The 142792-nt window shown below is 33.1% G+C and overlaps 16 protein-coding genes and 1 pseudogene across 25 annotated transcripts in view; 11 read left to right on the top strand and 6 right to left on the bottom strand.

Annotated features, from left to right (window-relative positions):
- Positions 1-1168: 1168 nt before the first annotated feature.
- Positions 1169-3581, bottom strand: LOC145590673 (uncharacterized). Its single transcript, XM_081647089.1, has 3 exons — positions 3494-3581; positions 1768-2802; positions 1169-1409 (listed from the first exon to the last, which is right to left on the bottom strand). Exon 2 carries the CDS (start codon positions 2797-2799, stop codon positions 2251-2253), a length of 549 nt encoding a protein of 182 aa, XP_081503215.1. The 5' UTR covers positions 2800-2802; positions 3494-3581; the 3' UTR covers positions 1169-1409; positions 1768-2250.
- Positions 3582-4569: 988 nt separating this feature from the next.
- LOC145590655 (4-hydroxy-tetrahydrodipicolinate reductase 2, chloroplastic-like) lies at positions 4570-11037 on the top strand. 3 transcript variants are annotated; one of them, XM_081647081.1, is made up of 9 exons: positions 4570-4613; positions 4749-4961; positions 6729-6966; positions 7727-7860; positions 7950-8024; positions 8662-8763; positions 9711-9820; positions 9909-9996; positions 10674-11037. In XM_081647081.1, the coding sequence occupies exons 2-9, from the start codon at positions 4761-4763 to the stop codon at positions 10740-10742; spliced, it is 1017 nt and encodes a 338-aa protein (XP_081503207.1). In that variant the 5' UTR covers positions 4570-4613; positions 4749-4760; the 3' UTR covers positions 10743-11037. The 3 variants fall into 3 exon arrangements, with proteins under 3 accessions (XP_081503207.1, XP_081503203.1, XP_081503200.1); XM_081647077.1 differs by having other exon boundaries at positions 4570-4641; XM_081647074.1 differs by having other exon boundaries at positions 4572-4662.
- Positions 11038-55640: 44603 nt separating this feature from the next.
- On the top strand, positions 55641-62452 carry LOC145603880 (uncharacterized). The gene is made up of 21 exons (XM_081659855.1): positions 55641-56045; positions 56400-56479; positions 57316-57402; positions 57536-57586; positions 57672-57789; positions 57879-57935; positions 58056-58120; positions 58241-58324; positions 58410-58460; positions 58562-58624; positions 58728-58774; positions 58861-58930; positions 59032-59094; positions 59587-59676; positions 59788-59826; positions 60107-60343; positions 60443-60528; positions 60618-60666; positions 60793-60873; positions 60963-61056; positions 61423-62452. The coding sequence occupies exons 1-21, from the start codon at positions 55928-55930 to the stop codon at positions 61938-61940; spliced, it is 2148 nt and encodes a 715-aa protein (XP_081515981.1). The 5' UTR covers positions 55641-55927; the 3' UTR covers positions 61941-62452.
- Positions 62453-64174: 1722 nt separating this feature from the next.
- LOC145603870 (glyoxylate/succinic semialdehyde reductase 1-like) lies at positions 64175-69914 on the bottom strand. The gene is made up of 8 exons (XM_081659847.1): positions 69667-69914; positions 68439-68549; positions 68264-68365; positions 67597-67698; positions 67158-67273; positions 65645-65723; positions 65407-65577; positions 64175-64555 (listed from the first exon to the last, which is right to left on the bottom strand). Exons 1-8 carry the CDS (start codon positions 69769-69771, stop codon positions 64469-64471), a joined length of 873 nt encoding a protein of 290 aa, XP_081515973.1. The 5' UTR covers positions 69772-69914; the 3' UTR covers positions 64175-64468.
- A 6899-nt stretch (positions 69915-76813) lies between these two features.
- Positions 76814-83510, top strand: LOC145603858 (MLO-like protein 1). The gene is made up of 14 exons (XM_081659836.1): positions 76814-77260; positions 77378-77435; positions 77924-78132; positions 78991-79107; positions 79216-79276; positions 79619-79713; positions 80253-80327; positions 80464-80552; positions 80637-80686; positions 81602-81642; positions 82121-82330; positions 82446-82513; positions 82608-82668; positions 82811-83510. Exons 1-14 carry the CDS (start codon positions 77132-77134, stop codon positions 83030-83032), a joined length of 1485 nt encoding a protein of 494 aa, XP_081515962.1. The 5' UTR covers positions 76814-77131; the 3' UTR covers positions 83033-83510.
- Positions 83511-84121: 611 nt separating this feature from the next.
- LOC145590649 (adenine DNA glycosylase-like) lies at positions 84122-88414 on the top strand. Its single transcript, XM_081647070.1, has 7 exons — positions 84122-84651; positions 85556-85615; positions 85833-85952; positions 86031-86128; positions 86987-87522; positions 87616-87722; positions 88108-88414. The coding sequence occupies exons 1-7, from the start codon at positions 84247-84249 to the stop codon at positions 88195-88197; spliced, it is 1416 nt and encodes a 471-aa protein (XP_081503196.1). The 5' UTR covers positions 84122-84246; the 3' UTR covers positions 88198-88414.
- A 211-nt stretch (positions 88415-88625) lies between these two features.
- On the top strand, positions 88626-90562 carry LOC145590639 (uncharacterized). Its single transcript, XM_081647061.1, has 6 exons — positions 88626-88874; positions 88991-89087; positions 89640-89715; positions 89806-89993; positions 90102-90174; positions 90302-90562. Exons 1-6 carry the CDS (start codon positions 88846-88848, stop codon positions 90454-90456), a joined length of 618 nt encoding a protein of 205 aa, XP_081503187.1. The 5' UTR covers positions 88626-88845; the 3' UTR covers positions 90457-90562.
- Positions 90563-91419: 857 nt separating this feature from the next.
- Positions 91420-97940, top strand: LOC145590631 (uncharacterized). Its single transcript, XM_081647053.1, has 6 exons — positions 91420-91644; positions 91812-91904; positions 95054-95279; positions 95497-95585; positions 96719-96820; positions 97576-97940. The coding sequence occupies exons 1-6, from the start codon at positions 91567-91569 to the stop codon at positions 97735-97737; spliced, it is 750 nt and encodes a 249-aa protein (XP_081503179.1). The 5' UTR covers positions 91420-91566; the 3' UTR covers positions 97738-97940.
- A 744-nt stretch (positions 97941-98684) lies between these two features.
- LOC145590626 (cytochrome b561 and DOMON domain-containing protein At3g07570-like) lies at positions 98685-102668 on the top strand. Its single transcript, XM_081647046.1, has 4 exons — positions 98685-99000; positions 100468-100864; positions 101927-102213; positions 102313-102668. The coding sequence occupies exons 1-4, from the start codon at positions 98830-98832 to the stop codon at positions 102541-102543; spliced, it is 1086 nt and encodes a 361-aa protein (XP_081503172.1). The 5' UTR covers positions 98685-98829; the 3' UTR covers positions 102544-102668.
- Positions 102669-103178: 510 nt separating this feature from the next.
- Positions 103179-104878, bottom strand: LOC145590615 (tubulin-folding cofactor C pseudogene; annotated as a pseudogene). The gene is made up of 2 exons (XR_014102116.1): positions 104750-104878; positions 103179-104393 (listed from the first exon to the last, which is right to left on the bottom strand). The product of XR_014102116.1 is annotated as a tubulin-folding cofactor C pseudogene (transcript).
- Positions 104879-105688: 810 nt separating this feature from the next.
- Positions 105689-109869, top strand: LOC145603843 (putative plastid-lipid-associated protein 10, chloroplastic). 2 transcript variants are annotated; one of them, XM_081659827.1, is made up of 9 exons: positions 105689-105851; positions 106660-106819; positions 106922-107029; positions 107156-107290; positions 107482-107577; positions 108337-108417; positions 108556-108642; positions 109429-109490; positions 109590-109869. In XM_081659827.1, exons 2-9 carry the CDS (start codon positions 106661-106663, stop codon positions 109705-109707), a joined length of 846 nt encoding a protein of 281 aa, XP_081515953.1. In that variant the 5' UTR covers positions 105689-105851; position 106660; the 3' UTR covers positions 109708-109869. The 2 variants fall into 2 exon arrangements, with proteins under 2 accessions (XP_081515953.1, XP_081515949.1); XM_081659823.1 differs by having other exon boundaries at positions 105692-105851; positions 106655-106819.
- A 157-nt stretch (positions 109870-110026) lies between these two features.
- On the bottom strand, positions 110027-112180 carry LOC145603833 (F-box/LRR-repeat protein 12-like). Its single transcript, XM_081659817.1, has 2 exons — positions 112043-112180; positions 110027-111634 (listed from the first exon to the last, which is right to left on the bottom strand). The coding sequence occupies exon 2, from the start codon at positions 111537-111539 to the stop codon at positions 110289-110291; it is 1251 nt and encodes a 416-aa protein (XP_081515943.1). The 5' UTR covers positions 111540-111634; positions 112043-112180; the 3' UTR covers positions 110027-110288.
- Positions 112181-115076: 2896 nt separating this feature from the next.
- Positions 115077-118563, top strand: LOC145603823 (large ribosomal subunit protein uL18-like). Its single transcript, XM_081659811.1, has 9 exons — positions 115077-115154; positions 115765-115834; positions 115930-116021; positions 116557-116683; positions 116771-116850; positions 117082-117198; positions 117447-117581; positions 117979-118148; positions 118250-118563. Exons 1-9 carry the CDS (start codon positions 115152-115154, stop codon positions 118362-118364), a joined length of 909 nt encoding a protein of 302 aa, XP_081515937.1. The 5' UTR covers positions 115077-115151; the 3' UTR covers positions 118365-118563.
- A 1573-nt stretch (positions 118564-120136) lies between these two features.
- On the top strand, positions 120137-123834 carry LOC145590595 (uncharacterized). Of its 4 annotated transcripts, none has more exons than XR_014102110.1 (5): positions 120137-120315; positions 121191-121587; positions 121888-123014; positions 123106-123311; positions 123508-123834. XR_014102110.1 is itself a non-coding variant. In XM_081647025.1 (4 exons), the coding sequence occupies exons 2-4, from the start codon at positions 121242-121244 to the stop codon at positions 123187-123189; spliced, it is 1557 nt and encodes a 518-aa protein (XP_081503151.1). In that variant the 5' UTR covers positions 120137-120315; positions 121191-121241; the 3' UTR covers positions 123190-123834. The 4 variants fall into 4 exon arrangements, 1 of the variants encoding a protein (XP_081503151.1); XR_014102108.1 differs by having other exon boundaries at positions 123106-123326; XR_014102106.1 differs by having other exon boundaries at positions 123106-123375.
- A 599-nt stretch (positions 123835-124433) lies between these two features.
- LOC145590586 (uncharacterized) lies at positions 124434-128142 on the bottom strand. The gene is made up of 5 exons (XM_081647018.1): positions 128014-128142; positions 127757-127809; positions 127491-127608; positions 127214-127366; positions 124434-124945 (listed from the first exon to the last, which is right to left on the bottom strand). Exons 2-5 carry the CDS (start codon positions 127762-127764, stop codon positions 124682-124684), a joined length of 543 nt encoding a protein of 180 aa, XP_081503144.1. The 5' UTR covers positions 127765-127809; positions 128014-128142; the 3' UTR covers positions 124434-124681.
- A 1563-nt stretch (positions 128143-129705) lies between these two features.
- Positions 129706-136208, bottom strand: LOC145590577 (ribonuclease 2-like). Its single transcript, XM_081647011.1, has 8 exons — positions 135843-136208; positions 134944-134972; positions 134771-134844; positions 134059-134163; positions 133027-133113; positions 132689-132850; positions 131158-131257; positions 129706-130015 (listed from the first exon to the last, which is right to left on the bottom strand). The coding sequence occupies exons 1-8, from the start codon at positions 136058-136060 to the stop codon at positions 129948-129950; spliced, it is 843 nt and encodes a 280-aa protein (XP_081503137.1). The 5' UTR covers positions 136061-136208; the 3' UTR covers positions 129706-129947.
- Positions 136209-139539: 3331 nt separating this feature from the next.
- The window catches only part of LOC145603803 (mediator of RNA polymerase II transcription subunit 19a-like), a 7823-nt gene continuing 4570 nt past the window's right edge, over positions 139540-142792 (top strand). Inside the window, exons 1-2 of one of the 3 annotated variants that reach the window (XM_081659804.1) lie at positions 139540-139778; positions 142610-142695. The gene's annotated coding sequence lies outside the window, so the exon portion shown is untranslated. The remainder of the gene's footprint in view (positions 139779-142609; positions 142696-142792) is intronic. The other 2 variants (XM_081659799.1, XM_081659791.1) reach the window with 2 other exon arrangements.

The following is a 142792-nucleotide window of genomic DNA, read 5'->3' as shown; positions in this document are numbered from 1 at the left end:
TCTTCTTTTTTTAGTTTCCATTATTACATTGATGAGTTGGCGTTTTTTTATTGGTGGTGTACAAAAGGAATCTTGTACACTAAGTGTACCCCTAGCCTTTTACTAAAAATTAATAATCTATTCATTAAGACAATTCCAACAAGTACCCACAAGACTATATTTTTTCTTATGTATAAATCACAAACATTAGTGAAAGTAGGACAAATAAATAGTGTAAAAAATAGAAATGGAGCAAATATTTAAAAACGGAGGGAGTATATGATAACTATCCATGTAATATAAAGGAGAATACTTCCAAAAAAAAATGTAGTTTATCACTTCATATTAGTAGGACATATTTGGTAGATAAACTCTAACCTACAAAAAGTCACCAATGTAAGCCAAAAAAAAAAAAAAAAAAAGGGTAAGAAGCAGCAAACTCCGTAGGACATAAATGGAATTGTGCAATATCTTTGTACTTTACAACTACCCTTTAATAGCAAACCATCAATTCTCTTTTTATATAGTATAGATTAAGTTGAAAAAAAAATCACATGAATAATTTTAATTATGGTCATTCTTCTAAATTCCAATATTAAGCTCTTACTCAAGGATACTCTATAATAATCCAAACTATACAAGACATCTTCTTCTATTGAACTATGACCGGATAAAACTGGTTAAACAAGTCATTTAGCCACATGTCTCATAATTATTGGCTTTCCATAAATAAAAATTTTAAGGATTAATTTGAAAATCAGAATACCCCCCTCTTGCTATCCTACATACTCACTGCAATTTCTCCACCATCGCCGGGAACCCTAAACTCCTCCCAAACTTCTCTCTGTCACAAATCACCACCACAAAGCTACCACTTTTTGTAACGGCTAGTAAAAGTACCATGGGTGGTGCAGTGTTGTTGTTCACTTGTTCATGACAGTGCATCGATTCTTTGGTAGTTTGTGGTTGATATTGGAATAAAGTAGCACGTATGATATTGTTGTTCTTAATATTGGCCCAAATATTGACAATGAGGCAAAAAAAGGGATAAGGGGAGTACCTAATAAGTTACAACCTATGGTGTTACAAGACTTACAACCTATGGTATGATAAACCCGTTCAACATTAATAGAGGATAAAAAGAAACAAGAATAGAGGCAAAAAGAATTAACTAAGCTTTGGTGTACTCTGAAGTCTTTAAATAAAAACACATTAATTAATTAATAGTATATCAAACAGAGATCTGAAGTCCTTAAATAAATACACTATTATAAATTAATAGTATATCAAACAGGGATAACTAAGCCGCTTACAGAAACAACCAGGGGCTGCATTACTATGGCAATGCATATTATAGCTCAGAGGCAAAGGTAAATAACAGCCAAGACGACAGCCCTCAGATATATATAGATATTTCAGCAACCCAAGCCCTGCATACAATAACATTTACTTTATTATAAAAAGGATGGGTTGTATTTTTACATATCCAACCAAAAGAAGTTGATCACAGGTAACACTATTACTACCACAATCATCATTGAATTAGAGATGTGCATTCATGTTTTTAAGGGTTTGGATTATGTCGGGTTTGGTTTTGAGTCCACAGCCTGTGAAGCTAAATTTTAAGTGAAGTGGATTGGAACTATTTTGCATGCGTCTAATGGAGCTACACCTAACAGTAGTTTATACTTGTTGAAACCATATTAAAACAAGACTCTACAAAGAATGGTAACACTTAATTGATCAACCTTTAGAGCTAAAACAAAATGTGGTATAAGTAAGAATTACCTAAAGCACTAAGAAACGGATAGGCTCCATGTGCGTTTTCAAGGAAAAGCAGTTGACAGCAACAGGAGTGACAAGCACCTCAGTAGGAGTAGTGTGCTTAACTCTGAAAGCCTTACCTTTGGAAGCCTTACCTTCCACAGAAAAGGGGTAGGCACTAGGCAGTGGCCAAGCAAAACATATCCTTGCCCAAATGAAGCATGTCTGTGAACTCAAAGACACAAATATTGACAGGAAAATAAGCAGAATACACAACTTTCAACCATGACTTGGTCAATATATTATAGGCAGTAATGCAGTCACGCGACAGCATAGTCCCATTCCCGGTATGGGAATACAGGACACCATCAGCTAAAGCTGTAGCAGGCCACCAGGTAAAGAAATTATGAGCAAAGCAATCCCATGTTTCAGTGGCAGGGTAATAAGCATAAAGAGCACGAGCATTATCGAAATGCACGAGAAGACGTTGATTGTTTTCATCAGGAATCACAGGAGAAGAGACGCAGTTATGCTCCAAAGGAAGATCAGTAGGTGGTTGGGGCAAGGGCTTCCACTCCCCAGCATCAGGAGTAAACTCCTCGCCGATACACAACTCTGTCTCTGAACCTCCCAAAGAGAAGCGCAAGACAGAGCCATCCGGCGGTGCTTCATGACAGGGGCACTCATCCATCTAATGGACTCGGACTTTGATCCAGAAGGATCACACTCATCCTCATCGTCGCATTGATTAAGCAGTGAAAGTGCATGTGATTTGGTCAAGAATAAAGCAGATGCACCCAGGTGGATGTGGTGGTCCGAGCCACGGAAAAAATCATAATCTGCTTTGGTATCACCACCAAAATTATAGATCAAAGGTCCCAAACGGACTGCACTACCTAATCCAATTTCGTTCAACAGTGTGGCAATAGGAGTTTTTCGAATTTTCTCTGCTTTCAAGTCCATCACATAGAATTCAGACTGCCATCCTCCATGCATAAATTCTGCTAAGATAACTTCTTTCCCCTCAGAACATGAATGCATCCTCTTTTCTTCCATTTCCTTTCAAAATAAATCAAGCGCACCTGCTTTCAGTTTACCATCAGTTCAAACAACTATGCAACAATGGCGGATATTAAGAATCGAAATTAAAAACCAACAATTCATCCATCTACCTCTACCGGAGAGGGGAATGCAATGTATTGAATCCAAATTTTGATCTTTACCTTAAAGGGTTATGCAATGTATTGAATCCAAATTTTGATTCAATTATCATATAAAGCAGTTGATACTTTCAATCCTAACATTAGAGGCAATTTGATCAAAATACCGATAAAGGTCATAATTTTAGGGAGAAGCTAGATTTGATAGTTCCATATCCTAACATTAGAGCCAAATTTGATGGAATTATCAAATAAAGCTCTGAACTTTAAGGGGAAGCTGGATTTGATAGTACCATATCCTAACATTAAAGCCAAATTTGATCAAACTATCAAATAAAGCTCATAATTTTAAGGAGACCCTTGATTTATAAGTTTCATATCCTAACGTTAGAGCCAAATTTGATCCAAATTTCAAATAAAACTCATAATTTTCTTCTCAATTAGTAATTATAAAGCCCTAGAATTAATAATTATAATGATAAACCATAATTCAATTACCAAATTAAGAAGAACCCTAAATTGTGTACTAAGAATTAAATTGACGATTGTGTAATTGAAATTCGATGATTACAAAAAGAAAAACATCTTACCTCAGAAGCTGCTTCAATGGAAGATATAAATATCAGAAGTGAAGAACGTGGAGTGCGCTTCAATAGCAGACTGAAAGGGGAGAAAGAAATAAGCAGGAATGTGGAGTTTGAGGTATTCACTATTCAATATTAAAAATAACCCAACCCATTTGACCCGACCCGTTTGTCCTGACCCATATTGTATTTGAAGGTCTGATTTGATTTAATCTTAATATATTTTCTCAATTTTTTCATTATTTTCATTGAAATACACAATTAGTCAATTACATACACTTATCAATAGGTACATGACTTGATGACTATATATGTCCTGTACTCACTAATTTCTAAATTTTTTAACCAAACAAATTTAAAATATTATCACAAATCTCCCAATTTAGCTCCGATCAGTTCAGTTCAGTTCAGTTCATGAACATACCCTAATTGAACTTACATGTCATTGTCATACATTCTTATAATATTGTCATACATTCATATAATATTGTCATAATTCTCTTAATTAGGTGGGTAGGAAATAAGAGGCGAGCTCTAGTAGGACATGGAGAGGGTCAAGTCTAAAATATACTACCCAACTTATCACTCATAAATGGGTACAAATTTTACCTCATCCTTGTTCCATCAACCGCCAAACCTCTATTCATCCCTAAGAAGGACAGGTGACCCTCTTATTTGACCTGCCCACTAATAACCCTACTATGCCTTCAACTAATACAAGATTATTAAGCAAACGTAAACTCTTCTAATCGCCCCTTTCTAGTTCATTCCATATCAAATCTAACAAGTTTCAATTACTCAATCAATTTTAATACTTTTCCAATTAGTTACAATCAATTTTAATATGTCACAAGTCCTAATAAAATTAAAGAAAATTACTTGTATTCTTCTACTCATATTATGTTGGACCAGATTAGTGAACCTAGCCATTAGCCGCCTAGCCGGATGCTTAATTGGCTAATTGCTAATGATGCTTATTTGGCTAATTGCTAATTATCTTATATGGCACATTAAGCTAATAAGTACGGAGTATTAGCCAACCTTAAAATTTGCTACTAGTAATTTTTTTTTTCTTTGTTTAATTTCTCTGGCTTTCTCCCTGCACGGCTGCACTGTCCCAAATTAGGTTTTTTTCTATTTCCGTTTTTACTGTTGTAAGCACAAATTATTCTTGGGTTTGTTTCTTCAACTCATTTCATTGGTAGATAATCTGTAAATTTACTTAGTAAAGATTGCATTTTTAATTTTTTTTTGGTTGCAGGTTAGAAGATAAATGGCATTTGCAGTTAAAGTTCCTGTGAATTTGAGCATTTCTTCACAATGCAAATTTGTGGGATTTCCTGGGAATAAATTTAGAAATCATGGGTATAAAAATGGGCGTAGTTTGTTTGTTTCAGCAGCAATGTCAAGTAGCCCTGCTCCAAATGTTGAAAATCTTTCTATCAAGTCCAAAGATATTGGATTGCCCCTTATGGTATAAACCCTCTACTTTTTTCTTAATTAATTGATGTTTAATTTGTAATTCTTGTACTTGCTATCATGTTCAATTGGTATATTTAATTTGTAATTCTTGTAATTGCTTTCATGTTAAATTGCTAAAGTGGGTTCGTGTGTAAATTGATATATATAATTTTCTGAGAAACTGTTGAAATTACTGATTTTCGAGCCCCGGAAATGTATACTTGACCTATGTTTTGAGGATGGAAGGAGTGTATGAGTTTTACTAGGCTGTATAAACCATCAATTGTTATGTATAGGTGCTTATTTCAATTTATCAAGACTTGAATTATAACACATTTATCTCATTTGTAGAATGGTAGTACTATATAACATTTTATTTCTTCCACCTGTATATGAGGAATTTACAACGGATATAAGACCTGATGTTTTCTGTTTAGATTCCTAGTGATACCCTGCCGTCAAAACAATTAGATGAATGAAAAGTTGTCGCAACTCAATGTTGAAATGTTATCGTGATTGTCACTTGTATGTGTCTGTTACTTCCTCGTGATTGTAACTTACATTTGTGCTCTGATAAAATATGAGAGGATGGTGAATGAGTGTGGATGCTGAGATTGGAACTGGCTATATTCAGGGAGTTCTCAGTGCTTTTCAAATGACATAAGGAACGGGAGAGAGGGATACCTTTTTGTATCAGTGTGTTTAGGTGTTAATATTTAGATACGAGTCCATAAGACTGCAATGGGGGGATATATAGAGTTCAAGAGACATGGGGGCAGAATCTTCAACTTTACGGCTTTACCACACAATTAATTTTTTTCTTTTTCTATTAACATGGGTAGTGGGACTGGCTATAGAGAATGGCTTTTTGAAATTTGAGTCTTACCTTTGATGCTGGAGGACAATTATAAGTTTATTCAATGTATGTTCTATGAAGCTTTCTGATTGATATCTTAGGTGTAAGCAAAGCTCTCTGATTACACAACTAGATTGTTTGTTATGTTTTGTTTGGTATTCTTTCACTAATTGAAGCATTGATCTGATTCTTTGCTGTATCGGTTTTGTTGGAATTTTTTGATGACCTAAGTGTTTTGACATTAGAATCTTCTGGAAGATGTTGATTGCTTGACTGATCCAAGGAGTCTGCATCATGCATATCTAATGGTCCCTAGCTCCCTATAATGTAAAGGAAGTTGTTGAAATACCAATCTGATCCCTGTCCATTTCTGGGTTTTCTTCTTGCACCTGTGACAAATTAACCATGGGAAATAGGTACACCTTGGTGTTGGAATATCTGTTAGCCCCCTTCGATTGACTATAACGGGGGTCTCATTAGTGAACCACATAAAATCTGTGTTCTTGTTTTTGTTGATTTCGTTAATCTTTCTTGCATCCGTTATAACATGTGGATTATGGCATGCTCTAATTCCTAGATTTCCAAAGCTTAGCATCAATTTAATGTCTTGATGAATTATAAAACATCAATGTTAACGTCTAGAAAAATATAATAATAATGCTTAGATGCAGAAGTACCTATAACAATGTGGTCAGCTATTGATTATATTCTTGGAGCTACTTAAAGAAATCTAAGATAGCTATCTTTAATTGTTTTTCATTCGACGGAAGTTGATAGAATTATATAGTCATTGCTCTGCTATTATTTTGTTGTTTTTAGAGATGGCATTTCATTTTTATGTGAATATCATGGCTGTAACAAAATCATGTGTTAGGCAGATATATTTTCTTAGAATCTTTGTTCTATGTGATTTTTTGATTGTAGGTCAATAGTTGCATGGGGAAAATGGGAAAGGCAGTTATTGAAGCAGCAGCTAATGCTGGACTTCATATTGTTCCTGTATCATTTGGTGCTCAGGAAGAAAGTGGGCAGCTTGTCCAAGTGGGGGGTAAAGAAATTCAGGTCTACAGTCCTTCAGAAAGAGAAGATATCCTTGCTTCTGTCTATGATGAATATCCTGAGCTGATTGTGGTAGACTATACTGTGCCAAGTGCAGTAAATGGTATGCAGAACATGTGAAAATTGGTAACTTATAATTCGGTTTCTTTTCTCTTAAAAGCGCTGAATGGGGTGAACTCTTTGATAATTGACACCATCTGAACTTTATCATGTTACTAGAAGATTAAAAAAGCCCCCATTGTAAATAATTGGCCGTAAAATAACAGGTTTACACCTTCAATGTGGATGCTTCCTTGTTGACGAGCAATCATCAATCATTATCTTATGTGCAATACCTCATCTCTTTAGTTATGTGCAATCAAAATAAAGAATTTTCTTTTTCTTTTTCTTTTTCTTTGCTATCTTGCATTTGACTATTTTGTTTAATAATCAATGTGTGATCATTAGGTTTTCAATATTTATCATGTCTTGGCTTAATCATATCATTCTATCTATATTGAGTTCTTGCTTTCTGCTGAATACTCTGTGTCTGTGTGTGTGTGCGCGCGTGCGTGGATTTAACCAGTGAAACTTCAAACCAAGCTCTCTACCCTTTTGTTTCTATAGATATGCAACAATTTTGTTGGCCAGCAGTCAAGCTAGATGCAGAAAGACAGAACCCTATTGCAAACATTTTAAAATGTGCCATAAATGTTATGTCCTGATTGTTGAATAATTTCGAGCTAGACTCAAAGTTGCTAATGTTTATTTTAATATGTAGAAGGCTCTATGATAATAATATTGTTGGAGAAGTATCCAATCAGCTTTGATTCTTGGAAATACCTTCTAGTTTGAATGATATTTTTGTATAACTTGGTATGCAGACAATGCAGAGTTGTATTGCAAAATTGGGGTGCCATTTGTGATTGGAACCACTGGTGGAGATAGGGAGAGACTCCATAAGACTGTGTTGGACTCAAAAAATTATGCTGTCATATCACCGCAGATGGGAAAGCAGGTGTTCATTTATAGTCCTGTAGCCTAAGCCAGTTTCAGAATATCTATTGTTGTTCTCTTCACTGGATATCTAAACCCTTGGCTTTTAAGGTTGTGGCATTTCTTGCAGCCATGGAAATTATGGCGGAACAATTCCCTGGAGCCTTTTCTGGATATTCTCTTCAGGTATTTCCTCTCATGCTCTCTCTGACGCATACAAAAACTTTTTTTTATTAGCTGGTTTCAGCATTCATGACAAGTTCCATTTACTGTTTGTCTGGAGCAAGTTTCCATTTCAATATCATGTGCATGCATTTGTGATATTTTTTAGTACTTAAAGTCTTAAAGATGGATGTAGTTTTTTGTTGATACTGACCAATCTTAAAGCAGTCTGATTCAAGCAGTGTCATAGACTCATATCCGTTATCTGATACTTCCTCCGTTCTTTTATTATTGCACCACTTGCCTTTTTAGGAAGTTTTACAAATATTGCACCATTTCCTCTTTAGGAAAAAAATAATTTGTGTTCACACTACAAATACCTAACATACCCTTGTTTTTTCACACTTACTTTTTAATTTATCAATATATCACATGGGTAATTTTGTATTTTTACCTTTCTCTCTCTTACTTTTTTCCCCTACTAAAATATTTGTACCCAACCCCTATGGTGCAATAATAAAAAAAACGGAGGAAGTATATGGTTGAGTATTGTCTGCCAGTTGTGAGTTTGATTTTGCTGTTGCCTAGTCATATATATAGGTTAGATGGCATGGTTTGACTGCTGAATTATTGGATATGACTGATAACTTGTGTTTTGAAGGTCATGGAGTCTCATCAAGCCAACAAAAAGGATGCATCTGGGACTGCTAAGGCTGTTATCTCATGCTTTCAGAAGCTTGGAGTGGACTTTGATATGGATCAGGTAGGTGTCTCTTGTACACGGGTTAATTACTTTGGTGAACCCTTTTTAATTTTGACCAATTTACTTTACAATAGTCCTTCGGATGACTATTTGATCCCCGCAGCAAGTTAGGGAAATCCAAATCATCTTTCTGATAACATCATATTACTTTCACATGGATAATTAACATTACTATCCTTGAATTTGACTTTTTACACCTCTTCTTGTAGGTTTATTGGATTTGTTATGACATGCGTATATATTCACTTATTTAATCTCATTCAACCTTGACCTTCTTTCTGATCTCTGTTTTAGTTTGTTATGAATGTATGGAGTGTTACGCTTTATCTTATATTAATTTTTTTTATTGTGTGTGTGTGTGTGTGGTGGGGGGGGGGGGGGGGGGGGTTTGGGCATGGAGACATGGAGCTGTTAATTTTACGTTTGGACCTGGGAATACATAAATGGAGAATGATAAGCAAGTTTGTACTGTAGTTTACTACCTTAAGCTTTAAAACTGCATGCTTCTTTGTTAGATAGGAACACAAGAAGAGAGATTGGTTCTGAATGCTTTCTGAGCCTGCATCTTCCTGATGCTAGTCCTGTGCACCTTGCAACAGTGTAGCTCATAAAATTGTTAATATGAAGTATATGATAATTTTAAACTGACAATTTGTGGAAAACCTTTTATTTTCTTTTCTCTTTGTTTCTCTAAAACTCTTCAGCTTATGATCATCAACTTCAAATCATAGTAAGGCTATTGCTTTACTAAACATAATATTTTGTATATTGCAAATTTGCAATGTATGTGTTTAGAACTTTAGAATACCTTTGGAGCTTTCTTAGAGAACATCATCGAAAGAACCTTAATTGTCCTTGTGTGATTTGAGTTGCTGTCATCATCATTTGTATTTGATCATAATGTGAATTTTTTCCTTCTTCTGATCATTCACTCGTATTCTTATCAGATACAACTAATACGGGATCCTGAGCTGCAAGTTGAGATGGTTGGTGTCCCGAAAGAACATGTTTCTGGTCATGCATTCCACATGTACCACCTAACGTCTCCTGACCAAACGTAAGCTGCACTTCACACTCACCTATTTTAGATCTATGTTTAATCTATTCCTACTAAAGAGTTTAGCGCTTTTTGGTTTCTTCTTTAGGGTATCATTTGAGTTTCAGCATAATGTGTGTGGAAGGTCTATATATGCTGAGGGTACTGTCGATGCTGCACTTTTCCTGGCAAAGAAGGTAAATGGCTTCTTTTGTTCAAATGTTTCATTTTTCTTCACTCTTTATGATGTTAAATTAATGGACATTGTGGTGATTTGATTTCAAATTATTCTCAAAATATGATGGTGCATGTTGTGGAAAGGAAATTTCTCTCGTAATGAAATGCTCATTCTTGGCCTATCTCATACTGTCATGCCTACCTTGTAATTTATAATATCTGGATTTGAGGATTTTTTCCTCCTCCCTAAGGACTGGGAAGATTGGTTAAGGAGTTAATATGTAACAATTATTGTTAAATTATGCAATGTGGAGGTGGGGATCAGTTACTAGTTTGGAACTTGGCTCCAAGAGCTGCAGAATGAGTTTTTTTAGTATGCTATATGAGGTAAGCGACATAGTGTACCTGTTTTTCAGTGCAAGTATGGTACCCGGGATGTTATGGAGTATTATATGGTTGCTGGATTGATTGCTAGTTTGTATCAATTCCGAGTAACATAGTTGTTAGTATGAAATTCTGAAATCGAGAACTTATTGTATTGGCATATCAATTTAAAGAAATTTAGAGTGAAATCCTACTTTCAAAACACAGTTTTCTGGCGCATCAAAATAGGTTGCTGAACTTGATTTTCTTTATATTTTTGCTGTAATGTTGATGTTGCATAAACCCATGAGGACTAACACCGCGGTTTGTACAGGTTCAATCCAAGGCTACAAAACGGATTTACAATATGATTGATGTCTTGCGTGAAGGCAACATGCGATGATATGTCTGAGCTGTTGCGATAATTAGAGATCGTTAGCAACTCAGTTCAATGGTTCACATTTTCCAACTTTGTACCATTTAGAACGAGAGATCTTTGTTGGGTAGCATGTATGATGTATCTGTAGGGAACCAGAGTAACAGGCTTGAGCATATTTTTGTAGTTTAGGGTGTTAAGTTGCCTTTATGATCCAGAATACATGGGAAGGCCCAAGATATTTGGGCTTAAGTGTTAAACTACTACTTTACTCACCTATCTCTTCAACTATGAAATAAATTCAAGACAGAGTTTGTAATAATTTGATGGGTAATTAGGAATCCTTACGTAATATGGTTATTGGTTATCTAAATGAAGATAATATGTGTGTCCGAGCATAGTAGGAGTTTATTTAAGAACGGAGGAAGTATACGTTTTTAGAATGGCGTCAATGTCCCAACCTAGTTTAGGGAGAGATGGACCGGTATCCATGACAAAAATACTTCGGATTGGGCTTATTAAGCAGTACGACTTATCTTGTCTAAAAGAATGGCATCAAACTTAAGAGCTAAATTTACTTAAATTGGTAATAGCATAATGACATTGTCTATGCACTTTAAATATGTATGATCCTGCTTAATGACTCAACCTTCCATTTAATTTCTTGGAAATTATTGTATGTTTGCTCTAATGTATAGCGAAGATATGACAAGTAAAGCATCTTCTAAACCAATATTTTCCCTAATTTTATGTATGAAATTTGGATACCCTTCCATGCTTCCTAAAAGACTGTTAATTTCTCTTAATGACTCCCTTTTTTCTCCAAGGCATAAAAAAAGTTTACTTTATGCTTATTCAAATTAGTGTGAATCACTCTATTCACATTGCTTTTTATCTAGAACTCTTCTTTTCCCTTCTAAAAATTTGTAAGGTTAGATGTCAATTTCTACACCGGATAATTTTAGGTTTTATTAAAGTCGATTTCTTTTAGGGTTTAAAGCTAGACGAGATTCTGTTTCACATTATATATCATTGTATACAAATTTTTCAAAGGAATCATGAACCGTGGGGATTATATGAGTCAGAGTTTTAAAATTATATTCAACTGAAACGCATATATTGTATATTAAAGTTGTATGATATAGAACTTAGTAAATTCTATTATTATCATATAATATTATGATTTTTTTTATTTGCTTTTTAAAAATTTAGGCCATGGCTCAAATAAAAAAAATAAAAAATAAATAATTAAATTACTCCATCTAATTTTAATACTTTTTTAATAAGATATTTATGTGATGTTAATTGAAATAAATAATTATCTATTGCTCTTCTTTAGCAAACATATAGAATAAGATATGGCATATTACAAACCGAGGGGAAAAAAATTAATAAGTTATTCATGTACGGAGTATAAACTTGATTCCAAAACTCAAGTTGTGCTTTTTACAAGGAATTTTATTCTTGCACCAGCTAGTCAAATAGAAAAAAGATGAAAAGCTAAAGCATAAATGTGTGATTATTTATTTTTATTATTTATTTATTTATTTATTTATTTTATAGTAAATGTGTGATAATCTTTTGTAAAGGATACAAATATATTCATGTAAAATCTCAAATTCTTACTTTTAGTAAAAGGAATTAAGGACATAAAATAATGGAAAAGAGACAAAAAGCAACCTAATCCAAACCACCAACTTTTATGAAAAATTGCCATGCGTTAGTTTGAGGAGATTAATGCAATATGTAGTACGTGGTCCTCCCACTAATAAGCTCATACCAATTAAATTATAAATTTAAATGAGTGTGGGGTTTTAAATTTTTTATTTTTATTATTTCTTTTTAGGTCGACCCATATATTATGAGATAAAGTGCTTTGTTAACAAGCAATTTGGAAGACATTTTAGCACGGTCAAAGTAAATTATACGTCATTATATTTCCACAAACTTGAAAATTTTATAATCAAGTGATGAATACTATAGTACCATCTATTTTATTTGGTAGTTGTAAAATAGTACTAGCTCTACTTCACAGGATAGTAAATCCGATAATGGTATTAAATTAAAGACCTAATATCAAATCCCGTTAACATATACTACGTATATTTTTTTATAAGTCCTATAATACCAGTGAAAAAATTAATAATTATAATAATAATAATAATAATAATAATAATAATAACTACCTTAACTTATTACAACCAAAAATTGGTGAGAAGCCTTGTTTAATTTATACATGACTTTCTCACAAGTCACACCCCTTAACCAAAAGTCAATTCTTGTTTGGTTCGCGGAGCCGTATGAGGTGGGAAACTCTCACGTACGGTTCTAAGGGAAGAAATATATAATCCACTTTCTTAAAATTTTGTAGCGTTTGTTATCTAAGTTATTAGGCTAATAATCTTTCATATTCAACGTCATTCTTTTTAAACCTTATTTAATTTTAAGGAACAATTTTTTTCAAACTTTATATTAAGTCTATGAAAACTATTCCTTTTTAGTTATAGGGCCGGAGCGGGTGAAAAATTAAAAAGTACAAGTAATATTTATCAAATATCTTATTTTAATTGCTGAAAAGTTTAAATTTGCTTCTCTAAACATAATATGTAATATAGGGTACATCAAACATGTCATACACATTATAAATATAATGAAATTAATCAATTATATTTAAAAACAACAATATAATTATTGTACTTTGTCTAAAAAAAAAAATTATTGTACTCCATAATATATCTAATTGACATTTGTCACTTATCATGTTTAGTGTGAGGAGGAACCTTTTTCAATGATGAAAATTAAAAAAACTTTTAGCTCCAAAATGATGAAAAAATTAGGGATCTAGAGGGACCATACAAATAATTAAATTAGTAACTTAAGGCAAAGGGCAAATTAATTTTGGGTTAATTAGTAGGACCCAATCAAAAGTTAGAGGGTCATGACTCTTGTTTAAGACAGTTGGTCAGTTAGAGATACACTATAAACATGTTATATGATCTCATAATCGTATAAAATCTTAGTGGGACATACTTAGCTTAACATTATTATTAAATTAATTAAGGAGACAACCATCATTAAAAAAAAGCTAAACCCCCCTCCTCTCCTTAATCTTAAAACTTAATTAATAATTGATTAATACATATATAATATTAATTAATTAAACCAACCCACCTTAACTTTACTCTAGTACCAAGAATAGTAATTTTATTTTTGAAGCATATTTGCACATTTATAGAATTATAGGTAGTGTAGCATATGGTTTTATTGGGACCTCCAACTGCCATAACTACCATGACTTGGAGTCACATGGGTGCATTGCCTTTAATGACCCGACTAAAGTAATTAAGATATTTCTCTCTATTTTAATAATAAAAATTTTATAATATGGTTTTGATTAATAGTATGATACTCCATTTGTTGAGCAATATGAAAGAAAAAACAGTTATTCTTGCATAAAATGGTCTTAATATGGTTAGTAGTATTGAAAACTTGTCGGTTTTATTACTAAATTGGCTAGGCATAGTGTTATTGATCTTCACATGGCACCCCTATGATCTTCACATGCATGATGTTTATAATGAGTAAGATAAATTTTCAGTCTTTAGTGTTGTTGATTTGTACTAAATTCCATATTTATACTTTAAAGTGTTTTGTGACTTGGGATTTTGGGAATGATATGATCAGAGTATTGGTTCGGGACCATCTTTTTTTAAAAAAATAGAACATATGTTGCGGGCCAAAATTGAATCCTATTACGACACGAATGGTCGTTGCTGTTGAGATGGTTTTCTTCGTTCTATATGAATAATTAGACATACTTACAAAAATACACTGATGTATCTTTACGTTAATTTCCTTCTTAATTGTGATGCATTTAGGCCCTGTTCTTTTGAGTTGTTATGCTTTGCTGAAATCTACTTTACAGTGTTGGAAGTTGCTACTCTGCTCTGCTGAAATTTGATTTGTTTAGCCGAAATATGCTCTATTATGCTAACCCTTGCTCTGCCAGGCCAGAAGCTCAAAGAACAGGGCCTTAAATCAATTCTTTCTTTTTCGTTGTTAACACAATAATAGAATTTTTTAAAATTGTGCACTTGATTTTTATGAGTTTGAACTCGTATGACTTGACTAAAATATGTACTGCAAAAAGACCCAGGAAGTAGTAAAGAACGAAATATTATTATGAATCTTCAAAATATTATTCCGGGAAGTAGTCATTTGAACCACAATTCTAAACAATTTTGATTTAGTATTTTTGAATTTTTTTTAAATGCTAAAATTAATCAAAAAAAAATTAATTTAGGAATTCATTTTTAATTTTTGAAAACTAAATATTTTAATTTTCGAAAAAATATTCAAATTTATTTATTAAATCAGTTTTAATTATTAATAAAATTAAAAACTAGAAAATTAAATTAAATTTTTGTTATGAAATAATTGAATTAATTTTTAATTAATATTAAAATTTTAAAATGATTTTAAAATCCCCGTTAAAAAAAAAATTAAAAATCATTAAATCAAAATCATTCATTTTAAAAAATTATAATTGTCATTTTTCAAACGACAACTATATAATCATCCGATATATATATATATACCCTTGAAATAAAAGAAAGACAAAAAAAGAACACTTTTCATTTTCGAATGTGGACACTCATGATATTGTATTTGCAATCAACATAACTTTTGGAATATTGATGATCAAAAGTTGACTTAAATTTATTTAACAAAATCCTTAATTAAATGTAGAGTTGATATATCTTATAAGAAACGAAGCCATAATTGCATTTTATGTACATCATGTTTTTGTCTTAGTAATATTATTCAAGGTAGAATAAGATACATTTTGGATCTTACAAATTTTAAATCTACTTACGTATGGTTTAATGATGATTGTTATTGTAAGTATTATTTGGAGATCAATCATTAACAATCTCCATCACCTTCACTAAGCAATGATCAAATGATCTATTTTCAAACTCTTGTTGACTTCACAGTCTTTATCATAATGCACCAAAACCTCTTAATCTAGCTTGCAACACAAACAACATTAAGAAAACAATATATACTTAGCCATCAACAAGTATAACTAATCAATGTGTCATATCAATCAATCAATCAATAACTATATACTAAAAGACACACCAGCAATGACACGTGTCAATTTCTGGTGTGTCCTTAGTATTTTTTTTTTTTTTTTAAAAAAACAATCCTTTTATAAAACTTTTATATTTAAGGAAATTATTATATACAATAATAATTGTCATAATTAACCATATAAAATAATTAAAGATCTTTTACATTCTATAGATGGGTTCACAACTATTATAGGTATGAGTTTTGGCAACATTACCATATAATTATTTTGAAAATGCAATCTTTGTGAATTTTTTTTAAGAATATATAATCTTAAGAATATACTGGACAAGAATAATTACTAAATCAGGAAGAAAAAAAAAACCTATATAATTTATAAATACTTCTTTGATTAATGGTAAAAAATAAAAACGACACATCAATTTTGTCTTTGAAAAATTAAAATGACGAGCATCAAATTAGTCGATAAAATGAATGTTAGCAAATGATTATAAAAACGGTTGCTAATTACCGTCCGTTTTTAAAATCAGTCATTCAACACAATTTTAATATACTCATTCGACTAAAGTACTAAACAACTCTTTAACGTGATATTAATACAAGTATTTAAATATTTTTGTAAAGACATGATATAAGAAGAAAATAACTATTTTTTGGTAAAAAATTGCTCACAATAGTTTTAGAAATTTTTTAATTAAAAATAATGTTATTTAATGATGAAAATTACAATATACCGTGCATGGCACGGGACCTAACCTAGTATAGGTATATACTCCTTCCGGCTTCAATATGTAACTTTGAATGCATGTCAATATCTTTAATCGATCATATAGTAAAATTTTAAAAAGTTGATATATATATATTCCGTATAAGTTTTGAGACTCCATTAGTTTCATAATAATCGCAACATTTTGAGTGATGACACACGTATTGATGCACAACTTTGACCATTAGACGTTAGAATTTGTTATTACAAGCACATATTACGGTAGAAACAAATATAAAAGGTTGATATATTGAAAATAATTGTTAAGACTAATCTAAAAATGTAAGAAATGTTTTATTATTGGTAAAAAAAAAATACTCCATAAATGAAGTATTCACACTTTGTATATAAATAGTGTAAAAGTCAAAATATTGCGATTATTTTGGTATTAAACGGAAGTAGAGTGATCATTAAAGCTTCAGGAATCCAACATGCAGATTGACTGACCCATGTGTAGTGATTGCAACGAACCGCAAGCTATTAATTTGATTGTCAGAGGTTTGCTACAAGTATTGGTCGATAGGTTTTGTAATTAATAATAAATTAATAAATATAGTTTGGGCCTACTTTTAATCTTTTAGGAAATTCGATGTTGATTTTACAATGCTTTCATTAAGATTCTCTGTGATTTTCATATCACATGCATAACAAATTCGTAACAAATTTATGAATGGTGGTATTTGTATTTCTATTGTTTGTTGCAGTTTTTTTTTAATATGGAATTTATGGGGTTTCTTTCTTATGCAATTTGCGACTTGTCATTTTCTTTATTTTCATGGCATTATGGCAATTGTATTTAGCTTTCAAAATATATTAGTTCGGTTCAAAAGATTAGGGCTTTAGGGTCAGTTCTCATTGACTAAATTGAGCTAAATTGAACTTATTAGAGCTAAACTGAATTGAACTGAATTGAACTTATTAGAGTTGAACTGAAGTGAAATGAATATTTTATAAGAAAAGGAAATTAGGAGCTGAACTGAATTGAATTGAACTGAACTTATTAGAGCTAAACTGAACTGAACTTATTAAAGCTATACTAAACTGAATTGAACTTATTAGAGCTGAAGTGAACCGAATTGAACTGAAAATAATCGTATCAGAACAGACCCTTAGTGTTAAAATTATAATAAGGGATTTATGAAGGAACAATGAAAAATAAAACCATTTAATAGAATGTGGATTACTAAATATTATACTCTAAGACTCTGTTTTTTTGAGTTGTTGAGCAGAATATAACAGATTTCAGCAGAGCAGAGCAGAGAAGGTGTCAACAAACTCAACATAGCAGAGCAGCTTTATACTCAACAGAGCTTAGCAGAGCAAAAAAGTCCACGACTGTTTAAAAGAACATAACCTAAGGGAATTATAAAGGCAAAAAAAAAGGTAAAACAATTTAATAGAATGTGGATTACCAAATATTAATACTCTGCATTTCCTAAGTGCTAAATATAGGGAATGGCGGTATGACAACATTGGGATCCGCCTTGTGGGACTTGTTACTTTCATAATGTCTGCTAAATTAAATTTGGTTAACATAATGTTGCATATGATCCAAATTAATTAACAGTAGATTAAGGAGAAAATCGTGCTAGATGGCTTTAGTTGGTTGGGGTTTAAACTTAACTATCACAATTAAAAAATCTTCAACTTTCTCTCATTGGTACATAAATCTAAGTAGAACATTTTATTTTAACTTTTTACTGTACTTTAAGGCACGGATATCGAAATATTGACTATTATCTCCTTTTCATATTATTTGCAACGATTTGACATAAAGTAGAGTACTCTAATATGAAACGGAGGTAGTATTTTTATTGGTAAAATCGAGTACTCTAATGGAGTATTAGTGTATATCGAGCAGTATAAGGATAACTTTTAGCTAATTTTAGGGTAACTTTTTGTCTTTTTTGGGTAACTTTAAACATAATATAATTTTAATACAATTAGACAAAAAGAAAAGTACTATAAAAGTAATTTAATTACATTCAATCACTAATAATTGGTTTTTAGTCCTTTAAAATGTGATTCTGTTAAACGCGGGTCTGGGCCGCACCCGCAAACTAAGAGAGAGAATCCACTTCACAAGTCCAAGGAGGTTCCATCCCAAAACCATATGGCAATAGGAGGAGTAACCCCTTAGCCTTATAAAGTGGTTAATTCTCTCTTCTTCAATCAATGTGGGACACTTACATGTGGTGACACTTTGAGAGGTTTATTCTTCAACAAATTCTTTACTAATAAAGCATAGATGATTTTTATTTGTATATATTAGGTTACTTTTATGCATATTGGGTTAACTTTTATTCATTTCAGGGGTAACTTTTAATCACTTTAGGCTTTCTTTATAATGAATATTGTACACTCGATTTTTTAGTAAGTTTGTGATTCATAAATTCTAAAATGAGATTTAATTACCATGGACATTAAGATTTTATTACAATGGACATTAAGATTTTATTCTTATTACCGCTATTTATAATTGGTTGTCAAATGGATTTTAAAAGTAGTAACCTGACTTAGGATCAGATTGCATTTATAAAACCTGGGTTGTTCTTTAATAAGGAGTATATCTTAATGTTAAATTAAAAACTTAAGTTAGTTGGTCCTCCAACAAAACCTGTAATTCATAAATTGATGTTGGGTTAGGGCGTGTCAAAACCACTGCCCACATATTCATCAACCAACAATAAAATTTATATGCAATGTGTTACCTTAATTCTAGTTTAATTAAATATGTAGAATTATAATGTATAGTTTTGTTTAATTTTAGTATTATAATATGTCTTGTTATTATATAGTTTTGTTTAATTAATTGGTAATTATAAAGGGACCCTGGAAATAAGGATGTTTCATTGACAGTGGAAGAGGCTCTAGCTATAGACAAGGAATACAAGAACGCACTAGTCCACTACACTTGCCTGTGATTACGCTTCATGATTAACTTAATGCATTGCATCATATGTTTATAGTTTTTTTTTTTTAGGAAATTTTGTTCTCTTCAAGGTTTGTAGTAAGGAGTATTAATTGCTTTACAAAGATGGAGTACGTATTCTTGTATTGATCTTATTAATCCGTAATATGCGAGAGATCTTTGTATATATACATTCATATGTAAGGCGCAATATAATATATTTTTCACTTAGTTGATGATTTAATCCTTAAGTGCACCTTGGTGCAAGGTGTATGGGTATACCGTATATAAGAATTTTTATTAGTACTCTAATGTTTTGGTCATGCATTTGTGCGTTACGTACATTAAAATATTATAATGAGCTAATTTTTAAAAAGTGAAAAAAAAAAAACCCATAAAGCATTGCTTTAGTTTAATTTATGGTGCAATTTGATAACAACGTCAAAGTTGCACAAAAATGTACTCGTATAAAAAATACTAAAGACAATTTATTTTTATTTTTTTTTTTTGAATAGAGACAATTTAAATTATAAAAAATAAAAATGACAAACTAAAACCAAAATAAAAAGATAAAACCAAATCAAATGGCTTTTCAAAAAATGAAAGTAAACCACTCTAAACAGCATTGCAAGGTACAATTATTTGATGTTGTGCAATTAGCAATTAATTTAAGGACGTTTAAAGAGATTATTTACGCAAAACAATGCAAATTGACATAAACAATGTATACATGACTGCGGGTCATGTTAAGTTCTATAATTACATTAATTTGATAGACTATCAAATATTCTGATATCAACAACTTTTTACAAATGATGTTCATATACTAACTATTTTATATAAACCTCTATCGGCTCTTCTGTAATAAAATTGGAACGATACAGGTCTCTCTATTTATTTACCCTTATTTTGATTGGACCAACCGATTAGGCCAGATAAGATTGTCCATGTCAACATCAAAGAAAATTCCTCATCTCAATTGTCGTAGATCATGCTATGTTTTGTTTTGCTTAAGGATCATCACAAACTTTCAATTAGGTCGTATGTCATCTTAGTATATTAATTTTAACCTACCTTTAATACATAAATCAACACGTGCTAGGTTCCTATTGCACAAATGACTAATACATGTTCAATTAATTCTTGAACAAATTCCACTCACTTGAGAAAGATAATATAATGTCTCACTTAATTTTATTAAAAGTTTAAAACCGTCAATTTGGAATATGGAATATGATGAAGCTTCCTTAAGTTTATCCCTTGATTCTGTTTAATTTGGCCCTACTTTTTGTTCATTCCAAATTCTATGTCATCTTATCCAAAAGAATTCTTGAGAAAATTTGGAGAAAATCTATTGTCTCAACTTTGTAATATGCATGTCCACACATGAATGACATAAGTCACGTAATGTAACGAAAATGACCCTTTACATTATAAAGTTGTTATTAGACCTATCAAAAATTTAATTTACTGTGTCTAAAAGACTATATATATTTCTGATCCCAAATTGTTCAACATTGAATATTTTTGGCTAGATTTTTTGACTAAATAGTTTTAAAATCTTGCTAAAAATTCTCTACAAAGAATTTTGTTTGGAATTTCTTCTTTGAAAAATCAATCTCAGTTTAAGAGATAATAAATTGAAAGTTACATTTTTGTGATATCTTAATACAATTGGACGTGCATGATAGGTATAGGAATAATAGCCATTGAAAAGAATGAAAAGTACTATAATTAAGAAATAAATTTTATAAAGTAGTATTGAACTATCCAATCAATAGAAAACATTTTCATACACTTTTTATCTTACTTTTAAGATTTTTTTTCCTTTATATTCGGTATTAAAATTCCATTATAATCGACTTTTGAGTATCTCACATATACGAAGTATATAAACTAGATGAACCCCGTGCGATGCACGGTTTGATTGAATTTTTAAAAATAAACTTTTTATATGTATATTTATGTGCTAAAGTTTGTTATATATTTATGGCTCGAGCTGAAAAAATTAAATCTTACGTAACTCTCTAAAAACTCTTCTTTATATATATATATATATATATATATATATATATATATATATATATATATATATATATATATATATATATATATATATATATATATATATATATATATATATATATATATATATATATATATATATATATATAATCTGTTTTTAAGACTATTATATAAGTTGACTGACTCTCCCTTCTTATTTGATTTGCTAGCGACCTAGCGTAAATGGGTCAAAGATTTATAGAGAAATCCTCCAATAATACAATCTACGTGTGTACACCGTACTAATTTCGCGGTGCAAATTGCAAATTAATGAATTATAGTAAAACTACTACGTTACACATGACATGAATGATCAAAGTATCGCATGAAAGGACGATCAAAGTGGGGTATATCAAGATTGAAAATCACATGGCATAACTTGCCAAATTTCAAACTGTTACATTTTTACATAATACTTGTCCAAAAATAAAATAGTACATTAGCTAGTTGTCATTTTCAAAATCTTCAAAGGTAACATTACATTATTTAGGCAACAGAAAATAATCAAGTATACATACTGTTACATGAATACGTTGCATAAGATTATCCATGCATGGTGTACTGAATTTGTGATCTTTGTTGATTTCTGTTTTGAATGAACTTTGCTTTCCAACAGTTGATTAATTATATGCAACTATGTTAGTACTCTTAGATAGTATTTATGTGGCTAAAGTAGTGGATGTGTGAGTACAAAAACCGACCACAAAGCCTGTGAAAAAATATATGAATGTATACATCACCACTTTTTATCCATTGCTTACCTACCTCAAACATAATGATCCCCACTTCTTCGTTCTTGTTTGGGACATGATATTTAAACTTTGCCTATTATATTATTCTTTCTTAAGTTTTATGAGTACGAATAGTGTTCAAATATATACGACTAGTACAAGTATCACTTCAAACCGAACATATGTGAGTGAACATCCCATGTTGATATAAGAAGAGAAAGCTAATTTTATAATGTGGATTGTTAAACACCGCCAACAAAAATGATCACCACCGCCAACATTTGGTGTGAATGGACAATCGTATCCTTACTACTTCACCATCCCTTCATCTTCCCGGCAACCCACAACCTCTCAAACCGGCGACCCACAACCCCTTTTGACCGACAACCCACCACACCCCCCTCTATGACGACCCACCACCTTCCCGCCAAAGGTGGTGGGTCATCAGGTCAGGGTGGTGGTGGTGGACATCGCTGGTCAGGATTATGGTGGTGGCGGTATCGCCAGTTAATGTGGTGGTGGTCAGTGTTAGTTGTCAATTAGGGTGGTGGTGTCAAGGTGTTAGTGATGGGTGGCAAGAGCGAAGATATTAGTGAAGTACTAAGGGCATGGTTGTCCATTCACACTAAATGTTGGCGGTTTTGATCATTTTGAATGGCGGTATTTAAGGTTGTTTCTATACATGATTATCAATCTGACATTGAGATGAAACCTCCTTTAAATTTAGAAAATAATTCAAATAAACTATCTATTAATGATATATCCAATCCTACGCAAAACCTTATTAGCTTTTACTCCCTCCAGAGTACATTGATTATTCAAAGCGCAATTTGGGAGTTGGTTTATATCTATGAAAATATATTTATATAATTATATTATCTTGTTAATTCTTAGACATGAATGAACGTAGAGTGGCAAGAATAATATCATTATTGAAGCGGGTAAACGAGGTATATTCGATAATGAGGCACTCATAATAAAAATAATAATTAACAACTCCAAAAATCATACGTATACAAGTCTAGCAAGAGGACGGTCTGGCAGTTTGCAATAAAAAAGAGTGTTTGTAAAAATTGAAAGAAATGAAGACGACACTAATTTGTTGGAAATTGGAATGATATGATATGATATCCCATCATCAATCTAGGCTTACGAGGCCATCTATCATACGCACACACTTGGATTTAATAGCTACACTTTGAGCAACTGCAAGAGTACATTATAAAAGTTTTGATTTTAACGTATGAGGTGGTAATGAGTTTATCAATTATCATGTTTTAATCATATTCAAATTCGTTATATTTCTTTGAAAAAATTTAAACTACTACGTATTTAGGTACTTATTAAGCCTAGGGTACAACCCATATTAACGTGTTTGTTTAAATTTATAGAAACTTGTTATTTCTAAAGATGAATTAAAAAAATAAATAAGGTCGCTTAGTAAATAACACATGTATTAGTGGACTAGTGGTATTGTTCCTTTAAGTTGAACTGGATTGAATTGAACTATAAAGTGAATAGCTAGAAATGACTTGAACCAAAGTGAATTAAATTATAATTATGATACTATTATTATATAGATTATTATTATTTGATATTGGTGAAAAATTATAACATTGCAAAATTTATCAATTTCTCGAATAATATAGTCAAATGAATCATATACGAAGTAAATTTTATCACTAAGTCTAAAACAAATCATTAGATATTTAGATCGTCTTTCTAGATAGTTAGGTTGTAGATTCCAACGATGTAAGCGGGAGATCTTCCACAATGCAAAGAACATGTTACTACTCCACTCTTAGCGTGTACTATTTTACTTTTCAAGTATAAATTTGATTATACTTTTCAGCACCTTAATATTATTTCAAAATTTGTTACGGAGTAGTACAAGCTTTTACATATGAATATTAATTATGTGAAATTGTGAAAGCAACTATTCATATGTGCCTAATAATTATCCCAACTCATCACACTCATTTTTCATGGGTCGGCCGTCAGCCATTCCTCTCAAGTCTCAACATCAAAGAAAGTGAGAAAAAAAGAGGAAAGAGTTTAAATTTCATAATATGTGGTATGACTGATCAAAAAGTGGAATATCATATACCATCAATTTGATAATTTTATTGAAAATGTATGCTTGACATTTACTATAGCCTATCACTTTTATGATATGGTAATGATATGCTTATTATTTTTGCAAAATATATCAGATAAAATTCTTTATATTACTAAACTTTATGTCATATTTAGCACAATTTATTGATTGGTGTATTAACGCAAGAACTAATAAAGAGCAACAAAATATTTATTGGACATTTAGGTTTCGTCCTTTATTTTCAAGTTATTTCCACCTATTATTTCATAAAAACTTGGTTCAATTAAGGATTAATAAAGGTTCCCACAAAGTTAAATGAGCTCATATTAGTTTCTCCGTATTACATTAGTGAAAATCAGGTTAATAGAACCTATTCTACTACTATTATTGATGATGACATGTCGTACATATGTATATATATGGTGTGCGAAATTAATATGATTAACTAATATTTGGTATGGATCAATAAAGGATGGTCATGGTAGGGATTGTTAGGTCACATATTCATTTGTTGTGGCCAAGATGAGTCGAATTCACTCCCCATCTCACCAACTCATCAATTTCCAAGATAAGGAAGCAAGCTAAGATATATCTAGCATGACAATATAATACTTTGGCCTTAGACTAACAGGGCAGGATTTATAGACACCTAGTCAAAAAACACGAATGTGAGTAACATCCTACGCAAACATGACTAGGCTATAGTTATTAGGTCAAATTGGTAGGGTTCCTTACTTATTGAAAGAATTTTGTGTATTATGTATTACATTATTATTTTTATACAAAAAAGCTTAGTAATTTGCTTTGGATCTCCACGTGAATACAAAATATTCAATTTAGGGCTTGTTCTGATTGACTGAACTGAACTGAACTGAATATTTTATGTGAGAAGAAAATTAAGAACTGAACTGAATTGAAAATAATATGAAGAGAACAGACCCTTAGATGCTTTTGTAAAGTACTCATATTTTTTAACATTATACAAAGTATTCCTTTTATTTTGCAACATATGACCGTTCTAACTCAAAAAATTTTGATATGGGATTTTGTTGAGCCTAATTTCTATTGTATTTAATTAATTGATTTTGTTAGGCAGTTGTTTAGTTTGTATAATATCCCCTTACACGATAATACAAACGAAAGATTTACATTCTTGATATGGTATTAGAGCAAGCATGACAAAGAGGTTATGGTTTCAATTCAAATCTTATTCTCCCCCCACTTTCAAGTGGAATATTTCGCGAATGGCATGTAGAAGATTCACAATGCATTATATTCACATTTCAAACACAAATGACTCTCGTGTAATGAGGGGTCATAATAGAGTATAAAACATTTTTTTTTGGACTTCAACTATCAGCTTAACCTTAGTTGTGTTGGTCCTTTAATAGATTTATAAATTATTTTCCGTAATAATAATTTGTAAAACATATTGTCAATGTGAATCCAACTTCTGACTCACTGTTTGATTAGGGGATAACAAAGAACAACCTCATATTACATGGCTTGCATCATGAATCGAAGGAACGGGTCGATTTAAGTATGCGATTGACAATACATTGGATCGACAATACATTATACATACATAGATCATTTCGTGTCCAAACGCTTGCGTTCCATGTAACGCGACACACGTACAAAGAAGATCATATATCTCGAATTATACCTCACCGTGTAATATATGGTCATTGTTATTTTGTGAATGCATACGTTACTTGAGATCGATATAGAAGTAGGTGGAGTTTGAACGTCAATATCTTGTAAACATGCACACATAAATAAAAAAGGGATAATTAGTCTTAAGTAAACTATCACTCTCGATTACTTCTTGAAAATATAGATTTAATTAACAAGATATGATAATATTTGGACATCATTATGGACTTGTTAGTTCGTTGAATCTTGAATCTACAGTTAATTAATTGATTAATTAAGCCGTTTAAAAAAAAAATAAAAAAAATTGATTAATTAAGCATGCATATAAAACAAAATTGGCGTATAAAACAAATTTGACGACGTAAAGCATTATTATCTAGAGATTACAAGATGTATGCATGAGTCTTTATCAGTCTCAAACTAATAAGGTGACGTGATTTTGAGTTGAAATTTTATTCATGTAAAAGCTTGTGATAATACAATACAAGAATGAAAACAAATTAAAGGATCGTGTATACTTGGTTGATCTTTTCATTCAAATCAACAATATACATATTTTTTTAATTGTTATACAACAACTACCATAACAAGTTAACAACAAAGCGATATTAGTTGCAAAATAATTTAAGGCCGGTCAATATTAAATTAGAATTATCCAAAACAAAAAAAATGGAACGAAGAAAGAAAAGTAATATAATGAAAAATGATTCGACTATCATTTCCTAGTGACTACTGACTACATCATTTTGACTATTATTTCCTGATAGATTGCGATCACGTTATTTTGACTATTTGACTATTATTTTTTTATAGATCGCCTGGTGACGAGCACATCAAAAGTAAACCCGCACGCCAAAGCTGTAATTCTTAACCTTGTAAGTGTTTTGATATAAGTGGTTATACCATGCATTATGCGTGTAGCACATAGTGGGTGGTAGAAATGCTGAACAGTTAATAAACTAGTTTTGGACAAGTGTAATTTACCTCACTTAATGTTAATGTAATACGGTAGTTAAAGTTTGAGATAAGTTAACTAATAATGAGTCAACATTAACTAAAATACCCAAAATAACTGTTGTGGTTGTCTAATAGTATGACATAATAGTTCACTTAGAAAAAAACTAACAAACTAGTGAGATGGTGCCAACTTACTAGTTATTGCTAGCTTTAGTCTAATAGTGTGGCTAGCTTTAGTCGGCTACTAGAGTATTATTTCCTAGATTAGGACACTACATCCACCTTGCTAGCAACCTTTAAACATCTCAATCTTACTTGTTTCGTTTGTCATATCCACATTTATCCTTTGTTTCTGTTTGTTATTTTTTATTAATATTGTTCCTTTAACTTTGACCGATGGACACATTTATGGATTATATTTGAATTTTGTTTTAGATGACAACAATAAAGTTTTTTTTTTTTTTTTTTTTTTTTTTGGGTAAAGATGGTATTGGGACGCGTTGACCCAAGGCACATAAGCACAACCTAATAACACGAAGAAAAAAAACTACACGGGTAAACAACATAGGCACATACACACAGTGTAGTCATAGCACGACTTATTGTAGCGTAGCGTTTTATTCCGTGGGATAGACACACACTACCTTTATCAAGGTGAGGCACAATAAGAGATACACACTAGCCTAGCATAACAAAGCATGCTAATAAAGTAATAAGCAATATTTGGCTTAGGCACACAAGTAAGACGTGACTCAATGCAACACAATGACGCATGGGTTTGAGATGTGCAAGAGCCAGTCTTTTGTAAAGTTTAGCACAATACTAGGGTGCTAATCGAGTATGTGCAGCTCGCAAGCAACTCGACCTCGACCTGGTCAAAACTCGACTTGAGTTGGTTCTGCTCGTTCAAATTAGCTCAAAACCTGATATGTGTAAAAGAAATTCATTTTTTTTTTTTTTTTTTTGCATGCTCTTCTATAATTAAAAAACAAAAAATAACAAAAAAAATACCTTGGTACTTAATAAATTTAGATTAATATTTATTAGTAGGAAAATTTTATAAATTATTAAACAACAACCATTAAAAATTCAAGAGACCTAAACCTTTAAACACAAACCGCTCGTGATCGACGACTCAGCTCCACTCAAAACTTATCGATCTCAAGTCAAGCAATCTCTCCTCATGATCGACTTGCTCAAATAGCACTCCTACGACCCTACACAACACTTGTGTAGAAATATGATCGCGGAGTGTGTCGGGCCTAAGCTACCAAACTAACTTTAAAGTCTACAAAGAACAGCGATGTAGAGGTATTTTATCTCATATCTTAAATGTCACTATAAATCTCAGAGCAACAAATAATTACGGGTTCGTTTGACATTGCTGTGTTTTTTTATTTTTGTTTTTTAAAAGTATATAATATATGACCTATAATGAATCAAAAATTATTTAAACTTATTAAAATCATAATAATTTTGAAAACTGACAATAGGAGAGTGAAAACACCCTTTTTTTTTTTTATCCCGTTTCTTCCAAAAACAAAACTGAAAAAAAAAATGTCAAATAAGCCTTTAATTTTTCAATTTATTTTTATTTCAAAAAAAAAATTCAATTTATTTAAGTCACACCATTGTCCCAATTTTTTTACTTTTTTTTAAAAAAAAAAAAAAAAGTATTGTATAAATGAATGTGCGTAGAAATCTGAGAAGGGGGTCACGTGTCCCCGGCTATTTGCATGGTCAATGACCGGCCAAACCAGTCATGTGTCCCCTTTTACCTCCTCCGCAAATCACTTAATCACTAGTGGGGTGCTGGATTAATCTTTTTTTATTACTCCGTATTATTAAACACTTCTATTACGGAGTGTTTAAATTTAATCACGCTGTAATAAATCCTTGTTCTTTTTTTTTTTTTTTTTTTTATTGGCAACAATTTTTTCGATTGTCAATGTACATATAATACGGAGTTTTCACAACAAAAAAAAAAATAAAAATAAAATATATTTACGGAGTATATTTGTACTCGATATATCGTACTCACGTATGAAGTAATAAGTTTACGTTTTGAAAGTTTAATCGAGATGAATCAAACATAAAAGTAATAGGAGTAACAAAGGTCAAATATATAATTGTTTGTATATAGTGTAAAATTCTAAAAATAGTAATTAAAAATACCAAAGAATGAAAGTGTATTTTGTTTATACTAATTACACTCTCCGGTTAGAGGGACAAACACGAATTTGGTTTCGGTTATTAGATCATGTTCACTTCACCTTGAAAAAATAATATTTTGTAAAAATAATTTCAGTTTAATAAAAATAAGTCTAGTTCTAAAATTAATTTTATTTCAGTAAAAATAATTTTAGTTCAGTAAAATTAATTTCAGTTCAGTAAGAGTAATTTAAATTTAACAAAAATAATGTTATTTCAGCAAAAATAAGGTGAAGTGAACGAGGCCTTACTAAGAGATATAACCCCGAGTCATTTGAAATTCTTGTATTTATGCAAGGTGAAATTTGAATTTCTTTTTGTAATTAGTTTTAATCGGATTGATTCTTGATGCCTCTTAGGATATGTTCCGATTTACTAAAAAATACTGAGCTGAACTGATATAGCTGAAATGTATTATTTATAAGAGAATGAAATTAGAAAATGAAGTGAATTGAACTTAATTGATTAAAACTAAACTGAAATTAAGCTGAACAGAACAGACCATTAGTCAAAGCTACAGACAACTTACTTTATACTCCATACTTCCAATAATAGGTGTCAAAAAAAAAAAAAAGCATTAATAGAAATAATACACGTATTAATTCGGAGCACCCTTAACAGTAGTAATAATACCAAAATAAAAAACGGTAGAGTAAAAAAAACGGATTTGTCGGCAGATGGAAACGGTTAGGATAAAGGGACCCACAGAAGAGCCGTACGATAAAAACAGTCAACCGTCAGGTGCTGGACCATATAATGAGAAACACGTGGCAATAGCGTGGCAACTGTGAATAACGGACAATAACGGTGGACCCAAAAAGACGACAAGAAAGGAAATTTGGTTCGTTGAGTTGGTTTGGTTAGTTTGTTGCCTCCCTACTTGACTTCTTCCCCTTGTTTTACTCCCTCTAACCAAGCCGTGATCTTTGCTCTTATCAATTCTATGGATTTCTTTTTCACCATTTTTTTCTCATATTCCTATGTTTAATTTTAGGATTCAACCTCTCTTTAAAAGTAATTAAACAGATCGGAATAACGTCTACCGTTTTGTAATAACCAGAAACAACTACTTAACCCATTCTTTTAAAATATACGGTAGTATATGGTCAGGATTTTTATTTATAAACAAGGTGAATATGATACAAATTAAAATACATATTGTAGTCTTTACTCATCTATTTTGTCATTCTAGCTCTAAACCATTTGACTATTAATTTTGTGTTTATCATCAATTATGTACATTCTTCTTTTCATCATCGTTCCTTGCCTATTCAAATTGTTAACACCTCAGCTTGATAAGTTTGTCTAAGGGCTTGTTTACTTCGTTTAGCTTAATTTCAGTTCAATTCAAATCTAATAAGTTAAGTTAAGTTCAGCTCAGCTCCTAATTTCATTATCTTATAAACATTCAGTTCAGTTAAGCTCCAATCAATTCAGTTCAGTTTAGTTCATTAAATGTGAACAAGCCCTAAATCAAAACATATATATATATATATATATATATATATATATATATATATATATATATATATATATATATATATATATATATATATATATATATATATATATATATATATATATATAATAACTTTAATTAAACTAGATATTTGTGTAAAAGTAATGCCTATGAGTGACCTCTATGCATATGGGTTGAGTGAATATTAATAGACAAATGATTTGACAACAAAATTTTCTTTGTCTTTTTCATGCCAAAGGGTTTTGCACTAATTACTAGAATTGAAAAATAAATTAGATTTTTCTTTTTTTTTGACATTTTAGTTTTATTATTTAAAACCCTTGTTAAAGAAGCAAGTGGTCAACTTATATGAGAGTGGTGGTCCAAAAATTGTAGGGTTATTTTAGCGATTTTGATACAAATATGACATTAATTATCATGTATTTTTTGTGCAACATGCATGCTTTAGAAGAATGAACCCACATGTGAGGTTGGGATAATTAATCAAAATAATGAACAAATATAAAATACCAGTGATTAGCAACTACATACTCCACCTATTTTTGTACATTTTAACAAAATGAAACTTTGATGGACTTGTATGGTATCAAGTTATCAACCACTATTTTGACATGATGTAACTAACCTAGGGAGATTATTTTAATAATAAAAGTATCTTGATTATAAAGGATTAGATAATTTGTTTGAAACACAAAAACTAACAATAAATGTGATTACACAATTATACTAAGGGGACAAGATATTTGATCTCATGTAGTCATGTTAGGTCGATGTTTATGAAAGAATCTGTGCATATGTTGTGAAAACCTATCATATTGTAATAAAAAAGATAGACTTACAAGTGATGGCAATACTAAGAAAGTATTTATATGGCAATAAGTTGAGTTTAATATATTCATATACGGCAAGTTGAGTGTAAAATTGTATCACAATGAAAAAAGAAAAAATAATAATAAAAAAAAAAAGATGAATAATATTCACGATTATTAGCAAGCTATTTTATGCGTACAATAATATTGTTGAACTTAAATCAATGTATTGTCATTGTCTCATTCAAAACTAACTTATATATACGATTATAGACCCGAAAATGATATATCAACACGATAACGTGACAATAAATTATGGATAAAAGGAGCAAATACCAAAAATCCATCTCGCAAAGCAAGGGTATAGGGTTAGTTAGCTGTTTTTTCATCCAACTCAACTAATTCTCCAATCATAATACGATGATTCTGATGTTTTTCATGTTAATTAACATTAAATGCATATAATAAATTATGCATGAATTTGTGGACGACACGCTAAATTTATAAGAAGTATATTCCTAACAAAAATTAACGTTAGTTACGTCTGACTAACAAGTTGTATGTAGGAAAAAACCGAATCACCAGAATCTATACAAGCTGAATCATAGGAGCATCAGAACCAAGTCACATGATTCGCTTTGCTACATTCTTCACTCAATTTAGAGAGTTTTTAATTTCAGCATTACATCTATTTTCACTATAAATAGCATCACTACATGCAACGTGTAAATGTGTAGTAAAGCAAGCATTGACTATATTGTTGAGAAATATGCCTTGAATCGGTGACCGATTAGGCACACGATTATGAAGTGTATTGTACACCACAGTGTAGTCAGTGTTACTATATATGTACTATTCAAATATACGTGGCCATGTGGTTCATGGTACATGGTCATGTAGTTCTGCTACTACAAGACATGTCACACGGTCGTGTGGGTCAAGGTACACGGTCGTGTGGTTTTGGTTCGTGCGGCTATTAATTGGGCTTTGGCCCAAATCAGTTTCTGTTTTAGAAAGTTTTATATATCCCCCTTAGGGTTACTCCTAGCCGAATCAGATCAGTTGAGTGATTATTCAGAAATCCGAGAGTCTTTTGTGAATGTCTCATCTGTGAGATTTGAGAGAGATAACATTAGAAATCTGAAAGACAATCAATTTGTTTTCTATGACTGGTCTCAAATATGTTCTGAATCTGTATTCTGTTTTCCCAAGATTAATAAAATTGTTACTCCCGCTTGTCCGTGGACGTAGCCAACACATCGTTGGTGAACCATGTAAATCTGTGTGTGTGTTTTCTTGTCAATTTTACATTCAATATTTGTTCTTTCTCACATCAATTATAACATACTTCGTATATATTATATATATGTATACGCATGAAGTATACACATACTCAATGTATGTGATCTACTCTACGAGTATTTTTTTAGTGACGCTTTGACTTTTTACCGAATTTATACATCATACTATGATCACTTTTTATTTATCTTATATGAGTAATGATATATTAAACTAAATAAGCATGTAGTATCATATTCTAAGACAATATATCTATCTTAAATATCTTAGGGCCTGTTCTGATTGACTGAACTGAACTTATTGGAGTTGAAATAAATGAACTGGATATTTTATGAGAGAAGGAAATTAAGAACTGAACTGAACTGAACCAAACTGAACTAAACTGGAAATAATCTGAAGAGAACAGATCCTAATGTATGATGTGAACGGCTAGTAAGAGCTGGATGGTGTGTTCAGTACGTATAAGTGTAATGATTACATTGCTAAATAATGTATGTCGTTGTAAATACATGTGATTTTGGAAGATAAATTTGTTGAGAATAATTCAATAATAATAAATATATTTACAAAGTACAATATCATAATCATTGTAAAATTATTTTTTAAAAAAATTACATCAAAATTTTCAAGTTTTATAACAAAATGTGTTGTACTATAATATTTAGCAATATAAAAATAGCTAAATACACATTGGAAAATGAAAAATGGACAATTGGAATACTATTCAACGAAAAGGATAATCAATCCATGTGACATAGCCTTTCACAAGAGATAGTTAGGTACTTAATTAATGGAAACCACATATCATGATATGTTAATGTCGTGTAAGACAATATAATTAAGTGAAATAAAAGCTCCTAGCTATTACGGAGTACTAGTATAACAAACTTAATAAGAAAAAGCTAGCTAATAACTGTCAAGTCCTAGAATTTGTTAGTCACACTCTTCCATGTTATGTCTCCTTATTTTATATCTCATGCATGTTCTTATTGAGTGTTGATTTAAAATATGAACCACAACGTTACAGTTTATGTATAACGATTAGACATTTTCCCTCTCTGATTTATGTCAAATCGTTGCACATAACCTGTAACGGAGGAAATACTTTGTATGAAAACATACAAGTTAATTTATGTGAAAATAATAATAATTCTTAGCTTGGTATATAACGACATTTACCAATTTATAGTAATTGTTATCTAGTTTGTTTTTTTGCTAATATGATGAAAAGGAAAAATGAAGGATATATAATGTATGTTTGCTTTCTTTTCCTTGACTGACACGTCCAAACTTCTCATTTGGTGAAACATTGTAACATGTAACACATATTATGAATATGTAAGGTTTAGACACATGTCAATGAGAAATAGTAAGGAAAGTGATTTGATTATTGTCATCAAACTATGTATATGTTGGGTATTTTTTCTCATTATTTGCTTAACCTTTTTCTCATGTGTCCTTTTTACTAGGACTTCAAATAGGTAAATATAATAGAGTGATCACAAACGAAAAATAAAATAAAATTGATGCACTGCATATTATCAAATTCTATGTTTGCTTGGATGCACTAATTAAAAAATATGTTGATGACACAATATCATTACAATCAAGATAAATTTTAGTTATATATGATGGTATTGTGTAGAACATTAATTAGCTATTGCATTAGCTTAGGCTTTTAATTTGATCTAAATAGACATGGAGTGTGTATAATCAAATTAACGGATATAAAATTTCAGCTAATCTCAATATTATGGAGTACATGACTCAATTCAAAATTCAATTAATAAAATACTTAGGGTAGGTGTATATATGGATATTGGCGAATAATTCATTGTGAAATACGAAATAATTTGTATGTTTATAAGTGATCTATGTATTATATTCGATCTCTTTTTCAAAGGGTAACTACGTCCCACTACCTTATTCTAAACCTTTATATAACATTTTATCATTTCAAGATGCATGTACGTTATTACTTTAATTTGTATTCTTTATCATATTTGATTTCAATGATTAATTTTGTGAATACTAATTTGAGTATTCCTACACTTAGGTAATTTGTATCATATAAGATTTTCTATCACCATTAGCTGTTGGGTTTCTTACAATATGTATTGAGCTAGGGATCGAAAAGTAAGCTTTGCTTAGCTTTGTATATTTAAAATGTGCAAGAGTGCATATTTGGAGTAAATTAGTTTGATTAATTAGACCAAGCGTGGAAGCTACAAACAAATGCATTAAAATCAAACTACTTATATTTAAGTTTGAGCCTCACGAACTACTTATAATTAAGAGTGAAGATTGTTCTCTTACTTCCCCCTCTATTCATAACCATTGATCAAGGTGAGAGTGAGGGAAAGCTCAAGTGGTTAGAGCTTCCCTCCCGATTTCAAGAGATCCTGGTATCGATTCTCACCCCCGCCCTTGTGGCTCTCTAAAAAAAAAAAAAAAAAAAAAAAAAAAAAAAAAACATTGATCAAAGTGGGATGACTAAGGGCCTGTTCCGATTGACTGAACTCAGCTGAACTGAACTGAACTGAACTGAACCGAGCTGAACTGAACTGAACTGAACTGAACTGAACTGAACTGAACTTATTAATTAGTGATTTTTAACTACGGATTAGTGATCTTTGATTATTTATTGATTATTTATTGATATTTATTACTATACATATGTGTATATACAAATGTACATATTAAAATATTTACGAAAAATATACTATATAATTATAATTATAAAATGTATGGAAAATATATTATAAAATGTATGGAAAATATATTAAAAACTTGAAACCTCTAATTTTCTCAATGAGATTAACATTAGAAATATGTTTCAAAAAAATAGAACCATTTGAACAATGAATTGTATCAATATTATCATTGTTATTATTATTATTATTATTAATTATTGATAATTATTATTATTATTTATTGATTATTATTATTAGTATTATTATTATTATTATTATTGTTATTATTATTATTATTATTATTATTTATTGATGATTATTATTATTTATTGATTATTATTGTTAGTATTATTATTATTATTTCAATTATTATTTTATTATTATTATTATTGTTAATATTATTATTATTATTATTATTATTATTATTATTATTATTATTATTATTATTATTATTATTATTATTATTATTATTATTATTATTATTATATACTATTTATTATTATTATTATTTTTGTTGTTGTTGTCGTTGTAATAAGATCTTAAAAGAATGAAATTTGGCTTTATATCATTAGCAATATCATTAGACATAAATTAAGAGCTGGGCTGAACTGAACTGAACTGAACTGAACTGAACTGAGCTGAACTGAACTGAAATGAACTGAACTGAACTGAACTGAATTTCAACGGAACAGAACAGGCCCTAACTCATGAAAATTTTTGGTTTTTATATATTTAAAGGTCATAATTCAGAAGTCATAAATCTTGAAAGTAACTACTTGAAATATCCAATCCTAAAACCACAATTCAATTAACCATCACAAAACAAGATGTGGACTGCCGGCTTCGCCTAATCTTACCCAAACTGTCATGATGTTAACTAAAGCCCTAAGAATGCAATATGCAAATTAAACACCTTAACCAAGAATTCCTTGTTTTATTAATTACGTCATCTTTGCAAATTGCAATAGTATAGTTTGTTGTCTTCCTCAACTTGAAAGAAAATAATCTAAAGTCAAGTCTATATATTGCAATAGTGTATATATATATATGCAATTTTAATTGTAGCTAATCTAATTTAATTTGTAAACATGATGCATGTGTCACCTTATTGGAAGCTACAAGAATATACTTTCTGTTTGTTTTTCCAAATTAATATTCATTGTTATACTAGTCTCTAGCTTAGGATCACGTCAATGTCCTCTTATTATCCATGCATATACGGATATACGGATTATTATTATTTTTTTCTCTTCTTCTTTTGGATTAGATCGAATCGAAAAATATCTTACTTGTGAAATATTAAAATATTTTATACAAAGTAACATTTAATTGTATTTTTCAATTTCGAAGTACAACTTCATCAATCCTTTTATTGGTTTACAATACAAGTAATAATAAAATCATGTTTTCATATATTAAAATTAATTATTTTACATCTAAAAATAACAAATTAAATCAAATCAAGTGGCTTGGCATTATTATAAAAGCAATGCACTTATTTTCAAAAATCCCTACATCTATCCTCTTAATTTATTACGGGTATATATAAGAGCACTCAATGATCTTGATATTTAACTAATAAATTAATAACTTATCTTTGTATGAGTATATGTCCTATACAAATTGAATTACTTTTTATAAATTAAAACAAATGGTAAATTATAATATAAATTAAAAACTATGTTAGTCATATTTCTAACAACCTCTATAAAAACATCCCCTTTTAATTTAATAAAAACGTGATTTCATATATTTTAAATCAATTACTATACAATTAAAAATAACAAATCAAACCAAATAAAGTGGCTTGGCATTAATTATAAAAGTAATACACTTATTTTCAAAATTCCCTATATTATCTATCCTTTTAATTTATTATATATAAGAGGACTCAATGATCTTGATAGTTAACCAATAAAATAATAACTTATCTTTGTATCTTTATGTCCTATACGAATTGAATACTATATAAATATAAATAAAAAGCAAGTGGTGAAGTATAATGATGAAAATCTAAGAAAATCCTAGTAATAAATGCTAAAATTAGGAAGTGAAGTTGGTAAGAAATATTCCAATTAAGACGGGATAAGGCATAAGGGGGGGGAAGGTGGGAGTAGTAAGGTGCAACATCAGAGCTGATGAGGCATACAATCATGTCCAACACATCCCTAATCATGTCTGACTAGGCTTCAATTCCACACATTTTCACTCCTTAGTCTTATATAGAATATATATACGTACAACAACGTTTTTTCTTTACTAAGCGCCTACATTCACTCTCAACTCTCACTAGTACTACGACTTATAGTAGTATTGAGTAGTGGTGGGCATGGGCCGTGCCGGGCCTGCCGTGGGCCGTGCCTAGGCGGGCCATGAACAGTGTCGTGCCGGGCCGTGCCGGCCCACGGTGGAGGCGGGCCGTGCCGTGCCGTGCCGGCCTTCAAGGTTTCCCTGTCCACGGCACGGCACGGCCCACCGTGCCGGTCGTGCCGTGCCGGGCCGCCCGTCGTGCCGGCCCACGGTGGAGGCGGGCCGTGCCGGCCCACGGGCCACGGCTTACCCTTTTTTCTTTTTTTTTTTTAAAAAAAAAAATTAAAAAAAACTTTAAAAAAACTTGAATTTTTTTTATGAAAGAAAAAATTGAATTGAATAATTATACAATTTAATATTTGAATTTAATAATTATTAAATTTTTTATGGAGTTAAGTTATATTAAATATTGTTTAAATTATATTAATATTTATTGTTCATTCATAATTTACTATATATCATATTATTCATATAACTATATAAGTATTAGACAAAAATTAAATAACAATATAACATATTCCATAAAATTAAAAGTTGAAAAAATTCATTCATAAAAATTTATTAAGTAAAAGATAATATGAAGTACAAGTGTACAACTAACAATAATTGATGAATAACTTATTTTGTTATTTTATTATACGGCTAATGTTAATAGAGTACATAGCCAACATAGGAAATACTAACATTTTCACTAATTAATAGAGTACATAGGAAATACTAGAATTTTCGCTAATTAATATTAATTCTCGAGTTGTTGGTAATCTTCAATCAAGGTCTTCATTATCTTCTTCGTCTTCATCTTCGGCTTCATGTTCACTAGCTAATGCGGAGGAGCTAGTTGAACCAGAACGATCGGAACCATCGATGTTGTCGTTGGCCGTAAAAGTACGATCTTGGATGCGTTCTTGGGCATCCATCCAATCCTTCAAGCAAACACACATTTCTAGTGTTTCGGGCTTCAAACTTGTTCTTCTATCGTCTAGAACCCTTCCCGAAGCACTAAAAGCTCGTTCCGAGGCAACGGAGGAGGCTTGGATGCTGAAAATATCACGTGCCATTGCCGCCAAAATTGGATGCTTTGTGCTTTGGGATTTCCACCAATCTAGGATGTCCATCCCCAACCTCGAATCTTCGTCCAAGCCTTTCATGAAGTCGTAGTTTAAGTACATTTGCAACTCCGAAACATCGCTTTGTGTTCGCCTTGATGATGATCCACTACCTGAAAACTTAGATAACATATTAGCAGCTTGGGCCGCCAAACTTTTGCCCGTTTTACTTACGCTTTTGGATGTTTGAGAAGGGGCAAAATGAGTGACGGTTCCATATTTAGATTCATAAACTCTATATAACTCAAAAAATTTATCTTTCACATGATTTTTATATTGTTCGACACCATCACCGAGTTGCATGCATTCATAGTAAATATCAATTAGCATAAATGTGCCATCATACTTTGATCTAGGATCTAAAATAGAAGCAAACATATAAACCATAGGAAGCTTAGTGTAATATTTACGCCATTTAGCCTCCATTTGTGGAACATAATCATTGTAATCTTGTTGTGATCGATGTTCATAAAGAAGTTGAGCAAATAAACATGCATTTTGAAGGAAAGAATGAATGCAAGGAACATAAACAGAAGAAAAACAGTGAGTCATACTATATAATAATTGTAAAAATTGCATATATTTTTCACAATTATCCCAATCGGAGTCTGCTATCATGAATTGTGGATACTTATTATTGTAAAACAATGAAAATGGAACTCTATACGAAAGTGCCTGACTCAACATGTCATAGGTGGAGTTCCACCTAGTTGGACAATCCGTTTTAATTCTAATAGGCTTTATCTTATTTTGCTTAAGATATCGCCTCCATTCCTGATACCTACTGCTAGAAGACATAATAGACAAAACAGCATTTCGAATTTTGGAATAGTATGGACCAATTGCTTCTTGTCCATCCTTAACACACAAGTTTAAAACATGACAAATGCATCTAATATGTAATGCATCTCCATCCATTATGACATTATGCAAGTTTGGTTTAATTAGATTAGCACTAGCTGTCATGGATGTTGCATTATCAAACGTCATGGACATGATTTTGTCCCTAAGACAATATTCATCAAGAGCACTCATAATACAATTAGAAATATTAAAGGCCGTATGGGGGTATTCAAGCAATTTGAAATAAATAATACGTTTTTGCAATAACCATTCACTATCAACCCAATGACAAGTAACACACAAATAATGTAAACCATAACCACCATCCCATGCATCAGAAGTTATAGAAACTCTTGAAGTAAGAGTTTTAAGTTCTTCAATTAATTTCATTTTGTATTCTAAGTAAGTTTTCATGGCAGCTGTTTTAACGGTTTTTCGGGAGATTTTTTTGTGTTGGGGTTGTAGTGCTCGTTTAATGTAATTGTTAAACGGATCACTTTCAGCAAAAAGAAAAGGTTGTTCGGCTTGGACTATCATTCTCCCAAGTTCATCCCTATCCCTCTCATAATTGTAAGTGAAGCCATAAGGATGGAATTGAGAAATTTTTGGTTGAGTTGGGTCAGTACTAGGGGCACCACATTTTTCACTGTGTCGGTTTAGGTGCCCCGTACCGCCTTTGGCTGGAGCCGAATAAATATTACCACAAGTTTTACACTTGGCTTTTTCACCATCTCTACTTAACAAGAAATATTGCCAACATTTACTCTTTCGGTTTTTCAAAAGGGTCATTTCTTCTTCGGTGTACCATTCAATGAATGGGTTATCAGATGGGGGAATAGTATTTTGGACGGATGGGTCACTAGAGCCGGCAGGTTGTGTGTTGCTTGCTTGAGTTGTTTGATAGTTAAATTCAAAAGGCATATCATGTGCGGAGGCATAATAAGGTGGAGATTGGGTGCTTTGCCATGGTTGGAATGTCCCTTGTTGATCTAATCCGGTGGGAAAACCGGTAGAAAACCCGGGGTGGGTGGTGGCCATTGTAGGGATTTGCATAGTAGGGATTTGCATTGTAGGGGGGGCATAGAAGAGCCTTCCAATGGTCGTTTAGATTTGGCTTTTTTAGAGGAGGATTGGTTCGGGTTTGATGCCATGATTAATTAAGATTATTAACTAATAAATAATAATTAACAACAATATTAACAATTATAACAAATTAACAATTATAAGTTTATAACACTAACAAAGTAACAAATTATAACAAATTATAACAATTAACAAGTATAAGTAAGTTTTTTTTCTTAATTATTACTTAATTAGTAAGTTAATAAATTTTCAAAAATAATTATAATAATAGTAGATTATCTAAATCAATGAGATCCCAGGTAGGTTATGGTTAGGATCGACGTTGTCCAGAGCCCAAATCCCGCCTTAGACAGATTTCAACAATCCAAATAACCCACAATTAAAATAGAAATTAGTTTTTATGTAATTAAGTAGTTCCAAGTATACAATAATAATAATAATAATAATAATAATAATAATAATAATAATAATAATAATAATAATAATAATAATAATAATAATAATAATAATAATAATAATAATAATAATAATAATAATAGTAACAATAATAATAATAATAACAATAACAATAACAAATTAAAATAAAGTTGAGTTAGATCTTACAACGACGCTTCAACGCTTTCCCAAATTTATAATTTCTCGAATTTATAATTTCCCGAAATTATAATTTCCCGAATGTAAATATAACAAAGTATTTTTTTTTTTTTGGTAGTAGACTAATAATATTAAAAATGTAAAATTTATAAGAGAATAAGAGATTAAGAAATATTAAGAGATTATAATTTATAAATTATAATATATGAGAATAATGAGATTATGAGAATAAGAGAGTAAGAGAATGAGATGAGAAGTTGAGTTGTGGAAAGAATTGGAAGTTTAGGGTGGTATTTATAGGTGAAAATATAGCCGTTTATAGCCGTTTATGGCCGTTTATGGCCGTTGGAGGGAAAACAAAAACAGCCTTATAGCCGTTAGCCCGCGGGCCGTGCCTGCGGGCCGTGCCTGCGGGCCGTGCCACGGGCTATTGGCCGGGCTCGTGCCGTGCCGGGCTGCTTTTTGGTTTTTTTTAACCGCAGCCCGCACGAGGCACGAGGGGCGTGCCATCGTGCCGGGCCGGGCCTGCCGGCGGGCCGTGCCGTGCCGGGCCATCCTCGTGCCGTGCCCGGGCCGCCCGCGTGCTGACCCGGCCCACGCCCAGCTTTAGTATTGAGTATTCATTACTCCCTACTTCCTAACTATGATGTCTATGTTTTATCCTAACCGGAAATATTGAATATTACACTTCTTGACTTTAGATATATAGTACCAAAGAAAGTAGATCATAATAGTGACTAAAAATCAAATAAAACACCCCCTTTTCTCCTTTCAATATTATCCTTGTTTTGTTTACTTTTCATCTCTCAGTATGTTGATAAAATTATATTTCCTTCGTTTGTAAATACTTGCTTCACTTTTCTTTTGCAGCACTCACGCTAGTTAATAAACATGTATTTATACCTTTCTCGGCCTTTTGGCTAAGATCAAGTAAAACATGTATTTTAAAAAGAGGTGAACGTGTCGGAGTAATTAATACATAGTAGTATTAATAATAAACCAATCATATAGTCACAATGTGTAGTTCAAAAAAAAAATTAAAATGGAGCAATGCATGTTTAGTTATTAAGAAAAAAAAGTACTCTCTGGTTTCGGTTTATATTTTATATTTGTGTTTTTTCACGGTACTTAAGAAATGGGAGAAAAAAGTGGATGAAATACATTGAAAAAACATAAAAAGCACATCAATTATAGATAAAAGTTAGAGTGAAAGTGCAATGTCAGTGAATAATTCAAGGGTAATTTAAAAAATTCAATTAATAAAGTTAAAAAAAAAAAAAAAAAGTATAATGGCCTTTATGTACTATTCAAAAATAAAAATAGAAACAATATTTTAAGTCTGAAAGGGCTTGTTCACTTCAGCTTAATTTATGTTCAGTTCATATTTTAATTTTTTCTCTCATAAAATATTTATTTCAGCTCTATTCAGTTCAGCTCCTATCAGTTTAATTCAATAAATGCAAATAGACTCTAAATTAGAAAAAACATGGAAATATATTATGAAACGGAGCGAATATTGAAATAGCAGTAGTTAGCTTGATAAAAAAGCAAAACGAGATTCGGTGTGTTGAGAAAACAGATGAAGTCACGGCCCCCGACCCCGACCCCGACCAAAGCATGAAGAGATTTTGATATGAAATGACTTAGATACGCGTGTGTTTGATTTGCACTATCATATTGGAGCCCATTTTTCCCTTTTCTTATTTATTCAACATTTAATATTATTATTGACCCACTGCTTTTTCTTTTTTCTTTTTTTTTTTTGAAGAATTATCTGGTTACATTGCATGCACTCCACTACTCCAGTACTGCATCCTTCGTTGTTTTCATGCATGCAAATATGCAATGCATAATCTTTATTCAGCCAGCAGTTAATGGATGATGCTCAGTAGTTCTCATTGCGATTTTTTTCCTGGTGTAAAGAGAGTCATAAAAGATGATGAAATACACAATTGTCGTATTTATCAAGATACTCTATATTTATCACTATACACCTAATTATTGTACGTAGCTAGTACAAGGAGTTCTAAAGCATGGTTCCCCAGCCATGGCACGCATAATTGATTCATAACTAGGGAAAAACAACCTAGGTATATATGTAGATGTATGAAATTGGTGAATGCATGCTTAGCTAGTTATCAATGATAAATAAAGCAAGAAATTCATTCTTCGGTATGTAATGGACATTAATAATTATAAAATAACCTTTTAATAAATAAACCTAGCTAGTTCCATTATATTGGTCAAAATGTTAAATTGTGGAAAATTAGAGACCAAAACTTGTTTACACTAGTTCACTTAGAACTTGTATGATCCCTTCGATTCTACCCTTCCCCTTATTTTAAATAATTATTATAGACTACATAGTACTTATTTTCAATTGTAAATTCATAAAGTAAATATTATGAAGAATTTTTTTTTAAAAAAAAATTAAATATTATGACAAATCCGTATATAGCCAAAATTTTAGTTAAACCGAGACAACAAATCAAACTAAATTACACCAGAAACAAAGATTTAGAAATAACTATTTTCCCAAAAAAAAAAAAAAAAAAAAAAAAAAAAAAAATTACAAGATTCTTAGTCAAAAATTACGAAAGAGTTGTCCTGACTGCATGTGAATAACCAAGTCAGCACCACGTAAGTTGATGGTACAACTAGCTGGCGTGTCCATCTCCACAGTTATCCTTCTTTTCTCTTTTTTAGATTCCTAAATTAAAATCAAAATTAAAATTTTTAAATAAAAAAAAAAAAATTTACTTCGTACATACTACCTTTCATCCAAATTACTCGCAAATTTAGAATATTTTATTATCTCACAAATAATACCCAAAGGTAATTTGGACCGGAGGTATTATAAACATTTTCAGTTAGTAAGGTCTACCCAAGTATTTGTTAAAAAAAAAAAAAAAAAAAAAAAAAAAGGTCTACCTAAGTAATGTACGTGTGCATGGGTTGTTGGTTTGGTCGTTGATACTTCCCCATAAATGTACCATATTTCGTTTTAATTGGGTAAAATTCCTAACTTTATACTATTATATGGTTTATATTCTTTTGAATTTTTGATACACCTAATATTAATTATTTCGATCATATTCATTTAGTCAATTACATAAAACCATCAACGACTACTTTTCTTTCTTTGCGGAAAAGTTAGGATTCTTTACTTATCTATTTCTCTATTTTTTTTTTAATTTCTTACAAGTCGTCTTCCTTTCGGTTGCTGTTCTTTTGGAATTTTAGAGACATGGTAATGGTATGGGCAAATAAATTATATGGCCTTTTAGGTGGAAACATTTGGGTCCCAATCTATTCAAATTGGTCCTAAAGTCTTGGTCAATTCTAAATCTTGAATAATTGTAAAGGGACATTTATAGGAAATCATCGTGGTATACTAGTTGTTAGTTGTAGGTAGAAATGTCAAAACTTATACATGCTGAGAAAATAGGGTTTGATATGTCAAAATGGTTAATTATAGTGTTATAGATTAATTTGTTTTGATTAATAGTGTATCCCTATTGTTGGTTAATTATAAGCATTAATAATTGCTCATGGGCGGTTCTACTTTAAAACTTGATTTTCTTCAATATATTCAATTTCCTAAACTTAATTTATATTGTTGATAAAGTTATTTCTGCTTAGGTTATTCCTATTTGAAAAAAATCACACTTTTTGAAGTTGTGTCCTCTTCATGTAAAGTAAAAGAATAATGTAAAACACTGTTTTTATCAGTAATGTAAATCTTGTTTAATGATATTTAATTATTTAAATGCACAAATACAACAAAGAAACAATTAATTCTGAAATAATAAGTGAAGATAAGGTGACTAGACGAAGACTTATTTATCACAAGTGCATATATATGAGTAATAATATGTTTTCTAAATTACTAAATAATTTAATAAATAATGGAGTAATTCTTTCTCATGTTATAACAACGAATTATTATAAATCAAATAAGCAAATAAAATGATGTGATAAATAAAGGGGGGAGAATTAAATAATTTTTCATAAGCACAATACTATATATCTGGGAAATTATATAATAGTGTTATACATTGTCACAGTCAAATGTACAAAAAATCAGCAGATTAAAAAATAAACATTTGCTTAACATAAGCTAGCATGGTATTCCGGTTTCCAAAACTGGCAACGTCTCCAACAACATGCCAGTATGTGAGTATCATTGCATAAACTAAAAATGTCCCCAATCTAGTTTAAATACATAAATTATTTGTCGTTAATTAATTAAGTTATTAATTTTTTTTTTTATTAATTTTGTACCCGCCTGCCTCTAAGTAGGAATTTGGATTATAGTTTAGCTCAGTCCTTGTCATGGTTTTAGATTTCATTGGATTCCTTTATCATACATTCATACATAATTAAAAATATTAATGATCGAACATGTGCTGCATAGAAATCAAGTCAAAGAATACAATTTATGTACAAATCTTTTCAACACCGATAAAAGAGATATCCCCTGATCACGTGCTCGGTTCTATTTACCTTATTTCTACTAATTTAATGAAAAATTATTCATATTAACTAGGTTAGTAAGTTTGGGAAAATATACTTTCTTCGTATAGATATATCAGTCAAAATGGTATGAGTAGTTAAGGGTTAAGCAAGTTTAATTTACAGATAAAATAAGCTAATAAAAATAAGTAACTTAAAATCAGATGAACATAATGCATCCTCAATGCGTGATATTGTTTTGTTATGTAGCGAGCTCTAATGCATGTTACCTCCCGATTTATTTTTTGTGAATTCATGCCGTCTTTGTCAGCATGTAAAATCAACTAATTACGTATCATCCAAATCTTAAAACAGGCTAAAGGTCATGGAGCTTGCATGTGCTAGACTCCTCACCCACTCAACACTGCGTAGATTATACATAAATTATGTCAATTGGGGTTAATTAATTTAATCTTGAATTGGTTAATCATAGATTTCAAAATTTGTCTCTTTTACCAACCCCTCCCTAGGCTGCAATCTCGGTTCACAAATTAAAGTTAAATCGATCTTAGCTTAATTTTCACCCTAAATCATGTTCTCGAGCCTTAAACTATTTGCCCACGATATCCTTTTGTTTTCGAATGTTTGCATGCAATATAATATTAGTGCGTAAACTTTTTGTTTTTGGTTAATTATAAGAAACTAATTAAATATATATTAATGCATACTTACTGATGTATAACTATTTAGGCATTATGCATGCAATAGTCATTCCACTCAAAAAACAATAGTTTATATATAATTATTTTAATATATTCAAAATTATTCCCTTTTACTTATAATAACGATTTATGACTAGTTTAATTTTATTTGTAGAATACTACATGGAGACATACATGAGAAAATTGATACGGTATAATTAAAATAAATATTGAATACTACATGGAGACATACGTGGTTAAAGACTTAAAACAAACTCTTATATTAATATACAGATTTGCTTTATTTTAAATATATACTCTTTTATATATATATATATATATGTTGCAAGCGTAAATGTTTTGCTTTCAGGGAGAAATGCTCATCAAATGGATGTGCATTGTCGGTTGAGAGACCGTCACAAGTCTTATTGACGGAGATCTCATACAAAATGAAAAAAAAATATAGAATTATCTAATGTTCCTACTTTATCTGGACTTTGAAAAGGATAGTATGAAGCATCATACATATGGAGCACATATACTAATGTACCCCTTTGTTTCTCCTTTCCTTCCAACAACTTTACATATTTCGTATAACTTTACGTAACATCTTTGGCAAATTAAATACCTTCGTATTCAGCATCAATAATTTTGTCTCTTCTTTCAAGTTCGTACCCCACTTGAAATAAGTCTCTTTTACCACTCACTAACTTCGACTTTATCAAATCAAACCATACCAAAAAAATTACTCCATATTATATAATGTAATATATATGTACTTCGTACTATACTACGAGTAGATATTTTTACTCATCTTATTTTCGTCTAACGTTAAGGTTAATTCGAAAAAGACCGGTTTGGAGGGAAAGGAGATCGCCGGGACCACGAAGGTAGGTTATTGTTATGCCATGTGAATGTTAGTTAATCAGTTGGCCGTTTGGATGAAGTGTTGTATACAAAAAAGAATAGCATCATATCGCATCCACGTTACATTGGTCGTCAATCGTCATAGCATTGTTATCTAGTATAGTCTTTATATAAAATTTGACTCGATCATTACAAAAACCTTAGCTCCTTTTTTTTATCAAACTTTCGGAAAGTGGATAATATATCAAAATCATTTATTTTCCTTTAAAATCTCGAATATGCTTTCCTTTCACTAAACGATGACATCTAGCTACTTAAACTCCGTGTTTAAGTCATTATTAGGTGTGAACAAATAAATCTCTATTTTTATAATTTCTTTTATTTATTTTGACCATTTTATATGATATGATATTTTCCTTTGTTTTATATGTTTGTGGAAATTCGATCACCTTCATAAATCTATATATTATCTCAAATAGTTGGTGAATAGCCTAACTTAATAATAATATTTAAAATTTAACGACTATAAAATCTTTTTTACTCTAGTACTATGTTGCCAATTTGACATATTGTAGGAGCTAGGAAGTATCCTTAATTGATGCATGCATGCAGCTTAAATTATATCATCAACTCGATCAATGTTACTATTTTGAAATTTTGACCATATTTTAACAATAAAGTTTGATTGTGGATCATATTATGGAACATACTAATATTTTGATGCGTCAAATTTTTTATTGTTGAAATGAAGATTTTAGTCGCGCTTAAAATCTATATGTTTATAATAACTTTTAGAAAATATGGCATACTTCATATTATTTAAGAACATTACTATAGTATATTTTACTATTGCATAAGTCACATTACAATAAATAAAATTATAAACATTGGTGAGAATATTTTATTGTAGGAATCTAAATAAATACTATCTTCAATATTTTTTGCACGAATCTGTCTCTTTTGTTCTTTAATTTAAACTTTTACTCTATTCTATTTTTGTAATGATTTTTGTACACTTTCATCCCCTTTACCTCACAAAAGAGTACACGTTTGCTACTTTAGTCCCTACCATTTCAATGTCTATATTCTTATGTTGAATGTTGTGCATATAATATAATACCTAATTCAGAATAATAATGCTTGTAGTATATGATTGTGGCTATGTATGTACAATTCAACAACTTATGTAATTAAGTAAATACGGAGTATTTGCTTATTTAAGAAGTGATTACTTCATATTATAGCATTTGTTGATCGCTAAGCTAATATCATTAATTTTGTGATAAATTAGCTAGGTGAACATAACATAGCATGAACTCGATTTATATAATTCTAGCTACAAAATAATAAATTAACAATGTACATGAGAAAAATGATCTCTACTTTTGAAAAATTTTACACTTCTTATTTTTATCATTTTAATATGTTTATGAGACTATTCTATTTCAGTTTTTACAAACCCCTTATATGACCTGTTTTCTTCAGCTTAATTTTAGTTCAGTTAAGTTCAGTTTAATTAAGTTCCCAATTTTATTCTTCTCTCATAAACAATTTAGTTCATATTAATTCATTTCAGTTCAATTTAGCTCATTTCAGTAAATCAAAGTAGCCACACAGTCTTACTTTACCCCTCTTATCCTTATAATAGCAACACCTTTCTACTCAATCTCTTAATTTTTTTCCACTTTTTATACGTTATCACTCTTACGTATTATATTTTTCGTACATACACTCGTACAATACATCAACATTTTCTCTAATAATCTTAATTTATGTATAAATAATAATTATCGTTGGATGAAAACTAAAAAAAACGGAGGTAGTGTGGGCGAGGCACCAAACGTGGCAATCCGAATTCGCAATTGTGAACTAGGTCGCCAATAATTCAACATAGTACATGAAAAAAATTAAATATGTTGATGCCTCGAATAAAACAAAGTTTAGCACCAAATTAAACGTGGCAAATCTTATTCCCAAATGTCAACTAGCTCGCCAAATGGAGTTGGGAAGGAAGAAAAAAACAAGACAATTCACGAATAATCAAAGAATATACTACTGAAGTTAGGCAAGAAAACTAATTTATTTGGAGAATCTAATTAAGCTATAGCATGAAGTTCGACCAACTAACAAATAAAATCAACAAATTCACCTGATTTTTTATGCATGAACTTTGTCTATTACTACTCATTAATTTGTCAAACAACCATGCACGTGAAATTGTGACTTTCATGAAATTATCAGCTCAATTTGTGGGAAATAAGTCACTGTTGCACAACTTTTACACCAATGACCGTTATGATTCTTATGAACATACACGTTAAACGACACATACACATGTATCAGTTTTGAGAACATGTATGTGTTAGTATTTAGAAAGGAAAAATCTAAGTGCGAATTTAAATACGACATGGAATACATATGAGGTTTGCAATAACCTACTCATGCATGTCTTATAATAATATGTTCATAATATTCATACACCCCTCCATCTCAAAATAATTGACATCATATACTGAATTGAATTGAACTAAATTGATTGGAGTTGAATTGAGCTGAGCTGAAATGAATTATTTATAAGAGAAGGAAATTAGAAACTGAACTGAACTGATTAGAGCTGAACTGAATTGATTAGAACTGACTAAACTGAATTGAAATGAATTGAACTGAAATTAAGCTGAAGATAACAGACCCGTAGTATTATGCGTCAAATATGTTAGAATAGAGGGTTAGGGTCTGTTCTGATTTATTGAACTGAAATAAACTGAATATTTTATGAGAAAAAGAAATTAGAAATTGAAATGAACAGAAGTGAACTGAACTAAACTGAATATAAAATGAAGAGAATAGACCCTAAATAATTTCATATTTTACCTAAAAAATCGGACAACATACTTATACTTGTATGAAACGAAACAATTTATACCTTAAAAAAAATGAAAATGTGATAGTCATTGAATAATCTAGGCCATGTGCAGTCCCATGTGGCACCACCCCCAAAAACATGTAATGTGAAGATTAATCAGATATCAGTAGACATTAGACAATGCGGGTTCATGGTCGGGTCATTTTGGTGTGGGCCTACTAATCAAACTATTGAAGCAACCTAAGCTCGCTTATTAGCTTTATTCATACATACAGGATTCTACTACTGCTGTTGTACTGCTATTACTGGATATTGGATACCATCATACAAGTACTATCCATGAAATAGAAAAATGGATCTCATTATGACTTATGAGTCAACATTTAACAATAGATAACAATCAAATATGTCTCTACTTGTACGTTTCTTAGACCATAATTATAATTACTTTGTTCATGTAGATTGTGTGGTATAGCTCAATCAATACTTAATTGACAATTACTTCATATCATAGTGAGGTTACTTTAATTTCTCTAAACAACCATTTTCATTAGAATAATAAATTGATATTTACCTTTTTTCTCTATACATGATACTAAAATAGACTCAAGGCCTATTTTTTTCAGCTTATGTTCAGTTCAGCTCCAATTAGTTCCTAATTTTCTTCTCTTATAAACAAAACAGTTCAGCTCATTTTAGTTCAATTCTGCTCCAATCAGTTCAGTTATGTAAATTAGAATAGACCCTTAATTCAACCTTTGGGCTCTGGTATAGATATTGTGGAATGTTTGTTTACACTTGCATTGCAATATAATGTGTAATTTAAATTAAAGTAAATTGGTTACATAGAACGACAATAGTCCCTTACCAATTCACAAACACAACACAAGTTTAGAAAATTTAACATGTATATATTTTTATGGACAACGTATACAGATAAAAAAGGATTGAAATGCGATTTATTGATTCTTATTAATTAGAGTTAGCAACCTTTTTAGAGAAGCACGTAAAGAGTTGTTATAGATTTAATAAGAAGTAATTTCAAGAGAAAATATAAACTATGAAAATCAATTATTCATCCATTGTTTAATAACGGATTAACGGTAACAACTGAAGTTTTATACTTTGTAATAATCATCAAAGCTCATCTTTGAATATTACTCATTTTGTTAGTTCCATATAGAATCAATCACAAAAAAAATAAGAGAATGAATAATATTTGGAATCTTACATTTTAGTACAAAAATTGCTTAATTAGTTCTATCTTATCAAATGTTGTGATTTTTTTATTTGGAAAACATCAATTACAATGCAATGCTTGTTTAATGGGATTGATGACCAATCAGAATATTTAATTACTGTCATGTCATCAATCCACTAATGGGATTAAAAATTATAAGACCAAATTAGGAAAATAAAATTAAATTAAAAAAGGAATAGATTCAATATGGGTAGATCATTTTGAAACGCTCAAAATAGTATATGGGAATATGGGACTATCATTATGAAGCGGAGGGAGTAACATCTTTCAAGGTCCACAAATCATGCTAGGATTGATTTGTGTGACACTTCCTATGTATCAAAATATCATACATAAATAGTTTAGGCTGAAAAAAGTCATCTACATTAGTGGCCTGAATTATTTAAAAGTAGATTACTCTTGTTAACAGTCGTCAATTTCATCAAGAATCATGTATTAAGCAATTAATAGTGATATATTAGACACTAATTAAGCACGTAATTAAAGCTTTGTACTTAATTTAATCAACGATCCATTGCTAAATTTTCGGCTTCTTTCAAATCGTACAACATACACAAGACATGATCTTAATATAGCCTCATTATTTTAAAATAAATGGCAGTACATATATATATGCCAGTGGTTTTCACTAAAATCCAACTGTAGTAGCTTAATTATAATCTTATATTCGAATACTGCTAGTACAAAGTATTAAATTTGTATTAATTAACACAGTATTGTTCTTGCCAGACAAACAGTTTATTGGTTCAGTAGTTAAAACCTTGTTTTTCGATGAATTTCATGAGAAGGTGAGCGAGGTGAAGATTGTAGAAATTATTGACAATTACTAATGTTTTGGCACTTTCGATATGTACGTACATGACATGTAGGAGGAGAAATATGCGAGCTTTGTTCATTCGGAGACATAAGGGCAATGTTGTAATTTCATACATTGTCAATCAATTTATAGTATATGAAGAATTGACCATAAGAGTATCTCCAATGATTAATTGACGATAATATATACTTCATCCATTTCTGAAAGTTTTGACTCACTTTGCATTTGCGCGGTTTCTAATGAACATTATCTTTGATCATAAATATCTTTGGCTATGTATAAATGAAAATTATAAAAAGTTGATATTTGAAAATTTTATAATAAAAGGTATCTAATAAGGATCTCTCATACTAATTTGTTTCTATTGTATAAATCATAACATGTAGTCAAAGTTATTTTATTTTGACCAGATGAATAGTAAGTGAGTCGAATTTTCAGAAACAGAGGTAGTATATGCCTGCAATATATTGAAGATTTGAGGTACGTAGTATATAATAATATCGTAGTTGTTTCTTAGCTTGACCTTTGAAAAACAAAATAATTGGTGTGCTTGTTGCAAGCAATGGTTCCTCAACGAAGCAACAAGTTTGGAAAAAAAATAAATAAATTGAACAATACAAGTATGTATGGGATGCATGCAAGCTATGAAGCTACAAAAAGGCATTGCTTAATCTGAGGGGTTGTAGGTTGAAATTTATGTAGTTTGAAAATCTAAAGTGGCAAGCCAAACAACATATCTTATATATAGCCCGTCATTGGAGTTGTTATGATGTTACCAATAGAGTATTCTGATTGTAAATCTAGGCTTAATAAAGCTCGATCTTATCAATTTAAGCAATGTTGACCAAAAAAATGTTGTATTTAAAAAATTATTACATATTATATTGTTTAGCCCATCTATTGTACGTTCGTGTTTCTAAGCTTGTGGATTATTACCCTTTCTATTATCATCCATGGCTGGATTAAACCTAATCACAGTTTGTAGGTCGTTTAAACACTCATTCTTCTCATTGGGTTACCTCAAAGCCCATGCAACTTTCAATTAAAATAAAATGAGATATCAAAATTCAGAACCCAATTTGTTAATTATCCTCCAAACTAGGCTTTAATGAAGCAACTACGTCGATTAGCTTTAGATTAAAACCCATTTGCAAAGGAAGTTTTTCTTTTAAAATTTGAAGTAGATTTCTATTTTTCAAAGGATATAGTATGTGGTTGAAAACATGAGATTGATGGGCGATGTTTTGCCAATACTTTGTTAGGAAGATTAGGAAAGACTAGCAGTGAATATTTTTGGTCGACATAAGTTCCCCTTTAATAAAATTCCTTGTAGTGTGAACTGATTATGTGTCTTATTATTTGTCTACTTTGATTCTAATTATCTCTAATTTGGCCCCATTATCAACTTTTGGTAATAATACTCGCATTATTATTCGATGAATAAGGCCATCTCCAATTGCAAAAACATGATCTTCGATTATTTGACTTAAAATATCAACTTTTTTAATGAATAATGCTACCATTTTTTTAAAATTTTTTTTTACAAAAATAATTGTTATATATATGGAGAGTAAGAGCAAAAATGATGGAGATCAATGGCGAACCTTGACTAAAAATATTAAATGAGCTACAATTTAAACATTTAACATCTTGCTCAAAACTAATATATTAAGCCGTAGTATATTAATAACAACTTAAATTTATAATAACTAGTTAATAAAAAAAACTTACCCAAGGCAGTGTTAATTGGCCCTGGTATAGCTAGTGATCGAACAAAGGTTCACCTTTAATCAAATTAAAGATGATTGTGAAGTCGTGTCTCGTGTCGAGCACACGTGCTTTATTTAGGGTTAGCTAGCCAGCAGGCCTGATTTTTAGTTGGCCCCACAAGTTTTGTTTTGTGTTGCGCCAAAATTTCCATACCCATAGGCGGCCATAGCCTACGTACTCCGAGTGTGCTGTGCTTGCATGCCTAATTAAGCCAGTGAACTTTAAAATAGTGTGTCATTTCATGTTGTGCCAAATACGTATGGCTTAAGCCAAGTTTAATGCCATCTTTGCCTTTGATGTAAACAAATTAAAATTTAATGTCATGTTTTAAATACCACCTCAAAACTTTAAACAAATAAACCAGATCATCTTTAATTACTGGCAACGGTTATTCAACTTCAATCCTTTCCTATTGCAAGACATAATTAATCAACTAGTGTGGCTTGAACAATGTCCCGGGTTGGTAGTTTGTACTCCTTTAATCTAATTTGATGATTATGTTTGGCCGTTTGTATACCTAATGCACATAACTACAAGTTTATAACACGGAGTAAAATGTTATCATTAAAATTGCCCTAAAATCAAATTGAAAATGTGTCAAATATATATGAAAAAGTGTAAGGTTATTTTTTTCTTCATTTTATTTTTGGTGAATTGAAATTTACCGAACGATATTTTGTAATACCAAATAAAACTTATTCTCAAACCGAAAGATTTAATCTTATTATTGGATTTTCTATTCGATATTTTACTAATTAAAGTTTTTTTAAAAAAAAAAAATAAAATCAATTTAAGAATAGAAAGCCATACAACATCTACAAATGGAATTTTTTTTTTTTTTGACAGGTACAAATGGAATTTAAATCAACAAATTCATAAAATAGAATTAAATAAACGTTACTTTCATCAAATCTATGATTTAACTTGTTTTTAATGAATATTATATGAATAATTAGAGAAAACCGAGTGTTTGACCGTTCGAGTCTAACAAGTTAAGAGACACACACAAATTAAAACATATGATCCCACTTGCAGCTTGTAAGACTTATAACTACGGAGTAGTGCTTTGTCAAAAAAAAAAAAAAAAAAAAAAAAAAAAAAAAAAAAAAAAAAACTACTTCTTACAGAGTAGTGGAGCACTGTAGTATTACAACTATAGACCTATAGTAACAACACAACAATAAAGTCTTACAAGCATAGTTTAATAGAGTTGTTTCCTTAAAATTTCCTCCTTTTTTTTAATAGGAGAGGAAGCATGGGAGGAGGCGGGAACCAAAGGAGCGCCTATTTAACAATTCCCATTTTTTTTTTCTTAAAAAAAAAAAAAAAAACAAACAGGGAAAATATTGACTAGGGTTTTGCTAAAGATTTCTTTTTCCTTTTTTTTTTTTTTTTTTTTTTTTATAAAAAAGCGAAGAAATAAAAAAAAGGAAAAAAAAAAAACCTCAAAATTGTAGGTAGTTGTTATATAAATATGGAGAGGGGCCGTCACAAGTCTCAACAATGCTAATCTTCCATTCTGCCTCTACTTCTCTCTCTACTTTCTCTCTCTAAAACTCACCAAATCCCTTCATACTCTTTGCAACATCAACTGCCTCTGTTATCAATTACTACTATTTCACAAATTACGTGCATTTTCCACCATTTTTTAATCAACTTATACAAGAAAACGGCTGAAAACAGGGGAAGTTTAATTTCTGATAATACCCAGAAACTTTGTGAAAAAAAAACCCAGAAATTTTAAGAAATTTGCAGTAAAATTTGGAGAAGATGAAGTATGTTCTTGTAACAGGAGGTGTTGTTAGTGGACTGGGAAAAGGGGTTACTGCTAGTAGTATTGGGGTGCTCCTTAAAGCTTGTGGTCTTCGTGTTACTTCCATTAAAATAGGTATTTAGCTATATTTGCATTTTAATTTTTCTGGGTTTTGATTATATTTTTGAGATTTTTTACGACGTGGGTTTTGGATTAATGGGGATTAGGTTGAAATTCAAGGGTTTATGGGGGTGTTAAATTGGTTGATTTTTGTTTCCCAGATTTTAATTTAGATTTTATTCTTGTTTTTGATGTACATTGCACCATTTTACCCAGAAATGAGTTTGATGTTTGAGATTGTATTTACTGTCTGATTGGGTTGAATAATGGAATTAAACCCTGAAATGCAACAAAAATCAGAACTTTTTTTTACCCCTTTTGATTTTTCTGTGTTTTTGTATGTGTAATTGATTTATTTTGTTGTTGCAGATCCTTATCTGAATACAGATGCAGGAACTATGTCACCCTTTGAGCATGGTGAAGTGTTTGTTTTGGATGATGGAGGCGAGGTAACAAAAAACTTTATCTAATCATATTTAATTAATTTATTAACTTGCATATTTTAGGTTTAAGAAATCCAAATTTGTTTAGAAATCAATTTCTTAAGATTTGTATATAAAAAACTTTAGTGAAGTCATTATTGATGTTGACTTAATTTCATTTTCACTGTTAGCAATTTGATTTAGTTTTTGTTTGGTCTTGGCGGCAGTGTAGGTTGTTGGAAAGGATAGGTATCTTAGAAAATGATGTTGATTTCTATACTTATTTTTCCTAAAAGCTTTCATGAAATGTATTCCCTTTTAGCTTGGATGGAACATGCAGACTGAGACTGACCTTGGACGAGTTGTGGGTTAGAACCACGGTTAAACCCGGTGTTTGTTCATCAAACACATCGATTCGATTCGTTGTGAGGCAAAAGAAAGGAAAAGAAATTAGTTTTTGGCTTTTGGATTATGCTGTTTTTCATTAAAAGAAAAAAAAGGAACCTAGGATATCATAAGGAATTTTATCTCTAAATACCTAGAAGTCAAAAAGGGAGAAAGAAATACGAAGTAGAAGCTTTATATTGTGAAATCAAATGTGCTTGCTTTTCTTCTTTAAGCAGCAAAATGATTTCCCTTTGTTCTTGCCAGTATCGGTGTGGGGCCGAAGTAGAGCAAGTTGTTGTTCACTTCATGAGCTTTGTTTATACCATGATTTCGAGTTTGAGCTGAAGGATATTGATTCTCTACTTAACATGTGATCAAGTGATCATGACTGTGTAATGGTTAACGATCTATCAACGTTCATACTTCATAGTACTGAACGAACCGAGGTTGATGTTGTTTGTTCCATTGTTTCGCAGGTGGACCTAGATCTTGGTAATTATGAGAGATTCTTAGACATCAAGCTGACACGCGATAATAATATAACAACTGGGAAGATATACCAGGCAAGCTTAATTACCGACACTGCCTTATCTGTTACCTAACTTGTCCCTCAACCCTTCCTTCTGAAGGATGGAGTAACCCACTTGACTATGTTTTTCAATTGATATTGATTTTTGTTTTTGCTATATGTGACAGTCTGTCATTAACAAGGAGAGAAAGGGAGATTATTTGGGAAAAACTGTTCAGGTCTTTTTCCTTTCTAATCCATGGCTTTCCACTGCTACTGTTTTCCCTTCACAGTCGTTTTAATTATGTTCTTTGTGATCTTTAGGTTGTCCCGCACATTACCGATGAAATTCAATCTTGGATAGAACGCGTTGCGCATACACCGGTAGATGGAAAGGAAGGCCCTCCTGATGTTTGTGTCATTGAATTGGGTGGAACTATAGGTGTGACATCTAACATACCCTAAGGTGTTTGTCATGAATTTCAACATTGCGTGTATAATTCGACTGAAAATTGTGTTTTCATGGTGCAGGGGACATTGAGTCTATGCCGTTTATTGAGGCTCTTGGACAATTCTCATATCGCGTTGGTAGGTCTTCTTAGAAGTGTTGCATGCTTGAAACTGCTCTTTTTTTTTTCAAAAAAAGAAAAAAAAAAGAAACTGCTCTTTCTTTGTTGGAAAAGTTTACTCAATGCTTCTTCTCAACAGGTTCTGGAAACTTTTGCTTAATTCATGTCAGTTTGGTACCCGTTCTGAACGTTGTTGGGGAACAGGTAATTCAATCAAATACCTTATGTTAAATATTTATGTTTGTAAGAACTGCCTGTTTGAGGTTTGATTTTTTAGCAATGTCCATGCTCAAATTAATTGATGTAAATTCTGTATTTTAACAGAAAACAAAGCCAACACAGCACAGTGTTCGGGGACTGCGAGGCCTGGGGTTAACAGCAGATATTTTGGCTTGTCGTAGCACAATGGTATATCTTTCTCTATGTCAAGTCATGCTCATATACACTTTCTCTGTGGTGATGTTTGGCTTAAACATTTATTTTTACCGTGCAGCCTCTTGATGAAAATGTGAAGGCGAAGCTCTCACAATTTTGCCATGTTCCGGTACTTCTAACAGCGATTCCCTTCTATGATCTAATCGCATTTGTTTGCTCTTATGTAATTGATATATGAATTAGAACCTCACCTGAATTTATCCTTTTCAGGGTGAAAATATTGTAACTCTGTATGATGTCCCCAACATCTGGCACATTCCTTTGCTTCTCAGAGTAAGTATTTTTTTGTTTTGCTATTGAAAAGAAATTTTCTTGTTGTACTTTGTTGAATATATTGCTCATGTTGAGCTTGTGGGTTTCCTTTTATTTCCATCAGGATCAAAAGGCTCATGAAGCTATATTAAAAGTGCTCAACCTTAATGGGTTTGTTCTATACCCTTGTATCTCATTTGCCTAATTCCTGGTTGATTTTCCTGCATCCCATCTGACTTTTGCTTGCCTTTATGTAGTGTTGCAAAGGAGCCTGTACTAGACGAATGGACTCGGAGAGCTCAACTTTGTAGCATGTTGCAGCAGCCTGTAAGTTCTGATTGACCTTTTCTCAGCTATTTGGTCTTCTTGTATTAACAAAGCATATTTAGCCGCAAATCATTTTTGATTTTTTTTTCTCAATCCCTTAGGTGAGGATAGCCATGGTTGGAAAGTACACTGGACTTTCAGATTCTTATCTCTCTGTGCTAAAGGTAATTGAGGAACCTACATCTTTATTTCTTGAATATCTTTTGGGGTGGGTAATTTTGACTCTTTTTACATGCATGTTGATAAAATTTTGAGATTTTATAGATTCTGCATTTTTGGATCTATTTGCCACTTCAGAGCCGCAAAGTATCCATGTTTTGACTTTAACTAAGCAGATTATGGACATATGCAATGAAGAATAATTGTCTTTGTGTACCGTCTTGTAAAGTTCCTTCCCCAGTTTTAGAATATGCTTTTTCGAAACACTAATGTCTTTTATTTGCTGATTTATAATACATCACACTTCAAAAATCTTCCCTCATGTAGCAGTTGACTTGCATATGTGTGTAGAAATGAGAACTAAGAAGGGTAGCTCTATGAAGTCTATCTTGATACTTTTTTCGCCTGTCGCAAATCCTACAGCCACATCAGTTGTGGGGTCTAGGTAGTCTGGATCGCATTAGGATATTGATCGTGTTGAATTTTGCTGTGAACAGGCTCTCTTGCATGCCTCAGTTGCATGTCATCATAAACTGCTTGTTGATTGGGTTCCTGCTAGTGACCTTGAAGAATCAACCAAGCAAGAGGTAATGATGATTGCTTTAGTCTTTTTGTTTTGTCCCCTGAACCTCTCCGTGCTTTGCTTACCCTTGTTGATTTTCATTTAATTGTATTGATGTAAATTTTCAACATTGCAGAATCCTGAAAGCTACAAAGTTGCATGGAATATGCTGAAGGTCAGTGTCTCTATCCTTATCTGTGGTTACTTGTACTTGGAAATTATTTTGCTTGTAAACAATATAGGCATGATCTTGTCTGTGTTCGTTATAACAAAATTCTTGCAAGCCATCCACATGGTTTACATATAATTACTTTAAAGGCTCAATTCTTTTGCATCTTCAAAGGTCTTGTGTACTGTTTTTTAGTCAAGTAACAAAATATCTTAGTTGATTTTCTCATTTTTGCATCAAATTTGTGTGTTTAATTTTAACATCCCTGGTTATTTTGGCATTTCAGGGTGCAGATGGTGTTCTAGTTCCTGGAGGATTTGGTGATAGAGGTGTTGAAGGGAAAATTCTTGCTGCAAAATATGCCAGAGAAAATAATATTCCTTATCTTGGCATTTGTCTGGGAATGCAGCTTGCTGTCGTTGAGTTTGCTCGGTCTGTTCTTGGAGTACAAGATGCAAACAGCGAGGAATTTGATTCAGAAACCAAAAAAACCCCGAATCCTTTTGTTGTATTCATGCCAGAGGTGTGTATTATAGTTATAATTGTCTATATTCAGGTGCTGTTGTATATGTTCATCTTATCTCTTCAAGTTGAGGATATGACTAATGATATTAAATGACAGGGATCAAAAACTCATATGGGTGCCACTATGCGGCTCGGTTCAAGGAGAACATACTTCCAGGTCAAGGACTGCAAGAGTGCAAAGCTGTAAGAATATAGATAGCAACTGCCTCTTTTGTTGGACAGTAAATGAATGCCTTGTACAATGCTTATGTATATATTTCTTCTTTTTTTAGATATGGCAATGCAGACTTTGTTGATGAGAGACATCGTCATAGATATGAGGTGAGTAATTGACAAGCAATGATTACACTTGTTTGTTGCGGAAAATCAATTGTTGTGCTTTCATACCCCAATTGTTGATGCTTACATTTTAAACTAATTTAGATATGCTTATAATTTATGTTATAGGTGAACCCTGATTTGATTGCTCAGCTTGAAAGTTTTGGCATGTCTTTCACTGGGAAGGATGAAAGCGGCCAACGAATGGAGGTTAGTTTTCAGTTTCGAAAATATTATGTAGGAGCTTTCTGATAATTCTTTTTTCTTATATTGTTATTGACATTCTTTTTGGTTAACAGATTATTGAGCTACCCGATCATCCCTTTTTTGTTGGAGCTCAATTTCATCCTGAGTTTAAATCAAGGCCAGGAAATCCTTCTCCTCTATTTGTAGGTGCGTATTTTGCTGTTGGCTGCAGTCTCTTTTGGAAACAGTTGGCTCTTTGAGGCTATTCTTACAATTATTTTCACGGCCAAATTTATCTAATGTTTATGTGATGAAATTTCCGTTCTCAAACCATCCAGCCACTAAATTGATCAGCGCACAATTTTATGGCCAATAACCCTCCCTCTTTCCACTTGTTTATTAACATTCCTTTGTTAGTGGGGATGGGCAAATTTCCCCTCTCAGAAATGGGTGTATCACTCCCTGTACTTTGCTGAGTGCTATTGGTTGTTGTTATCTCATGGATGTTGGTTTGTCTACTAATATTTTTGTAAGTGCAGTTGATCTCATTTTTTTTTACCTGATTGCATATAGGTTTGATAGCAGCAGCAACTGGACAGTTGGGTGCTTTTTTGGACAACCCTAACATTGTACATAAGATGTTGCAAAGGGATAGTCCAAAGTGCAATGGTCACCTGCCGACGAGATCTCAGCCTTGTAAGTCCAAGAAGGACCAAGTGAATGTTATTAGCAAGCAGCCTGTCTTAGTTAATGGAGTACACAAAAGCACACATAAGGAGCCTGTCTTAGTTAATGGTGCATTGAATGACATTCATCCCGGATATGCTAATGGATCGATGAATGGTATTCATCAAAAGCATGGTAATGGGTCTGTAAATGGCATTTATCCAGAACATGCAAATGGGTTGGCAAACGTTGTTGATCTGCCACATGCTAATGGTTCAATTAATGGTAATTATCCGGAATATAGTCATGGTTCCCTTAATGGCAATTGCAAGGATCATGACAATGGGTTGTCGAATGGAGTACATATTGAGCATATAAATGGTACCCTCAATAGCATCTGTAGCAATGGCAACGGATTTCACTAGTGAAGAAAGGAACGGAGGGTAAGAGCTCCTTTGAAGTTAGTGGCCATGCTTGATCAGCAGATTTTTGATTAGCTCCTTTTGCTAGTATTTTCAGTTTGACTGTACAGTTGATTAGAGTAAGCTCAGGTCTTTTAGCTCTCGGGATTCTGCGTACTAACAGTGCTGAATCCGGTCTTTTATTCAGGAACGGCCTGTTGTATTTGATGGTTGCATTGCTATGTAACTAAGAGGGGGTGAGGTTTTTCTTCTTTTGCTCTTTTTTTTTCCCGGGTCGATTATGCCCTCCTCTGTAAGCTGAAACTGGTGTATTTCCTACTGCCTACTGGGTAATGGGTATCTATCTTAAAGAGTGAATGCCTACCTTTTGCATTGTACAACTTACTTTCAGGAGGCTCGATTTGCGACTGGCTCACCTTTTGCTTTGTTTTTTTTTACCAAGATGTAATCTTTGGAACCTCTTGTTTAATGAATATGTGTTTTGAGGATTTTTATAAACAGAACTTTTCAAGATATTTGTATCTGGTAGATCAACCCCCTCTTTCCCCTCAGATTAGAAGAATGCTAAAGATAAGGTGTACATATTTATTTGTGTGAACTGTGAAGGAACTATAGCATATATCTCAGTTTGTTTTAACTGTATTTTTCAGCATCCCTTCTTCTGCATTCATTAGTGGCAAAAGATTTATTTTAAATTTAATTATTCTAATCTATTTGGCCTTGTCTCTAATATCTAGGAGGTTACAAAATGCTGTAAAAGTAGTTTGAGTGACGGCAAAATGTTGTGTAGAGGAAAAAGATAATGGAAGGGACTAATGAAATAGAATTAAGGAAATTTTGTTTAGAAAAACCTTTTAAAGTGAGCTTTTTGTTAAGAAAAACCTTTTAAAATTTTTTGGACAGGATATCCCAATTTAATTTATTTTTTTATTTTTTATGTTCAAGACAGTCAAGTGGGCATTTTCGACGTTAACTATTGTTTTTCCGGCGTCGACCACCGGTTTTCCCACATGTACGTGTCACGTGATTTCTAATTTCTTAATGACATCCCCTTTTCTTAAATCCACTCTCTTTTCCCTCCAATTAAACACTTCTTACTGAGATTGTGGAACAGCAATGAGATTGTGTTGAGTTATGACGATACAATAACGTTGCTCAATTTGACTATTAACCAAATGAAATCCCTTGGAATTCCTTCCTGCTTATGACACTCTTGTTGCATATAAAGAGAGTACAGTTTCAATAGCAAAATATGTACGCCAACATCCTGTAATTGATCACTCATCAGTTGAAATCAACACCACAGTATCATCTTTGCCCTTACAACAGATGCTACCTCAAGAAGATGATGGTGATGATTCGGCCTCGTCCACTGACAGCGCTTTCATAGCTCCTGATATAACTGCTTTCACTGACTGTAACACAGTTTATATAAATTATGAAGCAGAGGCTGAGTTTTATCCTTATAGATTAAATGAGGTTTTGAGGTTATCCAATCCGAAATCAACCGCCCAATGGTTTCCAACCCCTGCACATTCTAAATTTTATTAGAAACACAATGTTTTTTTTTAAAAAATCTCTCTTCTATAATAAAATCAAGTTGTGTTATGTAGTTCTCTATGATGTAATTTGAAATTCTTATATAAGCTTCCTTACAAAAGTTTTAAGTACTTATTTAAATTATAAACAAGTGTTTTAATTTTCTCAATTTGTTGAAATAAATCCTATTTAGTTGAGACATTATGATCAAGGCAAAAGCGCTTTCAAGTATATATCCCTATGAAATGATACCAATGTTGGGAAGGTATTAAAGGGCAAAAAGGTGAGTTTATAAGGAGTTGCACTGGTAGTGGCTAGTGGAATAAAGGGCACTTTGTATGCAGTAGGGTTTCTATGCACCCAACTACCTATAGCATTATGTGAGTATGTATGATATGTTGTCTTTCATAAGATAATGAATTTAGTGAGACACTGATTTGAACCCTTGCAATCTATAGATTAGATGGCTTCAGCCTTCAGGAAATGTCGTAAATTGACACATCACTTGTCGTTGATGTCTTCTAACCATGGCCACAAAACTAAGGTGTTTCACAACAATTAATTCTTTTCATAGATTGTAGTTTATTGAAGGTAGTTTCTCTGCTTGTGGTGTACGTTGCCAACAATCTCATTATTGAGAAATCCTACTTAGAAACCCACTCGTAAAACCCCTGGCTGTAATCGAAGAAGCTTTACAATGCAGCTAAAGACGTATCTGAAGTTGACACTACTGAAATTTGCCTCTCAAAAGACTACTTCAATGTCGTGCTATTATTATTAAATACAAGATCATGACCTTTCTTGCTACATTCTCCTCCATAATACAAGTACTTGTACAATCTTAGCACAAACATCACATAATGCTCATTAATCTTATGCATCAATTCTAAGGAAATTGTCAGATAGGTGTACGTGATAATCAATCGACCACACATACAACTTGTAATCTTCCATCAAGGTCCTGTCTGAAATAAGATTTGTGCTCTTTGTAATTACGAGTGTTTAGGACCCTTAATTGCTTCATGCACAGCTGAAAAATCCTGATCTCCAAGACCCATGCTTCTAGCTTTCTTGAATGCCTGAATAGAATATTAAAGGTAACGATAATCAGAGTCAACAAACATTACATATTAATCTTTTTGCATACAAATAATGCAAGACTTAGCATAACAAATGTATGTTCGGATATATCAGATATCAATAGGTAAGTTTAGATACAGAAGAAATTATGTTTAATCAAGGCTAATAATTTCAGATGAGGGCTTTTCATGAAAAAGAAGGAAGCTTGGATTTTAAAAGTTGTCATTATAGATGCTTTATGTGCAATATGCCCTTTCAGTTCACCATTCACACAAATCTTATTAATCTTTTAATCTGATGGCAAACAGAATTTGCATATTCCCTAATATAATCTTAATCTAGGATGACTACAAAAATGCTTAGTTTTTACTACATATTTAACTTCTAGGACAAATAGTCTATCCTGTTTGAAAATTTTACTTTAGAATAAAGGTGCAGAGAATCTCATAAATACTGCAGAGTTTAAAGGTCACATGAAATAAGAGAAGATGACATCAAAAACCTAGAGCCCTAGAGGGTAGGGTATTGGCTTGCCTTAGGATCATCTTTGAAGTGGCAAGGCCTGAGCGAGACCCAAGGCATGACCGAGGTAGGCTATCTAAGACATGATTATGAAAGGTACAAAGTCATGAGCTAAGGAATGAATTAGATGATTCCGGGTACCAAATAGGCCTCAAGGATCTTTTAGGGACCCCAAGAAGCACCTTGATGCCCAACCTTTCTAGACTTGAAAAAATGTTGTCCGGAGGCAAAATTTGAGAGCAATAATACATGAAATCGGGTCATTTTTGGAGAATTTATATTACTAGTGTAAGCATAAGACAATTCAATATAACATATAGATTATCACCTCATTTGCAGCAGCTGCTACTGGCATTGAAACAGCATTCTCGTCTCCAAGGGCAAGAGCTAATCTCATATCTTTCTGTTGATGCTTTAAAGGAAACGCAGGAGGGTATTTACTTTGAAGCATTGAAGGTCCTTTCATCTTGAACATTGGATTAGCCATAGCTCCCAAGTCCTAGAGAAAAGTAATTTTAGTTTCCATCCAAACCAACAAACATAAAATGTCACATGAGCCATCTTACCAGCACATCAAGAAGAGTAAGAGGATCTAGTCCACTGCTTTCAGTCAATTCCAGCCCTTCCGAAAATGCATTCATCATACTGAAGAAAACACAGTACATCAAAAGCCTAAGAATTCCAAATTTTAAAGTAATAAACAGTTTCTCATGCTATAAAACAAAGTGTCTGATTAAATATGAGTTAAGCAGAAGCTGTGCCACAGGCCTTTGAGGAACTCGCAGGCATCTAACGATGGCCAATGGTCAGAGTCATCAGACAAACAAATTATGCTACTTCTGCAGATTTTGAATAGCAAACTATGCCAGTTAGTTAAATTTGCATCAAGACCTCTCCAGAACCAACCTACAGCAGGTATGTCACCAGATCCTTGTTGTTGGGTTAATGACAGTCACATGTTCTATAGAGATCCGAAAACAACAGACTGGAGCTCAGCATGGAAGATGTATGCTTAATTATTAGCCAACTTAAATCAAAAGAGTGCTTTATAGAGTAAAATTTGAGAATATAAAAGCTAAAATGAGTTAATATCAGGTTAAACTAAAAAAAAAAAAAAGTCCTGTTGATATTACCATTCAATGCAAAGTATGGAGCCCTTTTAGATTGGTATGTTAGAAAAGGTCAACATTGTTGTCATTTCTTAATCAGTGTCTTTCTTTCCCAAATTTACTTACCCAAACCATTCCCTGCACCTGACTAGAGAGAAAATAGACTGAATAACATTAAACAACTGAAGCAAGGGAATGTAAAGGTTGCGTGTGAGGACTAGGCAATTTAAAAAATAAATGATGACAATAAGCAGTCCTCCCCATCTTAATAATCATTGACGCAAAATAAATAATCTTCAATGGCTTTTCAAACATAGATAATAATGGACACAAAACGAATAAACCTTCACGGCTTTTCTTTGTTAAGGCAAAAGCAAAACAGCCACCACCACCCAGTGTGTATTTGGCTAGTGTAAAAATTATTCATCAACTCCACAAGAAAATAGAGGTTGTTCCCCACAAAATTCCCAGCAGACTGAAGCCAAAATCATTTATTCAATAACCAAGTATGATCCCATCATATGCCATCTTTGGAGAGGTCCTGATGCAAACAGCCCTAACCCCTTGTTACTTGTTAGTATACAGACATAAAAATAACAGAAAATTTGTTTTCAAGGGAAGTCAATAAATGGGTCAAGAGAGCTCCAAATGTACACAGCTCTAAACATTGCTAGTATAGAACTATAGAAACTGATCCAAAGTACAGTCAATACATGCTTTGTGCTTTGTTATGAGAGGCAGAAGACAACCATGAAGTCATGTCATGTCCACAATAAGGATGTAACTAGTATAAGTTGCAAGTAAAATGAAGCACAGGATATCAGGTTATCTTGTTCTACAGGACTGCAGGTGACTTGTCTTTAAGTCTCTACCCTAGTATCTATTGATGAATTTTTACAGAAAGTGGAAATGCAAATACAGAATATTCACTAATAACAAGGGAAAAAAATATAAAAGAAAAAACCCTCACCTGCCCATTATCATGTTGACCACAAGCTTCATTTTAGCTCCATTTCCAACTTGCCCCAAGAAGAAAGACTTCTTCCCGAGCACATCAAAAATTGGAATTGCCTCATCATATAGCCCCTACAGTTACAATACGTAACACTTAGAAGTCTTTAGCAACTATCCATGTGGTACAGAAAATACTAAAAGGCAAATAACGGATGTTTAAAGATGGCCACTGTCATACATCAACCATCTAGATACAGAATCAAGGCTCACTAAGGAACACCAACTCTTAATAATCAATCAATGAAAGCCTTACTAACTCTGAATAACTGAATTAAAAAAAAAAAAAAAAAAAAAAAAAAAAAAAAAAAAAAACCACTCCGAACTGAAGTATGGGAGTAAAGCAGATAGGATGCGGTCATAAGTTTTTACATGTATGACAAACATCCATCTTTTACCTTCTCTCCACCGGCTAGGATAATCAATTGACCATCCTCTGCAGGTTTTTTGCTACCGGAAACAGGACCTTCAAGAAATCTCCCACCCTTGGATATAATTCCCTGCAAATCAAATTGAAGTTGGAGGTTTTAAAGAGGAAAGTCTGCTGAAGCAAAAGGTATAAAAAGTGTAGTATGAACTAAAACGCAGACTGGTAATCAATCATCTGAGTTGCTGGGAGATGAAAATTTTATTTGCAACTCAAAGTCTACATAAATGCAGCCAACCACCAATAAAGAGCTAGGATCATCCCAGAATTTGGAGACGACAAAAAAATTCTCTAACTACCACCATGATCCATACAAGACAGCTAGTTATTCTCTAGTTATGCGACAGGTCACCAAGATATCTCAGCAAAATCTAGCAATATATAATTGTCTTGAGCAACCCGAGGTTTTAAATTATTCAATTAGCTTATTAGACAGGAGACAATACAGTGTAATTACAATTGGAAAACCTACATTGGAAATCGCAGTTCAAATGTAAAGCATAAAAGATTTGAGTCAAACCACAAATAATGGAAAAGGCGAATGTTTAAAAATCTGGAGGAAGGAATCAGAATCACGCAAACATAAACCATAACAAAACACTACAAGTCTCCACTAGAAATCAGTATACAATACAAACCTCACTGATCTTTATGGATGTATCAGCATCGACAGTTGACATATCAATATAGCTTTTTCCATTGCAAATTTCCTCAAGGACTCCGTCTTTGTCAAAAACAACCTAAAGAATCATGAACTATGATTAGAAATAAATCTTGATGATTTGACAAAGCATTCAGCACTAATTTACCAACCGAAATGGCGGCTGAGGGGTCCGACAACATTGCAATTGTATACTTGCACTTCTTGACCACAGCTGCAGGTGTTTTTCCAACAGCAGCTCCGTGTTCCACAAGTTCATCACACTGGTAAAATGAAACAGTACATATAGCTAAGATTATTAATATAGATACACTCATCAAGAATTTGAGATGAAAAGGTTAATCACGTTCAAAAATATAATTGGTAACCTCAGATCACTAAGCATTGAATATCTCAGCTTTCATGGCCAGAAATAAAATAATTACAGATATATTACTAGTTTAAGATCCATATTATATTCTTCCACACCCTGACGTAATTTTAGGAAACTTTCTCGTGGCACAAGATATATCCTCATTGACATTGCCCCAATACTTTTAAAGAGGCTACACAACTAAGACAGGGACTTATTGCCAAAGACATATAGAGGAGAACTAAATAGGATATCCCTGCTTCATAAATTTCAAAATTAAACAGTAAGTGCTTCACAGGAGCACAAAAAGTTGATATAATTTCAATTCCTAGTAACAAATAAATCTAAAGAACAGACCACACTGTTCTTCCATCCTGCTCCTCAATTTTTTGCTCTTGACCGTAAATCGAGTATTTCTGAACAAAGCCTGTTCCTTCAACTTATCATGTAGCAATGAAATTAAATTGCAAGAAAGTGGGTATGAGAATGCTAATCTATGTCAGCTATTAAATAGCTCCTATCAATCAGGCCATTGAAGTATTGGTAGCTACCATGAGCTCATATTCCTCATAATCAAATCAAAACTTCAACAGTTAACATTTAAAAAGCTCGAAATACACTCCCAATACAACATAACTCCATTTTCACTACTTAAGATTGTAATCTCTCCATCTTCCTATGATTCAACAACTACATCAAAAAAGTTCCTGTCTCACAAGTTCTCAACCTCTTTCAAATGATTAACATTCAGATCAAATCTTCATCACCCGCCCGCCCGCCCGCCATCTACTGGCAAGCTAGCCTCCCATTTTCTGGGTTTCTCTTTTCATTAACTAATAATCCCATAAAGTGATGATTTTTGAATTATTAACAAATGTTCTCATAATTTAAACAGATACATAAATGATGAGAATAAAACCAAGAACTCTGATGAATTAGCAGTAACTCCAAAAAGATCAAATTCATAGCAATAAAAAGGGTACTAGTAATTGAAAAAAAAGAATAAATTTTGCAGGAAATTGGAGTACCTTGGAAAGAGTCCTATTCCAAACAGTAACCTTGAAGCCATTGCGCAGCAAATTCATGGCCATGGCTTTGCCCATTATACCCAGACCCAAAAACCCTACCTCCATTTTTTTGTTTCTGATAGCTGATAATTGGGAGTTGGGAGTTTGGGGAAGAGAGTGCTGGTTCACTAGTTAAGTAACAGACAACTGACAGAAGGATTTGATCTTTGATTTTTGATAACCTGTTTTATAAACAAGACTACTTGGTTTAATTGCAAGAGCAAAGCCCAACTACTTCGTATATTTAACCACCTCAGCTATTCCTCACTCTTAACTCAACTTTGTATATCAGTCTTCAATTAAAAGGAAAATCAAACTGAATTGCTATTTGGTTGGATATATCTATCAGCCTTATTAACTTGTATTTTCTCTTAATAACAATAATGACTATATAACCTTTTTTTTTTTTTTTTTTGGCTACATGTAATGAATACAAAGTACTCGTATATAAATCTATATGTTCCATAGTAATTAACATATTTTATTATGATTAAATTTATCATGTAAAATGTTGTTGTATAGATATTTATTATGATGTCCATATATTTTAATATTAGTTTTTTTTTTTTTTTTGAAGAAATTTTAATATTAGTTATTATAACGAGTATGTGTTAATATTATATACTTGTAATTGCAAAGATTAATGGTTGAAGTTTTGCATTGATGTAAGAAGAATATTAATTTTTTTTTTTCCTTTTCCTTATTTCGTCGATCAACATAAACCAACGTAATGTTTTAAACAAATTTAAATCAAATATCGCACTGTTGATCGAATTACTAGCTAATAAATACTTGTACAAAGTTTGGTGGGAGAAATTCTAATAATAATAATAAGGAGAAGAGGAGGAGGAGTAGGTTTATGTCATTAAAAGAAAATTAAGTATGTTAATTAGATAGAGGCGGCTTAATTAAAAAAATCAAATTATTAAGACAGTTTTATAGTAGATACAAAAATTGTGCCCAATAAACAAGGACAATAAAGTTGTTGACAATTACATTATCAAAATACGAAGTAAAATTTGATTTTTAGTGGGAAAGTTTGCGTTTCACAACCAAGAGGTTGTGAGAAGTTCCAGCCCTATAGAGCGCACTTATTCATACCAACTAAAAGAATGAATAGTGATGATGAGATTAATTTTTCTTCACCTTTTATTTCTTTGTGATGTCGAACAATTTTTTGGACAATTGGTCTTGGCTGCACTAGATAGCTACAACAAGTGAGGCCCAAAACGCGAGGCCCAAATAAAAAATGAACATTTAGTTAAAAAATATGAACATGAAAAAAGAAATGAACATTTAATAACAAAAAATGAACACGTAAAAAAAATGAACATTTGATACTAAAAAGTTTACATGTTATAAGGAAATGATCATTTATTAAAAATGAATCTGATTATCATATAATCATAAATTTGCTAGACCACAACCTTAAAAATGAACATTTAGTTAGAAAAATGAATATATATATATATATATATATATATATATATATATATATATATATATATATATATATATATATATATATAAGTGAACGTAAAAAAATGAACGTTCAGTAATAAAAAGTGAACATGTCAAAAAAAATGAACATTTAGTATATTACAAATGAACCTTTATCATACAACCATAAAATTGGGATCATATACATCGGAAATTCTCCAACTTATATCATATACTTCTTCATCACTTCTTACTTGTTTCAATTCTTCACTAATTCAGAGTCTTTGTCTTCTACAAATACAATTAATCTGTACTCACTAAAATATAACAAATAATCAAAATTCATAATCATCACAACATATGTTCATAATAATTATTTAGAATGTTCATCATATATAATCATCAATACAGTAGTTAAAAATATAAATAATTATCACGCTATATGTCATATGTGTTCATAATCAATAACAGATATGTTCGTAATGAATAACGAAGCATATATATTCATAATAAATTGTTCAGATTTTCAACACTAAATGTTCAGATAATTTAACTTTCAAGGTATTATGTTTTACTTTCAACCTAATAAAAATGAACATTTAGTATTAAAAAATAAACACTTATAAAATGAACATGTAACAAAAAGTTATGAACATTTAGGATATAAAAATGAACTTGATTTTCATAAAGGTTCAAATTCATTGTATATAATTATTAATGAAAAATAAAGATAAAATAAATTGTTGAAATATGTTCATTTTTTATGTATTTAATATTCATTTTCGGTGTACAAAATGCTCATTTTGTAAGAGATGTTCATTTTTAAATTCCTACGTGTTCATTTTTTTTTACAGAAATTATATTCAAGATCGATTGTAATTATTGAAACTCTAAAAAATTGAATATCTACCTTAAATCTAATCTTGATTCATCATAGAGAAATTAATTATTGATTTGTAACATGATTAGAAATCAAAAGAAAAAAAAAATTAAAAGAAAGAGAGAGAGAGAGAGAGAAAGAGAGAGAGAGGGGGGGGGGGGGAGAGAAAATAACTACAAATTAAGCAATACAATTGATATTCATTAACAATTAAGCAATTTAATTGATATTCATCACAAACTCATAATAATTTCAAACAATCAAACAATAAATCATCATGCATGATCAACGAAATCATACAAAATACAATTACAAATTGATAAAATGAAACCTCCATTGTTTTCTTTGACCTTCAACTTTCTCTCTCCTCCATTTTTTTTCTTTCCTATTTGATAAAGCCAAATGATTGAATCTGAAACTCATAGATTTAGAAAGAAAGAAGTATACCCATCAAAACACGAATTAGTAACTCAAAAATTTATATAAAGAAGAAGAAAACTTTAAAGATTGAAGGGAAATGAGGTAAAGAGGAGAGAGAAAATGTTAAATTGAGAAGAAAACTGAAGAGAGAGAGAAATAATAGAGCTAAGGAAGAAGAAGAAAGAGAATTAAGATATAAGAAAGAAAAAAAAAAAAAAAAACGTATTTTCACTTGAACGTACTATATGTTCTCATTTAATGGTGTTGCAGCTAGCTTGGCTGCGCTAGAATGCAGCCAAGAACTTGTATTTTTTGGATGCTATAAATATGTGAGGTATTGGGCTACTTGTCAAAAAGAAAACGAAACTACATAATGAGTGAGCCCACGCAAGTTTTGGATCAAGTTGGACCATGGACTCGTGGTGGCAATTCGGTGACTTTTATATAAAACGGATGTTCAGTAATTTTACTGAACATCCGTTATAAAGTGACAATAAAATGTGCAAAAGTTATACTAAAACGCACAAAAGTACTCTAACAAAAGTGACACTAAATTTGACAAAAGTGACACTAGATTTAGTGTCACTTTTACATATTTATATTAACTTTTTAAAATTTGTACTTTTAAATAAAAGTAATGATTAGAAACCCAGAACACATGATGTGCATAAACTTAAGGAAATTTTGACTTTTGCTACCTATCAAACACATCAATTTTATTTTTGCTACCTATGAAAACTTTTATTTTATTTTACTACCTAACATGTGCTTTTTTTTTAACTTTTGCTACCAGTTAACGGAATCCGTTAGGGTTCCGTTAAGTTTATTTTAAAAATAAATAATAATAAAATTAATATTAAATTTTTTTTTTTAAAAAAAAAAAAAAAAAAAAAAACCCAAATGCCCAGCCCAACCCTCCCATCAGCCACTCAGCCACCCTCCCCCTGCCGGCGACCGGCACCCAAAGCTGCGGCCGGCGCCGACAACCCTCTTCCACACCCTTTCCCCACCAACGCAACCCAGCCCCCTCCCTTTTCCCCTTCTTGTTGCCCCGACCCCAACCACCACACCGAAACCACAAACGCCACACACCAATCTCTCTCCTCTGTCCTCTCGGCGTTTCTCCGGCGAACCCACAATCGCCACTCCGGTTTCGAGCTCGGTTCTTCTTCAACCTCAGAAACAATTGTCCCTTACCCCCTCTCCCCCACCTACCCCCTTTCCACCACACGCACCATCAACACCACTACCCCCCCGACACACAGCCACACCCACCACACGCACCACCTTCAGCACCACGCGCACCATCACACACGCACAACCACACCCACCACCAGCCCACCACTACCCAATTTTTTTTTAAAAAAATTATAATAAATTGATGGAAAAGGGTAAACATACCTTATGATCTTCAACTTTTGGTTTATATGGTTAAATTCGACCATGAAAACCCTAGATCTGGAGTTTTCATGGTCGAATTCGACCTAAAAAACCATTAATTGGTCAAATCCGATCTAAAACCGTGGGGGTGGGTGGCGCCGGACTTCGAAAACCGAGGAGAGAGAATGAGATGGGAGGACCGGAGGAGGGAGGCGGAGATTAGAGAGAAAGATGAGAGAGGCGGTGATGAGAGAGAAAGAGAACGGAGGAGGGAGGAGGGAGGAGATGAGAGAGAACGAGAAGGCTGGGTGTTTTTTTTTTTTTTTTTTGGCTGACGGGGAGGCATTTAGGATGGCTAAGGCGGGAGGGGTGGCCGGAAGGTGGTAATGAGGGTGGCAGGATCTCAATAACGGAATTATTAACGGATTATGTGATCAGGTAGCAAAATTTAAGAAACGGGATTTGATAGGTAGTAAAATAAAATAAAACTTTTCCCACGTAGCAAAAATGAATTTCATGTGTTTCAGAGGTAGCAAAAGTCAAAATTTCCTAAACTTAATACTACCTCTGTTACATATTATGTGCAACGATTAGACATTTTTTCTCTCTACTTTATGTCAAATCGTTGCAAATAATATGTAACGGAGGTAGTATTAAGATGAAGTTTAAGCTACTTTTTCAAAAAATTAAAGATGTGGTATGTTCATATAAATAGCTTTAGTATTAGTCTTTTAATTCTCACATTTTCCACACATGTGTAATGATATTTGAAATTTATGGCAAATAAATACAGGTAGTCACAACAGCATTATTAGGGTTCGTTTGGTATTATTGTAGTTTTTCTGTTTTTTGGTTTTTTGTTTGTCAAAATCATACTTCCTCCGTTTTTTTTACTTGACCCACTTTGACTTTTATACTATTCATCACATCTCCTTTGACAGTCTTTTGTGAATGATATGTAAGGAAAAATATATTCATGTGGGGTCTTTTTGAATTCGTCTCAGTAAGTCCTATCGTTATATACAACTTTTATTTTTACTTATGGAGAATTAAAGTTATTAATCTCTAAAGTTTTGCATTGGCAAGCGTGATAAAAGAAACAGGTCAAATAAAAAAGAACAGAGGAAGTATGATATATGTCTTATAATGAATTAAAAATTAATCAAACTTATTAAAATCTTGATAATTTTAAAAATTGACAATAGAAAAGTGGAAATATATTTTACTTGTTTCCGGTTTCTAATTTTGTTAATTGGTACAAAAAAAATGTCAAACAAGCTCTAATTATAATTTTGCCGCTGCTTCATTCCACCCTTTTATTTGCCTACTCACTTGATCACTTCCCACGAATCCCACCTGACAACATCACTCTTAAGAGTCCTAAGTCCTAACCACAAACCTTTTAACATAAAGTCACACAATTGGAGAGTGAGGGATAACTCAAGTAGTTAGAGCTTCCCTTCCAACTCCAAGAAATTTTGGTATCGATTCTCACCCTTGTTCTTGTTAAGAACAATAATGTAGGTAAATTTACTTTCAAATCTTGAACACACTTCTAGAACATTAATCAACTATTTCATACGCTAAATGATATCCTTACACGATGTAATACTTTGAACGCATAGATATATGTTGCGAAATTGTAATAGCTGTCAACTTGTCATTGTTGTATACTTGCTGCCTTGGTGGTAGTCATTTGTCAAAGTAACAATGTAATGTAATGTGACTAATGTCCTCCATATATTGTTTCTTGTTAAATTTGTTATTGATTCCAAATTCCAAAATCTATTGCAATTTAACATCCCCTTTAAATGACATCTGTTTTAACAAAAGTCATACTGATTGAAAGTTATGGTTGCCAAGTCATGTTTCAAGAAATTTTAAGCTATAAACGACCTCAATTTTTACATTAAATAGATAATTATAGCCAATCGCAATTGCCCATGAAGCTACGTTTTCTACAACGATGTCTACTTTTTTTTTTTTTTTTTGACGGAAATGATGTCTACATACACAAGCGTATCTTCTACGTTCTACCAGCAATTATTTTAATATAAGCATAATTGCATTAGTCTCATACGTTTATAAAGTAATTTTTAACTTTTATTTTACATATATAAATTGTGTAAAAGAAAAAATATATAAACTGTGTAAAAGGAAAATATATTCATTATTAGTAAAACTAAAAAGTCATAAGACATTTATAAAAAAAAAATTAAATTTAACCAGCACATAATATATTGAATCAAATACAAAATACCCTTCAAATAAATTATGACAAATGCACACTATGATAAGTATAATCATTCCGTCTATCAAAAGAATATATATAGAGAAATAGCAATTCATGTCGATATGTTTAAGCTACTTCTTGGGTAAATGTTGATAGATTCACATTTGAAATTTAGTTTCTATTCACATTTTACAATTAAGAATCTTTAAATTATTTCTAATAAGAAAAATATAGTCAGATGAAATCTTGTTTACTTTGATTGATGAGGACTTTATGATATTAAAGTTTTATAATACATTTGTGATTTGGGATATTAACTATCTAAAATACTACGTGTAGATAAAAATGTCAAAAAAAAAATGGTGTATTAGGAAAATATTATGTAAAGCAAAAATATAAATAAATATTAGATTTTTTTAAAGTGTTTTACCTGGCTCACTCTTTGAGTTAATCCGGATTCGAGGATCAGTTTTTGGTGGTTAATTTCCAATTCCCTCCCAATCGAATATGAGTCCTCCTTAGCAAATGCAGTCTCAATCACCACTGCATTAACATCCAATTGATGACGAATAGACTAATAAGATGACACTTAAATCCGGATCAATGGACAACAGTTTAAACACATGAACCTCATTAATATTTTCGGAAACAAGACAATTAAGACAGCAACTTCTGAGGCCCATATAGCATTAGTCCCAATCACTTTTTCATTTTGTCCATTTTTCTCTTTTTGGCAGTTGTTCTTCAAATTCCCATCATTTTTTAGTTGTAAACTCAAAAGCCTCCATAATAATTAATTATAATACTTGCAATAATTACTTCATATAATCTGTAATTTTTCTCTGATAATTATAATTATAATTGCTTTGTTAATTCCATAATCACCGCCATCTAAAACAAAATATAAAATCCAGTTGTATGTTTATTCCGCGTTTGGTTGATTCATTTGACCCCACCAAAATCACATACTTTCATTCAACGGAAACAAATCTCCTGTGATTTTCAGACCCAACACAGGGTATTACAAATACAAAGTTTTGAGGAGAGAGAAAGTGAAGGAAGAGTGAGTGAAAATGGCGAATGCAGAAGAAACTGAAGAAATGAGTTTGGAGTTTACACCAACTTGGGTTGTTGCTGTTGTTTGTTTCATTATTATCGCCATTTCTCTTCTTGTTGAACGATGTATTCATTATGGTGGAAAGGTAAATTTTCCCCAATTTATTTTTTTTATGTTTATTTTTATTGATTCCCAGATTATGTTTGATAGTGTTGATGATTTGATTGATTTTTAATTTTTGATGGTGGGGTTTGATTTACAGTTATTGAAGAAGAAAAATCAGAAGCCCCTTTTTGAGGCATTGCAGAAACTTAAAGAAGGTAGAAATTTGATCTTTTTTTTTGGGTTAAAGTTATCAACTTTTAAGGTTGTTCTTTTTGTTTTGTGGGGTTTTGAATTGAAGAATTATTGTGTTTGTTTTTTTCTTTGATGGGTTTGTTTTGATTCTAAATAATTGGGTTTTTTTGAAAATAGATACTGTAATTAATTTGAAGTTTGTGTTAATGAGTTATTGTCTTTTCATTATTTGCCATTTTCAACTTTATATCTTATCAGGATTAGTAACTGATGTCAATTGTTTTAAAAAGTTGGGATTTTATGTTGGAATTTTCGGTTTTCGAATATGAATAGGGGAATATTTATAGCTTTATGTTGGTAACTAAGGTGTTTTTTGCCTTTTTATTCATGTGTTTCCAGAATTAGTTACTAATGTTTATTCATTTTAGGAAAATGAATGTTTTTCTTTGTTAAATTGTGGGTTTTGAAAATTGGGTGTAAATCTGATGAGGTTGTGTGGAATGGATGACAGAATTGATGCTTTTGGGGTTTATATCCCTAATGCTGACAGTATTGCAAGGGGCAATCTCTAAAATGTGTATTCCTGAGAAATATGTCAGGAATATGCTTCCTTGCAGTCTTAAAGACAAAGAGGCACCGGCGGTGGTTGAGCACTTAGGCAGGCTCCGGCGGCTTCTGTCTGAAGCGGCCGTATCTCAGTCTGCATATTGTGCCAGCAAGGTAATGTTAATTCTAAATGCTGTATTTCACATTATACTAGTGTATCGCTGTTCTCTTGGATTTTTGTTCGTGGGTTCATTGTTGAGAAGTAATCTTTAGCTTTTATTTGTATATTAATTGTTTCTGTTTGCATTATTGATTCTATATTGTTTGTTATTGAACCCACAATTTATGCCATGATCTGTGGTTAACATTTCATGTTGTTGACTATTATTCTTCATAGGAGTCAAACTTATGCCAATTTATTGGTTACATACTACATAGTGGATGATGTTTGGTCATATTTTATTGTTCTTTGAAAATTATTGCCATTTTATGTAATTGTTAATTGTCAACAAGCAAGTGGCCTTTAAATGATTTTTCCTGTCTGTTTGTATTTCTTGTCATTATATTTCGTGTCATTTAAGTCTTTAAGGGTGAAGTTTAGTTTCCCTGGAGTAGGATTTGGATCTTCTGCTTTCTTATTATTTTTTTTCAAATTGGTTGGAAAGCCACGATTAATAAGTTTTTCTGCAATCAATGCAAATGACTGAGATTGGTTGACATGAATTTTAAGTTCACGTTGGTCTGGAGGTCAGTTGTTTTTGGTAAAGGAGGATCTCAAAGTCTATATTCTAACAGAATCCAATTCCCGCAATGTGACTTATACTGAAACACCAATGCATGAAGCCGAAATTTAACTTTTTTTTTATTTTTTTTTTTATTTTGCATTGTGACAATTGAGAATATTTTTCAGTTAGTTCACTAATTACTAGTAACTTATATATGTTCTTACTGCTAAAAGCATTTGGTGACCTGGATGTCTCCGGCTCTCCGCCCTTGAGAGTATTACTTATCATTTGTTACCTTTGTTTGCAGCACAAAGTTCCCTTTTTATCCGTTGAAGGGCTTCATCATTTGCATATCTTCATCTTTGTTTTGGCAGTCGTTCATGTCACTTTCTCTGTCTTGACCGTCGTTTTTGGGGGAGCAAGAGTATGTATTTAGTCTTATTTATGCTCTTTTACTGCTGTTCAGTCATTGTGATGTTCTTTCATGCTGTCAAGTGGTTTGATTTTTGCTGATGTATATTCTATGTGACAGATACGGCAATGGAAGCATTGGGAAGATGCTATTGCAAAGGAGAATTATGATACAGACCAGGGTACGAAGTAGCATAAATAATATTTCTTGCTGTTTTCTTGTTACTTGGCATTATGTCGCTCTTCCCTTGTTTGACTTAAAAAAAAAAAAAAAAAAAAAAAAAAAGAGAAAGAAAAGAGAAGAAATGAGGGCCACTCTTGTAGGATATAATGCAATTTTAAGCTGTTTGGAAGGCACATTGGGTGGTCACTTTTCTTGTTAACTGTATTTGGAGTAACTCCTGCGAAAGTTATGTAGTGATTTTTTTGTTAGGAAGAAAAATAATGTATGGAAGTATTTGAAGCATTTGTGTACCATACTACCATGTTCATTGATCTGAACTGTTGACCATTCTTTTGTGCAGCTTTGAAACCTGCAGTCACCCATGTCCATGACCATGCATTCATACGTGATCATTTTGTGGGTGTTGGTGAAAAATCTTCTATCTTGCGGTGGATGGTAAGCACGTTTTGTTTTCATTGCATGATGGGTGCTCAAATTAAATGTTAAGTATAGACAATGCTCAATATTATTTCACTAAAATTTAAGTGTTACGAAGTATCTTTTAAGGCTTTTTGCCATGTAGGATGTGTTCTTTGATTTAAAAATTTTAAATTCTTAAATTTAATATATGGAATAAATTACCCCGTTATTCTCTCTAGTCACTGCAATATTCGTTAGCTGTAGATATTTATAGCTGCATTTAAAGTGAAAACTCTTATGGTTACTGCGTGACATTCTGAATGAGAGACAATGGATTTTTGCTATTTACTAGATGCATGTTAATCTCTGGAAAGCCATCTATCAATCTAAGTTGAGTTATCAGTTTCTGCTTGCGTTTGTAAACTTTTATTGTCAGTTGTTGCAAGATCTTGACTTATTCTAGCTATGAATACCATTATGAGTTATAACTTTCTTGTATAATTGAAGTCTTATCAACTCAGAATTACTACTTTATTGTCTAGAGAATGATTGGAATTGTATTGGTTATTTTTCAGCATTCTTTCATCAAGCAGTTTTATGGAGCAGTGACAAAAGCAGATTACCTGACATTGCGCATGGGTTTCATTATGGTACGCTTTTCTTATGTGTTTAATTGCATTTTCTGCATGTTGATGTACTTATTTTACAGTTTTGTTTCTAGCATGTATTTTATGATCACAATATACCTATCATGTGCTGACTAGATTAGTAATGATTTTATTTCAGACACATTGCAGAGGAAATCGCAAATTTAATTTTCACAAGTACATGATTCGTGCACTGGAAGATGATTTTAAGCGGGTTGTTGGTATAAGGCAAGTGGTATATCTCATGTAGAATGTCAAAATTTTGGCAGCTTTTTAGAATTCTGGACTGAGATTCTGATTTGTGTGATGCAGCTGGTATCTTTGGGTATTTGTGATCATCTTCTTGTTGCTGAATGTCAACGGTATGAGTTTTAGTATTCTACCCTAAGCATCTTTTTGTTTATAATGTATGGAAGTTTTTTTTTTTTTTTTGGTTATGTACAGTATAATATTTGCTACCTTTTCCAGTTCTTTCTTTCAAAAATATATATCAGCTAATCAGCTTATCTTTGGCATTTATTCATGTACTAGATTTTGCTTTCATTTCTTCCATAATTTTCATTATTTCGTTGAAAATTTAGTCGCACAAAGTAATCGCTGACATAGTTGGAGCTTAAGTGTTTACTGCTTTAAGGTTTGACTATTCAATTTAAAATGCTTGCTGTTAGTGTTTTTGACAACAATAGCATTATAAACATTGGCTTCTGAGGATTTTTAGTCATTATGTTGTGTGGGATAATATTTCTGTTCAACAAAATCATGCTAATTTGCTTGATATTGTGCTAGATAGCACCCCTCCCCTGTTTACCTAATAGTTCAACGGTTCAACCGTTTTGGAGTTGATTTTCTGCCTTATAGTCAATTTGGTTGTTGTAATCACAGTTCACCGTGTTCAAATTGTTTTGTTATCATTGTCCCCTGGATTTATTTTCGCTGTTTTACTTTTATCAATATGTTTATTCTAGACTAGTAGAGATGTAGAGGCATAGAGCCATTATCATTATTTTTACTTCTGCAAACCTTACTACCTTTGTTTCTTATTTTTTTGAGAGTTGACAACTTGACAATTTCGACTATTAATCAAGCTCGCCTTAAATTATGTTGCTTTCTCTAATTTCACCTTAAGAAAACAAAGAAAAAGAATACATGAAACACCAGCCCACTCCTTGTTCTCATAATCATCATTATTTATTCTAAACTCTAGTATTGATTTATTGATCTCCGGATTTTTGTTTATTTTTTTAATCTTATGTCTGTACTATTGTACTTCTTTGCAGGTTGGCATACATATTTCTGGATAGCATTTATTCCGTTCATTGTAAGTTTCACACTCCTTTTAGGGAACATCTCAACCTTATACATCTGGAAATAAAATAGGGTGATCTAGTTTCACTTTTCTTTTTTCCTCAAGTCTTTTAAACAATTTTCTACATCTTTTATGTGTTTTGATCTTCCTTAGTTCCTTCTGATAGTTTTTTATTCTTGTGCTGTAAAGTGGCACCCTTTTTTTGATTGTGTTACATTGACCAGTTTCAGTTCATTTTGTATGAGACCTCTTTTCACCTCTTAATTTTTTCAACGATCGAGTTACTTGCCAATAGATTTTCTTTCAGACAAACCTATAAGTCTGAGTGCACTGACTTTTCTGTTGTATCGTTTTTGACTGCGCATTGATATATTGTAAAGTCTTGCTTAGGAACCTTGTCTGAAAACCAAAGCGATTTTGGTCTTGCTGCTATAATATAATGTAGCCTTTTTCTTTATAAACCTTTTCTCTGGTTTTGAATTGTTTTCAGCTTCTCCTTGCCGTGGGAACAAAACTGGAGCATGTTATAACTGAGCTTGCTCATGAAGTTGCTGAAAAACACGTCGCCATAGAAGGGGACCTTGTGGTAAAGCCTTCTGATGAACATTTCTGGTTCAGCCGACCTCAGATTACCCTATTCCTTATCCACTTCATACTATTCCAAAACGCATTTGAGATAGCATATTTCTTTTGGATATGGGTGAGCTGCTGTTTCAAGTCTTTTTGGTTCTTGAAATTACTAACTGCCTTTTTGGTTTATATACTAACTTTAAAATTTTCTCTTTCGCTGTCCCCTCTGTCCTCAAAAATTGCAGGTGCAATATGGTTTCGACTCCTGTATTATGGGACAAGTGCGGTATATTGTACCAAGGCTCATCATTGGGTAAATACTTGCTTCATTTCTGCTCAAATTCTTGTCATAATCTAGACATCTTATGTTCATCATCATGTTATTTTTTTTTTCCAATTCTTTGCAGCGTTATCATCCAAGTTCTGTGTAGTTACAGCACTCTACCTCTCTACGCAATTGTTACCCAGGTATATTAATTTTGTGCAAAATTTTGCTCCCACTTGTCTTATATGAAGCTCTTCCTTCTGAAATCTGCTAGTGTTGCAAATATGTCACATAGTTTTACCTATTAAACATATTTTTTTTGGTATCTTTTGTAATATTATGAAGATGGGAAGCAACTTTAAGAAGGCAATATTCGATGAACATGTACAAGCCGGTATTCTTGGATGGCGTGAGAAAGTAAAGAAGAAGAAAGGTTTGAAAGGGTCGGTTAATGGCTCCACAACAGGCGAGACATCTACTGATGAGGGTTCTGCAACGAGAATTCAGATGGCAAGACTTATCCAGAAGGGCAAGGAAGGGAATGAGATTCAACCAAGTAGCACATAAGGAAATACTGTACTGGTTGGTACTCATTTTAAAGAAAGCAGTATAAACCATTGGTTGGAGTGAGTAGCGAAAAATTTAACCTTGTGCATTGCAAGTTTTGAGATGTGGTTTGGCGAAAACCTTTGATCTTTGGAAATGAAGGGGTCATTTTGATGTGTTTTATAGGCGGTAGGAAGTACATTTAGAACAATATTGGTATACGTATTACTGCAATTTTGTTTCCCATGATCTTGGATGATCGTAGGGTACACAGGTCTGTCGTGTAAGACTGAGACTGTAAGTGTATAACCATATCATCTAGCCAATTATTTCGAGTATCATGACTTGAATTATGTATTAGTATATTGCTTAATGCGTACAGCTATAGCAACTTTGTATTAGGAGATACTGTGTACATTAATCTTATACAATTACTGTTGTATTTTTTTCTTTGGCAAAAACGATTATTGTTGTTAGTAAACAAGACTCTTTTTATTTACAGTGTTTATGTTCCTGATTTTTAGCATACCTAAGTTTACTTTGTTTTGCTGCGTTTTCTAGTTTGGCAAGCCCTTGCAATGAATAATCTTTCTTGCTTCTGTTTAAAGACAGTGTAAATGTGACACTTTCTGCAATTCATCAGTGATGTACTGATGTTGCATAGAACTATAGAAGTGAGTAAATCAAACCATTAATTTGTACTCAAAATTATGCTAATATAACTAACTACACCATTACCATATAACATTATAAAACATAAAAACGTCAAGTATATAACTAACTCCTAATAATACAACTATATAAGTAGCATTTACTAATCCGCAATAAAGAGATGAGTAGTTATTTCAAATTTGCTTATTACTATCAAGTACATACAGAGTGATATTTGTTTGATGTATAGTGAGCTGCAAAGGTAATGATGTAGACGAGTTTCAATCCAACAAGTTTTGAATACCAACGCAAATATATTAGGTACTCCCTAATTTACATTCACAAAGTTACTACCAATCGACATTATGAATTGTGATTAATGATTTACTCAAATCAAATCTTATTAATACAACCAATTCCATTTATAAACCCTTTCCACATTCTTTCTCCACCAAAACTCCACTATTGTAGCTCTCTTCTCCATTTTTGGGCGGGAAACCAAGAACCTCCTTTCAACTTCAAAAATTATTCCCCTAATTTCTCTCTCCTTCTTTCCTCAATTCATTCCTTCAATACCCATTTCCATGTCCAAAACCCCCACCAGAAAAACCCTAAAAAATGGCTCAATTTCCTCAACAAAATCCTCTGAAATCACCTCCATCAAGAGGAAACGAGTTGTCAAGCCGAAGAATACTTCAAACAATAAAGGGCAAAGTGAAATTGAAGATATTGAGGATTTATTGAAGTTTAATGAGGAAGAAATTGCAGAAATTAGGGTTTCTTTGTTGGAATGGTATGATAAAAATAAGAGGGATTTGCCTTGGAGGAGATTGAAAGATGATGATGATGGAAAAGAGATAAAGGCATATGGGGTTTGGGTTTCGGAAGTGATGCTGCAACAAACTAGGGTTGCTACTGTCATTGATTATTTTAATCGTTGGATGTTGAAATGGCCCACCCTTTATCATCTTTCTCTTGCTTCTCTTGAGGTTGTTCTTCTTAATCCTCTGCTTTTCTTATCATATTTGTAGTTTTTATTAATTTTAGTTTGTGTGTATTGCTAGAAAACATTACTCGTTTAGTCTTGTGTACTATTTTTAGATGTGTGGGAAAAGTTGGAATTTTTTTTGAAGTAACAATGTAGTATGATTGATTATTTAAATGTCATGTGATTCTTGTCAGTTAAATTGAGCAACTAAGAGAGTGGAGAATGACTTGATCATTGTAGTGGGTTTTAAAGTAAATTCTTGTTATATCGTTATTATGAAGAGTTGAGACAGTGTGACAATTATTTTGCGATTAAAGGAGGTGCCTTTAATGAGTTTTGGATATTGGGTAATGAGGAAAGTAGATGCATTTTTCTGGAAGAGATGGAAATTTATGGGGGTCATATGGTCTAGTTATAAAGTTTGAGTCTTGGATGCTGAGATGAACTGGGGATTCAATCTATGTCATGCTGTTTGCTGATGTTATGTAACCTATTTGACCTTGTTTATTTTGAAGTGGGTTTGCTTGTGAGTTGTGATTTATCTCTATAACTCTATAAGCCAGTTGAACTATTTTGACTGAGTTGCAAACCTCTGGAGTTGCTCCGATTAAATGTAAGAGAGGGGCAAGTACTTGTCTTTGGGGCATTATAAATTTTAGCTATCTTGATATTGCATGGACATCCATGTTTAATTCTCAAGTTGCAAATTAATGCGTGTTTGCATCATAATTTGACAGACGAAACTTTAGTGAAATTGCTGTATATAATTTGAGATTTGGATCATTGTCCATCAATGATCTTGTTCTGATCCAAGTAACATAACAGTTCGTTGACAAGCTTGCAATTTTGCATAAGGTTGGTATATGTCCTCATTGGTGAATTTAAATAGTAGTACTTCTTTGCAGGAGGTGAATGAAATGTGGGCAGGTTTGGGATATTACCGACGAGCAAGGTATTTGTTAGAGGTAAGCACTAAGCACATAACCTCTGCTTTCTATCTTTCTTTTGTATTCATTTATATTTCTTTCTCTTTGTGGGTTTGTTGTTCATGTAATTTCTCAAATATTGATGGGATTTCTTTGGTTTTTCAAGCAATACCTTTAATTGGTTTCAGTATAATGACTTATATTGACGGAAGAGGGCCTGCATGATAGGCAGCTGACTCCTTTTAATTGCCTATAGGGGGCAAAAAAGATTATTGAAGAAGGTGGGAATTTTCCCAGAACAGTCTCTTCTCTAAAGAAAGTCCCTGGCATTGGAGAATATACAGCGGGTGCCATTGCCTCTATTGCATTCAATGAGGTGGGACTTACATATAATTGAGTGTTTATGTTTTCTTATAAATCTAATCTGTCTGACTGCTTGAGCTCACTATTTTAGGCTGTGCCTGTCGTAGATGGAAATGTGGTTAGGGTGCTCGCTAGACTGAAGGCTATATCTGCAAATCCAAAAGACTCGGTGACTGTAAAGAAATTTTGGTGAGTATTTATGTGCAGCCCTTTTTTGTTGACAAATGTTTTCTTCAAATCATTTTCTGGTAATTGGAAAGTGGTAAAGCAGAGTGGATTAATGTCTGTGCTCATGCAATACTAGAGGTTTCTGCAACTGTGTTCAACACTTTTTGGTTATATGTGACTTAGGTGTACTGAAAGTTCTCATCATGATTGTTTGTGCTCTATCATATCCAAGGCTGAACTACATGACAAATGGACCCTGATTTTGTAGCTCACTAGGTTGAGTATCTCATCTCATCCTTCAACTTATTGTCCAATCAGGACTGTTTAAGATGTTTTGTGATGATTATATGCATATGAGATGATTATATTTATAGCTCAAACATAGTTTAGCCATAATCTAATGTTAGTTTTCCACTATTACTCATTGATCCAAGTATGTGAATGTTTCAGGGGTATATTGTGTCACACTTGGAATTTGCCCTTTACTAGTTACCACTGAGGCGTAAAGATCCATTTTTTTTAGTATTAAATAAAAATTCTTAAAAAAGTAATGGACTGAAATAAATGGCTCATTGAACTGAGTATGTGTCTTTTTCTTAAGTAGGAGACTGGGGAGTTGTTTTAGCCTTTCAGGCAGGAACTCTATTACATTCCTTTTTGTTAGTGCAGGGGTAAACTTGTGTACACTTGACTCCCTACCTTGCAGTGGGCAGGAGTCCAACCTTCTTTAGGGCATTGGGATGATGTTAATGCTGAAGTAAAATGTTAAAAATTGATAATTATGGATTAGGAAATTTGAAATAAAGGGAATATTATAAGGTGTTCTTGGCATTCTGTGATCTTAATATTACTTCAGTTGCTGACACGAGTCTTTGTCAGGAGTTTAGCAGGCCAACTAGTAGATCCTCATAGACCTGGAGAATTTAACCAGGCACTTATGGAGCTTGGTGCTACAATATGCACACCAACAAGCCCAAGCTGTTCTGAATGTCCCATTTCAGCTCAATGCCATGCATTAACACTATCTCGGCAGGGTGGTTCAGTTACCGATTATCCACTGAAAGTTGTTAAGGCTAAGCAGAGAAATGAATTCTCTGCCGTATGTGTTTTGGAGGTGACAGAATCCCATAGTCTGCTAGAAAACAACCAGAAATCTAGACACTGCCTTCTTGTAAAGAGGCCTGATGGAGGCTTGCTAGCTGGCCTTTGGGAGTTTCCATCTGTGCTACTGGGACAGGAATCTGAAACAGCGATTAGAAGGAAAGCAATTGATAAGTTCTTAAAAACATCATTCAATCTTGATGCAAAGAAAACTTGCAAAGTGCTTTTAAGAGAGGAAGTTGGAGAGTACGTCCACATATTCTCTCACATACGGCTGAAGATGTATGTTGAATACTTGGTCATACATCTAAAAGGTATGATTCGTTTCTTCTTCCTGCTCTTTACTATCCCATCACCTGACTGCTTTGACTATTATTTTTAAAAGTTTTGATTCCGTGTTATTGAAGGTGGGCTGAAACTCCTGCAAAGTGTGCCTGATGAAGGAAATATGATCTGGAAATATGCTGACAGCAAGGAACTTTCAAGCATGGGTCTGACATCTGGTGTTAGGAAGGTATTGCTTTGCCCTCTTTGTTCTTAATCTCCTTTGTTTTAAATATTCAAAAAAACTGCAGTTAGAAAAGAATATCTGTACTAAAAAAAAAGATTGCTTTTCTTCTTCGCTGAGTGAACTTGTAGTTGAACTTGTTGCTGGCATAAAATAGTCTGAAGTGTTATTTTTCCTCGTCTTTGTTTGGTCTATTTGGGTCTGTTGAATAAATATAACACATCAAGTCATCTTACCAAAGTACTTTAAAATTTGGGGTTGTTTGTAAATAAAAGGTGGGATTAATTAAAGAAGTTGGGTGAAACTTGGGTTAAATCGTCAGTTCTCTTACTTTCTTCACACCAACACTAGACACCTAGTTATGATTGACCTTTTTCTTTCACTGCTGCAGGTTTACACCATGGTTCAGCAATTCAAAGAAAACAGCTTGACTGCTGTAACTCAAGATACTAAACAAACAAAATCGAGAAAGCAAAGATGATTAAATTGTACATGTATGCCTTTGCTGGCATGGAACAATACTTTCTGATTTTTTTTTTTGTAAATTTGGTATTGGCAATGGGTCAATATATTATTCTTCGCTCAGAAGATATGTATTTCAAGATTTCCAACAAAGATATGGAGTACTGAGTATATTTTTTCAACACTTCTAATCATTCATTAATGCACCTTAAGCTGGAAAATAGCGCCTTCTGCTAGAGGCAATTTTTTTTAAGATGCAGTTTGCACGTGGAAATCAGGTGTATGCAAAGGCCTAACAGAACAAAAAGAAATGGACCTAAGAATTTGGCCTTCACAGGTTAGGAACTCTTTGTGGGGTCTATTTCTAGCCTCAAAGGAGAGATTATAACAGACAAAATAAGAAAGAGAAAATAATCTGATTTAAATTTCAGTGGCATATATATTTTCCAAAATTCTGTGGATATTGTCTCCTTCGGCTCTGCCCCTCCATACATTCTGCATTCAGTTGATACAGAAACTCTTTTTTTCCTTTTTTCTTTGTCATAAGACTAAGAATACAGTTCAGTGATTTTAACTGAATATCGAAAAATTTTATGTGACTGATAATTAATAAGAGCAACTTATTGGATTAATTAACTGCTGCACTCAAGAGAAAACTTAAGTGCAGATGGCATTAGCGCCTGTTGGAGTATCAAGGTTCTGTAAATTCCTTAATTTGCCTACGTTTTTATCCAGTGGTAGTCTCTTAGCTGCTCCCTTTCGTTCTCTTTTGATGTACTAAGGTTTATATTCTACATATGACGATACTGCAGGATATCTTTGTTTAAAGCTGCCTCTTTAGACATTAATGGAAGCAACTGGGTTTCAAGTGGTTGCTCAATAGCTCCTCCATCAGCTGATGCTACCAGGGTATGCGTTCCCTTTTCAGTTGACTCTTGTTGTTTCCTGCAGAAATTAACTTGTATTCTTGCCCTTTTATGCTTTTTAGAGGACTACTGTGATTTTTCTTGTTTTCTACTTATCAGTTTAATATGCTATAGATTGTTTCATCTGTATGAGTATTAGATTTAACTGACACATTTGTAATCTGTGTTCCAGCTGATTTATGTCTTGTTATCTTCACCTGATTTTGCCTATTATGACTTTTTTTTTTATTTTTTAGAACTATTTTTTTGCTGAATTTTACTGATCAAGTCTGATTTCTACAAACTAGTTATCATATAATGACACCGATTTCTTTACTTTAAAAAAGATGTCATCTTAGCTCCAAGCTTTAATATCATCCTTTTTGAGTTTCCAAAATGTAGACTCTTATTTTATATCAATCATTCGTAAACAAGACTAAAACATTTGGAATTTGGATGGCTTTTTGAAATTAATCTAAACATGAAATTGATCTTCTTGTGTTGCAATAAACCATTCTTAAATATGCAAGTCACTGACCTATTACAGCTGGTTTAGCTTGTGGTTCTCAAATCAGCTACTCAACGTAAACACATTGCTTGTTCAGCCGTTCAAGAATCATCCACTCCTACTGGTAATCAGTTTCTCTTCCTGAACCTCGCTCAAACCAGCCAACCTTTTCTTGGCGCTTTGATTGACAAAAAGTTATGTTTATTTTCCTTAGTTTCTGCTGAGGCAAAGGAAGAAAAGGCAGAAGCGAAACCAGCAGCTGCCAAGCCAAAAGCTGCAGCAAAAGCTCCTGCTAAGAAATTGCCTGAATTGATGGAGGAAGATGTTATTCCTGATCTCAGATCAGCACTTGAAGCTCAAGATGATATAACAGATCTCGAACTAGCCTATAAGGACACTACAGTTAGTCTTCTGCATCCTATGCATGATTGCATTCATAATTGATAGCAAAGCTTACAAAATTTAAGAACTAAATCACCCCTATTTGATTTCTTGATGTAAAATGAGCAGTTAGAAGGTTCATTTCAGCAAAATGGCATAGCCTACTCATTCTGGGCCTTTTTTCCTGATGGAGCACTAACAGGTAGTTTACTGTCTTCAGCTTTCTTCGATTCTCATTTTCATTTGCGTGCAACATATATAGGTATGATGCAATGTAACAAAGGAAGTAAATGCTATATTTCTTGCTTAATAACTCTTTTTTTGAACAGGTCCAAAGGGATTTGCACTTTCCTCGTATGGCTCGGAAGTGAGCACTGTGGAACCATTTCTTATCGACGAGAAGAAGATCACCTCAAAACATGTAGTGTTCTGGGTTTTGAAGCGACTGGCTGCACAAGGCATCATTCCAGTGTGGGAACAATAAGTTGCTTATCAATGAATGTTGTTCAATCTATAAAATCCAAATTTATAATTTATCTTGTATAAGATCCTTTGTTAATAATATACCAAGTGCAAAAAATTATTGTTCACGTTTTGCTTACAACTTGATTCATTACTCAAAATTAACCATTTTGGATCACTATGACTGTACAAGCAATCAGCCAAAAGCTAAAGGTGATTTCCCTAATAATATGCCTCATAGCATTTTCATATCTATACTTATATATTAAAAAACGTCTTAAATTAAGAGTCTTACCATCTTAGCCATTTATTAATTATGTTTTTTAATCCAACAAAATTATAATTAACTTAAATAAGTTAATTTATGTCTTATTACACTATTAGTTTCCATTATGTAATGATAGAATTTGACAACTAAAAAATATTTATAGCTAGACTTAAACTCGAAACCATCAAGTCTTACTATCTAAGCAGTCGAATTTGATTAGCAAATTAAACAAGTACAAATTAGGGCATTGTCCGGGCCACACACTAGTTTTACTTTATTACACCGTAATAAGTTTTAGTTGAGTAGGATTGATGATACAGAAAAATGATGAGATCTAAAATAATTTGTGAGAGTAAAGTTGTGATTTTCATGGACATTTGTACTAGAGAGTGATTTTTAATTATCCAAATAAACTTGATTGCAAAGAATGTCGATAATGTACTCTCACGCTCGACTTGTACTTTAGTACTTTGTCCGTTTATTTTAATTGTAATGTTGAAATTTTACACTTGACAAAGTGCATTTTAAAAAGTCAAACTATTTAAAGTTTATGTACCGAAACGAATCTAACAAAGTACCACAAATATATGACTAATATGAGGCATGAGTGAGAGTAAGACTGTAAGAGTGAGTAAAACGACGTCGCAACAAGGGTCACACTTACACACTACCGCGCTGAAGCCTGAATAATCTTCAACCTCTTTTTGGGGCGCCAATACTCGGAATTTTTTCCAGAGAAACCTCTAAAAATCAAATTTTAATTTTTTTTCCTTTTAAGTCAAGGATTTTGATTCCTAGAAATTGCAGAATTGTAACATTAATTATTTTTCTTGAGGAAATTAAAAGCGGGAAATTTGGTCGAAAATGGAGGGAAAAAAGAAGCAATTGAAGCCAGAAAGGCAACCCCTCAAAACCCTTAATCATATTTCTTGGAAAGAAAAGGTGAAAATCCTTCAATTTTACGCTTAATTATTAACTGGGTTCCGTTTAATTTTGATGGGTATTCTTCAATTTCTGTTAATTTTCCTTGAATTTTGATCTGATATTTTTTTTACTGGAAATAATTTCATTTTGGTAATCTGGGTTTATTTGTTTGTGTGGAAGAATAGTTGAAGGAGAGCTGTTATCGGAGAGTAAAGGAGGATAGAAGCCGGCTTCTATGGAATTCTAGATCACCTCTTCTTCAATCCTCTGACCAAAAGGTTTGTTCTTCCACATTATCATATCACTCATGATTGATTCAAAATGGGTTGTTGTATTGTTTTTATATGGATTGTATGTTGTTGTATAGTTTTTATATGGATTGTTTGTTAATCCGACTTTTTATTTTACCTCATGTACCTGTGCCGGATACTTGACACTTGACATTGGTATGACAATCACTTCAGTTTGTGCCAAAATTAGGCAAGCATTTCATAAAATGGCCGACACTTCTAGCTTGAGTCCGAGTAACATGTAATTTTTGTGTCTGAATGTACTCAAAAGGTAGCAGTGTATATATTGATAGATTGTGATAAAACTGATGATCACATATAGGACATTTTCTATCTAAAGCTACTAATTTAGGAATCATTTGGATTTTGAAGTGCTTGAGAAAATGAAAGTTTTACTGACATAGGTGGCTAAGAATCAAGGGTACTAGGGTTAGGTGGGTGGTGAGGGGCTTAACGAATCACAGTGGTCTCCAAAGAGGGGTTCCTTATTGAAGTAAGGGAGTGGTAAATTTTATTGCTACTTGCTAGGCATGCTCTTGGCGGTCCCAACTCACCTTCAGCAAGGGAAAAGGTGGTAGAGAATAGTAGAGAGTAGAGACTAGAGAGTCAAGATTGTTACAAACATATATATGAAGAAAGTTGAATAAAGTGTCTCGACTTCATCTTTCTGTCTTGCACTCTTGCATGTCATTTGTGCCTTACAAAGTTACAATAGTTGCCTATGTCCCTAACAGGGTAAAGTCGTATCCCCTAATCAAAAGTAATACCTAAATCCTCTAACTAAGGTAGATAGGGAAGTAGGGTCGATCTCCATAGGGAAACAAGTCTTTTTACTCCTAATTAATTATTATAATCTAAATTATTTAAGTAACCAATATTTATAATTAAGTAAGAAACTAAACTACTAAGGTTGAGAATGGGAAGAAAACAATATATGAAAGGATCTAGGGCATAGGTTCACCAATAAATAATATTCCATGGTAAAACATAGTAATCAATCATTGACATTGCATAAATAACATGATTAACAGACTCTCGCAATTTATTAATCAACATAAATCTAACAGGCTCTCGCAATTTACTAGATCTAAGTTCTTATTGAAAATAGCCTTTAATATCAAATTAACATCTGCTCGATTCATCAATTTAATATTGCTATACTTTTACAAGCCGCAATTGTAAAACATTAAAACAATCCAATAAGAAATTATCATGCAATACCAATAATCAATAATAGTCAATCATCAATGCATCATCAATTAACCAAATTGTAAAGGGCTCTCGCTACGTATTACAGTCACACAATTAATTTACCGGTATTAAATCTCATCTCTCGAATCTTGACTTAACCATTTATAAATTAACTTGCCTATTGAAACTAGACCTAAACATTAATTCTCATCTCTCGATTCTTGAATCAATATTGCCAAACTCATGCATAAAAGATAGGCCTAATCTAGTCACAGAGCATTAAATCAATCAATAGGAAATTAATCTAGCACTGATAATCAACAACAATAATTTACCCCTTCATATTATTTATTAGATCCCCATAAACCCTAGAAATTAAACTACTCACACATATTAAAAACTAAACTAATCAAAGTAATAAAATAAATCATGATGAAAGGAATAAAATAAATAACTAAGATTAAGGGAAAAGGAATCGTTACCAAAATAAATCTGGAATTAATGAAAGAATTAAGAACAAAGGTTTAGAGAGAGATTAAGAGAGAGAGAAAACTAAGTAGAGAGAGAAAGTCTAAGAAAGAAGGTCTAAGAAAAAAAAGTGAAATTAATCGTCCTAAAAACGTACTTAAACAAAACTAAAACAACTCTTAATTAGAAACTAATTGCTCGACAAAAGAGCCTTTCCAGAAACACGCGCCCGATCGGGCTAGAGGCCGCCCGATCGAGCTAGCAGCTCACCCGATCGGGCGCGCCTTTGGCCACGCACCAGCACACATCTTGCGCGCCTTGCCCGATCGAGCTAAGCTGCCCGATCGGGCCCTTGCTTCACCTCGAGGCTCGGAGCTTCGATTGGGCTTATTTCTTCGGCCCAATCCGGATATCCACTTAGGGTCTTGATCACTCGGCCCATATACCTCGGTATCCCGATTACCGAGCCCTTAATCACCGGCTCTCACCGGTCTTGGGCTCCAAAAGTGGTCGTGTCCTTCTAGCTTCCGTAGTCGATCCAATAGAGCCCGGGAAAATGCTCCAAGAGTGCAATTTCCTGTAAAATACAACTAAAACTACGAAAACACTAGAACACACAAAATTAGTAATAAAAGTGGCCCGAAAGAGCCAAAAACACTACTAATAACGACCACGGGACGGGGGTAAAACACTATATAAAATGGACATATCAGTCCCTATGAATGCGTTGTGCTGGGTATTTCTGAAACTTCAAGGGTGTTGTCTGTATGACCTCAGCAGTCAGCATTTCTTTATCTAATATAGGATAGACCCGAAGATGAAGGGGGTTGATTATATTGTTAGGCAGTTAGGCTATGCTCTTTGTGGTTGTATCTGACATCAATTTGTTGCTTGATTGCAAAGGTGAGGTTTATAGGATATAGTCTGACACTGATATACTTTAATGAATTTTTTGGGTAGTGGTAGAACCTTTTTCTCGTGGCCATCTTACAGGTACAAAGTGTAAGCTGTGTAATGGGATGTATTACTAGCTTACTATATAAAAAGTTTATATTGTTTCATTCATGCTATTGGTGGATGTAGTCTGCTTTGAAATGCCAAAATTAATCATTTTTACATTTATATACAGAAGTCTGTAGCCTGTGTTTGAAGTCTTTTGATTTATTTTCAAAATCCTGGAGTGAGATCATGGTTACATTAGGCCATTAGGGGGTTTGGTAATTGGCATACTTTATGGATCAAATTTCTTTTTAAAATAGAAGAAAGCTGATTTCAACCCTCTTGCTTGCTCTTCTGTGTGCTTACTGCTTATACTTATTCCTCGATAGAATGTTACTTTTTTGTGTAACTTTTATGTTTAATTTCTTTTATCCAAAATTATAATCTCTTCATATACATCAGAAGATTTTTTGAACTTAGTATTGTTAGTAAAATTAGAAGATGCCTTCACTCATTTTTGCTTAATGCATTGTTTGCAGGATTTCATCCACTCTGCTGTCAAGGATATATTCTCTGATGAGTTAAAAAAATTAAAGAATCAGCGTTCTGATGCTTCAGAAATCCCAAGTTCATTGTCTGGAGAAGATGATATTTTATGGGAATATGACGGTCCCCATACAGCTGATAAAAGTGAATGTGAAGAGATATTGCTAGAAATGCAAAGGATCTTCTATGAGGATATCGAGTTGGAGTTGAGTCAAAAAGGTAAGCCGCATCCCTTCTCAAAAGGAAGAGGAGCAAGTTAATGTTGGCTTTCCTGGAACACTTTTGACATTGGTAAAATACTGTTTATCTGTTCACCCTCCCCCCCCCCCCCCTCCCTCCCCCCAAAATTAACTTATTAGAAGAAATAAAAATGAGAAACCGGGTTTGATAGTGCAGAAAGTGTTTTGAGTCTGACATTGGTTTTAGCCTTTCCCAGAAGCAGAGAAATCCATTGTTTTGGAGGATGAAGAGGACGAGTATTTGGCTTTGGCACTCGATCAATATATGCAGTTAAATGATGGGAAGGTATGTCATTGATAAGTAGAGTGATTAAAAAAATTACTTATGGCAGTTTTAGTTGCGTTATCTTTGATCGAGTGCCATTATGTTGGGAATATTTTCATTTGGTTGTTGCCAATCTTTTTTTTTTGTCTGGTTTTTGGTACTTGTGGATTGTCTGATTTTAGGAGTGATAATGTGGTACCCTGATGATCAAGAACTGCTGCTGCCTTATCCATGTAATTTACCTTCAATTTTTTTAATTGACTTGTTTAGATCCATTGAAAGCATTTCTTATTCCATGTTTTTAGGCAAACTAGCAAGGACTTTCCAACATCTAAATCTATCAGATTGCTTAAACAAAAAGCTCAAAGCTACTTTTGAGATTTCATGGATAAGGGGTTTATTATGTGGAAATAAAAAGGTATAATGGTGCAATGTCCTCAAGAGACAAAATCCCAATTCAATCATGCTCCTTTCATTGCCCACATTAAGGGATCCCTATTCCCCATTATCTTAATCTGTGTTGTATCAATATTTATCAAATAAATATGAATCACTTAAGGTCAGGTACTTGTGACATGAGAACGTGGAAAAAGGAGTTGCTTCTCCTAGGTCGGCACATATATATTTTTGCATTTTAGAATTGATTTGGTCAAAGGCTCAAAGCATTTATATGTAATAATTTGATTGTGTGCATCATGACAATAATCGAGGATCATATATGTTGTACAGTGCTTTGATACACTACTAAAATTAATGACTATCACCTACTTGTATCTATCAAGCTTTTGGTTTTAGTGCAATTTGCATAATAATGTAGTCAGATGAATAAAATACGGAGTACCACTTAAGTTATGGGAAATTGTTTAACTGTGTTATTTCCTTAAAATCTACATCTGCAGTAATTTTCTTCAGTGCCCGCATAATGTAATAAGTTTCTTTCACCTTTTATAGTTTGGAATATTTAGTTGGACATTTCATATGAGGCAATTGTCAAAGTTCACATTTACATAAAGTAATGAGGCAATTGCCAAAGTTCACATTTACATTAATCTGGCTATGGGTTTTTCTGCAAGATATTTTTTTTTCCAACCCCCTGATTAGGGTTCTGGAATTTGTTCTTATTTTGCCTTACTATTCTTCGATTTGTATGGAAGGAACACGTCTGGTGCCCAATCTGCAAGAAAGGAGAGTTACAAGAGAATCACCATCTTATATATTGCAAACTTTGCCAGTTAAATCTCAACAAAGGAGATGAGGTACTGCAATAATCACTCTGGCTTCACTCTTTATTCTGTTCTATCTTGCACAAGCACATCAACAGAGCATGTTGCATATAGATCAAGGCTTTGTAGCGTGACCTATAGGAGTTGATAATGTTAGTGAGTCTTTCCTTGATTTATCTATTTCAGAACCAAGTAGATGTTGAATATTGATCAAGCTTACTGTCAGTTGGTCATTGCTTTGCTCAGAAGCTCAAAAGAATAGGGCATTAGTTGGTGGTTTTATTGTTGATGAACCCGGGGACCTTGTTTTTCTGGTTGTTTCTAATATAAAAAAAAAATAGTATCTCGCTTCATAGGGAGTAGGAATGACAATGGACCAGGATCCAATCCAGACCCTCTCGGATCCTTCTTTTGGTCCTTTACACACACACACACACACACACACACACACACACACACACACACACATGGATCTTGCTAACAAATGCCCCCGAGGCATTAGATAGCTATTTAAAATACTTCTTAAAATGGTATTGATTTGGGAATGCATGTCAAATCAGGCGTTGATCGATGTAATCAATGTTTATTTCACTCTAATATTTCTATTTTTAGTTATCTTATCCTACTTATATTGCCATGCTCAAGTTAACGTATAATGTTCCTTTTAGGACTAGGATTACATACCAGCTCTGTTAGACTGTTATAGACTAAGAGCTTTCTGCTTAAATGTGATTATTTGGTCAAAATCTTACCTAATTATCCATTTATCATTTCCTTCTGCCTCATAGGTTAATTTGAGCTTGTTAAAAGATCGACTAGCAGAAGCTCTTGAAGAACATCTTGATAGAGGCTGCCGATTAAAACCTGAGTTCTGTATCGAGACTGTATTTGATCTAACCGCGCTGTACATTCAATGTCAGCATTGCAATACATTTGAGGTTGTGATGTAAGGACTTTGTTTAATACTTCGTATTGTACGATAGTTAAAATTGAAAATTACATGTAACGTTGGGTTTTTTTTTTTGCTTTTCTTTTCATTTTTTAAGGAGTTTTGTGTTGTTACTATTGTAACAAGTTTTCTATGTCCTATGTATGACGTGCTGTAGATTGTTGTTATGTTTTGTTACTCTAATTCAAATTCCTTGTTACCTAACCACCCTCTCTCATATGAACAAAATATATACCTTTTTTTTTTTTTTTTTATTCATAGTGATCATAGTTACAACAGCAAAGCACTCATTGCCAGATTGACTTTGCCTCTAATCAATGTCATCCAACATCCATGTTATTTAGTCAATACTAAGATGATTTGTCTCTCAGCATTATCATCTAATACTCGTGTAATTGTTCGATTAATTTTAGATGATTCAAAGTCTATTATATCGATAGCTTTTTGGCCGAGGAAAAAAAATATTATGAATATTTAGATGTTTATACGATAGCTATCGTACATAGCATCTACAACGGATCTCTAGATTTTTACTCCGTATCGGATCTCTAGAGAAGCCACAAAAAGACATTTACATACATGAACACCACTCAACCCCAGATCACCGACTTTACAAACTAAGCATGACTCGAACGCTACGATTCCGATCATAAGTGACTGCAAACAGAAGTCCTGCAGTTGAAAGAACAAACACAATCATGAATCAAGAATGAGTCTAAACTTTTCAGCAACACAGAAAAGGCTAGTAGACTTAAACAAATACAAAGATACGTGTAGCGTAACTTACAGATAAAGACGGGTAATTAGAATATCATTTCTACAAAAAAAAAGAATATCATTTCCAAGTGTTGAGCGTGAATACTATATCAAACCACCTCTCCATCATTATACATACAACTATATATTATACAAAATACAAGTATATTTTATAACACAGACATCAAAACCACAAACTGGGTGACAACATACATGGTCAACTGGCTAACAAGTCCCATGTAGTGGAGAAGGTTACCTACCTACCACATTGCCTTGATTCAAAGTAACCAAAATACCATATTAACAGATAATCCTTCAAAATAACAAACACACAGAGATGAAACTGGTGGCTTTCACCGCCGTTTTCCTGAATTCGTTTTTGCTGGTGCTGTCACAGAATGCAGAACCCTGCAACAGCGTTATAGACTACAATGAAGCTGTCAATTTTGATACCACTGCCATGTTCTGCCAGACTGTCTGGAAGTCCAACACAGGCGTTGTTCTTCGGGTAAGTTTCGAAACCCCGTCATCCATAATAATGTTTATCAATTGATCAGCTAGCCAGAAGCCAACAACACTTTAATATGTCAATAGGGAAGCATAAAGAACCTCCTTAGGAAGCAATTAACTTCTTGCATAACCGTCATTGGCTCAATTTGTAGGATGCAGCTAAACCTATTTTAAGCAACCCGTTTCAGATCAACTGATTTCAGTTGCAGATTGGCAAGTTTACAGATTAGAACCCCGTATTCTTAGGTCAGATTTCAGGTCAAGCCCATTTTATACCAGCTTTGATTCTTTGAACCCTTTTGGTGACACTTAGGTTCAATTCATACATGTTTCAGGTAGAGCTGTCAATTCGGGTAAACGGGTCGGGTCACCTCGAGTCGGGTAAATTTGGGTTAATGATGTAACCTTTGCGGGTTGAGTTCGGTTTGGGTCATGCTTGAGTCGGGTCATGTCGGGTCATACATCTTATCGTGTTTGGGTCAGGTTTAGGTCGGGTTACATTCGGGTCGGGTAAATAATAGGTCGGGTTTAATTTGGGTTTTCACGCGGTAAAACAGGTTAGGGTCATTCTCGGGTCCGAGTCGAGTTTGGTTCAAGTCAATAGTTTGCTAATTATAATCAGGTCGGGTCATTCTCGGGTTTGAGTCGGGTTCGGTTCAAGTCAATAATTTGCGAGTTATAATCAAGTCGGGTCATTTCTAAGTCGGGTCATTCTCGGGTTCAAGTCGGGTTCGGTTCCAAGTCAATAATTTGCGGCTTACAATCAGGTCGGGTTACTTCCAATTCGAATCATGTTCGAGTTTAAGTCAGGTCTGGTTCAAGTCAATAATTTGTGGGTTATAATCAAGTTAGGTCATTTCCAAGTTGGGTCATATTCAGGTTCAGGTCTCAAATATTGAGTTAATCTGGGTTTCGGGTTGATTTCAGGTCAGGTCATATCGAGTTCAAGTATATTTTTTGGGTCGGTTTGTTAACTGTTCATGTAATGACGTTCACGTTTAATCATTATCAGTTACTTCATTTATTGCAAGATAAATAATTTCAGATAAGTTTAAATTCGAGCTAATAATTTCGGTTCAGGTTGGGTTTGGTTCAAGTTTGGGTCTATTCGGTTCAGGTTGGGTTCGATTCAGGCCAATAATTTACAGGTTATATTCGTGTTGAGTCATCTCCAAGTCGATTCATGTTTGAGTTTGGGTCTCAAATACTTGGGTTAACTCAGGTTTAGGGTTGGTTTCAAGTCAGGTCAGATCGGGTTTGAGTCACCATTTTTTCGGGTTTAGACGGGTCGGTTAATAATCGGGTTCGGGTCAATATTTCAGGCCGGGTTAGCTTTTGACAGCTAGTTTCAGGTCATAATTCTGCATTGCTGATACAATTTCCCTGGTAGATTGGTCATAAATCTATTTTTGGTTCATACCTCTTGGGCCAAGGTCTCAAAATTACTTTTTTTCTTGCTTCTCAGTATGTACAAGCAGGACCACAGTTATGGAGCTTCCTGCTCTCAGCACCAGACACAAAGACGTGGCTTGGGATTGGTTTCTCTACCGATGGGCAGATGGTCGGGTCCAGTGCGATGGTGGGCTGGATGTACCAAAATGGAACAGGCGTCGTCAAGCAGTATGACTTGCAGGGAACAGAACCTGACAAGGTGCTGCCTGATGCAGGTGACCTCACTGTGGTGGATAACTCATCAACAGTGTTTATAGATGCAAACCGCATACACTTGGCTTTCCAGATAAATACAGTTGAGCCTCGAAAAAAACTGCTCTATGCTCTGGGGCCCTACGGCCAGTTGCCTAACGGCTTAAAGTTGATGGAGCACCGAGAGATGAGCGCAGCCTCATTGGACTATACTACAGGTAAAGCTCAGAAATGTTACTCATTTATATGAGATCAGAACAGATTTATTAATGGATATTTGGTTACTTCGTCAAAGGGAGATTCCTTCATGACTTCATGTAACAAATTGTTCATGATCAATGCCGCACAGAAATGAATTAAGATAGAGAACAATAGATGAGTTGACATTGAAACAAAAGAAACAGCAACAGAAATTCATTGGAAAAAAAAGGGAAAAATGCAGACAGACAGAAAAAGAAAGAGAGAAAGTACAGTTGGTTAGTAGAGGCCACGTTCATAGAATGATAGAACCCAAAATATTCTCCCATCAACTTCTACTTGCATTATGAAATATAGAATAATATCCCCATCAACCTTCACTAGCAAATCTACTGACGCCATCTAAGTATCAGCCATCAGCTCTTTTAGAAAATGTCAACAGCTAGTTCTTTAATGACAACATGCTCTCCATGTAGAAATTAGCCAAGGGAAGACCAATTACATGAAAAACCTAACACATGCATCTTCAAACTGAACGAAGCATGTGTCGTATATCTGTAGAGACTTCCAATCCCATTTCGTGTCCTGTCTTTTGTCTCATTTGACTGCTACCTTAGATAAAGATATACTGTCCTATGAGATAACTGCTCTCAAAAATCAGAAATTTGAGTCATTCTCGCTAGAGCAACTGAACAAGTACCTTCTCCAAGTGCACCTCCAAAGATCTTCTCCAAACTAATTCATCCTGAACTCCATTAGAGCACAAACTAAGTTGCCTTATTATAGTTTAACATGCATAAGATTCACCCTGTATATATTTCTTATTCTCCCCTATATAGCAATAATGAAAAATGAGATATGAAATAACATTCTATTTTGAGCTTCTGCGTGACTAATATGCTTCAGTTGAAAGGTTAAAAACAACATATGTTGAACATCAACTTCAAATGACAATGTGTCAATCATGAAATAACTTTTTGGGTAGAAATCATGAATTACAACATATCTTCAAAAAATAAACAAGTTAATAGCATTTTTTTTTTTTTTGACAAATCATTCTGGTTCTTTTATGTATGTATCAGGGAAAAGTCAGACACAGAGCAGCCCGTACACAGGAATAAAACGGACCCATGGTGCTTTAAATATGATAGGATGGGGAATTTTGATGCCAATTGGAGCAATTGTTGCAAGGTACTTCAGGCAATGGGATCCAATCTGGTTTTACTCTCACATTGCAATCCAGATTTTCAGTTTCCTATTTGGACTAGTTGGCTTCATCTTAGGATTTGTGGTGAAGGATTTTATAAAAGCAGAAGTAACACACCACAAGAACATCGGTATCCTTATTCTCATACTTGCCTGCTTTCAGGTAAGATTCATATACATTTACATCTGCCTAGAACATAAAATTTTAAGTATGGGACAGTGAATAAAGATTGAAGATATAAAATTGTTCTACTTTGTGCAGGTAATGGCTTTGTTGATTAGACCAAAGAAAGGCACAAAACCACGGAAATACTGGAATTGGTACCATCATAATGCAGGAAGAATCTTGGTTATCTTCGCTATCTCAAACATATTTTATGGTATTCGTTTGGGTATGGAGGGCTCTAGTTGGTATGGTACCTATGCAGTGATTCTTGCACTTATGGTTATTGTCGCTATTGTCCTAGAAATCAGATTATGGAGACAAAGATAATAATGTATGGCTTGGAACTAGAAGTTGCAGGACAAATTCTAGATATACTTATTTTTGATGAGTGTGATAAGATAGGAAGTTTTTTTTACAGTGCTTGTTTAGCATAGATCAAAATTTACCATTCATTTCTTTCATGAATGTATTGTATGCTTTTCACATATTTTTCTGATCATTAGATTATGGTTCTTTCCGTTACACGTCCTTGACTCCAATATTTCCATTCTATGGGGCTGTAGAAATGGATCAAGATCAATATTCCTCTTAAGATTATATATTTTCCACTTAAGGCAATATAACTCTCTCAATGACAATTAGACAATGACACACGCAGGCACGCAGCTAAGCCTGAACAAGTCCCATATTGACAAAAGCCTAAGCAAGCTCTTGATGCCATCAGCATCTACTGGGGGGGGGGGGAATGTGGGCTAAATTCAGAGCAAACAAGTCAGGAAAATGAAGCACAATATTTTACCACTTCTAGAAATGACTACTACAAGGCTTACAAGCTCATTAACAAGTAAAAATCATAAAGCCCTCATTATCGGTAGCAAGGTTGCATTAACAATATATGAACAAAAGAAGTAGCTGCAAATAAGCAAACAACTTAATGGATGACCAAAAGTAGACATCATGGATTCATGGAAACATGTTAAGCTAATTTTATAACATTATGAAAAGCCATACAATATATTGGTTTGAAATAACATTAATGCTACAAAATCAAAGTATTGAACATACTTGAAGTAAATAACTACAGTACCATTCTGCGCAGTGCACATCAGCTATCGGAAATTGATACATGAAATGAGCTAATTCGTTCATCTTCCGGAAGGATGGACCAATTAGGGGACTGCACAGCACGCAACCACTTAAAATCATCAACATTTGCCCAACTCCCAGTCTCCTCATCAAGTCTTGACTCCCTTAAATCTTCCTCAATCCCATCGTATTGCAAACAATAGGGAGCAAATCTCACCTCACTACTATCCTCAATAATGGGATGACTCCGAACCCTCAAGTAAAATTCACATTTCCTAGCATTATGAATCCTTATCTGATGCGATGCCAACACGAAAACACACCCTTCAACATCATCTATCAGTACTGAACCCAGAGCAGGCCCTGCATAAACCTTGCAATTCCTTAACCGATGGATGAATATTGCCCTTGGCCTACCTATAATCCTCGCCTCACAAGAATCAAGGTCTGACAATGTAAACTCCCCCATGTCCTTCCCCTTCAAATTCTCCACCAGAACCTCTCTTTCCCTGTTCTTAAACCCCGGAGTATCAAACACAATACAAGATTTGTCACCAGAAACCACCACTTCAGGTTGTTCCTCAACAATGGCCTTTTGATTCTGCTTTGCAGCTTTGGTTTTGAAAGAAAACTTCTTCTTCGGAACCAGTTTTACTGCCACCTTATCAAGTGACTCTCTCAAGTCAGAGATAGTCTTGAGAGAGGCACGAACGTCATAGGAAGGCAAATGGTAGGTATTTTCTGCAAGCAACTTCTCAAGACCATTGATTAAAGCAGAGACATTATCAAGGTCCCCTTTGGCAAAAGACTCAGGGGCTTGTTCAATTTTGTCAATCTCAGACACAATTGATTGCTGAAGGTCAGAAAACTGAGCAAGAAATGTATCAGTGGACTCGAAGGAGGGAGACGAATCCGACTCTTTGCTCCGGACACGAGCTTGGTGGCGGTTAGAAAGGCGATCAATCATTGCTTGACGCTTCTTCTGAAGCGCCGGATCAACAGATTGGTCACACATTGAGGTTGGGTTTGAGGCAGCATTATGATCTTCCATAGCAAGAAATGACTCTCAGATTTTAATCTTCCCTAAATCCCTAAAACCCAAATAACAACATAATCAAGGATTTTAAATTTTAGGGTTTGCAGGACAAAAATTCCCATCAATTATACAACTTTGATTTCCTAAATTAGCTAATAATCAGAGAGAAAATTCCATTTTCATAGTTTGTCTTAACATTCATGGAATTTGCAACACATTATCAACCACAATTGACTCAATTATCAAATCAAAATCGAAAATGAATAGCAGTAGCAAAATTCAAGCATTTCAGTAATCTAATTATAGCAATAGTTCAATAATCAATCCACCTAAGAAAAACGCAAAATTGAATTAAATTGATGATCATTAGATTGTGAAACTGATAAATGAAGATTAAGAAAAGCATATTACCTCAGTGGCTGCTTCAACGGAGGAAGCGAAAGCTCACTCTTTAATGGAGATTTCAATTGAGAAGATATACACAGAGGGGTGCGCGTCAAAACCTTCCTTCAAATAACATCCCATTTGAATAGAGTGCATCTGGGCGCATGGGCTTAAACACATATGAGGGTAATATAGTAATTTGATGTTCAATGCATTTTTAGGATGGTGAATTTTACATCTTTACTGTTTATCACAGGGAGTCAGGGATAAAAGTGTACTTTATGCGGTGAAAATGGGTAAAACGCTACTTAAGGTAGCAGTTTTGCCTTAAAACTGTTATTTGAGGCCACTATTAAAGGTAGCGGTTTTACTCCGTGATAAACGAAGCTTGTTTATCACGGGAGATTAATTGGGGTAGTCTCGTACTTTACTATGCATGTATAATTGTATAAATCCAAGTTGATCACCAAGATCAACTAATTTCGTTAATCTGGTTGCAAGTTGGTAAATAAAATGAGTACAATTCATTTTTTTAACAATATATTTGCCAGCTGGACTTGTACTTTTAGCCACTTGTATGAAAGCGACAATTGCCTACTGTTTCTTACCGTTTGGCTGCAAGTAGCAAAAATGGATGGCATATTTCTTCCTTCATTATTAATGGAGAAAGCTCACAAGTAAAAGGGTAAACTCACCTACCCTAAAGATGTCACGAAGTATTACTTAAGGGTTAATTGTTAATACTATATGACTTCATTTTTGTAAAAAGCTTGATATCAAATCAATGAAACGACTAATAACACTTTACATGACTATATTAATATGTCAAAACTTTAACATAAAAGCATTTTAGATCGTTCGTAAATATAAATAAACGAGTTGTTTATTTGAACGAGTTTATTTATGTTTGTGTTAAATCTCATTTACTACGCACTCGTTCAACAAGCCCACGGGCGCACTGGCGCATGTTAGACAAACCGATACAGAAACAATAAAAACCAAAAAGTATTGTGGCTTTGCTCAAAATCTAGTGACTCATTGCTTTTATCTATCCACTCAATTGCTCATCTGCTGCATTGTTGGCTTGTTTGTTGGCCACTTACAGTCTGAAACTCAGCCTTCAAACTAGGTATTTTTTTCGGTCCTTCCATTTTTGTAGGGTTTTGTTCGATTTCAAACTTTGATTATTTGACATTTTAGGAATCTATTGTAAGTGCAAGTGTAATTGCCAATTTTGTTTATCTTGCTTAAAATCAATTTTTTTGCATAATAATCTGGAAATTGATTATGAGCGCTTAATTATGCAGATCAATCCGGACATCCCATTTAAAGTACTCGATCTAAATGATGGATTGATGGATGAGCATAAATTAATTATATGGGTTACTTTAGATTGTTTATATTTGCTCATTGATTAATTTTGTTCAAAGTTTTATATTTTGCCAATTTATAATTTCTTGACTAATTTTAGGATGGAACTATTATTTATCAGCCCAATATTTCACTTTATAGTTTGCTGCACATTTTTGCTGACACATAAAAAAATCTGGTAATACACTTATATACAGTCATATAGTATGTAGATATATCTAGAAAATTGATTTAGAGATTTTAAAATGGGAATGCAAATTAATAGTAAGTCGAAATTATAATTGATCAAAATTCAATCTCTAGTTTGGGAGTGCAAAAGTGAAGAAATTATATTTTTCTCCCCTATTCAAATAGCCTAAATGTTAATTAATTTCTTAAGAAAGTGGGATGTGGTTGCTTACTATAAGACACACGGCTATGTAGGCCGGTCCTTATATGCCTTAGAGCTCCGAGGTTGTTCTAAGTTAATCAACTAATTAGTGGAAACTGGTTAGTACTCGATGGTTGATTTAGGTTGTTCAGTCCTGTATATAGGTGACTGACAAAATTTTGTTCCTTCAGTGCAGTATGGCATTTGTCATGGCACCTTTAACATATGCTCCAGCTTACAAAATAGTTCACGACGGGAGAACTTCACAAGTAACAATTCCTAGTGTTGCAAGAAATCTCCGTAACAAATCGCTCTGGCAATGCTCGGCTACTGCTACTGCTACTGATACTTCCTTGGTGAATATACTTTTGCCAACTTTACAATAGTAATTGATAGCTTTTTGTTCAATATCTTGGCCACATTGACCAAAATTCATTTTTATCCTTTTGGCTTTTCAGTCATATGAGGTAGAGAATAAAAAGCATGATTTGTTGAGAGCAATTCAAGAGACGGAAAGGGGGCTCAAAACAACGCCTGACCAACGGTCTTCCATTGAGGAGGCACTAGTATGTATATCCATTATTACTTGGGCTTTTTCTAACATCAATTCCTTACATGGTTTATATTGAAGGGATTGACTAGGCAAAATTGGTTAAATGATGTTAACTTGACAGTTTCTTTTATAAATTCAGGTGACTGTAGAGAAATATGATGCTGGTGAGCCAATTGATTTGGCAAAACTGGATGGTACATGGCGTCTTCAGTATACTTCTGCTCCTGATGTTGTTGTCCTTTTTGAAGCTGCTAGTAGACTTCCGATTCTACAGGTACTGACACAACACGCAACCTTTGAAGCCTTTTTTTTAATGTTTGTCATTGTGAAGGCATCGTGTCCATTATCTCGCAAGACTATTTCAAAAAAAATAAAATCCCTTATGGAAATTATTTTATACAATTAACATTTGTGTCTTACATATTCTTGTTTTTCAGTGGTGGTTGTCTGTTGGTGTGATGATAGGTGGGTCAGATTTACCAGAAATTTGAATGCCGTAATCAATCTGATGGTGGTGTTGTCCGTAATATAATCAAGTGGAGCATTCAGAACCTACTAGAGGTGAATTTCACTTGCTTCTTGTTTACATCTTGACATTTGTTCATTGCAGCTGTACTATGCACTTTTGGATTATCTTGTTAAGCATCAATACAAGGGAAGAGCCTTTAGGTACTAAGCATTACAATTCAATTTTTAGTGTGGCTTGAAGTATAAGATAAGTAGTTATTGAGAAGAAAAAACAAAGGCACTATGTATAGGGCAAATTAGAGAATGGAAAAACATGCAGTGTATTATTGAGAGTTCATTTTAGTCTGCTTTACATTTTGAGGAAAAGTGATCCTCTCAAAATCTTGTAACTATCCTCCATAAATTAATCAATCAAGCTTCATCTACTTCCCTTAATCTCCACACATCTATTTATTCTGTCCAAGCTAAGTTAATTCTTAGCATACCTGGACATTGTTGGAAGGACTGTAATTAGAGTTTTCTGTCATCGTGGAATTCCCATTGAGGAACCCAACCTTTGAATACAACTCAAATCACTGCAATGACTCTTATAATATATACTTCCTTTAACTAAAAGATGGATTTTAAGCTGATATTGATACTTATGCTCTGTACTGCTTATGCTATACTTAGTAATTGACTAACATGAATCATATCAGCTGAAGTTCTTTTACAATCCCTTATTAAACTATGCACTGCATTTATCTTCTTATTATTGTTGTATTTTGAGAGAGCAGGTTACATAACCGTTTTGTACTTGTTTAAACATCACATTGTAAGTAATAAATCAAGTAATCTACCTTTGATTGCTAGGAAAATGAAGGTGCTACCTTGCTCGTTTCTGCCAAGTTTTCAGTGGTTTCACGTCGCAATATCTATCTTCAGTTTGAAGAGGTTAGTTGTTGACCTCTTTATGTAAACTGATGTATCTTAGTGTCTCTCATCGCTTCAGATACAGTAATTATGTATTTGTCAATGCATTTTTTTGAACTTCCATATTCTGATGTCTGAAAATGAATATCTTTCTGGCAGATCACTCTTCAAGACATTTCCATAAGTGAGCAAGTACAAGCTGTTATAGCTCCAGCACTCTTACCAAGAACATTTTTAAGCTTACAGGTAGTCAATTTTAACACCCATAACTATTGGTTTTGTACCAATGTGTTGGTCATAGAACTCAAGTTTAGAAGCTGTGCCTATTGTGTGCGTGTATGCACGCGCGCGCGTGTGTGTGCGCTTGCAAATGATGGCCAAGTCACAAAAGACAAACTGATTACATGCTAACTAAACGTGGCTGGGCTCCCTTCAAAGATGTTTATAATTTTGCCTATTGGATTACAGTCATTGCTAACTTTTTCAGCAACCTTGTTAACCAAGAAGCCAACCAATAGCTGCTCTATTGGATTGGCGGTAAGAATGTTCTAGTAAAATCCCCAATTACTCCTTCATTAACCACAATATCAGTAAATTGACTACAGTTTTCATTTGTTTCAGCTTTCAGCCTCACTATCCATTTAGAGTATTGCTAATAGTGTTTCTGATTAGTTATGCTTTACGCTGTCTAAAATGCTTGATGTCTTACAGTCATCTAATAGCTGATCATATTTAGCTTCTGAGTGCTTTCCGCTTAACTTGACCTAATCCCACCTCGCGTCTCAAATAACAATTCATCCGCAGTGTAAAAAATCCAGCTCTGCTAGTCTATTAGAGTGACACCTTTTTTTCCCCCTCAAAATTAGTTGTCAATTTCTTGAGTCAACCTTCCAACAACATTTTCACCTATCCTAGTTATTTGTAACGTTGATCTCCACATTTAAGTACCAGCTGTTATGAATTATGATAATGTCCTGAGCTTCATTCAAAGCATATATGTATGCTGAATGTCATGGTAATGGCTGTTTGCAGATTCTGCAGTTTTTCCGTTCCTTCAAAGCTCAGATTCCTGTAACAAGCACAAGCCCTCAGAGGTACTTTTTAGTACGAGTACATATGGATATGTTCAGAAATTAGGGTTTTTTCTTCTCAATTGAAACTTTGCTTTGACATTTGATTTGTTGGGATTTCAGGCGATCAGTTGGGGGATTATATTACCTTTCCTACTTGGATAACAACATGCTCTTGGGTCGTGCAGTTGGAGGTGGAGGGAATTTCGTGTTTACTCGAGCTCAACCTTTTGTCTGTTGATGATGCTCAGCCCCCAGTTTCCCTTATTAAAGATTATACTTTCACATGTATTTTGACCAGAATTTGGTCTGACTGTTCAATTTGTTTCAATCAGTATAGTATCAATATAATTATGTTATTATTCAGGGTAAAGCAAGACAATCTTTAAGCATTTGCAGATCAGTTTCAAGTCTATATTACAATTCACATGCCTATTATCTTGGGGTGTAAAGAATCCATAAGAGGGGTGTTACGGACGAGATTTGATACTTGGTCATGGATAATACAACACATGACTTCGTTAATCAAGCTAGTTGACATTTACACAATATGCACGCTTGTTGCATGGCCAAATGTGAACTTGTAATAAAGAAATATTGAGATGTAGTGAGACTGTAAGAGATATTGTCCCAATTGTATGTTAGTAATTGACTAATTGACATGACCTCAAAATAATCAAATCAAGGAAAAATCTATGTATGCAGTGTGTCTGTAACTCTGTATGTGTATACGTATCATATAAGTGTATAACAATAGCCAAAACTGATACAAATTCTTCAACGTTCGAAGCCAGGATGACCTACAGACTACAGTTACCAAAGTTACTCCATGTAAATTCTCTGGTGCCACCAAAATTGCCATTTTGGACCAATTGTTAATATTTCTTCTTCTTTGATAGAATCACCTCTTGACAGCCTAAACAATTCAATTGCAAGTGTACTAATTTGAGGACACCCATTCATATACAAAACAGTGAGTTTCTTGCAACCATTCTTCAAGGCCTCTAATCCACGATCACATAGATTTCGACATCGATTTACATGCAGTCTTTCCAAATTGTGACAATTCAAGGCAATTGACTCCCACCCAGCAACTCTAATCTCATGGCACAATGCTAAATTCCACTCCACCAGTGATGGACACCCCTTTGCAATCAGTGCAACACCCTCATCCCTTATCATCCTACATAATCTCATATTCAAAACCCGAAGCATTTTTGCAAACCCTCCCCCAATTGCTGATAATCCATCTCCACGAATCGACCAGCTAAGATTTGAGATGTTTAGATACTCGAGACCACCCCCGCTCACCATACTTGCTATTCCTTCTGGCTCAAGCTTACAAGATTCAGCTTCCAAATAAGCCAATGTTTGGGAGCACCCATGAAATCCGACACCCTTTATGCCCCTACAGTTGCTGATTCTGATGCCATAAAGGTGTGCACAATTCTGAACAAGACCATTGATGCCATGATCGGTAATTCCCAAACAATACATAAGATTAACATCTTCCAAACCCAAACAAGACTTGGCCAAGTTTTTCAAACCCACATCAGTGATATTGCAACGATATAGACTAATATATATCAACAAAGGGCACCCACTTGCTACGAATGAAAGACCATTATCTGTGATCTCAAAACAACAATCCAAATGAAGGGCTCGTAAACTCGAACCAAAGCTTTGTAAAAGCTTAAGACCAGAATCTGGTAGCTCAGTACACCCGGATAAGGATAGTGAACGTAAGTATTGGAAACGAGACAATGCCCTATGAAGGTCATGTTTATCAATCTTATGCGGTTTTCTTGAGAGCTGCCTAGTGTAGGTAATTGAGCAATCAAACTGTAAGGACTTTCGATTTCGATTCTGAATGTCTAGCCACCTAGTGCAGGTTAGTCCAAACACTTCTCGGTCACGTTCGTCACTAAGCCGTTTGAAGATGAAAACAAGGCAATCATCAGGGAGATCCATTATAGTAGTGGAATTATCACTTTGAGAATCATCAATTACATTAACACAATCATCAGGGAGATCCATATTCAATGTCAAACTATAACTCTCAGAATCCTCCATTACACTTAACTTCAAACAAAATCAATTGAACCCAAAAAATGTTGCTACCAATCAATAAAATCAGAAAGGTTGCATCTCACAAAAGTCACAATAACCTACAATTAATCATACAATTTGGATTAAAATCAATCAGAATAAGGCCAATATCAGCTCTATTAAGAGAAGAAGCTATTAAATTTATCAAATTTCAGTGCCAAAAATACAACAAAATTAAGCATTTTTTTGTAGAATTTTACACAAAATTGAACACAGATGATCAAATTGAGAGTTCCCAAAATAAATTAAAAGCTGAAAATCAAGAAATTATTGGAATTATCTTACAACAAAATTCTATAAAAAATGCAACTTCAGAACAACCCCATCAAAATGACTCACAAATTCTTTAAAGTCAATACTACAATGTGCAAGAAAACTGGAATAGAAGCATTTGAGAACTTAAAATCAGCATGATAAAATTGAAAATTGAAAAGATTACATCTTATAAAGCAGTAATTAGGAAATACCAGATAAAATGTCGTGAGCGAGGGAGGAGAGGATGTAAGCCTTTAGCCTGTACTGAAGCCTGCTGGTGAAGAAGAAAGAATGTAAGGAGGGTGTTTATTTGCCTTTTGCTACAACCGGACTAGAGGAGGGAGGATTTATGTGATCCAAAATAAAAAGGTTTTAAGACAAAGGGGCTCGGTTTTACGGTTCGTTATTTGTGATTATAAAACCGGTAACATTATTGGCGGTTTTAACTAATATAGTTACTCTAATAATATCATTAGAGGTTATTTACGTAAAACCTCTAACACCTGGGAAAAGTTAAAGTAGAGTTTTTATGCATAGAACCTCTAATGGTATTAGCGATTCTGTATATAGAACCTCTACTAGCATAATGCCCGTGCGATGCACGGTTTATATATCAAATTATTAAACCCGTAGGAAAAATAAAAATAAAAACAAAGGTAACTCATTTACTATTAAAGGATTTGGTTACTAATAATCAATAAAAAAAAAATTAAAGGAACGTTATTTGAATAGTATTTTATGTTATTTGAATTTCTTTTAATTTTTTATAATGTTATTTTATTAATTGAAAAATAATTGAATAATACTCCACATAGCTATATAAGAAGTGGGCTAATTTATTTATATCTTCCGTTGAGAAAAAACTAAAATTTTCTTATCATACCATCCGCATCAGTAGCTACAATCAATCTAATATATACATGTTTTATTTACCCGTCGCACTCATTAAATCTATAGACACAATAATAACCTTATATTTGACCTACTAAAACATATATATTCCTAAGTTAAGCATTGTGCCAAAAACTATATATTATATAATATTCATATATATAACCAACAGCTGATTAAATATAGTATACAACACAAATACTTCGTATATAGGTATGGATACTGATAATTTTATATAAATAAAATATACGGAGTATATATTACTAAGATTTATCCCTACCTTAATTATAAAATGGTTAACAAAACTCTTATAATAGTGCATGGACATTTATATATCTAAAAATGTTCTTTTTACATATATTTCCCCCCATTTAATTTTAAAAGCCTTAAAATTGTCTCTTGAATTCGCTAAATTAATTTAAAAGGTTATGTTTATTTCAATATTTAAAGCCATTTACTATTTCATTTCCTTTTATTTTAATTTTTCTATTTAGAATTTATTAGACTATTAGGTTTCAAGATCAAAGTCAATATTTTTTTACCGTACAATCACTAAATCAAAGTCGCTCAACTAAAGTTTAGGACATTGCATAGCTACACACACATCCAACACAATTAATGATTACATGCAAATAATTTTAATAAAACTACGCATTCGATATAAGTTATTAAACAATTTAACTATATATGCATTTTGATAGGTTTATATCTTTCATATTAACAAAAATTTACAAATGTTATTATTATATTTTGAAAAAAAAATTAGACTTTGGAGTTTTGTATAAGATAGATAAAGGATAAGTTAATTCCCGTCATATATGCATTGAGTTTTGGGTGTTCTATCCGGTTCACCCTTTGGGCTAATCCAGATTTGAGGATCTGTTCTAGGCTATTAGGTTCCACTCCCCTCCCGATTGTTGTTGCAGGGGAGCGAACACAGGTCCTCCCTACCAAGTGTAGTCTCAATCACCACTACACCAACAACCAAACACTTGGTATGGAGGACACGTATTATAAAATATTATATTATATACATATACTTTTTTATATTATAAAAAATATTATATTATATACACATACTATTATCAATAAAGCATAAATAACTTTCATTCATTACAGGGTAGCTTTTATAATAGGTGCACAATATTTTATTGTACATCTGATTTTTTTTTAAAATGAAATCGTCAAACTAAATTCTATAGATTTTATTTAATTTCATAAAAAAAAAAAAAAACAATATTAGCCTTTCAAAATACGAAATATTTGTTTCCTTAATTATGCCACTTTAATATTGCTTCAAATTAGTTACAGTATTATTCTTTAAAAATTGGAAAGACTTTATGGATTATTTGTAGTATTGGAAAGTATATATTTATTATAAAAAATTAAATCAATATTGATGTTAGGAAATCATGAAAATCTTATACATGTATAGAAACTTGCTTTTATTGTTTGAAGTTTAACAAAAATAACTATGCTTGAATATGTAAACAGTAATTATATAGATATATTTTATACTTAAGATAAGCCAATGAGAGAGTGACATTTGTTATCCTCACATTGAGGCGCTTGTCTTTTAGTATAATATATAGATAGATTGGTATTAGGCTATAATTGGTTCTATACTACCAAATTCTAAACCTAGGAACCAATCCCACGTGGACGGTATTGTGGGCAATAGTTTTTAAACCGACTTATATAGGAAAATAATTTGTATTTTAGCATTATTTAGGGAAATCACTCGATTTAGTTCACATTATTTTCACTTGTTTGATGTAATTTGAATTTATTTGATCCATCTAATCTAATTTGACCAAAGTAAATGATCTAAGCATTTGAAACATTTATGCACAATATATATGAAATACATATATTTTTACACATTTAGTTCAAAAAATATGCACAAAAAATCCTTTACAACTAGTGAGTAGCCCGGGCGTTGCACCGGGTTACAACTTTTATAGTTATGCAATTGCTAATTTTAAGAGTATCTAATAGTGTGTATGTAGTATGTGTCTTCAATACTTTACAATATAATATTATTTATTGTGTAAGATTAAAGCATAATTGACAATTAGTCTAGATGGTTGAACAATAACCTCTCTTGCAAGTATTTGATAACGGCCAGAAAAAAAAAATGGAGCAAGTATTTAAAAACGGAGGGAGTAATTATGAAAACGTGTCAACTAAAAAAAACGGATAAATGATTATACTGGTATTAATTTATCTTTGACATGCAATGGCCCTAATATAAAACAGCCCATCGATCCACTAAATTTCAAGGTGGGCTTACTAAATGAATGGATTGGGTTTAGGCCCAAATAAAAATGAAGTTTAGGGTTTAAAGTGGGTAGGTATATCAACACCTCCGTTTTCTGCTTCACTCCCTTTCTCTCTCTTTCGTCTCTCTCATTTTTCCAGCGCTCAACCATGGTAAACCCTCTTCTTCCTCTCTTCTACCATCTACATTCCATGTCAATTTTATTTTTCTTGATTGGTTTTTTCATGTTAATGCTACTTTCAATAATTAATCTGTTAATGCTGTTTAATCACTTATAAATTGCTTTTTAGAATATGAAAATGAACACTTTATGTTGCTTAATTACTTCTGAATTGGATTTTTGAACATTCCCATCTTAATTTCTATGAAGATTAAATTTTTTTAATATAGTTTTGTTAATGGAGCGTAGAATATATATCTTCTTAGTTTTCATTTTATTTTTTTTGAATTGTGTAAATTCATGAACCCAATTTTTTTTTTTTTTTTAAATAAAATGACCCTGCATTTCTTGTGTTTGATTGATGCGCATTTTTGTTTTTTGAGAAATCTGGCCATTGAATTTGATCAACGTGTAATAATTGTTATTATCTATATATAGTGAAGAGATGCACATTGCACAATGGAATTGCTTCATGATTGCAACTGGTTGATAATTTATGAGCTAAATATACTGGGTTTTTACAATGTAATTGATGAAGTAATAGGGAAATTAGATGGTTTTGCAATGAAATAAGTTGGGCTGATAGTAATTGATTTGTACAGGCGTTTGTGAAAGCTCAAAAGACAAGAGCTTACTTTAAGCGATTTCAAGTTAAATTCAAGAGAAGGCGTGGTACGTTGTTTGTTTGATGATTGTTTTGAGCAATTTGTTTCATAGGTTTTGCTTCGTGTTTTTGAGCTGTGCTTTGTCTTCTTTGTGTTTTGTAGAGGGTAAGACTGATTACAGGGCCAGGAATCGCCTGATTAATCAGGACAAGAACAAGTACAATACTCCCAAGTATCGTTTCGTTGTGCGATTTGTATCCTTATCTTTCGAATTTTAAATCCAATTTGCCTGATTAAGCTTGTTGCTAATGTGCTTCTATCTTGACTATAGTTTAATTCTAATGCATGGCCTTTGAATGTTGTATGCACTCTCAACGAGTCATGGGACTAAACATTAGTCGCCTTTATTGTATCATGTTGGCCATGAACATGATTATTCGTCGATGTTAATTTTATTTGTGATTTATTTTATTACAATCTTCCAATCTTGGCTTAACTTTTTTTTTTGTTGAAGATCCTTGATCAATCAAAATCATAGGAGTAGGCTTTCTATAAGATCATTATATAATGGTTATTTGGTATTCTCAGAGTATGATTCTTGATTGGTGAAGTACTGGGAGCTAAATGTTTGACTAGATCTTAGGATGAAATTTTTCATTAGTTATCAATTTTGTTCAAAGGCCTTACTGTTCATTTTTTTTCACCTTACAGTGAGTTTTAATTGGGTGCATGTTTAGTTCTACTTTACTATTACTTAGTATATTTGAAGATCCTTAATTCTATTATTAGACAAACAAAGACATAATTGCACAAATCATTTCCGCTAGCATCACTGGTGACTCAGTTCTTGCTTCGGCGTATGCCCACGAGCTTCCTCAGTATGGACTCAAAGTTGGTCTCACAAACTATGCTGCAGGTTAGCTTATTCATTTATTTATTCATTGTTTATTGTTGTTAACTAATAAGTAGGATAAGTTTTTAACCTCACCTTTCATGACTTTAGCATACTGCACTGGCCTTCTTTTGGCTCGAAGGGTCTTGAAGATGCTTGAAATGGATCAAGAGTATGAAGGAAATGTTGAGGTATAGTTCATTTATTTATGAGAAATAGGCTGGGCTTTTGGATTTTTATTTTGATCCATGATTGCTTCCATCAGTATGTTTAGTTGCAGAAAAGTTTGGAAAAATTCTTATTCTGAAACACTTATTCAGAATATGTTATTTTTATATCATATATTTGGGACATCAGCAACAACTTTATTTATGTGTTTTATAAACTTAATATCTGATTCCAATGATGGCCTTTCTTTGCAGGCAACCGGGGAAGACTTCTCTGTTGAACCAGCAGAGACTAGGAGACCTTTCCGTGCTCTCCTTGATGTTGGTCTTATTCGAACTACTACTGGAAACCGTGTTTTTGGGGCACTGAAGGTATTGTGTTTGATTTTAGCTCTCTTTGCACACTGAGTAATTCATATATTTTCCAGACAATGATTTCGCATAAGACTTTCATATTGTTATGTATTGAATGATTGTGTCAAATTTATTTATGATGCCCAAATTAAATCCATTAACAGAAACAGTATACTTTATTAAAAATGAATTTGTTCAAGTTGTTTAAAGTGATTTAGAAGCATGCTCTTCAATTTTTCTCATCTTTAGTTTGGTCTTGTTGCCAGGGAGCTCTGGATGGAGGAATTGATATTCCTCACAGTGACAAGCGATTTGCTGGGTTTGGCAAGGATGGCAAGCAACTTGATGCTGATGTTCACCGCAAATATATCTATGGTGGTCACGTTGCTGGCTACATGAAGGTAAGTCTACAGTTTGTAGCTTGTTTGTTATACTACAGACCACTTTTTAATGTTTTTCATGATTCCTCTAAACTTTTGTTGCTTTGTTCCAACTCTGGTCTTTTTATGACTAATCATACACAATGAAAAAAAAAATATTGATAAAAAGTTTTCAAAGTTTGATTACTGAAATGCTCAGCATGGCTTTCCTCTCGGGGAGAGTGTTGAAAACTCGAAACAATGTGGTATTATAAATTTTAATTTCAATACAGTTGCCAATTTCTAAATGGTTGATTTATTATTACTTCATCTCTGTGTATGAAATGCATGAGAATTGAGAAGTAGATATCCTGAGTGAGTGAGTGCTTCAAATTTGTCGTATCCAAGCTGCTAAGTTTTGCACCATATATTTTTACAGACATTGATGGAAGATGAGCCTGAGAAGTACCAGTCACACTTCAGTGAATATATCAAGACAGGAATTGACGCAGATGGTCTTGAGGCATTGTACAAGAAGGTTCATTCTGCTATTAGGGCTGACCCTACAGCAAAGAAGTCTCAGAAGGAGGCTCCTAAAGCACACAAGAGGTGAGGACTTGAACGCTTGTAGTTCTTTTACGTTAGTAAGATTCAGAAAACTGCGTTGTTCTACTGGAGCTAATTTTGTTTAATTATGTTGTCTTGAACAGGTACAACCTGAAGAAATTGACTTACGAGCAGAGGAAGGCTAGTTTGATACAGAGGTTGAATGCTTTGAACTCGGCAGCTGGAGCTGATGACGATGAGGATTCAGATGACGAGTGAGGACAACTTGGTCATAGACATCTAGATTTTGTTACACCTTGAAGAAATTCAATTTTGTTAGTTGCTTTTACAGGTTGTGAAATATTTTTCTTACAATTGTGTTTTGATGTATGGTTTTGATATGCCAAACGTTCAACTGTAGCTGGATCAATTTTAAGCTGCTACAACTATAGTTCTAAGCCTTCTATTTTCCTTTGTCTGTTTACGCTACATTAGCTATTGCGGAGTAAATGATTATGCTCATGAACTAATACACAAGCTTCAAAATTGAATGGTCAGAAGTTTATAAACGCAGGCTAGATTAACATTTGATGTTTATAAAATCCTGCTACTGGCCTACTACCTGTTGCAAGATATTCAGTCCTTGTTGAATTGGTGTCTTAGTCCTGTAAAAATGCCAATGTACACGGTAATGAAAGTTTGAAAGTCCATTATTTAAACTTTCATTCACTTTACTTTATACCTTTTGAAAAATGGTGATGGACCTTAATCAATTTTTAATGGATAATAAAAATGTGGTTAACACTTTGTTTGGATAGGAAGAAATGGAAGGAAAAGAAGAGAAGAGAAATGGAGGGGGACAAAATCTCTTATTTGGGTAAAAGATTGGGGGAAGGAAGGGGAAGGAGAGGGAGGGATTCATTTTCCCTCTCTCTTTAATAACCATAATCTCTCCAAAATTGGAGAGATTTGGAGGGAAATGGAGCTCACCTCCCCCTTCCTCCATTTTCCCTCCCCTTCTTTTCCTTCCTTCTTTGCTATCCAAACAAAGCGTAAGTGTTTTAAATATCCCTAATTTACTATGGACATTGACATAGGTTTTCTTTTACACATTTAATCTGAGTTCTTTGATAATTAGAGTATAGCCAATGGTTGTCTATTTTGGATGGGCATGAAGAGAGAGAAAAATAAATAAAAAAAAAAGCTTAAAAAATGAAAAATTTGTACTTTTGGTGAGAAATGGTTCATGACCAAGTCATGGCCATGACCATTTATTGAGTGTGAGCATTTAGTGGTATTTCGCCACTTGTTCAACAAAGAGAGGAGGTTTAGTTTTTTTTTGTTTTCAATTGATGAAGACTCATGTGGGAATGGAAGGAAAGGAGAATCAATGCCCACAAATTTGGAGGGCAACCAATGTGAGTGTATGGGCATGGAAGTTAGGCATAAATGAGGTGGAAGGGAGAGAAAGTAATAAAAAATATGATGACCACCATTAGCTTGGGCATCCATTGGCTATGCTCTTAACGAAACTAAAAGTTTGAAAAAAAAAAACTAAAAATTGTTGACCCCTTCACTCAATGAGAGCCTATTATGTACACCCGTGCACACCCGTGTCGTGTGTACCGTATACTCGGGGTCATTTACTCATTCAATCAACAAATGAGCAACACCGAGTGTACGGTACACCCGAATGTATATTACAAATTATACCACTCAATTGGCTATTTAGTTTACAATTTGGGTCATTTGGCAAGCCTGGCGGCTGGCCCTAAAGGTGATCATCAATGGCTCATTCTGCTAGCTCAATCTAACAAAGCAAATAAGTGCATATATTTAGATATTTAGGTAAAGCTTAAAAATATATTTTTAGTTTAAAGTTTGAATTCGACATGAAAGAATAAATCATTTTGGTCGTATACATTTTTACAAGTTTGGGTATGCTATTTCGAGATTAGGAGTTTTCGACCGGCAGGACAAAATTTGATTACACCTAGTCCTCAAAAATAATTATTTCACCAAAACCAAAAAAAAAACATTAAAAATAAATAATGTGTTTACCACTTTACCATTAGAACACAAGCCAAAGAAGAAACAAGAAAGAGCGAAAGAGCACCCTTCTTCTTTTCCCACTATTTCCCCCAAGTTTAGAAATTGAAGACCAAATTGAGAAGAAATGATCTAGGGCAAGTTCAAACTCTTCCAGAAATCGTAATCACTTACTCGCTAGGTATTAATCTTTCTCTTAGTATTTTCTTTCCAAATTATTTTTGGTTAATTTTTACATTGGCTTGCATAGCTCAAATCAAATTTCTAATTTATTTTTGAGTTTTTGTTTGAATTCTTGATTAATATGGGATTCTACTTATACTCATGATTATACTGTCTTCATATTCATCTTCTGTAGTACGAAATTTTTTGTATTTGTTGATTTTGTTCAACTCTATTTATTCGATTTTTGGATTTGAATCTTTTGGTATGCAAGAAATTATACTTAGTATCTAACAGTTAGGTTAATATACACTGTTCTCCATTGCTGATTTAAGTTCGGGCTTCTTGGAACTTTCAAATTTAGACTGTCACGGTTTTGGAAAATGTAACAAACTTCCGAACAACCCAAAATAGTATATGTGGCTATTAATTCCGTATGGAACGAATTATTTCTTTACCATGGTAGTTTAACTCATTTCCTCATTGATGTTATTGAACAAATTATTCCAATTATGCGACTGTTAATTCCGTATGGAACAAATTTCCGAACAACCCAAACTAGTATATGCGCCAATTGATGTTATTGATCCATCCATGAGAATTAAATCCTTAGTCCAAGCTGAAAACTTAAAGCATTGCTAATTTGCTACCATTGTTTTACTGATTTTAATTTGAGGGGAGGTGTTACTTAAATCTGTGTATGATGTTTTAGTATATTATTTCTGCCAAGAAACTTCCCACTAGTACTATTTGGAAGAAAATTTACTTCAAAATTTTGTTTATACCATAATCAAGCTTATTACTTAATAAGTCTGGGAACAATTTAATAGTTATCATGACCGAGCATCCTACAACATGTCAACATATGAGTGATTGTGTGCATTCTTGTTGCAGATGATAAAAGAGGTGTAATTCATATCAAAATTATAGGCAGCTTTATTGTGCATGATGATTGAACTCTTTTTATCGAAACCTATTTGGGGTGATGACAAGAATTCTGATACCGCTGACCTAAGAATGCCCCTCTACAACGAGTTGGAAAAGATCTTATGGGGACTTATTACCTCTGAAGGCCGATCAGAGGCTAGATTGTGGCTTTGTGAGGCTATTTCTAACATAAGTTCAATCACCCCACCCGAACAGCGTGACCTATTTATGAGGTTGTTGAAATCCAAGCCTCGTAAGTGGGATATTGCTTCTCAAGTCTTTCAAATGCTCTTTGAGAGGAGACCACAGAAAGCTGGGATAATTTTGGCTAAGAAATGTCACAGGCTTGAAAAGTTCTTTGAAGGTAAGCTAGTTTTGTTGCTTGTACTTTATGCTATTGCTTAAAGTACTTGTTTTTAGATCAGTAATTTCTATGTGATATGATTTTACTGTTACTGTGTAGTAGACTAGTAGTTACCTACTTATTATAGCTCCTTCATCCGGTTTCCATAGTTTTCATGCCGCAATTTATTGCTATTATCAATGCTTTACTTCTATTTTTATTTTTATTTTATAAATGAGGCAAAGTGAGCTGTTTCTGGAAGTCTTTGCTGTTAAACTCTACAGAAGTTTCTGACTGTGGCATGATATTTGATCAATGCAGGAAATCCAAAACGAATCTTGCAATGGTTTTCAACTTTTTCTTTGGTGGGTGATTCGGCACATGGTAAGGGTGCAAAGTCACTGGCACAGTTTGCCTTTGTGAACAGGGACATATGTTGGGAAGAGCTTGAATGGAAAGGAAAACATGGTCAGTCACCAGCAGTTGTTGCAACAAAACCTCACTATTTTCTTGATTTGGATGTTCAACGCACAGTGGAGAATTTTATAGAAAATGTACCTGAGTTCTGGTCGTCAGAGGAATTTTCAGAGTCTTTAAAAGATGGTGAAATATTATCAGTTGATACTAAGTTCTTTATAGATTACTTCCTCGATTTAATGTATGAAGATAATCTGAAAGAAGTTTGGGAAGTTGTTGGCCAGTTTTTTATGGATGAATCTTTTTCTTACCTTTGTAAACATCTTCTAATCATTCTTGATGAGCGGGACCTATCTTCATTATTTCTGATGCTTCACGATCTTCTTACTAGAAGAAAGAGACCACTGAATTTTGATAACACATCTTATTGGTTAGAGATTGTGATATGTAAGTGCGGTGACCAAGTATCTATCGACCAGTTATTTCTGTTGAATGCATTGTTTAATAAAGGGAGGCTACTTCTGCGGTTGGTACATAATGAAGGGACTGAGGAGATGGCTAGAATTAGTGATCTAGCTTTAGAGATCTGTACAAATACAAGTGAAGCCAAGAGTTTGGCCCTGATTTCCAAGGGACAATTAAACTCAAAGACTATAGAATTGATGAAATGGCTTGGCCTTCTTTCATGGAGCCTTCTTTACAGGTTGTCTAAGGAAGGTCATACTTCTGAATCCTGGAAAGCACTGTTTGTCAGTAATAACATTGGCTTTCGCAAATCTGGTATATATGGCATGGAACGTGATGGAAATTCAGACGAGAATGAACTGGACTTTGGTGATGAATCTACAACTAATGCTAAACATAAAAGGAGGCAAAAGAAAAGAAAGAAAAGGAGAAGGAACCGAGATTGTGATAAATTAAGTGATGATGATTTGCTTGACCTTGACGATTCAAATGATAAATTCAGTATCCAGTCTAGTTCTATAAGCTGGTTGCTTTCTACTGATGGCTATTCATCTTCTTGGAGCTTGGTATGATTTATATTCTTTTTTGTTGGTCTATTAATTTCTGATAATTTTATTTATCAGGCATGATAATGTTATTGATCTGGTGGTTTTTCAGGTTGATTTACCAGAACATTTATCAAAACATTGTTTGAGACAATGGATGGAGCAGATTTATGATGATTGGAGTGATACCACCTAATTTGTTTCTGCAAATCTTTGTTCCTTAGAAATTTGTGAATTTCACAAAATATACGGATTTGGATAAGGATGGTACGGCTCTACAGGGTCTATCACCATCTACTTGTGTATTACTGAAAATTGGTATGCGGGATGCAGGCAAGAACAGTTCAATAAAGCACACATCTTTTTAGATCTAGCTATTTCTGTAATATTCTCAGAAAACTCTGATTTTTCACTTTCTTTCCTTTCCTCATTATTTCTCTCCTCCTTTATCCAGTCTTTTTTTATTGTTGAATGCTGCTCACAGTTTTGTGGTGGTTTCTTCTCACTTCCTCAGGTATCATTCACCAAAATTCTACCGGATTCTAAACAAGTGTGATACTACTGATGCCGTGTTGTCCTTGTAAATGAAGTTTTGGCAGAGTGAATTTTCCCTGATATACTCATATATTGCTTAAAAAAAGTTTGGTCATTTCTTCTGTGATGTAAATAGCATGGGCTAGGGATGGTTAGAAAGATGTTTGAAATTTTGTAGCTTAGATTTTCAGTTTTTGACCGAGGAACAAGCCTCTGGCATTGTAAAAGTATGGCTATTTGAAGCTGTAAAACTATATGCCATTTAACCAGTGAATACTTTTTGCAAAGAGAGTAGCATAAGAGTTTATACAAGTATAAGTGTTAGACTTGTTAGTTAGGCTGAAAGTAGGCCATTTGAGTTCACTTTTTTTTGTTTTCTCAGCATGTTCATTGTTAGATTTGACTATTATTTAGTGTCAAAGATCGAATTTTGAGATAAATGTGCCATGCTGATAATACTGTTGAAGACCTAGCCATCTAGGCATTACAGACTTGTAGAAAAATCAACTTGCCCACTAGTGCAGAAACATCCTTGATTCCTTGGAAGCTCCATTGTCATAATGCTGGTTGTGGCAGCACCTGAACCATTAGCTCGGCAGCTCCTCACAATCTCATTGAACGTATCATCATCCCAATTGCACTGTTCCAATGTATCTATAAAGCAAAATAGGAAATATCCTTCTGGGATAATAATGACAGAATGGAACTCGGAAATGCAACAAAGAAACAGGATAGGCATCATCTAAAATTGATAATGCAGATTTTGTTGCTATCTGCATAAAAACTAAAAATGCTTCTGAAGGACCTCGGAAAGGAATGTTTTGATGCCATTCTATTCCCTTTTACTTGATAAAATCTATAACTTGTATCGTGCAACCTTGTGGGTATGACTATGAACATAGCCAATGGCATTAATACATTGATTGAAACTACAGTAGACGACAAGGACAGAAGGGACTGTTAAGTGTGTAACCAAAGGGCTAACAAGAAAACACATTGGCACTTACCTAATGACACAAGAAACTGGCTTAAAGACTGTTGTGTCAAGAAAAGTATTTCATTATATATGCATTCTGATCCAATCTTAACCTAGAAAGTGGTTAACTAACAATTCAAAAAAATCTGCACAAATTCATCTAAGCATCTAGGAAAGGTCAGCTGTCGTCCATCTCTTCTTCTCCGTTATCACCATCAGACACCTGTTTATTATCCTCGGCAGCCACCTGTGCAGTATTATTCTCATCAGTCATTTGTGCAATAGTATTCTCATCAGTCGCTTGTGCACCATTATCCTCAGCAGTTCCCTCCTCATTCGTATTTTTCTGGTCCGGACGAGGTGGCAGCACTTGAACTATCAGCTCTGCCATCTCATCCAACGTATCATCATTCCAATTACGCTGTTCCAATGCCTCAATGATCTATAAATAAAGAGGGAAGGAAACTTATGGTAAGAATGCAACTCAGAAATGCATCAAAGAAACAACACAAGCACTGCCTGGATGAAACAGATAGCAGAAAAAGGAAGAAAATTTTGAAAAAAAGACTTTCAAGGTGAAGCCATAGAAGTTACATAATATGAAATACTACAAACTAAAGGCATCTGCATTAAACATCACAAACTTGATCAGTAATCAACAAAAGGGATATTAAGAAGCCATTCTAATGATTCTATTCCAGTTACTTGAAGATATCTTGCTCAGAAAAGTCAGAATCCACCTCTTCAATAAGGAAATGAATTTTCCACTCTATTCGGAGAGCTTGTTTAAAGCTCTTACTGTCTAACATCTTGCAGCCAGCACAGCTAGCAAGGGCTAATCTGGTAGAAGGAGTAGATGGTCTTCAAAATCACCTTAAACTCAGATCTAACCAGAAACATTTATGCAAGGTTTTTCTCTCCCCACCCCACCTATGTGTTCTAGGCCATAAGCATAGACTTAACCAACTTGTAAACCTGTGACTGGCGTCACAACTAAATTGCCCACCATTAATCTATTAAAAAAAATAATAATAAGTTGCAGCTAGAACAGAGGCTTGCTATGATTAATGTCGAAGTCAATGACATAATACCATAGTAACCAGGAGGTTCCCTCAAGAGTAAACCATCTTTATTTAGTTGCATTTGTGAATGAACTACAATCCAGTCATCTTTTTGTACTTGTAAGAAGATGACATGCAGATTGGTTTCCAAGTTCTACATTATCTTTCTAAATCTTCCTCCTTGGTTTCTTTTCAAACTCAAAACCAAGCCAAATACTTAAGGATTTTTGAATTAACATAAGCCATAGATTTTCTTAGTGTTGGATTGAGGGGTGCCATGAATTATCTTCATGAGCTAAAGTCCAAGATCATTATCTATTGCGAGGTGCAGGATTCTAGGATGAAGATGAGAGGTTGTTGAATAAGCTCAGTGGGAAGGAAAGTCGAGTAATGAAAGAAATAATAAAAAATCAGTCTTCATACAATTCATCCTCGCCATGATAACACGTGAAAAAGCTGAAATCCAGCTCATATGGAGCCTCAAAGAAACTATAGGCTCCACAACTGAACTAAACTTCACACATTGACATTCATGGAAGTAACTTACACTGCAGTTGGCGGTCGGAGAGAATCAAGTAAAGCTTGTTTCTCATAGCATAGAGCTAAAGTTGGACCAGGATACATCTACCACTAGGTTCATTTTCAATAGAGATAAGGAAGGGAAAGAAAATAAAAAGCTGGGACAAAGAGAAATCAAATTTAAATTTGACTTGATGAGTTGTTAAGCCCAGCAAAAAAATAAATGTATCAAAAACTTGAATTGAGGAATAGCTAACTTATCTGTAGTTCTTTACCTCGTGAAAATAACAACTAAAGAGGTCTCTGTGAAGCATAAATCATAGACTCTAGAGAGAATCGGGACCAGTCCACCTCACTCTCTAAGACACTTTGAACTTTTAAGTATAAATCATCAAAGGACATACAAATGCCAAAACCTCATGAATTAGTCTTCCCTCATTCATCAACAGCTCATTTGAAAAGAGCAATTACTCTTGTTCCAGGCACATTCAATAATTTCTCCTAGTTAAATTCGAAAAGAGAAATTATTGTTATGGGTACATTCAGTGAAATATAAATATCTTCCATTAGTGCCCATTATAAGTCTTCCTCCTTTAATTCATCAACAGTTCATCTGAATGGGAACGAGTCAGGGTTTGCAGTGTACGTGAATATTTAACAGTAAATTATAAGAATACAAAACATCATTTTGTTTGAGGTCTATCGTTAGATGACTAAGAACTCGCATCTAGGAGCTTACTTTTCAATATCTTAGAAAGTGAAATTTAGGGAATGCTTATCCTACAGCTAATACTTGCTAATGATTCTATCCTAAATCTAAGCATTTATTAGAATATGTAAAATTTACTGCAAAATACACGACCTATTGATATCAAGGTTGCATAAAATAAAACCTAACATAAAGAGGCCATGGCAATATGAAAACAGTTCGGAGCGCATGCAACCTTATCAGCCTATTATCAGGTAAATAACATCAACTAAAAATCACCAACATTTACCGATTGCAAACACTCATTTACAGAGTAATAGCCGAGCAAAGGACATGGAAGAATTATGCAAAAACAATTACAACCATATGATGTAGAAGATTTAAAGACAAAATTGAGAAAAGATATTCAAAAGAATAGTACCGGAGCCAATTCGACTGCAGAAGAGGGGCGATTGTTAATGATGTTGATCAGCTCAGCTTTAGGTAGCTGATACTCTTTAAATTTCTCTATAAGATCATTGATACTTTCTCTAGTCTGATCACAAGCAGCACTCTCAAGCAAATAATCATAAACCTAATCACAAATTGTAAAAACAAACATCAACTGTAGGTATAATTGTCTCCATATCACGAAATAAAAAACACGGCATTCAGCTTAAAAAAAAAAAAAAGGAAACGAACAAAGCTAAAGTATCAACCTTGAATTCAGACGATTTTAACAAACCCATGGCCCGGGTAGGATCCTTGGCAGCCCCTCTCGAATGTAATAAATCGAGTACTTCGAAATTAGTAAGAATGCCAGCATTGATCTTTAAGCTGCAACCATTTTCATACCAAGTAGTAATTATAATTACTACGCCCGTTTCAAATTATTTGCAACGATTTGACACTTTATACGCATAAAAATAAACCAAATTTAAGATTTAGAATAAATGAATGACTAATTAAGAGTGAGAAAATGTACATTTTCATGTGAGCTCAATTGAAGAAAACCGCAATTACAGAAACTTATTGCTTCTGCACATGTACCAAATACAATTCAATACAATATAAGCGCAAATTTCACATGAAAAATTAAACCAACAACTAGAATAGTATAATTGAACCCCCCCCCCCCCCCCCCCCCCCCCCCTCCCCAAAAAAAAAAAAAAAAAAAAAATCGAAAGTTTGATTGAGAGAGCTTGCTAATGTAAAGATCAACATTCAAAAACGATTAATTACCTCGCGAATGATTGGGTTCAATTTCTGAGAAGTTTGATTATGCCCCCTAATCTTGTTTTCAATTTTTCTGATTTTTGAGTTAGGGTTTAAGGGTTTTACTAGTGGAGGGGAGAGAGGAGTGATTTTGAGTCCTGGCTTTGTTTTTTTGTGTTTTAGGACCTGTTTTCATATACTAAACTCAGCTAAACTGAAGTAAGCTGAGCTGAGCTTAACTGAAAATAAACGTATGAGAACAGACCCTAATAGTCGTACGGAGAGAATCGATCCCTTGATCTCCTGAAATCGGGAATGACCGAATGAAGCTCTAACCATTTGGGTTATTCCAAGATGTGGACCTTCAAATTTTTTTTTTTTTTTTTTGAATGCTCTACCCGGTTCACCCTTTGGGCTAATCCTGAATCGGAGAACAGTTCTGGATGATTAGGTTCCAGTCTCCTCCCAATTGTTGTTGCGGGGGATCGAACAGGTCCTCCTACCAAGTGTAGTCCCAAACACACTACACCAACCGTCAATTGGTTGGACTGTCAAATTACGACAATCTTTTAATCGCGCTGTTATGAGTTTATGATATCTAATACTGAGTACGAAGTAAAACCGATTTTACTAGTTTAATTTGCTACTCTATATTATACAGTAATTCATTAAATAAAAAAAATTAAAAAAAAAAAGTTTGCCCCAATTAATCACAGTAATAAGCAAGTTTGCTTATCACATGGCAATTTTGAAAATATATCAACAATTTCATCCAATCACTATCAACGATAGAGCCCACAATAATGAAAAAGTTGTTGATTAATTTACAAAAATGCTTGTTTATCACTTAGAGAAACTTGTATTTTCTTATAAATACTTGGTATGTAGTTTTTGGTTTTGCCACTTTAGTAGTAGCGATTTCACTTGGCATATCACTAATTGATACAGTACTTTTTAATTATATGTAGATAGTAGTTTAGATAATAAGTTTCATTCGGAATTTTGGATACAGAATTGTTAATTAGTATTTGAATATAATCAAAATAACCTAAGGCTTCGTTTGTTTTGATTGTATGCATTTCTCAAGGAAATCATTTTTCAAAGATAACTATATTCAATGGAAAACAAGATTGTGAAAAGAGATTCCTATGTTTATTTGATTATTATAGGAAAAATAATAGAGAAATAGAGATCTGAAAGTAAAAGGAAAGGGAGAATAGAGGAGAGAAAACAGAGAAGTGAGGACTAAGAGGAAAAGAGCTTCGCATCAATATTTTGTACAGCATTTTCTTGTAAAAGTAGACTAAATGAATGTGTTACAACAAGAGCCATTGACATTATTTCAGGCCACACAGATAACATATTTGTATGGTGATAAACTAATAATTGTCAAGAATAGTGATCGTATGCAAAGTACTGAACGTGTGAACAGACTGCAGCATGACTCTGATAACTGGCAAGAACAATAAGGATAAATCTTGCCCTGTATGAGAACTTCCGCTACGCGAAGTAATATGATATCCGATGGATGATTGCAGGACTTGGCTGATGAATTTGGATGCTAGAGGGATCAGTCCCAGCACTTAAGTGATAACCCAACTGCATCTGGCAGAGCCTTCCGTATCAAATTGCAATTGACTTATAAGCTCCAGCATTTCCTAGCCCTGTTCAATGACAAAAGAAGCTTTTTAGCAGAAAACCAGAGCCACCTCACAATCAACTAAAAACTAAGGTATCAATGTCATATTGTACATAGAAGTATAGAACCCAACATGGAACAACACCACAAGTTAAAATCATAAACTTGATTGAAATAATAGTCATCAACAACCAGATCTTCCAATTTTAAAAACTTCTGTTAAAAATTTCGAATTCCTTGTATCTGTCTAGACAAAATTTGAGTTGCTACTTCATTGATTTGACATAGCAGACGACTATAAAAATCATGGGATACATATCTACTATAAGCTGATTATGATGAATATCAAAACAAGGATCCAACTTCTGCGTTCCACTGTAATTACTTGGCCTGCAGTATATGCAAACATCACGGACTAAATTGTCAGTAATGAAGTCCAGAAGAAGATTTTGATATTCAAAACACTTGATGTTAGCATGGAACTTGGAACAACTGCACATGCATGATACAACCGAGTTTATTGATATCAAACTTTGTTTGAGGAAGTGAGTTGGCATATGCAAAAACATATGAATGAATCAACTAACAGAGATTCAGAATGAGGAATCCTTAACATTCTCTGTCAATCTAAGATGCTAATTTAACATTGAATTGAAGAACTGTTAGCTCATTAGTCATGATTATGTGTTGTTCTTTCACATCCATCCACTTAACAGCTATACTCCATCAGTTTACTAATAGGCAAGAAGATTTTACTCTTGTCAGAATACATACTTGTGCGAAATTATGTTCATATTTGATTGGTACACAGGTTTAAGTTATAACTTGTGGGGAGGGGATTAACCTGTCACATATAAATCAACCCAACACATGTACCCAAAATAAGCTCAGAACAATAATGGTTATAGTTTCAGTGACATGGCTACAGAAATAGAGCTGCTTGTTTTGCTTGGCAATCAGCTCTCTGTGTCCTACTAAATAGCTAGTCAAACAATTCTAGATTAATCAATTCAGCATACCAATGATAGGCCAAGGTTCCAGAAAATATGGACTGATTTGCTTAAAGTCTGTAATTTAAAGGATATCATTCAAAAGATTAGTAATGGAATAAAGGGAGATCTATTTGAAAGTAAATTACCATGAAGGGAAAATAATCATGCCTCAGGAGTCAAAGGTCAGAGTACCACATTTTTAAGTTCAATATTGATTAACAAAGATAGATGATAAGCCTTTAACACTAACATGGGTAGGAAAGAGGAGGAGTATAGTGCAAAACACAAAGCCATACTAAAACTCATCATGTCTTATTTGCAAGTGGCCCCCCGCCAAGAATGAGGTAAGTTAATGAGTCATATTGTGCTATCTTACCCCCAACAAAGGCAGCTTCTACATAATCTCGAATTAAAAAGGCAGCAAACTAAGCTACTTAACAAGCAATAAAAGTTTAATGAGAGAGTTCAGTTAGTCCACATGACAATACAATTGGAGATACACCAATACATAATATACAACAATATATATGAAGAGCTTACCTGAAGAATCATAAGTTGGTAAGCTGACATACTTTGGACATGAGTGTTTTGAATAATCCACCTTTTGTTTGATTCTAATGTCAGTTGCACAAGCTCGAGGCTGTATGTCATCAAAAGTTTAAACCCTTGTAGTTAGAACTGGATGAAAGAGATTGATAACATCATTATATTAATACTTGTCACGTGAGGCACATCACTTAATTATACTTTTATGACATCATTATATTAATATGACATTATTATAGTCAATCACATCACATCATTATACTTATATGACATCATTATATTTCATGAATTTTCGAAATAAGAGTCAAAACTCATTCTTGGTACTTTATAGACATCTTTATAGGTGTCTTATGGTTTCAAACCACCTGTTATGACCCCAAGAGTCACCCCACGCATTCAGTTTATTTTTTGAAAAAATATCAAAAATTGACCCGAAATCATGTATTATAGCCTTCAATTTTGGATAATTTTTTACCTTTTTTGGATCCACAAACAAAAATTGCAGAGATGCTTACCATGGACCCTAATACACCCCGGGAGTCTATTTGGGTGGGTAACACCATCCAATATGCCTTTAAACGGCCAATTTACCATTTTACAACTTGCACCGATTTCATACACTCAAGCCTACCACAGACATTTATGACAATATATAATGATCATATATGGTTCCAAACGACGTATTATGACCCCGGAACGTATCACCTATTATCTCAAGACTTTCCGACACCGAGTCTCGAAGCCTCCAAAATTGCTCAAAAAGAGTGGATAATAGTCTTCAATTTTGGCAATTTTTTACTTTTTTTGGCCCGAGAAATAAAAATTGCCGAGATGTTTACCATGGACCATAATACCATCCCAATTGGGTGGTTTTTGACACCGGGTCCTGACACCTCCTACATTGTTCTGATTTCGTGTATTATATAGTGTTTGAAAAGGCACGCCTAGGTGCTGATGCGCTAGGCGTTAGAGGTCGTGTGCTTTTTATGGTCTGGGGGAGGCACTTCAATGAGGCGCAGCTAAGGCGCACAGAGGCACGCCTAGACGCACAAAATGTTTTTTTTTTCAGAATTTTTTTATTTCTTATTATATGCGACTCACTTCAATGAGGCGCGCCTTAGGCGCAAGGTACTCCAAAACGCCTTGGTGCGCCTTGAGCCTTTTTATACATTGGTATTATAGCCTTCAAATTTGGCTTCCATATATCATTTTTTCACCCGGTACTTCCATGGGTTCCCAAAGGGCCTTGAAAGTCATAAATATACAGAGATTTACATACAATAACTTGAGAAGGCAGAAAATTATTGGAAACTTCAATTAAATAGGCACTTTAGTAAAATTTCTCTACCAATCTTCTAAGAACTATGGCCAATATTGTTTCCTTCACCACAGTATAAAAAGGAACATAAAATTTTCGAATCAAAAGTCTAGGAAAATTGTGCATGAACACAACTTTTCACATGTAGCAGATTGATATGAGACAGCTATAGAGGTTTGAAGTAGGAATACAATAATCAGAACTAACCTTGAAATCCTTATAGAAACACAAATAAAGTTCCTTTACAGCACCACCTGAGCAAGCTACTGAAGGTGATAAGTGGAAAGCATTTTCAATAGCAGAAATTATGCCACCAAGCGGATATTTTTCGGTATTTGAAGGCACATATCCGGCTTCAAACAGAACTTGCTGCAATTGTGCATCAAAATCTATTAGTGAGTAAATTAATAGGCTAAAAACTTGAATTAGCAGAAAAGAAATACCATTTAGAATAAGGAAATTTTGAATGGATTTTCAGTACAGCATATGTAATTTAAGGGACAGGAAATCTCTCAATACTTGAATATATTTTCTAAAGCACTCACCGTGACATTATATTTGAAGTAGACGCTGAGTCCTGTCAGGAAATAATTATACTCATCTCGTATCACTGGAGAAGAGCAAGTCCCATGCTTTTCTGAGATACATACCACAACAAATAAAGGAGTAAAAGTAAAATGTTAGGTTAACAAGTTAATTTAAATTTCAAAGATTACAAGCTAAGACATTAATCACATGTCCTCATGATTTAAATATGTTAACACAAAGGTACCTGGTCATAGTTTATAAACCATACTAGACCATTACCCATGTGCTTCTCCGGCCTCCAACAAGGCTTGCCTATGGATTAAAGGGACCTATATCTACATAAAATTATGCCTATCATTACAAAGTGAGTTTTTTTTTATAAAGCCTAGGGTGGAAAGGGATTAACCTGGATCTTCATGATAACAAGTAAAAGACCTTTTCACAAAATAATTGCTATAATCCATTGTAGTCCAAAGAGACAGAACATGATTTTGTTTAAGTATGATTCCTATATTTGATCCAGTACTAAACAACATTTAGAACCCAAGTGGATATTCTGACTAATCCCATGTCAGCATTAAAATCGATTCTCTCCATTAAGACTCTTGCTTGTTGAGGTAATTGCAGCAAAATCAGAGATTTTAAGGACGAGCATCAAGTATCAGTGTATCACCACATTTGATGATTGCATTACTTCTAATACACAAGAAAGACGGATAACTTACATGTCTACCTTGAACCCAAGAAACTTTTTGGACTCTTCACAAGGAAAAACTAATAAATCTCTCTATTCAGCATAACTCCAACTTACTAGTTATTCGTCCAAAAAAAATGTAAAATCTCTTACACAAATTGGAGTAAGAATTAATGAGAAGGCAAAGATGCTTACCCCACTGACATGTTGATCATTCCAAACAGGCACCACAAGGATACAAAAGAGAGGCACGGTTAGAAACATAATAAATATATATATATATATATATATATATATATATGTATATATATAAATACAAGCAAGTTCATGATTTTAGTAATGGATTCGTAATAACCACCTCATGTCCCCAAAAGGAGCCTTTATGTCCATAACATGATGATGGTGAGCCACAGCTTAGAGTTGGCCAATACTCATCCAATGCGTTGCGCAATGTTGATATCTAGAACCCAGAAAAGATAGGAAAGAGTCATGTAAGAAAATATCTTTGTCCATTTCATTTTAGAAACATAGAATGCATATTTATAATTTTTAACACCATGTAAATAATGCATGCCAGGCTTGCCAGAATCATGTACCAAAAAAGAAGGCAGCAATTTAAGCTGTGCATGCATCCATCTTAGAATTTATGATGGTACCTACAGCAATACCACCATAGCACAATGTATACATACTTGAGTACACATGAGTAAATTGCAACTTATATGAGTTATATCTGTTACTTTCTTTTCTGGAGGGTTTTTCCTAGAATTTGATTGAAAGTAGATTCCCAGCTACATTAGAAACAATTGTGAATTGCAATACAACATATCACCTGTAACTTGGCTACTTCCTTCGCATACAACTTAGGTGAGAAGTAGATACATAGAGGAAGAAAGACGCTTCATGACAACAATCAATTCGACAAGTAACATAAGAGTCTAAACAAGATGCACTTCAATTTCATGTTGCCATAAAAAATGATCAGAAAGATCTACCAAGCAGAAGGTTTTAGAAACTCATTATAAGAAACTGAACAGCCGTGACGATCATATCTGAAGATAATATACCTCATTCTCGTCAAACTCAGACTTGGTGCAGCAAGAAGGCCAGCTTCCATCATTGTAGTCAGCCCAAAGGCCATCTGCAGGTTGCACAGATTTAAGCATATTTTATCCATAAATAATATACAGAGTATATAATTAGAATTAATGAAGATTTTATGGTATTGCAGTAAACTTACGGATTGTGAAGTGTTTGGGAGCACCGGAACTGAAAGAAAAGAAATACAAAAACAGTTTGTCAATTTATAAACTTCACAAAATGGAATCAATTAAACGTTTTTAAAAACAATTTAACAGCTCTTAAAATCCTAAAACTCCCAGGCATTGTTTCATGTATTAAACTTGATACTCCCACTTCATCCATCACTTAAGGCTACAAGTCTACAACAAATAAGCTATTGCATTGTAAAGTGCTGCATCAATTTACGTGCCAAGAGAGCTACTACGTATTAATTACCGGTCATCTTCAAGATGCAAGTTAATCCTATATTAACCCTAATTCCTTCAATATGCAAACAAAATATAAACTATACTCTAATCTATGCTCGTAGTCGTATTAGACACATGGATTATTCTCCAAAATAACGATAACTCTTAGTACATTTCTCGTTGTATATCAACTACAATCACAAGCTCGATCAACAATTCTACATGATTGAATAGAATGCACTCTAATCATCCGAAAAATACATTGTCTCGAATCCAAAAATTCCCCTAATTCACCTAAAATTTGCTTAACTCACCTGCACTTATTAGACTTGATTGGAATTATAATCTAATTTAAAATTATTGCACTTATTATGCAGAACTGAAGAAGCCTACAATTAAGCGTAACTTTGAAATAAATTCCTAAATTAATAGCACTAGTATTTGTGTGAAATATAATTAATGCTTACAAATTAGCCTTGAGATTGCGTATATCAAAACTGTTTATTAAATGATCAATAACATAAAATTAACATTACTCTAATTAATTCAATAATTAAACCAAATTCGAACACAATCAAGTATCAACAAATAATCATTAACAAAAATTTAAAAAAATAAATCAAAAATTAGAAAAGGAGAGAATAATTACTTTCGGCAACATCCATTCTTTTGGCAACATTTATGAGTGTTACGGCAGTAGGTACCCGGCCATTGAAGAGCTAACTTGAAGTAATCGAACTCTCTTTGATTACTGCTGCTAATTAGGAGGCTGTCATCGCCATTGACGAAGCTTGCGGAAGAAGCAGCTACGAAGACGACGAAGAGAAGAAGTGAGAGAATAACAATGGCGGACGAAGAGGAAGCCATTGCTCGTTGACGGAGAAGGAAATGGTGTTGTTGGTAACTCTTGCACGCAATAAAGGAAGGTTGATGTTGGTTGATTTTATAGGAAGGTGTCCATTATTTCATTATTTGATTCCATGTGTTGTCGTGCAGTTGGTGGTACGTTTGAAATGAAATCGTGGATATTCGGGAGTTATTTAGATTCTTCATAGCTAGATGCCCCTTTTAATTAGGGACTAAATCACTAATGTTAATTAATCGTGTTATGTTGCGTGAATAATCATGAATTGTAATTCGAGCTAAACTTATTTGTGAGGATGATTGGACCTTACTAAACATATTGAACATGCCTAACACTTATTACGGAGTATCAGATTGGACAGTACGGAGTACTAAACTTATTTGTGAAGATGATTATAACATATCCTTAATAGTCGTGTGGTTATAGATATATGTGAATTGAAATTTTACAAAGAATTATTTTTCCATGTATATAAATTGAGGTGAAAAATATGAGTTAAGGTTATAATTGGGGACTAAAGTTTTATACTTTTCATCTTTAGGGATCCGAACTTTTTTCCTTCACCGTTTGGGACCTAAGAAAGAATTTTAAACAAACAGATTAACTATGGTTAAGCATTGGGACCCACTAATTATTTTAGGTTTAATTTATTTGCAAAGAGAATTTTTATTGGTTTCTCCAAAATTAAAAAAAAAATAACCGTGTTTACTCAAAAAAAAAAATTTTAAAAAGGTGTCTTTTCAACTCTCATTGTTCATCAGAGTACTCCTTCATCATCAACCTCCCTTTGAAAAAAAATTGAAGCTTTGAAGCTGATTTTAGTGCAGATAATTAGCGGTATATTAAGCATCTTAACACAAGTAAGTTGTCTAATCTTGTACAAATTTTTTACTTCAATTTTTTTTTTCTTATAAGTTATCGCTGAGTTTAGGGATTTTTTGTAAAAAAAATAAAATTATGGTATTCATGAATTTTGATGTTAAAATTGACGATTAGTGTTGCTATAGTGTTGAATTTATTTGTTTGTTCTTGTATTTGAGAATGTATAATTACAGTTTGGGGTCAATTTATGCCTAGTCAAATTTATGCTCTGCAATTCTCGAACATGGTACTAGTAAAATTATCAATTATATAGTTTGGCAAGATAACATCCACACCACTAGTAGAATTACCAAGTATATAGTTTTGATACGAAAGGTTAAAAGTTAGGCAACTAGTTTACTACATTCTCATATTTAATAATTTTAATTATATAATTCATGGATCAGACGATCAGTTGAAGAACTAGTTAACCGTTTCAAACTAAATCAAATGATTGTACATTGATGCAGGGTTTTAGTTACCGAACCAATAACCATACTAACTAATGAGAAATAGAACATAACTTTTGGAATTTTGATGTATCCCTGCGAAAAGGATAATGCTCACCACCCAATACCTCATGATGTTTATTTGGTTTGGAATTATTTTTAAAATATATATATATATATATATATATAACTCCAATTAATGCTCAAGTTGGTTAGTAAATTTTTCAGATGGGTTAAATGGCTTGAAATTTAACCACAGGTCCCAAACGGTGAAAAAAAAAAAGTTTAGGTCCCAAAAGGTGAAAAGTATAAAACTTTATTCCCTAATTATTACCTTAACTCTGAAAAATGTTGTTTTGTTGAATATGTAAAGCTAAAAGTTGAATTTTAGGAAATATCTTTCCAAAAATGAAATTTCTTATCCAATGTGATTTTTCTTGAATTTGTCAATCACGCAATAAAACAATATTTCACTTCTAGATCTTAATTAAGTTCTATATAGTTCATGATTTTTCTTGTCAAATTACTTATTAAGTTTCAAATCCACGCGATGCACACATTAAAATGTTTTTGTATGTTGAAAATGAGTTCATGCATTTTATTGTTAAAAACCTGTATCAAAGTATGTAAAAAAATAACGTTTAATTGTAACAAAATTAACACCAAACATACTTAATTACACAACAATTAGTTATGACAAACAAATGAAACAAGCAAACAACTTATACAAGCCTAAGCCTAACTAACATGCTAACCGTGCATTAATTCCACTTAGCTAGCTAGTCAGAGTAATGAAGCGAGTAATCCAAAATGACCATAAATATTAGGCACAAAAAAGTCAAGCATGTGTAACATATTATGCTTTTAATTTTAAGATATCATTTTGGATAATATTTACGTTATTTGTCATGTATCCAATTTAGAATTTGTCATAAATGCATCCGATTACCATGTGATTTTCTAGATGGTAGCTTTAGTGCATTTTACATGGAGATTTCCTATGCATATCGAATCCAAATCACATGGGCTATTTTTCATGGTATCTTCAAATGGTAATTTGATTTATTTGTGGCAAATCCAACTTCAATAATTAAATTAAACTTTGTTTACCTCACCTTACCAATTCCTACCACTTAGACACTTAGTTTAGGTCTAATAAAGTCCATAAGCCACTACGATTGTGATAAGTTTAAGGTTGTGTTCTCTTCACCTAAAACAAGGTCTTGTGATATAAATTTTCTAATGTGTAACAAGTCCATAAGCTAGCAAGAACAACATCTTGTAGAACAAATAGATGGGAGCAACTCCTTTTGTACTTGCATTCACAACACCCGAGGCATCACAAACTAAGACCACATCGCCAAACCTTCGCAAGTTGCACATCGTAAGTCGCAACACTTGCCTCGGCCAATTTAGAAATCCATGTCGCATTAGTCTTATTGACAGCAACCAACAATAAGCCCCCTCAACATCTTTAACTACCACACCATAGATATTAGATAGCACCAACACCCTCCAATCCTCCATAATATGAGTATCAACGAACAATGATTTTTACAGCAGGAGGAACCGCTTCGCATTGACATTTCTCATTTGACTTAATATAGTTTTAGTTTGTATTTTGGGTTGTTATTCTTTTGCACAATAGTTATTATTTTTTTTCCCCACAAATTCTTATATGTGGCTTGCCACACGACCATCATGGGGTTTATTTTGGTAGTGTTATAAGGGTTACTCAGTCAATGTCACACGAGTTACTTCGTTAGTATTATAAGGGTTGCTCGGTCAATGTTATATGGGCCACTTTGTTTTTTTACAAACGATCACACGATATGCCAACCTTATAAAGATGAGCTTCTGTTTTTTTTTTTATTTATTTATTTTTTATATACAATTTGCAATCTTCCTATTCAAAATGTTGTTTTAAAAATACTTAAAAAAAAATAGTTTTAGTCTAGTTAGAGTCTATTCATAATTGCCTGAATTAAGCTGAATTGAACTGAATATTTAACGACTAATATCTACGGAGTAATATACTAGCACACCAAATTAACCATAGATACATCGTTGAATTTTAAAAAGGAAGATTTTTTTTTTTTTTTTTTTTTTGATAAAAAAAAGGAAGATTATTTTAATTAAAGGGATCTGGAAACCCTCATTCTCTCTCCTCATTTTTCTGTTGCACTACCCCGGGGTTTTTATTTCGCCCTTAGAGAAGAGAAGAACCAGTCTTTTTTACACAAAATTATAAAATAAAAACAAAACCGAAAAAAAAAAAAAAAAAAAAAAACCCACTTCTTGCTACGCTTTCTTTACAACAATCCTTCCTACCTGATTACAGACGAATCATTCGAGCGCCAAATCCAAGCTTTTCAATTTCCCTTTTATTTACTCAATTCAAACAAATCAGGTATATTTCGCTGTTTAATTTCATAATTTTTTTTTTACAATTTTTGAAACGATTTTCGGCGGTTTGAATTCGAAATTGAATTGGTATATTTGGTGCAATTTTTTAATCTTCTGGGTTGAGATCATGACCTTGTTGAATTATTTTGAAATTTGTTTGGATTTTCGGCATTAATTAATTGGGGTGGTGTAGTTTTTTCGGGGAAGATTGTATTTTTTATTCAAATTAGGGTTTACTCTAGAGAGTTGAAAGATTGTAATATGCTTTGTTATTTGGGCATAATGTGTGATTTGAGTGAGAATATTATCATTTAAGTGTTTGATTAAGCTATGGATGAGTATTCTAGCAAACCCAAGACGTAGTTGCAAAAATTAGGGTTTTTTTGAACTTTATCAGATTAATACTCTCGATTATTTGGCTTTTGCTCCCCTGTTGCACATACAGTCGTACTTTTTAAGTATAAGTGGGTATTACTGATATAATTCGTTGCCTGCTATTGCTGAGCCAACCATAATGTGTGTTACAGTGTTTACAAGAGTGGGATTTTTGCTAAGATTATAGCAAGGTTATGCCGGTAGCGGTACGGTAGAAATTAATTCAATCACTGCATGTGATTGACCAGTTTGATGAAATTAGCTTGCCAGTATGTATTTTCGATTTTTCGTGGAGGGGATGTTAGAATTTCATGGTTGAGGTAGTTTAACTTAGTATGATAAATGAAGTGCTAAGAAGTATTTATAAGCCCATGATGTTTATAATAAGAAACTGGAGATCATGTAGTATGTAGTTATGTACAACATCTGAATGCTATGGACAAGAGCAAGATTTTAAATTAGTGAATTCTTAAATTAACGAGGCATACAATTCACACAAGTCACATCTTTAAGCAGTATGATTGTTGTAGATTTGAGGAAGTGGTGAAGGTGTCAAAGAATTAGTTCAGGTCTATACTTTGGAGATCAACTAAAAAAGCTTCATACAATTTCCGGAGGATATCATTTTAGGAGAAGATTTTGTGCATGATTATTTTTGGATATTATGAAGGCACATGACCAAGGTGCAATGGGTGTACTTTGGTGGATATATATTGAGAATGATGTATGAGTATATCACACAAATTATATTGACATAATTAAGGATATTGCATTATTGCATAGGGGCGTGAGATTAGATGAGAATAAGCACAGGCATAGGGACATGATAGTCAAAAGAATGTTATTTTTCCATTATGATTAGGAAGAGTTTGCTCTAACATAAATACATCAGTTTAAGACTAGTGGGCAAAGTCCATGCAAGACGATGTGCTTTGTAATGCTGAAGGAATTTGTTCATAGGTTTTCATCTTGGCAGTTCTATTATGTGGGACAGTTTGGGTTGTTAGGGCCTACGGGTGAACTGGAATTTTAACGGATTCCCTCACCTTAAAATGTATTTCGAATTAACTTTTGGAAAAGTTATAGGTTTTGAGAATTGTCAGTAACTTAAAGAAATATTAAGGTAAATTCAGTAAGGTCAAGTTATGAAGGACTGCTTTTAGGTGAAAAAGAATTTAGTATGTTTTTTGTGGTATGTTTCCTTCTTGGCTTGTGGTGAACTGCTGGGTTACTGTTCTTGGGAAATTTGTGTAGGTAATCAGTTTGGTGAAATATTAAGGTATGATTCGTATGAGTAGCATATCCTCGGACCACGTTATCCAGTTGTTGATACTTGATAGCCTTTGATTTTCTTAAATATTGTTTTTCATGGCACCAGCCAACACTTCAGTCTTCAAGTACACAATACAACTTTGTAATATCCTACTGGTGGGTACACCAGTTTCTCAACTATACCTACCTGGCCTCTCTTTTGTCATTTTAACGTGCGAGTATAATTTCGCTATCCTCATAAATTTAGAATCTCCTTCATATTGGAGAATTTGTCACACGGATATGTCTAGAAGAACTTTTGGCTATAGGTAAGTTGGATGTAGTAATTGCAGAATTTAGCTCTTTATGGTTGTTGATTGTCAGTATTTAACTAACTGCTGTAGTGTTCAAGTATGTTCATATATTTATATATATATTTCGTATGGAGGCCGTGTTTGTTTCTGGCAGTTGGTTTTGTGTTTGAGCCTTCAGCCTTGATGAACTTGGATGCAACCTTTTTGTGCTGTTTGTGTTTAGGTTGTTGCTTAGATCCATACTTTTTTGTAAGAATTATAATTTGGATGATTTAAATTTTCAGTAATCAGTAGTCCACATGCAGTGAGTTCTTGGATATCCCTTTGAGTTACTTTGGTGTGCTTCCTCTACTGACTAAGGAAATCCAATTGACACTGTTCCTTTGTCTGAGATATGCATAATCTTCTTCCCTGTGCATGCTAGCTTGACATGATACGATAGTTTATATTACTTATATCTGCTGAATCTTGGCAAACTAAATTATATACACTCAGTTGCAAGATGCACCTAATGGTAATTTTTTTGCTCATTTAATATTTTTGCTCATTTTATAATCTTAACATGAGCAAAAAAACGTATGAAGTGAGCAAAAATCTACCTTACCTTTATCAGCACCTGGTGTATGTAAAAGATGTTGAGGCGTGGTGGTGGTATCTGTGATTTTGAGTTTTCTTGTAAATGCAAATAATAACACCGGAAAATGAATTCAATCAGTTTGTTCAGAAGTTGGGTCTTTTGTTTCCATTGGATTATTGTCCACAGTTTTTTCTTTTTTATTGTTTATTTTCCTTCTCCCTGCTCAAATGAAATGGCCTTTAATACATTTGCAATTGTAATATTTTTTCATTAATGGATGTTTTTTTTACTACTAATTTTCTACTATTGTTCTTGCAGGTAGCTATTGGTGTTTAAGGCCTTTAAAGAAGTGAAGCTTGAGGCCATTCTCTCCACTGGGCACACGGTTTACTTGCTTTTTGAAGGTAATTGATGCCAGATCTTGTGATGTATGCTTGGGGTTTTTTCTAATGTGCGATGTAAAATACATCTTAATTGTATTGTAGGGCAGTACATATATAA

This window comes from Chenopodium album, chromosome 2 (assembly GCF_948465745.1).
Source record: "Chenopodium album chromosome 2, dcCheAlbu1.1, whole genome shotgun sequence".
NCBI lineage: Eukaryota > Viridiplantae > Streptophyta > Magnoliopsida > Caryophyllales > Amaranthaceae > Chenopodium > Chenopodium album.
This window is presented reverse-complemented; position numbering and strand designations above follow the sequence as displayed.

Excerpts from the sequence above, each read along its gene's own strand:
- LOC145590639 (XM_081647061.1), top strand. The coding sequence starts at position 88,846 with ATGGCATTAGCGCCTGTTGGAGTATCAAG. Across the intron at positions 89,716-89,805 it reads AGAATCATCCACTCCTACTG|TTTCTGCTGAGGCAAAGGAA; the intron begins GTAATCAGTTTC and ends TATTTTCCTTAG. Across the intron at positions 89,994-90,101 it reads TAGCCTATAAGGACACTACA|TTAGAAGGTTCATTTCAGCA; the intron begins GTTAGTCTTCTG and ends TAAAATGAGCAG.
- LOC145590577 (XM_081647011.1), bottom strand. The coding sequence starts at position 136,060 with ATGGCTTCCTCTTCGTCCGCCATTGTTATTCTCTCACTTCTTCTCTTC. Across the intron at positions 134,164-134,770 it reads CTGAGTTTGACGAGAATGAG|ATATCAACATTGCGCAACGC; the intron begins GTATATTATCTT and ends TCTGGGTTCTAG. Across the intron at positions 132,851-133,026 it reads ACTTCAAATATAATGTCACG|CAAGTTCTGTTTGAAGCCGG; the intron begins GTGAGTGCTTTA and ends GCACAATTGCAG.
- LOC145590586 (XM_081647018.1), bottom strand. Across the intron at positions 127,367-127,490 it reads TAAAATCGTCTGAATTCAAG|GTTTATGATTATTTGCTTGA; the intron begins GTTGATACTTTA and ends ATTTGTGATTAG. Across the intron at positions 124,946-127,213 it reads CTGCAGTCGAATTGGCTCCG|ATCATTGAGGCATTGGAACA; the intron begins GTACTATTCTTT and ends CTTTATTTATAG.
- LOC145590626 (XM_081647046.1), top strand. The coding sequence starts at position 98,830 with ATGAAACTGGTGGCTTTCACCGCCGTTTTCCTGAATTCGTTTTTGCTG. Across the intron at positions 99,001-100,467 it reads ACACAGGCGTTGTTCTTCGG|TATGTACAAGCAGGACCACA; the intron begins GTAAGTTTCGAA and ends CTTGCTTCTCAG. Across the intron at positions 102,214-102,312 it reads TCATACTTGCCTGCTTTCAG|GTAATGGCTTTGTTGATTAG; the intron begins GTAAGATTCATA and ends TACTTTGTGCAG.
- LOC145603833 (XM_081659817.1), bottom strand. The coding sequence starts at position 111,539 with ATGGAGGATTCTGAGAGTTATAGTTTGACATTGAATATGGATCTCCCT.
- LOC145590595 (XM_081647025.1), top strand. The coding sequence starts at position 121,242 with ATGATGATTGAACTCTTTTTATCGAAACCTATTTGGGGTGATGACAAG. Across the intron at positions 121,588-121,887 it reads GCTTGAAAAGTTCTTTGAAG|GAAATCCAAAACGAATCTTG; the intron begins GTAAGCTAGTTT and ends TGATCAATGCAG. Across the intron at positions 123,015-123,105 it reads ATTCATCTTCTTGGAGCTTG|GTTGATTTACCAGAACATTT; the intron begins GTATGATTTATA and ends GTGGTTTTTCAG.
- LOC145590673 (XM_081647089.1), bottom strand. The coding sequence starts at position 2,799 with ATGGAAGAAAAGAGGATGCATTCATGTTCTGAGGGGAAAGAAGTTATC.
- LOC145590631 (XM_081647053.1), top strand. The coding sequence starts at position 91,567 with ATGGAGGGAAAAAAGAAGCAATTGAAGCCAGAAAGGCAACCCCTCAAA. Across the intron at positions 91,905-95,053 it reads TTCAATCCTCTGACCAAAAG|GATTTCATCCACTCTGCTGT; the intron begins GTTTGTTCTTCC and ends CATTGTTTGCAG. Across the intron at positions 95,586-96,718 it reads TGCAGTTAAATGATGGGAAG|GAACACGTCTGGTGCCCAAT; the intron begins GTATGTCATTGA and ends TTTGTATGGAAG.
- LOC145603823 (XM_081659811.1), top strand. Across the intron at positions 116,851-117,081 it reads AGTATGAAGGAAATGTTGAG|GCAACCGGGGAAGACTTCTC; the intron begins GTATAGTTCATT and ends CTTTCTTTGCAG. Across the intron at positions 117,199-117,446 it reads GTGTTTTTGGGGCACTGAAG|GGAGCTCTGGATGGAGGAAT; the intron begins GTATTGTGTTTG and ends TCTTGTTGCCAG.
- LOC145603880 (XM_081659855.1), top strand. The coding sequence starts at position 55,928 with ATGAAGTATGTTCTTGTAACAGGAGGTGTTGTTAGTGGACTGGGAAAA. Across the intron at positions 58,121-58,240 it reads TGAACGTTGTTGGGGAACAG|AAAACAAAGCCAACACAGCA; the intron begins GTAATTCAATCA and ends GTATTTTAACAG. Across the intron at positions 58,775-58,860 it reads AAAGTGCTCAACCTTAATGG|TGTTGCAAAGGAGCCTGTAC; the intron begins GTTTGTTCTATA and ends GCCTTTATGTAG.
- LOC145603870 (XM_081659847.1), bottom strand. The coding sequence starts at position 69,771 with ATGGAGGTAGGGTTTTTGGGTCTGGGTATAATGGGCAAAGCCATGGCC. Across the intron at positions 67,274-67,596 it reads TCCTAGCCGGTGGAGAGAAG|GGGCTATATGATGAGGCAAT; the intron begins GTAAAAGATGGA and ends TTGTAACTGTAG. Across the intron at positions 65,578-65,644 it reads TTACTCTTCTTGATGTGCTG|GACTTGGGAGCTATGGCTAA; the intron begins GTAAGATGGCTC and ends ACTTTTCTCTAG.
- LOC145590655 (XM_081647081.1), top strand. The coding sequence starts at position 4,761 with ATGGCATTTGCAGTTAAAGTTCCTGTGAATTTGAGCATTTCTTCACAA. Across the intron at positions 4,962-6,728 it reads ATATTGGATTGCCCCTTATG|GTCAATAGTTGCATGGGGAA; the intron begins GTATAAACCCTC and ends TTTTGATTGTAG. Across the intron at positions 8,025-8,661 it reads TTTCTGGATATTCTCTTCAG|GTCATGGAGTCTCATCAAGC; the intron begins GTATTTCCTCTC and ends TGTGTTTTGAAG.
- LOC145603858 (XM_081659836.1), top strand. The coding sequence starts at position 77,132 with ATGGCGAATGCAGAAGAAACTGAAGAAATGAGTTTGGAGTTTACACCA. Across the intron at positions 78,133-78,990 it reads CTGCATATTGTGCCAGCAAG|CACAAAGTTCCCTTTTTATC; the intron begins GTAATGTTAATT and ends CTTTGTTTGCAG. Across the intron at positions 81,643-82,120 it reads TAGCATTTATTCCGTTCATT|CTTCTCCTTGCCGTGGGAAC; the intron begins GTAAGTTTCACA and ends AATTGTTTTCAG.
- LOC145590649 (XM_081647070.1), top strand. The coding sequence starts at position 84,247 with ATGTCCAAAACCCCCACCAGAAAAACCCTAAAAAATGGCTCAATTTCC. Across the intron at positions 86,129-86,986 it reads GTGACTGTAAAGAAATTTTG|GAGTTTAGCAGGCCAACTAG; the intron begins GTGAGTATTTAT and ends AGTCTTTGTCAG. Across the intron at positions 87,723-88,107 it reads TGACATCTGGTGTTAGGAAG|GTTTACACCATGGTTCAGCA; the intron begins GTATTGCTTTGC and ends TCACTGCTGCAG.
- LOC145603843 (XM_081659827.1), top strand. The coding sequence starts at position 106,661 with ATGGCATTTGTCATGGCACCTTTAACATATGCTCCAGCTTACAAAATA. Across the intron at positions 107,030-107,155 it reads CTTCCATTGAGGAGGCACTA|GTGACTGTAGAGAAATATGA; the intron begins GTATGTATATCC and ends TTATAAATTCAG. Across the intron at positions 108,643-109,428 it reads GAACATTTTTAAGCTTACAG|ATTCTGCAGTTTTTCCGTTC; the intron begins GTAGTCAATTTT and ends GGCTGTTTGCAG.